The following is a 112,854-nucleotide window of genomic DNA, read 5'->3' on the forward strand; positions in this document are numbered from 1 at the left end:
AAAAAAAAAAACAACACATGTAAAGTGGCAGGTATAGGGCTTGGTACTCTATCTACCTTGTTTCCATTTTCCCTCTTAATCACTGTCTCTCTGTCAGGATTCTCTTGAGGATAATATTTATCTCACAAGATTATTTTGAAGAGTAAATGAGAAAATATAGCTGAAAGTATTATGAATAGTAAGCTATCTCTAGTTGACTCACTTACAGATTCACTCAATCAAATAATATTTCTTACTAAAGATTCCGTGTTAAGTGATATGGGTGATTATAGAGAAGAATCAGACATAGGATTTACCCTAGAGAAACTTTCCTTACTGAGATGTACCCCACGCCCCTAGAAAAACATAGTATGAGTCAAAACTGAAAAGTGCTGGTATGTAGTTGCAAGGTTCAAAGATAACATGGAAGCACCTTCCGGATGGGACCATGAGCCAGGGATCCATGATGGACATGCTATTTGAGAAGACACTTGGCAGAAGAGTAGAAGAGGAGGGATAAGGGTAGTTGAGGTAAGCATCCAGCATGGCCGAAGTCGCAGCGGTGAGAAAGTGTGAGGAAGGTCAGGAGAACCTAGCCTATAATGTCGGGCATAATTTGAGGGTGAGGGTTGATGAAGGTTGCAAAGATGGCTTTGGACCCATGTGCGGAGGAATTTGGACTTCGAATTTTACAGACAATGGCGGAGCCACTGAAGGTTTCTGAGCAGGAGACTTATGTTGTCAGAAGCTGTTTTCTTGATGAGTCCTGTGGTAATGCACAGGCAGATCTGGTCTGAGGAGAAAAACAGAGGCCCACTAGGAGTCTGTCGTGATAGTTTCAAGAAGAGCCCAGGCCCTGAAATGGATCCAAGGGTGAGAATGAAGGAGAGAAGCTTTGGAGGGAAAACATGACAGAGGAAATATGACAGAATTTAAGGGACCATGTTGGGGGGTGGAGGGTGAGAGAGGTGAGCAGTGGTTAAGGAGGAGTCCTGAAGGCCAATAACATCTTGGGTGAGGAGAAAAGGCATCAGGGAAATCTCAAGAAGGAGCTGGTCTGGGAAGGAAGACAGTATTATCTATATGTAAAGAGAAGAAAATCAATTCACCAGAATCCCAGGCATCAGAGGAGGGCAGACCAGGTTTTTTGTGGGGCGGTGTTTCCCAGCTTTGACACTATTGACATTTGGGGCCAGATAATTCTTTGTTGGGGACAGGGAGTGCCGTCCTGTGCTTTATAGGGTGCTTAGCACCCTCTGGATGCCAGGAGCACAGCCTCCAAAGTTGTGACAGCCATAAAGGTCACTGGACATTTCCTCTCAAGGGCAAAATCACTCCTAGTTGAGACCACTGTTATAGGGGGAGAGAGACACAGAAATCAGGGACTGCAGGGGCTTTTTAGGACCCAGAATCAGTCTCCACTTCTGTCGAATGTTTACCTAACAAAATGTCTGAAAAAACAGAGGCAGTAACAACTGGGTGCCTTATTAAAATCTCCACATTCAAATCAGACACAGCTTTCTTAAACATACAAGTTGGTCGTTAAAATTTTCATAACTGTATTTGAGATGAATAATGATACTACTGGCTAACCCTGCTAATGAGAGAATCTAAATATTCCCAAAGAGTTCAAGGCAGCTGTACATCCTTTGGGCAAGTTACTTCACTTCTCTGAACCTCCATTTCTTCAACTGCGAAATGAAAAAAAATCATTTCTATCTCAGTGACTTGTGAGTGTTCAGTAAAATAAGACATATGACATGCTTGCCCCATGTTCAGTTATTCCTGTCTCTCCGTCTCTACTTGTTTAATTAATTTATGAATATGTCTGGAAGAGTAAGAGAATGTATGTAGGTATGATATCATCCGTGCAGACGTGTGGCTGTCATCATAATTCTAGAGAACGCTTCTGGAGATGTCTATGGAAGACGTCTGGTCCCCTCAAGACACAAATATGCTGGGTCTTAACGATATCCAACGTCTAGATGAAAGGCGGAAAGTCCGTTCATTTACCACAGCTCTCAGGCTCCAGATGTGTGGCAATACACTGTGGAACCTTTATGTAACGATTAGCATTTCTTATGTTTGTGCAGCTGTTTTTGACGGAGCTCACCGGTATTAGCCCTGTCTCAGTCTTACGAAGCCAATCGATCTGACTTCAGAAGTTCCAAGAGCCACTCAGAAAGACTGAAAGAATTCTGCAACCGTCTCTTGATTTGGCTTTGCCTCATTCTGAAAATAAGATCTCTTTGCTAGACTGGATTGCCTACAAATCCTCCTTTCCTCAACTATATGGATATTACTTTCCAAAAGGTCTGAAGGACAGTGGCCTTTGGTGCCTGAGATTTGAGGGTGTTTGGCCAATCAATATCCTAGTCACTAATTAACCTCCTCTCCATGAGAATTGAGTGAATTCTGTTGGTTCCAAACATTCAACTGATCTTACAGGTCCCAGCCTGAAGACATCTTTAACTCCAACTCTCTGAATAATTGTATTCGTTCTAAGTACTATACGGCGGATGAGATGTTTGCTGCTGCTTTCTTCATCTTGTCTTTGATGACTTGTCAGCCTGGGGTAACCATTCAGGAGAAGGCGAACCGGTGAGTTGGCCATAAATCTGCAAACTTTGCACATAGGGATCACCTAGTGGGGAGCTAAGTCACTTTCATGTTTGCAACAGGTTATTTTAGGATGGAATGTGACCTCTTTCATGTTATCACCAATCCAGTGAAGGACTGCCCTTGGAGTCAGATGGACCTGCATACAAACACAGATCTAATACTCAAGAGTTGGGTAATCTGGAGTGGACCACTTAATCTCTGAGCTTCAGATTCCCTACGGAAACGAGAATAATAATACCTCATCTATAAGAGCTAATGAATATGAAATAAGGTCCTAGATATAAAGTATACTCGGTTTAATAAAAAATAGTCATCTTGAGTAATGTTAGACAGCTAACCTCTACTTCTCTGTTTGTGAATCTTGCAAATTCCCATCTCATAGTTTGAGGGAGGATACAATTAGGTAATGTTAATAACATCATCTAGGGAAAGGCAAGAGACTGTAGAGATGCTGGGTCATTTCATTCTTAAAATGAGTTTACCTCTTGCTGTAGGGTAATGAATGGAAGTGATATTTTCATATGTACATTGCAATTTTACCCATTTCATTTCCTTGAATTGTCCAACTTGGCTTCAGGTTTTTACATCTTAACATCAAGTATATTGTGGTGCTTAAAGAGCCCCTTATTTTAGCTTTGGGGTAATATGAAAGCAGTCCTTGTCTCCCAAACACTGAAGATTTTAAGCTGAGCTATTTCATTCAAGTTCTTGTTAAGTGATTTAATTTTGAATCATTATTGCTCTTAAATGCTAGAGCAAGAGAGATTTCCTGTACATAACAGTTCAGAAGAGGAAAGGCATTTTTACAAGCAGTTAATTTACAACTTGTATTTAAAGCAAATACACTTTTGAAAAATCAGAAAACTCACCTCTAATAATTAGAAGATAAAGGCAAGAGAATGGTGGTAAAGGAAATCTCTGCTGAGATACTCTTAATTATAAAAGCTTATCATTGTAATCCTTTTTGAAAATGAACAAAGAGTCTTGATGTTTGATGAACTTATCAAATAAGACAGACCAGTGAAGAGGCAAATTTGAAGTCAAGGCCAAAAAGAACCAATTAAATACTTCACAAAGTGCTGAAGTAGGAAATCATGAGGTCTTTGTATCTAATGCCAGTTTATCTGACCCTGGCTTTGAAAATGGAAAACTACACGGTGAAATAATTTTACTGAGTTCAAATTATGGCCCTGGCATTTACCATTAGTGTGACCTCAGGCAAGTTACAGAAGTGGTCGGAGCTGTAAAATGGGAGGAAATTCAGGAAACAAATGGATGAAAATACTTAGGACAATGCTTGGTACTTAGTAAGCGTGCAGTGAAAGCTACTGCCCGCGGGTTTGTGGGATTGTTATTGTCATATTTTGGTCTTTCCCTTCTCTCTGATGGTTGACAAAAATTAGGTAGAACACATGTATAATGTGCCAGTTGGAATGGATCGTCAAGTTTGGTCAGTGATTTCAAACATTTACAAAATTGAACAGTGGCACTCTTTTTGCCCCAAATAGAATCTTACATGAAAACTAACAGTGAGAAAAACAGATGATATACATTTACGTTTTTAATGGTACACTTTAATTTTTAAATTTTTTTAAATTTTAAAAATTTTTAGTACATTTTTATTTTTATAAGCTCTTCTTTACCATTTGATTAGTATAAACTCTTAATAGAAAAACGGGGTTAAGAAAAACATTTAAAAATAATGGTGATGAGGGATGCCTACGTGGCTCAGTCAGTTAAGCATCTGGTTTTGGCTCAGATCATAATCCTGGGGTCCTGGCATTGCGTTCCTTGCTCAGCGGGGAACCTGCTTCTCCCTCTGCCTGCCATTCCCCTTGCTTGTGTGTGCTCTCTCTTTCTTTCTCTCTCTCTGATGAATAAATATATAAATCTTAAAAAAAAAAATAAAATGATGAAAATCAGTTGTAATACCCAGTCTCAAATATCAACAGCTCTCCATTACGTATTTTATATAAATAATACATTTTAAGCCTGTGTGTTGTTTTAAAAAGTTTAAACAATCTTCAATCCTTCTAATTTATCCAGATTGTTTTACGATAAATATGATCTTTCAGCGAATATATTGTGTGCACTCAAAAGTGTCTATTTCTGTGTTGTTGGGTGTAATGTTAAGTCATTAAATCAAGCTGGTTGTCAATGTTGCTCAAGTTTTCATCTCCTTGTTCTATTTATTACCGAGGGAGGGATGTTGTAGTCTCCAGCTGTATTTGTAGATCTGTCTCTCCTTTCAGTTCCTGCAGTTTTTACTTCATGTGTTTTCAAACTATGTTATCTATCTACATACCTATCATCTATCTATATTTAGAATTATGTCTCCTTGATGACTTGCCTCCTTATCATTATGAAAGGCTTTCATTATTCATAGCAACTGCTTTTGTTCTGTCGTCTATTATTAATATAACTATTCTTGCTTTCTTATGATTATTGTTTGCATGGTGAGTTTTTTTTCCAATATTTTATTTTGACTTATCTGACTCTTCATACTTTAAAGTATGCTTCAGATAGATAGCATGGAGATGAATTTTGGTTTAGTAGCTAGTCTAACAATCTCTGTCTTTTAATCACAGTATTTATATCATTTACATAAAATGTAATTACTGATAACTTTGCATTTGTTTATCACCTTTTTATTTGTTTTCTACTTGTCCCATTTGTTCTTTATTTTTGTTTTTATCTTTTATATTTAATATTTTTTCTAATTCCAAATGATTTATTAGCTATTCTGCTTTCTTGTTGCTGTTGTTATTGTTCTCAGATTTACAATATATATCATTAATTTATCACGGCCTACTTTCAAATAATATGATACCATTGCTGGTATCATTTTTATTCTCACTGAGTGACTTCCTCTGACATTTCTTGCAATGCAGAATGACTTTTGGTGATGAATTCTCTATTTTCAGTGGTCTGAGAAAGTCTTTATTTTGTCTTTATTTTGAAGGGTATCTGTTGAGTATAAAGTCCTGAGTTGTTTTTTCTTTTTTCTTGCCACACGACTTTAAGGAGATCATTCCATTATCTTTGCTTACATAGTCTCCGAGGAAAAATTGCTTTCCTCTTTGTGTAATACATCATTTTTAAAAAACTGACTGCTTTTACAGTTGTCTCTTTATTATTGATTTTCAGCAATTTGATTATGATGCACCTTGGTATGGTTCTGTAGGTTTATAGTTCTCACCAAATATGGAAAAAAATTATGCCATTATTAATTTAAATATGTTTTCTGCCTCATAATCTAGTTTCCTTCTGATAGTACAATTGCAGATAGGTTAGCCTGCTCAATATCCCACGGTCCACTGAGGCTCCGCTCTTTCTTTTTGTTGTTGTTGGCAGTCTTTTTTATCTCTTTGTTCCATTTTGGATGGCTTCTGTCACTGTATCTTCAAGTTTGCTCATCTTTTCTACTGCAGTATTTAATCTGTTGTTAACCTGTTCAATGAATTTTTCATTTCTGTTGTAATGATTTTTAGCTTTTAAAGTTTAATTTGGTATTCCTTTATCTTCCACTTATCATCATGTTCATGATTCTTCTTACATACTTGGATATATGTGCAATAACTCTTCTAAAGTTCTTGTCTGCTGCTTCCATCATTTCTATATCACAGGTCTTTGGAATTTGGACTGACACAGACAACATCTGGTTTAATCCATCTACTCATGTGGCAGGTAAAGAACTTGAGCCCCAGAAAGAGAGAGAGAAGGGGCATATTACATAACAACCAGACCTCTCTGCCAGGCGTTTTAAGAATACTGGCCAATTAATCCTCATTATGTCCCTCTAATATTGTTGTAATTATTATCCCCTGATTGACGGCCAGAGAGGAAACAAAGCAGTCTGATAGGTTCTAAATCACTTGGTCACCTAGTGGCACAGTCAGGTCTTCTAATTGCTGTATCAGTGTTATCTCCACCATTCCTGCTACCCTCACCCACCATATATATATATATTTTTTCAAAACTAAGCATACATTTTGATAAGTAATGCAAATGCAACATTTTCAACCAAAAATTTCCACTGATGGAGAATGAACAAAATTCCTTTAGAGGGACTGATGGAAACATGAGTGGAGAACCTCAAACATGGAGGATGACCACAAAGGTTTGTTTCTCTGTTTTATTAATAGGACACAGAGGTAGTGGACCCTGAGAAGTTTAAATCATGATTCTTCTCTATTTTATTTATTTCATAGACATCAGAGTGTGTTTACCAAAGTACCTTGGGCCAGGGCCATGTGACTATTTTCAAAGGTTGTCCAGATAACTGGAAATCAGTATGTATTCAAGCTACTTGAATTTTTAACTAATATGAACAGCCGGGGTAGTGGGTGTGACTCAGAAGTGAGTCTTCTGAATGTGCACACCTTTGTCCAGGGGAACTAATCTAACTAATCGTTAGCCGGACTTCAAGTGGCACTAGGTATGGGCTTTCGAGTGAGATCAACCTGGGTTTAAGTCCTGGCTTCACCACTTAGTGGCTCCAGAATTTGGGCAAGTTAAACTAAGACCCAACTTCCTCAACTATAAAACAGAGATACACATTTCACTGAGTGCTCTCAGGAGTTAGGAGAGTTCCTGTAAAGTACTTAGCACAAAACTTGGCACATGGTAAGCTGTTAGAATATTATTTTTATTACTCTCTTTCCCTTTTGTCAGAAATCCTTCCTAGTATATCTTGGAATGCTAAAACAATGCACACGTTTTAGTGTCAAACAGCCTTCATTTAAACCCTCGCTTTGCCATTTTACTATCTGTGTAACTTTAAGCAAGTTTATCTCCTCTCTCTATGAATCTGTCTTCCTTACCTAAAAAATGGGTGCAATAATTCCCACCCCACAGGGTTCTTAAGACATTTAAATGAAGTAATATAAGAATGAATGAAATAATACATTTATACCCAACATTTGTACTGAGATCGTACTATATGCAAAGTACTACCCTTAGCACGAGGCTGCAGCAGTGAACAATACAGTCGTAACCTCTACCTCGTGGAACGTGCAGTGTAGGGATGGAGATAAAGTATGAGCAGCTCTATGTATACGGCATAATGTTAACATAGGGCAGGCGGCTCTTCTCTGTCTACAAGAAGAGAGGCTTAACGGAACTAGGGAGTTTCAGCCAGATGGATGAGGTGTGATTATTCTATGTGGAGGAAACAGCATTATACACGTACTGCAGGAAAGCCTGGCACATGCCTAGAACCGGAAGTTCTGTGTGGAATTCTGTGTATACCCAGCACACAGTAGATACTTTACATTTGTTCATTTCATCCATTCATTCCTTTGTTCATTCGTTCGTTCGTTCGTTCATTCATTCATTCATTCATTCATTCATTCATTCATTCAGTACATACTCCAGGTACACTAGGTGCTGGGTGGTTAACTAAACAGATAATGTTCCTACCGTCATGGAATTTACAGTGTAGCAATGGAGTTGATAAACATGTAAATAAAACATTATAGTAAAAAACTGTGATAAGTACTAGGAAGGAAACAAATAGGGCCTTTTGAGAGAGGATATTAGAGCAATCTGAAGACAGGCTGGCTGGTGGGGTTTCTCTAGAGGTGGCACTTAAGCTGATAGATATAGGGTGGTAAGGAGAAGCCATGTGAAGAACAGGAGAGGATGGAGAGATCAGCATGTGTGAAGACCCTCCAGTGGGAAATGGCCCATCATGCTCCTGGCCCTAAAGGATGGGAACAGCATGAGAGGAGGGGATTGTGCCCTGAGAGGATGTCAAAAATGTGGGCAGAGACCAGATCACAGAGGACCTTGGCATCATGATAAGGAATTTGGACTTCAATCTATGTGTACTCAAAACCAAACAACCAGCCAGCCAAAAAAACACTGGAGGGTCTTATAAAGGAGAGGAGGGGGAGGGATTATCTGATTTTCAATAAAAAAAAATCATTCTGGTGTCTGTGCAGGGAAGGAATGGGAGGAAGCTGCAGTGGGAGATCCCACAGGAGGCCGAGGCAGCGATCTGGGTGAGAGATAATGGTGCCTTAAGTGAGAGGTGTGGCAGTAGAGGTAGCTGGGAGGGAAGATAGTTGACATATACCTTGAAAGTAAAATGGCAGAAATCTCCAAAGGACTGGATATGGAGGTGAGGGGAAGAAGGAATTAAAGCCCACTGCCGGGTAGCCGCCTTGAGCAACTGTGTGCTACGCTGGTTCCACTTCTGGATGTGGGTAAAACTGAGAGAGAAGCTGGTTAGAAGAAAATGAAGAGTTGAGATTTGGAGTCATTCAGTTTTCCCTGTCTCAGAGGCACCGACCTGGTGGAGATCTAAAATGGGGCAGCTGGATAGAGAAAACAGGATTTCAGAGGAGTGGTCTGGGTTGAAGACCTAAAGTGAGGAGGATTAGCATAGAGTCACGGGAAGCCCAGGAAACGGATCTCACCACCTTCCTAAGAGTGAGAGCAGCAGAAAGTGAAAAGAAAGGCAACACTACACCCTGAGGCATTCTAGTTCGTAGAAAATTCAGAAAGAACTGGCCGTAGAGGTGGGGAGGGAGCCAGGAAGTGTGGTGCTGAAGCTAAGACAGGCTAATTTCAAGAAGGGAACAATGGCCAACAGAAGGAATTAAGACCAAGTCAGAAACTTTCCACTGGATTTAGCAGCATGGAGGTCACCGGAGACTCAGCCAACTTTCAAAGTCAATTTAAAATACCTCAGTTTCATGACGTAACTTCCACGTAATAACTGAATGGATCTGCCTCAAGATGATATAATTAGTGACAATCAGTTGTAAATACAAGCTGAGCCAACTTATTAGGACGATCCCCTGGCAATAATCAGGGTTAGGCCTTCTAACCTTCTAGCCAATTAATTATTTTGTGATCTCAGTTGCTGAGGCAGCCACATGCAGGGGTCAAGCCCTTGACTCACAGGTTGTATGTTCAAGTCCAGGTTTCAGGCCCTTTGCCCTATGTGCCACCCTATTTAAAAAGTCAAGTGGGTTTCATCTCACGAATACCCAGCGCTATACAGCATAGGCATGCAACACCTTTTTGATGAAGATGGAGAGTTTTGATGAGCATGTAGGGGGTTGAGAAGGCTAGAGAGAAGGAACTGACATGTACGTCAGGCTTGTGCTTGGGGCTTTACATACACGATCTTAGCCCATATTCAAAACAGTCTCACAAGTTATTATTATTCTGTTTTTCACTTATAAGGAAAGCAAAGTTCAGTAGGTGGCAGAAACTGGATTGCAATACATGCTGGGTGGACTCCAAACCACTTTGTGTTGTATCAGTGTGTCCTCAACTGTGTTACACAATCTTACAGATGATGCATGAAAAAAGAAATGATGTGTTCAAAAAATTGGGGAAATGCTCGGTTGTGCAAATTAGAATGCAGGACTTCTCAGGGCCTTTAATATAATGCCTTTTAAATTTCCAAAAGTAGCATGTTGTATGCAATTTATCCAAATTTGACCATGTAAGTTTTCTTCTCTTCCTTCCCAATCCCAGTTTGAGCACTCGACAGAGCACACTTTGAGAAATCCTGCCATAGTACTGCATTGACTTGCGGCGATTCTATAGATAGGAAAACCAAAAGCCAGTTAGGTAAAGAAACTTGCTCATAGTAGCATAACAAAGCAGATATAAACTAAAAATTATAATCAAAGACTCCTGAATCTTAGTGCTCTGTATTAAATGTGTTATTGCTGGAGTAGATGCTCAGTAACTAGGAGATGCTTTTGTTATTTTTTATTTTTTGGAGATGCTTTAAAACTGTTTGCCAAGATTTACTAGATCACAGATTTATCCATCGTTTCCCAAGCAAATGAAAAAAAATGATACAATTCTTCTGGAAAGCCATTGGCCACAGGTGTCATAAGCCTTAAAATTACCTGTATCCTTCGACCCAGCCATCCCATTCTACAGGCTGCATCCTCAGGAAAGAACTTAGAATACGGAAACACTGGGTGCTCAATAATCTAATTTTTTTGATGTTAGAGGAGTGGAACCATGTGTAGCCATCATAAATAGTTTACATTATCTGCTATGGTATTAAGTGGAAAATCAGGATGTAAAATGTAATAGTATGACCTCAATTACATTATGAAAATGGAACGAAAGGAAATATAACAAAATATTAATGGTGGGAGGGTTGGAGGCATTTTTTCTTTTATGGTCTCTTATGGTCTCGAAGGAGAATGTATTACTTTTATAATAAGCAAAAAATAAACCACATTGAAAGATTCATTGGAATGATACGAGAAAATGCTGGACATACTGATATTGGCTAAAAGGCTGGAGCCCTGTAACAACTTCATGAACGGTCCTTGTGTACTCTCCGTACTCTTGCTTCAGTGATAGCGTTACTACATGTGCTTCTGTCTAGACATCATGTCACAAAGCTTTTAAAGCTACAGCAACACAGAACTGCTCTGTCTGGGCTTTGGCTTCCATCCATTAATACTGTTTCCTTCCATTTTGACATCATAATGCAGTCTCTGTGGGCTTACATTGACATTATCTTGACAATTCCATAGCGAGATGCAAAACTAATCCTGGAGTCATTTTCTGTTCCTAAACCTTCACCCTGTACCTTCTACCCGCCTTTAGATGATTAGAACCCTGTCTTTCTCCATGTTCCTATACTTCAAACTTTTATTATTAGGACAGTCTATCAGAAAAATGACATATGGACAGAATCTTGAGCCACTGAATATCTAGTTACCAGAATTAATTAGCTTCTAACAAGAAATTAGGTTCAAATAAGTCTCTAAACATTGTCATTCTATTTCCTGTAAACTGGTTTCATTCTTTCCCTTCTTTTCTTTCCTTCCTTCCTCTCCCTCTCTCCCCCATTCCCTCCTCTCTTCCCTTTTTGTCCCTCACCCTCCCTGCTTTCCTCCCTTCATTCTTTTTTTTTTTTCCTTTCCTAAATATTCACTGAACACTTTCCTTGGGTTTGGCACCATGATAGCTCCAGGAAGCAAACATACAGAATCTATCTTCAGAGAGCTTACAATCTGGTAAGGACAGAAATTAGACAAATATTACAAGTGTGATAATGAAGTGTTGGGAAGATGTGCAGAGATTGACCAAATCATATGAAGGGAGGAGAAACATTTCCCTAGAGAAATGATGTTTAGGATGACATTGAAAGATACCCAGGAGTTAACCAGGTAAAGAGGTAGATAGTTGGATTCGTTCAGGATTGGGTTTTATAAGGTAGGCATGATTAAGGGAACAGTGGAATCCAGAAATGTAGGACAGAAGTATGATTTTAAAATGACAGATCATGGAATCAAAACTGGTTATAAAGGGAAATGAAAATAGGAGGGGATCTTATTGATAGAAAGCTTAGGCGTCAAGACAGTAAAAGCCCCAAAGACGTCCTAATAGAAGTGCACTGGAATCCTTGAGCATATAACGCAGAAGGGGAAGAGCCCCCAGGATGACTCACAAATTACTGATTTGGAGGAGGAGCTGTTTCAGAGAGCGAGCAGGACCAGAATGTGACCATAGAAGATAATGGAGTGAGGAAAAATGTCCCTGGACGTGAGGAAAAGGAGTGACTGAGGGGCAAATGTTGGGTAGCTCATTTATGGGGCTGACGGGGTTTCCCAGGGTGGTGGAAGGAATTGGAACAGAGATGAAGTTTGTGAGCTGAGAGCTGAAGTTTTCTTTAGAGGGACAGTAACACTGGTATTCATACTAACATCATTTTATAGACCCGAGTTTCTCAAAGTGTGGTCTGCAGAACCCAGGGGGTCCCCGAGATCTTTTCAGAGGGGCTCTGGGGGTTCAAAACAATGTCACAGTAACACCAAGACATTTGCCCTTTCCACTGTGTTAGTACTTTCACTGATGGGGCAAAAGTTACGGTGGATAAAAAAAATACCGTGGTCTTGGTACAGATGAAGGCAGTGGCATCAAACTCACAGGAAAGAAGCTAAGTTTGACTTAAGAAAGTCCCTCTTGTTTTTTTTTTTTTTAAGATTTTTTTAGGATTTTTAAGATTTTATTTATTTATTTATTTATTCGACAGAGATAGAGACAGCCAGAGAGAGAGGGAACACAAGCAGGGGGAGTGGGAGAGGAAGAAGCAGGCTCCTAGCGGAGGAGCCTGATGTGGGGCTCGATCCCATAATGCTGGGATCCCACAGCTTAACCGCTGGGATCCCACAGCTTAACTGCTGTGCCACCCAGGCGCCCTAAGAAAGTCCCTCTTGTGACAGTAAAATCACTAATTCTATTAAACCTCAATCTTTGGGGGAAAAAAAAGCACCTCAGTCTTTGAATACAAGTTATTTAAATATTCTATATGACAAAATGGGAAGAACGCAATATGAACTTCCACGGCACTGAAGTATGACGGTTGTCTTAAGAAAAAGCCTTTAGTCACTTTTTCCCCTGGAGCATTGTTTTTACTTGACAAGACAGCTGTCAAGCTATGGTTATTAGGGCCTATTTGGCAGACATTGTCTCAAAAATGAACAGGGAACCCATCACTTCGAGGAAACCAAATAATATCACTTGTTACCATGATAAAATTTTTGAGCTTTCAAACAAAAATTAAATTTTGGAAAATATATCCACTGATCAGACTTGATGAGGTCACTCATGATATTAATAAATTTGACTTTTTTATATTGGAGAGTGAAATGTGTTAATATTGTTACGATATGCATAGTGAACCATTGTTTTCCAAATTTCCAATGCCCGGTGTTGCAAAAGTCATGTAGGAGTGCCAGATCCATGCAAAGCACACATAGGCCAGTGGACTTAAACGTAACAGCGTGCAAAAAAATTCTTTGACGTGCTTTCAGATTCCACATTGCAGCTAACATTTAAGAAATTGCCAATTGTCAAGTCGTGGAGTGGTATCAAAGAAGAATACCCATAGTTATCTGAAAAGACTACTAAAATTCCCCTCAACTATGTAACATTTTCAACCACATAAATCTATGAGGCTGATTTTCTTCGAAGACTTCTTCAAAGACCTCAACAAAAGCAACAGATTGAATGAAGAAGCAGAAATGAGAATCTGTGTTCTACTAACCCAGACATTAAAGACAGTTGCAAACATGTGAAACAATGACCCACTTTTCACTAATTATTTTTCTTGGAAATCTGTTTTCAAATAAAATTATGGCATATATTATAACGTGAAATGAGTTTGATATTAAAATTTTAAATAGATAAATATATATTGCTAAAATTTCTGTTTTGATTTTGAATTTTGTGAGTACCAGCAGATGTAGCCCACTTAAACAAAGGCTCTTCGGAGTCCTCAGTAATATGTTAAGTGTAAAAAGAGTCCTGGCACCCAAGTTTGAAAACCAGTGTTAAAGATGAGCATTGCTTTCCCCATGGCTCCTTGTCTTGGGTTTCAGCCTGGATGTCATCATTCATCACGACCAGTAGCTCATGGAATTATTAGCATGAGATTTGAAGCACCCCTTTTCCTACACGAGGGTGAAAATTGTGCCATTGGTCACAGCAGAGGCTGCCTGGCTCTCGGAAGTTATGGTGATACTGGTGGTTACAGACAATCTTCCTACAGTCTTTGCTCAGTGGGCTGACCAGGCTCTAACACTGCAGTAGCAGCAGTGATGCGGTGGGAAGAAGCTCAGGCTTGGAGCCAGGCAAGCTTGTGGCTTGTCCACCTCACTCTGTGTGACCTGGACAAGCTCTTTAACCTCTGAGAAGGCAGCATGGGGTAACGGGAAGAGCATGGCCTTGGAGACAGGCCCGTTTCTACCTTCTACCTGTGCTGCCCTGGGCAAGGCTCTCACTTTCTCAGTTCCGTTGGCTCACTTGTAAAACGAGGAAGCAGCAGCCTGATGAGGAAATGAACATGGGTTCTGCCATCAAACCAGCTAAGTCAAATTCTGCCTTTGTCACCCTTGGGCTCTGACTTCTGGGATTACTTAGCTCTTAGGAATCTCAGCGTTCTCATATATAAATGGGGCAAATGGTATTTACCCCCTAGGATCATTATAGGGTTTAAATGATGAGATAATCCATGGAATATTCTAACATGAAATAACAAAAGCCAACCTTTCACAAGTACTTCATGAGCATTTTAACATATTTTCAATAACTCCATTAGGTAATGTTGTTTTGAACATAGTTAAAAATTTCCCCAATAGATGGGAAAGCTGCAGCTCAGAGGTGTTGAGTAACTTGCTCCCGTTTTCAAGGTCAAGAGGTGGCAAGATTCGAAGTTAGTCCTCTCACCCTGAACCCCATGTTCTTAACCACTGGGCTTTCTGCAACTCTCACTCTTCTAAAAAAATTGTTAGTGCTCCTGATTCTTTAAAAAGATAAACACAACTGACCAACTTTTAGCTGGACTCATCAAGAAAAAAAGAGAGAGAACCAAAATGGATAAAATCAGAAGTGAAAGAAGAGAAGTAACAACTAACACCACAGAAATACGAAGGATTATAAAAGACTACTACACAAAATTACATGCCAACAAATTGAACAAGCTAGCAGATATGGATAAATTCCTAGAAATCAACCATCTTCCAAAACCGAATCAGGAACAAACAGAAAATCTGAACAGACCGATTACTAACAAACTTGAACCAGTTACCAGAAAACTCCAACAAAAGTCCAGGACCAGATAGATTCACAGGTGAATCCCACCAAACAATTAAAGAAGAGTTAATACCTATTCTCCTCAAACTATTTCAAAAAGTAGAAGAGGAAGGAAAGCTTCCAAATACACTCTACAACGCCAGCATTACTCTGATACCAAAACCAGACAAAGACAGCACGAAAGAAGAAAAGTACAAGCCATCCCTGATGAACGCAGATGCAAAAATCCTCAACAAAATATTAGCAAACCACATCCGACAACACATTAAAACGATCATTCACCATGACCTGGTGGGGTTTGTTCCAGGGATGCAAGAACAGTGCAATATTCACAAATCAGTCAACATGCTACGCCACATTAACAAAATGAAAGATAAAAATCATACGATCATTTCAATAGATGCAGAAAAGGCATTTGACAAAACTCAATATCCATTAATGATAAAAACTCTCAACAAAGTGGGTTTAGGGGGAACATACCTCGACCTAATAAAGGCCATATATATCAAGCCCACAGTTAACAGCATACTCACTGGTGAAAACGGAGAGCTTTTTCTCTAAGCTCAGGAACAAGACAAGGATGTCCACTCTCATCACTTTTATTCAACACAGTCCTAGAAGTCCTAGTCAGAGCAATCTGTCAAGAGAAAGAAATAAAACATATCCAAATTGGTAAGAAAGAAGTAAAACTGTCACTATTTGCAGATGACATGATACGAAGACTCTACCAGAATACTATTAAAAGGAATAAATTCAGTAAAGTTATAGGATACAAAATTAATGTACAAAAAATGTTCGCTCTCCTCTGTAATTGTGTCTCTAAAATTAGAATAACTCGATCCACAATAGGATTGATATAGAATTAAAAGAGATAATTTGTATAAACCCATCAGCATCACACTGGCATACAGTATTGTTAAGTTGTTAAATGTGTTGTTAAAATGTCCCTACTACCCAGAGCAACCTACAGATTTAATGCAATCCCTATCAAAATACAAAGATAATTTTTCACAGAGCTAGAACAAATAATCCTAAAATTTGTATGGAACCACAAAAGACCCCAAAGAGCCAAACCGATCTTGAAAAAGAATAACAAAACTGGAGGTATCATAATCCCAGGTGTCAAGATATACTACAAAGCTATAGTGATCAAACAGTATGGTACTAGCACAAAAATGGACACCTACATCAACAGAATGGAATAGAAAGCCCCGAAAGAAACCCACGCTTTTACGGTCAATCAATCCACAAGAAAGGAGGCAAGAATACACAATGGAAAAAAGACAATCTCTTCAACCAATGGTGCTAAGAAGGCTGGACAGCTACATGCAAAAGAATAAAACTGGACTACTTTCTTATATCATACACAAGAATAAACTCAAATGGATTAAAGACCTAAATGTCAGTCCTGAAACCATAAAATTCCTGGGAGAAAAAATAGGCAGCAATCCCTTTGACATCAGCTGTAGAAACATGTTTCTAGATATGTCTCTTTGGCGAGAGAAACAAAAGCAAAATGAAACCACTGGGACCACACCAAAATAAAAAGTGTTTGCACAGTGAAGGAAATTGTCAAGAAAACAAAAAAGACAGTCTACTGAATGGGAGAAGATATTTGCAAATTATATATCAGATAAGGAGTTAATATCCAACACCAACTCAACACCAAAAAACTAAATAATCTAATTAAAAGTGGATAGCGGATATGAATAGATGTTTTTTCAAAGAAGACACACAGGCACATGAACAGATGACAATATCACTCATCCACAAGGAAATGCAGATCAAAACCACAACGAGATAGCACCGCACAGCAGTCAGAATGGCGAAATAAAAACACAAGAAACAACAGGTGTTGGCGAGGATATGGAGGAAGAGGAACCCTTGTGCACTGTTGGTGGGAATGCAAGCTGGTGCAGCTGCTGTGGAAAATAGTATGGAGGTTTTTCAAAATATTAAAAATAGAATTACCGTATGATCCAGCAATTCCACTAGTATCTACCCAAAGAAAACGAAAACACTGATTTGAAAATATATATGCACCCCTATGTTTATTGCAGCATAAGAGCCTAGATATGGAAGCAACCCAAGTGTCCATCAACAGATGAATGGATAAAGATGTTGTGTGTGTGTATATATGTGTGTGTGTGTGTGTGTATACACAAATATATAAAAAACAGATTATTACTCAGCCATAAGAAAGAATGAAATCTTGCCATTTGCAACAACAAGGATGGAGCTGGAGAGGATAATGCTAAGTGAAATAAGCCAGCCAGACAAATACTATTGATTTCACTGATGGGTGAAATTTAAGAAACAAAACAAATGAACAAAGAAAAAAAAAGGAAAAGGGAAAAGAACAGGCTCTTAAATACAAAGAACAAACTGGTGGTTGCCAGAGGGGAGGTGGTGGGAGGAGGAGTGAAACAGATAAAGGGGATTAAAGCACATTTATGTCGATGAGCACTGAGTAATGTACAGAATTATTGAATCATTCTATTGTACACCTAAAACTAATATAACACTGTACGTTAATTATACTTGAATTTAAATTTTTTTAAAAAAATTAAAAAAAAAAGATAAAAAATTCAACATCTGATTGGCCCTAAAGAAGAAGGAACTCCTGCCTTTTGCAACAACATGGGTGAACCTGGAGGACATTATGCTGAGTGAAGTCAGGCAGACAGAGAAAGCCAGTGTTGCATGATCTCTCTTATCTGAAGAAGCATAACTCACAGAACTAGAGTAGGATGGTGGCTACAAAGGGGGACATGGGAGGGGTTGGCCAAGGTGTACCCATTTTCAGTTATAAGATGAATAAGCTCAGGGGATCTAATGTACAATATGGCGACTACAGTTAATAGCATTGTACTGTGTACTTGACATTAGCCAAGAGAGGAGATCTCTAGATCTCACCACACACACACACGCACACACACACACGTAACCGGGTGAGGAGATCTCTAGATCTCACCACACACACACACGCGCGCACACACACACACACACACACACACGTAACCGGGTGAGGAGATCTCTAGATCTCACCACACACACACACACACACACACACACACGTAACCGGGTGAGGAGATCTCTAGATCTCAACACACACACACACACACACACACACACACATAACCGGGTGAGGAGATCTCTAGATCTCACACACACACACACACACACACACACACACACACACACACACACACGTAACCGGGTGAGGGAATAGCTGTATTAAGTGGTAATCATTTCACAATGTATGTGAAACCATAGCATCGTCCATCTACAGCATATATAATTTGTGTCATTTATATGCTCAACAAAGCTGGGGAAAAATCCATCTGCTTTCATATTAATAAGCTACCTTCATATTAAAAGACCTTTTAGAATTTATAACAAACTAAAAATGATCATAATAAGAATTTTAAAAACTGAAGCAGAGGTCTCTCCTCTTTCTAGGAGAGTAAGTCGGGCTGTTCCGAGCTCCAGTGCCTCGGCAGTTAGCTGTCAGCTCAGCAACTGGTCGGAGTGGACGGACTGCTTTCCCTGCCAGGACAAAAAGGTAAGACATGCGTGACCGGTTTGGGAGCCTTAATATTGGAACGGTGTACCAGGCATTTACGTGAAGATACACAGGCCTATAAATTTGAGGTCTGGGGAGACAGCAGGTCTAGAAATAGATATTTGGAAGCCATGGGCACATGGATGGTGGAACTTTTTCTGATTTTGTTTATAAGCCATTATTGGGCGAGGCTGCAAAAGATATGTATGTTAAGGTTTGTCTGCAGAGAGGTGGCCATTCAGACATGGGCACACTGATCCCTGTGGTCTTCCTGGGTCCTGGTCAACCTGTTGCCCTCCAGTGATGGCCATCGAGAGGGGCTAATGACCTGTGGGGAGCTGAGATAAGCCAGAGAATGTTCCGGAGGATTCTACTTTCATGGATTAAAAAGACGGACATACCCAAGGAACAGACATGAGTCTATCTTGCCTGCTGACATGGTTTTGAATAGTCCAAAATGGTCACTAAACCTAGTGGCATCTCAAGGGAAGAAGGACTTTGGGAGCACCCACTCTGTTAGAGAGGAGCATTAAAATTCTGATCTTGTTCAGGACCACTGGCTCATGGTGATGATTCAAGGCAGACTAACTTCTGTTCTATTTTGTTGCTATTTTAAAATCTCTACAGACAACACATGCCTTTACTGGATGCACCCAGGGTGGGATGCGTCCGGGCTCCCACCTCTCCTGGTTGGTAGACCACTGCCTAAACCATGTGTATTGGCACATGACTGTCAAGTCTAAGTGTTTAAGCTCTGATTCTTCAGTTTAGATTCTGGCTTTGCACCTTATTTGTTGTGTTACTTTGGGTGTATAGTTTATCCTCTCTGTGCCTCTGATTCCTTATCTATAAATGCAAGTAGTAATAATACTTATAGCACAGAGTTATTATGAGCATTAAATGAGTAAGGTATGCAGAGTGCTTTTCACGGCACCTGGTATACAACAAGTGTTCAATAAATCTTAGCTGTTTTTATAATTACTATCTGTGTCCCCCTCTCCAACCAACTCCCACTGCCTGAATCAAGACCTGCTTTTCTCTCAGCTGAGCTTCTGCGGAGCAGAGCATGCTGGTGGTTCTCCTGCCTCCAGACCCGCTCCTCAGTTAGCTGCCGGGCTACTCTGTGTAGGTCTGATGTGCCGCTCGGAATCACATGGAATTCAAAATCATTACAGATGGAAACACAATTTGGACTGAGCCTATTCAGCGTCTAAGCCTGAAATTATTTATTCTGCCTCTCCTGTTTCTGAGATATGCCAAGGAATCCTAGACTGCACTGTGCAAAAATATCTAGCTCCCCGGATCTCATCCTGCTTGGATAGCCTATGTTAGTTTTCTAAATCTGTTGTAACAAATTGCCACAAACTGGGCTGCTTAAAACAACAGAAATGTATTCTCTCACAGTTCTAGGGGGCAGAAGTTTGGCAGGACCACGCTCCCTCTGGAGGCTCTAGGGGAGAATCTGTTCTTTGCCTCTTCTGGCTTCTGGTGGCCATCGGCAATCCTTGATTTGTGGCCAATCTCTGTCTGCGGCCGCGTTACCCCCTCCTCTTCCGTGTGTCTCCTTTGTGTGTCTGTGCTAAATCTCCCTCTGCCTTTCCCTTATAAGGACACTGTGATAGTATGTAAGACCTACCTGGAGAATCCAGTATAATCTCCTCATTTCAATTATTTCTTAATAATATCTGCAAAGACCTTTTTTCCAAATAAGGTCACATTTATAACTTGCAAGGGCTGAGACTTGATTTCTTTGCATGGCCATTACTTAACTTACTATACATCCTAAACTATATCTATTTTTCCTCATGTGTTGCAGTTCAGATAGCAGGTAGCACAGGTGAATGGCTTACTATTTAAACCAGAATTGAATTACTCCCTTCATGACTCGGAAAGACACACGTGTCTTCAAAATAATCCTTAAAATCATGAAATTCTGTTAATTACTGAAGTGAAAGAACATCCCTAATTTCTTCTTATTAATATGTCTTTCCCCCCTCTCAAAACCACCCAAACAAAGATGTGCATTTCTGGAAAGAAACATCATCGAGTAGCTAGAAAAGAAAATTATGTCTTAATGATACCAACACAGGCACCAGCACGGAGACGTCCCTGAGGGAGTGTCTGCACGAACCTCTCTGCAGCGCAATGTCTTCATTATTTGATAACAACCGAGAAAATGGGGAGTCGGTGAGCATGAACCTCATGTCTGCACCAGCATTCCAATTCAGAGACCACAAGAAGGATGATGATGGCATTTATAGTTACCATTTATTAAATAGTTTCTATATATCAGGCACTGTGCTAATGCTTTAATAAATTGTCTTAGTTGACTTTCATAGCCAACTGTAAGTGATCGATAGATACCATTGTCCCTTCTGCTAGGTCACCATAAAGAAAGAGGCACAGCCTAGACTTAACACTTGGTCAGTCTGATTCCAAAACATCCATGCGCCTGACCACCTCACTCTACTGCCTCCCCCCGAACTCTGTGGAGAGTCATAAGTGATCTCAGTGGCCATGTAGTCCAATCCCCACTCAGCCATAAATCCTTCTGGAATAGCCCAACAGCTGGCTACAAAAATGATGTTGATGTCGATAACTATTATTACTGAGTACATGCCAGGAACCAGGCCAAGTGCTGACTTCTTCACATGTCTTATCACTAATCTTTGCAAGACTCTCAGATCTCTCCTTCTCCAGATGAGAAAACTGATGGTCAGAGATGCTAAGTTATTTACTCCGTGAGGCACAGACAGTGAGTAGCAGAACCGGAATTCCAACCCAGCTTAAAACGGGATTCAGAATAGTACTTAACCTCCTCAACTTGGGAAAATTAAGTGAGATAAAGAATGTGACGCATCCGGCCAGTAGCAAGCACTCAAATGGTAGCTACCATCAGCACCGTTGTATTGGTGACTGCAGGTCTCAAAACTCTGTGAGCTTAATGAAGAGTGAGAAGATCTGGCTCTACGTTGGTATGCTGAGCACTCCTTTATGTACTGCATATCTTGGCAAGATGTGGGAAGAGAATGAAAATATCCCAATAGTCCCAAACTGATCGTTAATTATAATCTCTTCCCATGGAGTTTACGATCTTATTAACTGGGAGGCAGGAAAAGCAAATGGACAGGTTTGCTCTTCACCTTTTTTGCAGATCTTTCTGCCATTTACAAATGAGCAGTTGAGGAGGGAGAAGCAGGCCAGAGGAGGGGGGGGGGAAGCTGCACTGCTCCACACGCACCCACTGGAATCAGCGGACGAAGGCTCCGTTGATAATGGCGGACACCACTTCTGTTTACTGAGCACCAATGATATTCCAGACACGGGGCTAGGTGCTTTCCTCATACGTCCTCTCACTTAGTTCTCGCAACACCCTGTCAAAGTGAGGGGTCGTCACATCTACTTCATATATTAGAAAACAGGAATGCAGAAAACGTTAAGTGGCTTGCTCATGGTGAGTTAGTAAGTGACTCTGGGATCTGAACCCAGTCGGTCTAAATTCTCATGCTCATGCTCTTTTACCTACAGGACACAGGTGAAAGAATCATTAGCAACTGTAATTAGTGAGGTCATCTCAGTTAACCACCTCATTTTACAGATTTGGAAACCGAGGCACAATGTACCGGCCACTGATACTTTATACAGCAAGCAAGAAATAGATTCAGGAATAAACAAACAAACAAAAAGCAGAACCAGACCTCTAAGTATAGAGAACAAACTGATGGTTGCCAGAAGGGTAGGGGGGGGGGGGAGATGGGCAAAATGGGTAAGGGGAGTGGGAGATACAGGGTTCCAGTTATGGAATAAGTAGGTCACAGGGATGAAAAGTACAGCACAGGGAATGTAGTCGATGGTATTGTAATAGCATTGCATGGTGATCGATGGTAGCTATGCTTGTGAGCATATTATAACGCAGAGAAGTTGAATCACTCCGCCGTACAACTGAAAGTAATGTAATATTGTGCACCAACTATACAAAGAAAGGAAAAGAAAAGAAAAGTAAAAAGAGAGTTAGGCTAAGAACTCATTTTCCTTATTGCTCGAACCATTGCTTTCTCACTTCATTACAAACAATCTTGAAGGACGAGGCTGAGCCAAGGCAAGAGGAAGCCGAAAATAAGGCGCTGCAAATGCCCTTCTTGCACACTGCATGGAGCTCTCCAAACAGCATGTTTCCTATTGTTATCTACTTTATCTCCTCAAGTCGACTCTAAGCTTCTTGAAGGTGGGAATGGAACCTCCTCTTTCTCCAAATACCCTAGTGTTCCGCCTCCTCCTTCTACACCAGTGTCTGAAGCTGTACAGCATATAGAAAGCAGTATCACGAAACCGCAGAGCTCCAAGATTGGTATGCATTTTTACTCTTCCTGTCCTTCCTTGAACAAATATTTGTTCATGCGCTGTCAAAGCTGGATCCAGGGACTCAGATGACGTCTCTCTCTCTTGGATGGCCTCTTTCTACATAGTAGGCTAGATGACCACTTGATGCCCACAGTTCCCAGAAACTTCAGCAGAAAGAAACTATCTTTTCTAATAGGTTCTGAAAGAAAATCTTCAGAAAGAACAATGATTGCCCTAACGTTGAGTCATGAACCAATCCCTAAACCAATCATTGCAACTTGGTGGATATGGTGCCCTGGTTGGCCTGGCCATGGTACATACCCACGGATTCCCATGACTTGGGGGGGAGGGGGTTGAGATCATCCCCACCTGAACCGTATGAAATGTGTCCCAAGGAAAGAGAGGATGCCATGAGCAGAAGTGGTACAGAGGGAAAGCAATAAACTGTTACAAAAGTGCCTCCTGCAGAGACCATAGATCAAATGTCCAATGTATGAAGCCAAATAAGACATGGTCCTCCTTCCCCGCTCTTCCCCCTATAGGCAAACTGTTCTAAAACTAGTGAGAAAGGTAGGTAAATAAGTAGACCAGGGATCACAACCTTATATGACAAGTGGGAGGCGAGAAGGAGGCGCAGGGAGTTCTAGAACATGTAGAGGAGATGGACTATGAATCATCAAAGATGAACAGGGACTCACTGGTTGAAGGGGGTGGGGAAAGTCCTTCCCAGCGAGGAAAAAGAAATATTTTGTTCAAGTCTTTCATTTGATCTTTGGAGGCCCTATTCAATATTCCGGCTGGTAATTATGCCACCTCTGGCTGAACACCATTTAGGAACACTCATCCCCTCACAAGACAGCTTTTTAGGCAGCTCTCAATCATTAGACAGTTAGTCCTTCTGTTGAGCTGAGACCTGCTGGCACAAATCTTGTTTGATTGATAGACATGAATGTGTCTGGTTCAAATCCGATTTAGTACCGATACCGGAGCCTCCTGCAGCCAAGCAAGTTTGGGGGAACCATCTGCAGTGGCGATGTCTGGGATCAAGCCAGCTGTCACAGTCCCACAGCTTGTCTAAGGCAAGCACAGTGTGGACAGGATTTCCAGTGTAAGGAGACAGGTGAGTAGCATTCCAGCGGGATAACAGCTGCGCCCTGTCAAACGGAATGTGCAAAACAGTCACCCAGGAGCTTGTGAGAATGCCGACTCCTCAGCTCTTCCCCTAGAAATGGTCTTTCTGTAAGTTTGGGATGGGGCTCAGGAAATTGCATTTTAAGCCAACCCAGTAGCCCAAGTAAATTTAGTGTTTGTAGAAATATCTGTTGATTCGTTTAGAAAAGGTACAATGTACTCATTCATCCGTTCATTGAGTGAATATCGACGGAGCACGTACGTGCCAGGCAGCGTACTAGCTGCTGGTGACATGAAGGTGAAAAGATAACGTGCCTGACCTCGAGGTACTCCTCATCTCTTTGGGAGAGAGACCTACAAGGAGTCGGTGACAATAATGTGGGAGAGCCAGTGTAATGGCCCTTTCTGGGAGGGGATGCCCACATCAGTGTTGGGGAGTCAGGTCAGGCTTTAAAATGGCACTTGAGCGGAGACTTAGAAAGTAGCAATAAAATTGCTTGGAGAAAGAATGTGCAAACACACACAGGGATTTAGGGACTGGCGATACGTGTAGAACGATTGCAGGACAGGGCTTTGGGAAGAAAGGCAGGGGGTGGGTCCAGTAGGGTACTGGGGACCAGACCATGGCATTTGGAAGAACGGGAATGGGAGCCACAGAAGGGCAGGGGCATGACATGGCCACACTGACATTTTAGAAAGATCACAGGAGCAGCCACATGGAGGATGAATTTTAGAGGGGAGCCTGCTGCAGGGCCTGAGCTGGAGGGTTGGGGGGTTCAGGTGGGAGACAGAGGGGCTGGAAGGAGGGCAGGGGCAGGGAGGATAGAGAGATGATCATGGAGAGAGGTGAGGGGTTGTTTCGGAAGTGGGATGGATTTGGTGATTCTGGATGTAGGTCACGGGGAGAGGAAGGAGCCTGGGAGGCTCTGGAAGCATCTACAGTCTCTTCTCTGTCAGGTCGCTGCCTGAAACGCCACCTGGTGTGTAATGGAGACAAAGATTGTCTCGATGGCTCTGACGAGGATGACTGTGAAGATGTCAGGGTCCCTGAAGATGACTGCAGCCTGTATGAGCCCATTCCAGGGTCGGAGAATGCAGCCTTGGGGTGAGTCCTGCTCTCGCGCTGTTTGGGCGCCGGGAATGGTTGCTCTTCAATTGTGAGTATTATTTTGAGGACAGAAGAGGGTCTGTCTGCAGTGCGTCCAGTGAGGCCACTCTCACTGTCCCCTGAGGTGGCACACTGGTCCCCTCAGGCTACTATGACAAAATGCTACACACTGAGTGGCTTGTAAGCAACAGAAACTTATTTCTCATAGTTCTAGAGGCTGGAAGTCTGAGGTCAAGGGATGGCGGGGTTGGCTGCTTCTGAGCCACTCTCCTTGGTTTCTCAGTAGCCTTCCTTCTGTGTGTGTCTGGGTCCTAATCTCTTTTTGTTTTTTAAAGATTTTATTTATTTGAGAGGGAGAGGGTGAGAGAGAACAGAAGGAGGGGCAGAGGGAGAGAGAGAATCTCAAGCAGATTTCTTTCTGAGCACAGAGCCCCACAGGACCCCGAGATCATGACCTGAGCCAAAATCCAGAGTCAGATGCTTAACTTACGGAGCCACCCAAGTGCCCCCTAATCTCTTCTTATAAGGACAGCAGTCACATTAGGGCCCCCCCTAATGGCCCCATTTTAACTTGATTACCTACACAAAGACCCTCTCACCAAAATACAAATTCTGAGGTTTTGGGGTCCAGGACTTCAACATCTAAATGTTAAGGGGACACAATTCAGCCCCTAATACTAATTAGAGGGGATTTTGTTGATTTTGAAAGTGCCTGTGGGATAAACAGAGCAGAAGCATGAAATAGTGAGGTGTTAACTTGAGAAAAAGAATTCCCTCCTTATTGGCCGAAAGGTCGCAGACCATGACCTTGCTCTGATGTGATTCAAAGGAACATTTAAATACACTTGCCCACACTGAACACTGACACCAGCAGGATGGCCCCTCCTCCACTCCCAATAGCTGACACTTTGACTGTTTTTCATTCGGCTCAAGATCTCAGAAGCCTTTCCTGATGTCTTTTTTTTTTTTTAATTTAAGCATGTTCCAGTTTTTAAATTTTTATTTATTGCTACAGAAGTAATACATGTTGGGGCACCTGGGTGGCTCAGCTGGTTAAGCAGCTGCCTTTGGCTCGGGTCATGCATGATGCCAGCTTCCTGGGATCGAGCCCCACGTCGGGCTCCCAGGTCAGCGGGGAACCTGCTTCTCGCTCTCCCTCTGCCTGCCACTTCCCCTGCTTGTGCTCTCTCTCTCTCTCTGTCAAATAAATGAATAAAATCTTAAAAAAATATTAAATAATCAAAATAATTAAAAAAATAATAATACATGTTTGAGGTAAAACCGAAAGTCTTCCTTTGCCCTGCCCAACTTGCACCCCACCCAGTCACCCCCTCTCACTTCCCTTCCTGGGACGGACCCCTGTCAACAGTTTGGTGTAGGACTTTCAGACCATGTAAACAGTGCACTAACAATATATATTGTATGGAAGATATGCCTATATGTACTGTGACAATAGACGTGAGTGTATTTTACATACATGGGATCATACTACACATTTTGTGTGTTGACTTGCTTTTCTTTCTTAATAATATACTTTGAAGATTTCCTCCCATATTTTCTATTCTTTTTCTAAGCAATATAGTGTTCTATACCAGGGGTCAGCACACTATGGCCTGAAGGCCAAATTCAGCCTGTTGCCTGTTTTTGTAATTAAAGTTTTATTGGGATACAGCTTTCACCCTGGAATGATGGGAGTTGAGTATTTGCAACAAAGACCTATGGCCTGTAAAGACTAACATATTTAATATCTGGCCCTTTATTAAAAAAAAAAAGTTGCTGACTCTTCTCCCAAGGTATAACTACATGAAAATTTGACTACTTCCTATTGAAAGATAATTAGATTGTTCCCGTTATATCCTCTTATAAACAATGCTGCAACGAACATCCTTGTACATTATTTTTGTACATGTATTTCTGCACAGATTTCCAAAAAGTGGAATTTCTCTATGTCTTTTCATTTTCACTGGGGCTTCCGCAATCAGCTTTTCTAAAGATACATACATAGGCTTAGTAACCTTTTATGCTTAGAGGTTATAGTATTATCTAAGGACTAATTATTCCTTTGAGTTTTTGTTTGGCCCACCAGAGAGCCTATATTTATAAGCCAAAGGCAGAAACGTGTTCAATGGGCAAGAAGACAGAAAAGTAAGGGGCAAAGTAAAGGGAAGGAGCCCAGATTTTAGCGTCAAAAAAATTTAGCTGTGACTATAGGCAAATTACCTAATTTTTTCTGAGCTTCAATTTCTACATTTGCAAGATTGTCATGAGGTTGAAAGTTAATGTATGCTAAATGTCTGGTAGAGTATGTATTCAATTCACCATAGCTATTACTACATCACTTCCATTAATACGAAGAAAGAGATGGAGAGAGAGGTGAAGATTCAAGGTAACATACCTTGAATTTCTACTATATGCCAGGTGCTCTATAATTATCCATTTATTCCTTCAAGGCAGATTTTATTCATAGTTAACCCCCTGCTCATCTTCTGCCTTTGTGCCTTTTCACGGAGGAAATGAGCAAATATGACAAACGCTATGCCAAAGGTAATCACTGAATGCCATGGGAATACAGAGGAAGGAACAACTGTCTGTCCGGGATAATCAAAGAAAGTCAGATAGAGGGGGCAATGTTTGAGTTGGGTTTTAAAGGCTGAATAGGAGTTGAAGAGGCAGAGACAAGCACTCATTTTATTATCTATACCATAAGAGGCTTTGATTGTTAGGCCTTGGATCTCTTAACCAAATCGAAATGCTTCTGTTGAGTTAACCTCTTTTTTAGAAAATGAAAGCTGTATTTCATCTGTGTACCACTGTTTGTGCCTAAATATGGTTCAACCATCTATAGCCTAAAATGCAGTGCCTGGGCAGATGGATGCAAAATGCCCCAGAGGGTTTGGAAAGCAGGGGAAAGTATTTCTGGAAGGGTACTGGGCTAGGGGAGAGGAAGTACCATTTGTGGAGTGCCTAATATGTACTGCAACTTAGCACGGACAGTCGACACGTCAAATCTATTTTTTACCCACAGAGCCTTTTTCTGAAACAGTACAAACAAAAACATCCACAGTAACGTTTATTCAGTACTTAATATACGCTAAGTACTTTCTGGTTCCTTTCCATGTTGTAACTTGCATTTAACTCTCTGAGGGCAGTAGTATTAACTGCTTTTTACAAATAACTAAACTGAGGCACAGAGAGGTTAAACGGCTTGCCCAAGGTCGCACAGGTAGGTGTGGCAGAGCTGGGAAATGAGCTCAGACTGTTGGGCTCTGTGCTTGGAGTTTTGATAATTGTACACATTCCTCTGTAACTCACACAACATATTTTTGGGAGTGCCTTCTCGCGGGTGCACTGTTCTAAGTGCGAATGGAGCTGTCAGCTGCTCTGGTCAAAGGGAACCTGGGGGCCTGGCTGAGCCCACTCAGGTTTCGTGTTACCCAAAGTGGAGTCTAAGGTACTTTGAGGAACCCTAGGGGTCCACGGAACACAGTTTGAGAAGCCACCGCTCGGCCCAGCAATAACATCTTCCAGAGGAGGCTGTCTTTGCCTTTCCAGTGCTCTCTCTGCCTTTTTGATTTAGGTACAACATTCTGACCCAGGAAGAAACTCAGAGTGTGTACGACGCCAGGTATTATGGGGGCCAGTGTGAGATGGTATACAACGGGGAATGGAGGGAGCTTCGATATGACCCTGCCTGTGAGCGTCTCTACTACGGAGAGGATGAGAAGTACTTCCGGAAACCCTACAACTTCCTCAAGTACCACTTTGAGGTAATCTGCACAGGCCACTCACAGGTCACTGTGGGTGGGGGTGGGGAGGGAGAGAGGCCTGTTGCTGGAGATGGACTCTTAGCTTTGGAAGATTCTGTTTCCTGTAGAGCTTGCTGGTGGCTGAAGGTCCCTTTATATCTGCCCCTACATGTGCTCGGTGCTGAAGGGCACTGCCAGGCAAGGGCCCGGCCAAAAAGAGGCAGAACAGGAGTGTGACCATCCGCCTGCCACATCTTGGCTCCATTCCGTAATCAGTGAAACAGATTCGAGGTCCAGTCCTCTGGGCTGCTAGTCAGAAGACCTATTTCCAATTGTGCTCTGTTAGAATATGAGTATTTGAGACCTTGAGCAGCTCACTGCCCCTCCCTGGGCCCAGTTTCCCACCATGTAAACTGGCGGTCAGGACAGGAGGTAGCTGGACAGGGTTCTAAGCCCCAAGCCCCCATTTCACCAAGAACAGCTGTCCACTGATCATCTCCTTTCTTTCTGTTTTTTTTTTTTTTTAAAGATTTTATTTATTTATTCGACAGAGATAGAGACAGCCAGAGAGAGAGGGAACACAGGCAGGGGGAGTGGGAGAGGAAGAAGCAGGCTCATAGCGGAGGAGCCTGATGTGGGGCTCGATCCCGTAACGCTGGGATCACGCCCTGAGCCGAAGGCAGACGCTTAACCGCTGTGCCACCCAGGCACCCCTTTCTGTTTTTTTAAAAACCCAGTAGAGTTAACCTACAGTGTTGTATTAGTTTCGGCGTACAATATAGTGATTCAGCACCTCCACGCAACACCCTGTGCTCCTTGTGATAAGTGTACTCTTAATTCTCTTCACCTGCTTCACCCATCCCCCCCACCTCCTCTCTGGCAACCACCTGTTTGTTCTCCACATTTAAGAATCTTTTTTTGTCTCTTTTTCCCTGTGCTCATTTGTTTTGTTTCTTAAATACCACATATGAGCGAAATCACATGGTATTTGTCTTTCTCTGATAACTTTCCTATCTTGGTTTTCCATATGCGATTTTGTTTACAGAAAGGTTTCTGCTGTTGAGAAGGGCTTGCAAAACGCTGATGATCCCTAAATTCTCTCCATCTCTAAAATTCTGTGCTTTGCTGGGCACTGGAGCACCGCATGGCTCATGACCAGCTCTAGAGACGACTCCCCACCATTCCTTTCCGTACCCCTCCCCCTCTGGGGGAGATGTCCACGCAGACAGCTTCACTGGATACTCACCGGGTGCCAGATCGTATATTGCCATGCAAATCCTCTCCTTTAATCCTCGCAACAACACAATGAGGTAGATATTATCATTGCCCCAGTTTAGATGGGAAAAAGGCCGAGAGACTTAGAGGGATAAAGTGTCAGGCCCAAGGGTCTACTGCAGTAGGTAGCAGAGACAAGATTCAAACCCAGACCTAGCTCAACGGAGCCCGGCCCTATGTCGATTAGAAGGGAAGACAGATTATACACATTATACGCATATAGTCATACGCATTCCATCTCTACAGAGAGATGGTAGGATCCAAAGATTCTGAACAATTAGTCCCATCGCCCCTCCCCCAACTTTCTCAACAGAAGACTAGGGATGAAAGGACAAGGCCAGGCTTATGGCACCTCCCCCCCTCCGCCCCCACCCGGCTTCCACCGCTGCTGGCAAGCCTGCGGTAAGCCGAGCTGGAAGACAGACAAGGCCATTTCCCTAACCTCGAGGATGGTCCGGGGCTTACGTGTCCAGCAAGACAGACTGGGCTATGCTGCGGCAACAAAGGATTCCGAAATCTCTGCGCTTTAAAGCCACAGTGCCCTGTGCTATGCGTCCATCCCAAGGCGGAAGGGGGACTCGTCATCACAGACACTCGGGACCCAGACTCACGGAGGCTCCATCACACAAGCTGTTGTGATTGCCGAGTGAAGCACCCACGTGCTCTTGAGCCTCGCTTCCTCAGCTCAGGCCAGGCCCGGGACCGCGCCTCGGTTCAAGCTGGCAGAGACATGCGGCCCCACCGTGTGCCTGCAGTGAAGTCACCCCGCGTTTGCGGGCAGCACGCGAGCAGACCTCTGCCTGGAGCTCCCACCCTCTGCTTGGCTTCCTTGCCCCTTTCCTCCCAGACCCGCACCCAGACGTGGCTCTCTGGATGTCTCCGTTGCAGAGACAGGCGACCGTCTCTACAGGAAGGATAAGTCAGCTGGAAGAAACCCGTACTCAGAACAATACAGCATTTTATCAGAATCATGAGGGTGTGTGCGTATTTAAATAACTATTTTAGCACGGCCATGAAGCAATTCCTAAACTAACTGCTGTTATTTTTGGCATTTCAGTGAGTGAGCATCACTCCAATGCCTGGAGTGGCCTTTTACAATAGTTACAAGAACCTGCTTAGTGATATTTCACGGAGCAAAGATTTAAATATTAAGCACAAATTGGAATACAACTCTATGTGCACAAAGCTGACATCTGTTTGCTCCTTTTCAGGCCCTGGCAGACACTAGACTCTCCTCAGAGCTGTACGATGATGCACGTGGCCTTCTTTCTAAAGTAAAAAACGACAAGTCTGTGTCAGCCGGAGTGACTGTTGGTGTGGGCCCCGCAGGCAGCCCTGTGACAGTGGCCGTGGGTGTATCCGGGTCTCGAGACTCTTCGCTCTTGAATGAGTTAAACAAGTATAATGAGAAGGTATTAAAGCGTAATGCCCGTGTCAAACAGTATTCCATAATCTGTACTGAACAATGCATGTTACTAATGGCATTAAAAAGTACAGTAGGAATGGAACCTGCGTTTGCTTGTGTAATTGGAAATGTCTGATCAGTGGTAATCATGTTTGTTTTCCTTGTTATGTTTTTGCACACAGAATCATCACAAAGGGAATAAAATTGAGTGATAAGAGTAGAACTCTTATCGCCTCACCCCATTCTTTTTCATGGTTACCTGGAGCAAACAGCGAACTACTTAGAATAGTAATGTCTTAAAGAGAAACAGCCAGGCCGTGTAAATTAGGTTGGGAAGAACTGGAAAGCAAGCCTGGCTTTTCGGAATAGATTGGAGGACTGGTATGCTCCATCAATCATTCATTGATTCATCAAACGTTCATCACTAACTTCCTGTTAACCTGAGCAATCAGGCAATGCTTCCTTGAGGAAGGGACATCCACCTAAACCGGGGTTTAAAGACTAGGACAGGTTGTCCCGATGAAGGCGGTGGAAGTCAGTGAAGGGTTTTCTGGGCCTGGGCATGGGCAGTGTGCAAAGGGCTGGAGATGACAGGTTGCCGCACACTAATTTGGGATTGCAAGGACTTCAACCAGCTGATGCACAGGGTGGGAAGGGAGCGTAGGGAGCGTTGAGGGTGGAGAAATCGTCAGGGGCCAGAGAGATATTTACTGAATTGATTCAAAGTTTACCAAAAAGCCTCAACAATATTGATGTCAGCACTATGGATTTAGGTGGGGCTCAAACATTATTCTGCATGATGAAAATACAGTTATGAAAATTAACTGATCAACAAATATAAATTACATTCTGGAGCTTTGCCACAAGTTAGCAATCGCCCTGAAGGGAAAGTACTGTTTTGAGATCTGGCCATCACATGGTTATGTGGACTTTTCTCAAAGCGGATGGCCTTTCCAAAATTTCACTATCACTTTGGATCATGGTTTACTTGGAAGTAATGCCCATATACAATCCCCTTCCTCTTATTATTTTTAAGAGAGAGGGAGAGAGAGTGCAAGAAAGCCTGAGCAGGGAAGGGGCAGAGGGAAAGAGAGAGAATCTTAAGCAGGCTCCACGTCCAGCACGGAGCCCAACCTGGGGCTCTATCTCATGACCCTGAGACCATGACCTGAGCCAAAACCAAGAATCAGACACTTAACTGACTGAGCCACCCAGGCGCTCCAATCTCCTTCCTCTTAAACCAAGCCAATATAACCCCGGTTCTGTCTCTTTTTATTATCTCAGGAGCCTGCTTTACTTTATTACTTAACAGTACGAATTACCACTAGAACATAAGCTCCATGATGGCAGGGGCCTATCTCATTCAAGATTATGTCCTCTGCTCCTAGCATAATACAAGTGACTACAGGCTCTTACAGATATTTGTTCAGTAAGTTACATCAACAGATAAGGTTGGCATTTCATGTCATCAAAAATATTCCTAAGCATCATTGTGAATGAATACCGAATACTAGTATAGAAGGTTGCATCCCACAGTGCTGTAATTAGAGCAGGGAGACGAGTGGAGGTCTCAATGGGCTGGGGGCAGAACAGAGTGAGCAGCACCATGAAGCACCCTGCAGGAACCAACCCAGTGGAGAGTTGGGGAGAAGGGGACCTGAACAGGGGTGGCGTGATCAGAGAGGCAGGCATGGGAGAGCAGCCAGGCTATATGCCTGTGAAATAGAATAATACGAATGCATTTATGCTCGTGTGTTTATATGTAGATACATGTATTTCCCACAGCTACTAAATACTACCTCTCGTGTTATATCATGTAGTAAAACGTATACTCTCTTCTTTTCCCTTATTTCATGGTGGTGGTTGCTGGCAGAAATATAACTTCATGAGAATTTTCACAAAGGTGCAGACTGCTCATTTTAAGATGAGGAGGGACAAGATTGTGCTGGATGAAGGCATGCTGCAGTCATTAATGGAGCTCCCGGAGCAGTACAACTACGGCATGTATGCCAAGTTCATCAATGACTACGGCACTCACTACATAACGTCTGGATCAATGGGTGGCGTTTATGAATATATCCTGGTGCTCGACAGAGAAAAAATGGAATCACTTGGTAAGTAGAACAGAAGCTTTCCACACACAGCAGTCAATGCACACGCCAGGATGTGGTTTGCCGTTTTCTGAGCACTGACTATGAGCCATGTGTGATCTCACTGGGCACAACCGTGTAAGGTAACATACCTAACGCTTGTGTAGGAGGTGACCTAGTGCAGTGCTGTAATTAGAGCAGGGAGACGTGTGGAGCTGACAATGGACTGGGGGCAGAACAGGGGGAGGAGCCCCAAGAAGCATGTTGTAGTAACCACCCCAGCTGAGGATACTATTATTTACAGGGAACTGAGGTCCAGAAGGGTGAAAGGACTTGCTAGGAAGCATCACAAACAGGATTTGAACTCAGAATGGTCTGGTTCCCCAAAACTATGTGTTTTCTATGACACTACAGTTACCTCTTAGATAACAAACAATATTTGGGATTTTGTTATTTAAAATGTTATAACTTCTCAATATAGAATCTTAGTGAACAGAACTGCCATATAATCAGTCCATGGTGCTAGAAACCTGGAGTCACCCCACATGCCTCCTCATCCTTTATCCCTGTAGATCTCCAAGAACCTTCCGTTCTGGCTCTGGAACAGCCCTCACCCCGCCCCTCTCCTCCACCTTCACTCCTGCAGTGGTAGGATGGGTTCCCACCTGTCAGTTATCACTGCAGCTGCTCCTGAATCTAGGGGAAGGCTCGCCTCTGCAATCCATTCTCAACAACTGCTCCCAGAATGATCTTTCTACTTTACGCATACAATGATATCACTTTGCCTAAAATCCTGAATGGTTAAACTCCTTAGCATGGCATCAAGAGCCTTCCCGGTCTCACTCCGAATGGCTAGAACAGTGATTCTCGAAGTGTGGCTTCCAACTGCGGCATCAGCATCACCTGGGAAGCTGTTAGAAATGTAAATTCTCAGGCTCCTATCCAATCCTACTAAATCAGAAACTGGTAGGAGACCCAGCGGTCTGTATTTTGACAAGCCCTCCGGGTGATTCTGATGCTCACTACAGTTTGAGAACGATGGACCTAGTCAATGAGTGAGTAGACGGCTGAAAGATCCATCCACATTTCAAAGCTAAATTCAAATTCCCAGTTTCGAGAAGTTTCCCCGACTGCACCAGCCCAGGCTGTCCATTTCTTTCCTTCAGCACATTTATGTAAATGCCACACTCTTTAATCTTCAAAAGATAATTTTCCAAATTGTAATATTTTTCTCATCTAGATAGCAAGATCTTTGAAAGCAAGGATTATGTCTGACACGTCTTTATCTCCTTAGCACTCAGCTCCGCACTAAGTACGGAGTGAGCGTATAAAACAAGACATGGAATTGGAAAGGGGGCATTAATTTAGATTCCTGGTTAGGGTCGATCATTAGTCCACCCATCTATCCATGTATTCATTCTTTTATAATTCAAATATCTCTAGACTCTCTATGATGTATTCGTGCTAGAGATACAATGGTGAGCAAATCTAAATACGGTCCCCACCCTCCTGCAGCAGAGTGTTTCCTTCCTGATAGCAGGTCTTCAAATCAACGTATGGATCACAAACAATGTTTTAAACAACAACAACAAAGGAGAGAATAGAAAACAGCATAAAGGATTATAGGTAGTGAATATGAAATTGCTTCAAGAAATTTTTTTCCTATTAAATGAAGACATCCATACGCGTATGGAGTCAGGATACAAAATAGCTTATGACAGGTCAATATAAAAAAGGAGTTTGAAAAAGTTAATTCAAGAGGGTCTTTTTAGAATCATTGAAAAATGTAAGGAAGGAAACACGGTTAACTTGGTTGAGGACCTACTAGGTTCCAGGTGCTGTTGCGTACATTCTCATTTCGTTTTCTTAACAATATTTGGAGGTTGGTATTATCCCAGTTTCATCCCATGAATGCTGAGGCTCCTCAGGGACGTTAATTACTTCGCCCAGGGCTGCAGGAAGCTGGCGTAAGAGCCCTGGACCTATGGTCTTTCCACCATGTGGTCCTGGGTAGAGCCTTTCATTTAGGCTCTGTCTTTGGTGTTGGATTACTAATTAATCGTCTGGGGTGTCTCATGGCCCCTCCTCTTTAAAATCTGTGAGGCAGAAATGGGCTTCCAATGTGGTTAATATTCAAAAGGAGCCCACCAACAAATTGTCCCAGGGATAATTACCTCAGCTCTGTTTATAGAAAACCATATGTCGATAATAGCACAATTTGCTATTTGTGAAGAGCTGATTTTCTATAAATCCGGAAAGTTAGTGTTGCTTTTCTATAAATATGGAAATGTGCTAATCATCACCTCATCTGCTGGAGACCGTTAATAAATCAGAATTCCATTTACATATTAACCTACAAAGAACAAAAATATCTACCTTCTCTCCCTTTGACAAATAGAATCATGCACACCCTTCTCCCCACGTTTGATATTTGTCTAGTTTCTTGTCTCTGTCATCCTCCGTCTCTCCCTTTCTCTTTAGGTGCCTTTCTTTCTTTCTATCTGTCTTTCCTCTTTGTTACTGTCTTTTTCTGTGTATCTTTGATCCATATCAAATAATATTTATATTCTATAAAGTGCTCGTTTCTAAGAAACACCCCGTGTGGTGTACGTTCATGTCCTCAAAGAGATGAGCTTGGTATGGAACGATTTAAGTGAACACACTGGCTGGTTTGCTCTGGAGGAATCTTTTGTCCTTGGGTTTGCCTCAGATCCTCTCTGGGTTCACCCTAGAGGATGCACAAGGCTGTTTTCTTCTAATGTATCCTTTAGATAAAACGCTTCTCCCTCAAAGACAGCATGAAACCATGCATCAAAAATAAGAGGATGTCTTATAGTTTTCAGTATACAGGTCTTGTAAAAGTCTCTGATATGGCAGGACACTGATGAAAGAAATTGAAGAAGATACAAATAAATGGACAGCTATTCTGTGCCAACCAACTGGAAGAATATTGTTAAAATGTCCATACCACCTGAAGCAATCTACAGATACAATGCAATCCCTACCAAAATTCCAATGACATTTTTTTTTTCAGAGAACTAGAACGAATGGTTCTAAAACCTGGGCAGAACCACAAAAGACCTCAAACAGTCAAAATATTCTTGAGAAAAAAGACCAAAGCTGGAGACATCACATTCCCTGATTTCAAACTATACTACAAAGCTATAATAAAAACAGTATGGTATTGGCATAAAAACAGACACACCGGTCAATGGAACAGAATAGAGAGCCCAGAAATAAACCCACACATATATGGACAATTAATTTATGACAGAGGAGGCAAGAATATCCAATGGAGAGAGAAAATTCTCTTTAATAAACAGCATTGGGAAAACTGGACCAGTATTTTACACTATATCAAAAAAAATATTATTATAAAAAAAATCAACTCAAATGGTTTAAAGACTTGAATGTAAGACTTGAACCATAACACACCAAGAAGAAAACATAGGCAGCAAGCAATTGGTCTCAGCAAATTTTGGATCTTAAAGGCAGGGAAACAAATGCAAAAATAAACAATTGGGACTAGGCCAAACTAAAAAGCTTCAGTTCAGTGAGGAAACCATCGACAAAATGAAAAGGCAACCTACAAAATGGAAGAAGATATTTGCAAATGATATATGTGAGAAGGGGTTCATACCCAAAGTATATAAAGAACTGATACAACTTAAGAACAAGAAAATAAACAATCCAATTAAAAAGTGGGCAGAAAAATCCAAGGACATTTTTCTAGAGAAGACATACAGATGACCAACAGGCACATGAAAAGGTGCTCGACACCACTAATTGTTAGGGAAATGCAAATAAAAATCACAATGAGATATCACCTTACAGCTGTCAGAATGGCTTCAGTCAAAAAGACATAAGGGGGCCTCTATCTTTTTTAATTAGTATTTTCATTTTCTTTGTATAGATACTGAGTTGTGGAATTGCTGGATCATGTGGTAACTTTATTTTTTGAGGAACCTGCATACTGTTTTTGCATATTCACCTGTTTTTTTTTTTTTGGTGAGAACATTTCAGTTTTATTCTCTTAGCAATTCAATTATGTGATACAGTGTTATCAACTGCAGTCACCACGTGATACATCAGAACTTACTCATCTGATAACTAAGAGTCTGTACCCTTTCAACAACTTCTCCCTATTTCTCCCACCCTCAGCTCTGGTAATCCCTTTTCTGTTCTCGGTTTCTATGAAGTTGATTTTTTTTTGGGTTCCACCCATGCAGTATTGTCTGTCTATGTCTGCCTTATTCCACCTGTCATAATGTCTTCCAGGTTCGTGTATGTTGTCCCAAATGACTGGGTAATATTCCCGTCTGCATCTGTACCACATTTTCCTTCCATTCCCATCCATCTGTCTCTTACATTGTTTCTGAACCTTGGCTAATCTGACTAATGCTGCTATGAACAAGGGAGTATAGATATCTTTTCTAGATAATGATTTCATTTCCTTTGCATGTATTCACAAAAGTCGGATGGCTGGATCATACAGATAGTTGTATTGTTCATTTCTTGCGGCGCCTCCATTCTGTTTTCCATGGTGTCTGTACGACTTTACATTCCCACCAACAGCACACAGCGTTCCCTTTATGCCACGTCCTCAACCGCACTTGTGATCACTTATCTTTTTGATAACAGATATCCTAACAGGTGAGAGGTGATACCTCACTGTGGTTTTGATTTGCATCTCCCTGATGATCAGTGATGTTAAGCATCTTTCCATGTCTGTTGGCTGTTGGCATTTCTTCTTACTTAATCTCCCAAAGATCTGTAAGAGGAAAGGTTTCCTTACCTCTAAGATGAAGGAAACAAGGCTGAAAAGCTTTATGACTAGTAAGTGAGAAATATACAAGTTATTCTGAGTTATAGTCCAGGCTTCTTTCCCTTTTATCCCAGCTGCCTTTGTCCAGACTCACAATCTGGGAATAATTCTGACTTCCTCCCTCTCTCCTCACGTGTCTCATTAGTCATCTCAGTACCTACACTCTAGGCCTTCCTCTCCATTCCCATAACTATTGCTCCCCAGGTTATGCTGTGTTTTCTCTGCCAGTGCTCTCCATCCACGTCGACATGTAAAATGAGAAAAGTATCAGAGGTGAGTGGATATTCCATAGATACCCTTAGGACAAAGATAGGAGAGGTCTGCTCTGGACTCCTGTTTTGTGGCTAATGTAGATAGGTCCTAACACCTCTGTTTCAGCTTCTGTGCCCTTCGTCTCTCAAAACATAACAGGAAATAGTTTCCTATCAGCATCTAAGAATCTAAGTAAATCTGATTGGATACCTTTATCAGGGATGCTGTAACGGAAACCATGCATGGAATAGAAAGTAAATGAATGGTCCTCAAGCCCCTAGAGGTTCATGATTATATGGATTTTGGCCATTTGAAAGGACTCTGCAGAGAGCTTACAGAAATCGACTTCTATTGATGCTTTGCCTGTGAGGGAAACCAGCAGCACTGCCTGGCCCCATGAAAGCCAGCAGGCAGTGTGTTGTAAAAATATATTTTCCAACTAAATTATCATTGCTTTTCATGCAGACACTGCCATCTGAAAGCTAATACTTAATGTCTCTGAGTCTCAGTTTTCATGTCACTAATATATGGACAATAAACTACTTTCAAAGGCTGTTAGAAGAATTACCCAAGAAAATATTTGTTAAAAGCACTGTGATAAGTAAACACTGTCCAAATAGTAGTTACTATCTAGGATTACAGTTGTAGGTGGGGTCAGTAGGTTGTAAAGTCATGTGATCAAGGACTATAGAAGGAAAACATCTGCTAGTGACCTAGTAACAAGGAACCTAGGAGTCAGGCATATCTGGCTGTGCATCTTGGTTCCACCAGTTAGTAGCTGCATGACCTTGATGAGGGTAATTTCTCTAAACCTCAGCTTCTCAAGACCCAAATAGGAATGATAACCAAGGTTTGTTTGAATAATTCTAACCGCATCTTCCGTGTAAGTGTTTAGATATTTTTCCCCCTCGAATGCAGGATAATAGTAGCATAGCACAGTGGTTCAGCACATGGCTCTGTCACTTACTAGCTGTGTGACCGTGGGAAGGTTATTTAATCATTTTAAGTCGCAATTTCTTAACCTGTTAAGCTGCAAGTATTGATGGCATTTCTCTCAGAGTAGTTATGAGGAATGAATGAACGTATCCACAGAAGATATTTAGTACAGTGCTCGGCCTCTAACAAGCTCCCAATAAATATCAATTTCTGGAAGAGGTTCTGAATCAGATTGCCTGGATTCAAATCATTTCCACCATTTATTAGCCAAGTGACCTTCATGGTTATCCTCCTCACGCCTCAGTTTTCTGTTCTTCTAATGAGACAACGATAGTACATACTTCATAGGATTCTTGTGAATATGAAATGAAACTGGGTACGTGAGCACGTGGCCCAGTGCCCGGCATATAGTAAGAGTTAAAAAACATTACCTGTTGCTGCTGTACATGGAGGTTTTATTATTACCACGTGCTTTAGTTTATTCCCAGCTTTTCAGTTATTAACTCTATAATATTAACCGCCCTCTCCTCTGTAAAGTGAGAATAACAAGATAACCGGTCTCATAGGGCACTGCCATTGGGCAGCTCTGAAACACAGTTCAAATAGAAAGGAAATTGTTATCATTGTGTCCAGCGCGCAGTGGCCGATGCTTTTGCTGTAGTCTTGGAGCCTCAGCAATCATGCCTTCTCTTCCACCTGCCCATTTTTTTGATCAAGGTCATTCATTTCTGTCCCTGGAACTCCATCCGGTTTTGGAGGGACTGCTTCTCCCATTCGTCAAGATCGCTTTGAATTCTCATCACTATCTTTCAAAGTGTTAACAACTCTGCCCAAATCAGTGCCTGTGTTCCATCATTCCTCCCCCTGATGGATGCCAGATAACAGTGACCCTGGGAAAGACCCTTCCAGCAAGAGCACAGTACATTCTGCCTGTCAGTGATCATCACCTTCCAGCGAGGGGCCCTGGGCCAGCTGGTCTACCACCTAACTCACAGGGTAGAAAAAGCTACAGAAACACAATTAAAACTCACTACGGTTAATGTCAGTTTTAGTATATGTGATGCCAAAGTGAGCACTAAAGTTGATGTCAATTATAATTTCACATGCTCTTCCTCCCTGCCCCTTCCCTTCCTTTACTGACTCATTCCTTTAGATTTCATTCAACAAACACTTATTAAAGCACACAAACATAGTAAGCACTGTCTAGATACCAACATGGTTCCTCTCATTGAGGGTGCATAGAAGGTAATGGGGTTTCTCTTTGTCATAATCATCTCATTATTGTCAGGAATGATTTATTGTGTGGACAACCAAACTGGTTACCACCTAAAATGCATTAATTTTCAAACTTCACTGTACTTAGAGCTACCTGAAATATTTGGTTTTAATAAAATATATTTACATATAATAACTCCTAATATTGGTAAAGTAGGACATAGTCACATCTAATATTACAGATAATCTTCCTAATACCCTATGAGGAGGTGTGTTAGTATTCTCCTCAATTTTATAGAGAGAAAGCTGAGGTCCAAAACGCCTGAGTAAATCACTCAACAGGATTCAGTCAGGATTGAATCAACATCTTCTGGTGTAGAGTTTGTAGACTGCCCAAGTATTTATCTCCCCAACATTTTCCCACACATTCTATCATTCATTCTGATACCGTATATCAGAGGCTTAGGCTGTAGCAGAGGTGGCCAGACAGTCAACATTTACTGAGCATTTCACTGTAGCAGACACTGAGTCAAACACTTTAAATGTACTATCTCATTTAATCCTCAAGAAAGACCTGGGAAGAAGATACTATAATCCCCAATTTACAAATTAAGAACTGAAGCTCAGTGACGTTAAATAACTTGCCCAAGGTCATGGTGCTATTATCTGGTGGAGCCAGGAGTCAAACCCAAGAACCTGTGATATTAACCGACATGCTATAATGTCTCAGAGATGTTTTTTGTAGGATTTTTCAAACTGCGGGTCATAGTCCATTAGTAGATTGTAAAAGAAAGTTAGTGGGTCATGATCAGCATTTAATAAAATGAAATAGAATAAAATAGGATGGAAAATATCAGAGTGCATCAAAGTATGATGAAGTATTGAAACTTATTTTATCTGGATGTGTGTGGGCTGGATCATGGAGTCAAGTGTATTGCTTAGTTTTCAGGGTAGTAAAAAAAAATCATTAAAAATACCATCTAGTATGTTCCACTGACTATAGATACGTATCTCATTACTTTAAATAAAGGAAAAATAATCAGTAGCCATAAGGAAGGCATTAGGAGGTATGTCAGTTGAGGTTCTAACTAACTGGTTTCAGAGAACCAACAGGATATAGAGCTTTATTCTAAGGAATTGGCTCACACAATTATGGAGTCTGACAAGTCCCTAGATTTGTGATTGGCAAGCTGAAGACCCAGGAGAGCTGATGGTTTAGTTCTAGTCCAAAGGTTGGCAGGCGTGAGACCCAGGAGGAGCTGATGTTTCAGTATGAGTCAAAGGCAGGAAAAAAGCTGAAGTCCCAGCTTGAAGGCAATCAGGCAGCAAGAATCCTTTCTTACTCAGGAGAGGTTCAGCATTTTTGTTCTATTTGGGACGTCTACTGATTGGGTGAGGCCCACCCACATTAGGGAGAACAATCTGCTTTACTCAGTGTACTGATTTAAATGTTGATCTCACCAAAAATACCTTCCCAGAAACAGTCAGAATATTGTCCAACTCAATATGGGGACACAACCACGGGCCAGTCAAATCGACCTATAAAACTGAGCATCCCAGGAAGGCAGACAAGGTAGAAACCTAGAGGGAGATGTAAGTAATTCCTGCCAAGATAGGCCTGGGAAGTCTCATCCAATGAAACAGTTTATCCAAATGGCAATGAAAGATGGGAGTTCTAACTGAGTGCTGTGGCAGGCAGCGCTGAGTGCTTCCATGAATATCATCTCACTCAAGCCTCCCAGCAATGCTTTGAGCTGTCTTATGCCTGCCCCATTTCACAAACAAGGAAAACCAGGCACTGAAAAGTAGAATGCCATGTCCAAGGTGAAACCACTGGCTAGGAGCAAGGTGAGGTTTGATGTGAGGACTTCTAATTCCCAGCTCTATGCTTCTTGGGGTCCATCTGGATATTTGATTTCATTTACTTTTTTATTTTTATTTTTTCACTTCTCTCCTTTTTAAAAAACATTAAACAGATTGTGATAGCTTTGAAAGTGGTTAAATCAGGTTTTAAAAATGACTAAGGGAGATTTATACTCAATACACTTTTTTAAAAGATTTTATTTATTTATTCGACAGAGATAGAGACAGCCAGCGAGAGAGGGAACACAAGCAGGGGGAGTGGGAGAGGAAGAAGCAGGCTCATAGCGGAGGAGCCTGATGTGGGGCTCGATCCCATAACGCCGGGATCACGCCCTGAGCCGAAGGCAGACGCTTAACCGCTGTGCCACCCAGGCGCCCCTCTCAATACACTTTCTTAAATGCAGTTTGGGATCGGTTTGATCTGCTGATCAGGAACTGTTACTGGCAGAATTGCGAAGGGTTACATTGCCCAGCTCGAGGTTGTCTGTTCTGAGCTTAGGTACAGTCACAGGGCTGGGAACAAGCGCGGTGTGCCGGCACTCGAGGCACTCAAAGAGGTGAGCCTCAGAGCCTTGATGACCAGAAAAAGGGTCTAAGCAAATAATAGCAGCTGGCTTCAATAGCAAATGCTAGCAGGATTACGATACAGGACAAACACTCAGGCCGGCTGTGCTGTGATCAATTAGTGATGTCTGTCAGAGGCGCAGAAGGGGGGAAGGAGGGAAAGTGGGCTGTGCATTTTTATTCCTTTAAGAGAATGAGACAAAGGCAGCCTAGATGATTAAGCTGTGTATGGGGAGTCATGGCGATAGGATGAATGTGTAATTTAAGTCCCTCAAATTCTCATTTTTTCCATCACATTTATATATTATTGCTGTTGCTTGCTTATAATTCCCTTTCAGGAAGGTGCTGAGTAGAAAACAATATTTTTCCTTGTTACCCAAAATAAGAGGCAGGAAATCTCTGAGGGGAACCCTTTTCCTAATCTAATCTGCATCCCTCCCTCCTTCTCTCCCTCTGTTCATCCTTCCAACCACTCATCCAGCCAATAAGAACCCACGATCTCCAGAGACAAAGTGATGAAACACACAGCTCCACGCCCTGGAGAAATGTGCAGTGAGTTGGGGACTGAGAATAATACAGTGTGAAAATGCTCCAATAGAAACAAATACAGTAGAAGCACAAGGGAGAGAGCAACCCATCCTTTCCTACCCTCTCCTTTTCTAGACTCCAAAGACATTCAAACCTGAATCCAAAAATTAGGAGTAGGAGCTTGCCTAACGGAGAAGGGAGCTAGGGTTTCTGGGTGGAGGGAGTCTCATGGGCGTGGCTGAAGCAGCAAATGGGCGAGAGTAAGTGGTAGGAGACAAGGGTCCAGGTTCACCCGAAGGCCACACTCTGTTGCGGAGGGCTTGCCCCCGAGGCCAGTGCATTAATGAGAGAAATCCTATGGCTGAGTTATGGCAGGAAGAGTGATAACATCAGTAACCTGGAAATGGAGTCAGTGTTGGCCTCCAGGGAGCCACAGAGAGGATGACAATTTGCAGCATGGCAAGTTGCTGGAGCCAAGCGAAGGTGACCATTGAGAACAGGAGTGTTCCTGGCCTTGGATAAGATGGCCAGCGTTCAAGGGAGCATGCTCTGGCCCTGCTCAGCCCTCTAGCCCCATTACTCAGCATTGGGCTGCGCTGTACTGTGCTTTTGCTGGTCCCTCAACTTAATCCTACCCCTTTTCTCCCTGGGGCTTTGTACGAAGGGACGTGCTGTTTCTTCTACCTGGATTTCTGCTTCCCTCCCTATACGCTGTCTTCTTCACCTGGTTAGTGCTTATTCATCGTTGGTCTCTGCTTAGATAGGACCCTTCCAGGCAGCTTTTCTGTCTCCATGGTTTTGGGTTGGGAGCCTTCTTAGGTGCTTCCGTGCACCTGGGATTTAGCTCGATATAGCCCACTTTGCAGCTTCCTGTCTCCATCATGCACCTTGTTAATGATGTGTTCCCAGAGTCTCACGCATAGGCTGCTGCTGGTCCACAGCAGGGGCTCGGTGTCTTCCTAGCAAGAGAGGCTCAAAATCCAAGCCCATCTCTGCTGGGCCTCCTCGGGAGCTTTCCTACACTCTGTAGAATCGGGGTAGATTCCTAAAGAGTCTGGGCTGGATTGGACAGTGCAGAGGGTAAGCTGGGCAGGAATCTGATTGCGAAAGGTCTTATATTTACTAAGCAGTCTGGCCTGGCCCAGAGGGTCTTTTGCTGTGCCTGCTAACCAACCAGTCACCCTGAACAGACAGGCACTAGATTCTAACAGGCTCCAGGCTTTATCCCCAGTTACCATGACAACCAGGCTTCACAGTGATGGATGGTATTGATTGACTGACAGACTCCTGGTGTCTTGGCTTTGTCCCCATCCCCCCTAAGTCATTTGCATATGGAACTGAGACACTCTCGGGCACTATTCTCCTGATCTTTCCCTGATTTTGAATTGCCACCTCTGTCACTGAAATAGCCCCAGCCTTTAAGGAGAAAAAGGTGTGATGATGTCAAAATTACCCCCAGAGCCACTCTTAGCCTCTTTCCCATAGGTGACATAATGTGGCATGGAGGAGATGGGCTTTCAACACAGACCTTGGTTCAATCCCCGTTCTATTTACTTATTGTATAATTTTGGGCAAGTGACTTAAATTATTTAAGCCTCTGTTTACTCGTCTCAAAAATGGGAATAATTGTACGTGTTGTGAAGAGATGTGTGAATATGAAATGAGATAGCACATGGGAAGGCTTTACCCAGCACATAATATGTACTTACCAAATGTGGGTGTTTTCTCAATCTTCACTCATTTGTGGCCCACTGCAGAAATGTGGATTAAGAAAATCTATTTTGGGGGGTGCCTCGGTGGCTCAGTTGGTTAAGCATCTGCCTTCAGTCAGGTCATGATCTTGGGGTCCGGGGACTGAGCCCTGCCTCGGGCTCCCTGCTCAGTGGGGAATCCTGCTTCTCCCTCTGCCTCTGCCTCTCCCCCTGCTTGTGTGCTTTCTCTCTCTCTGTCACATAAATAAATAAAATCTGTTTTAAAAAAAATCTGTTTTGACAAACTCCTCAGCCTCCGTCATTCCCTGATTTTCCAGGCTCAGCATCAGGGACCAGTAGCTCAGTCCAAGTATGCTGTAACATTCGTGGCAGTAGAAATAACAGTAATACTTGACCATTATTGCTGGTTTTGCTGGTTCTGAGCCAGGCTCCATCCCGAGCATTGTACACACTACAACTTAACTCACTTCACCACCACAGACAACCGTATGAGGTAGACACCATGAAAGCCGCCACCCGACGATGAGAATACTGTAGCACACAGAGGTTTGACGATTTGCCCAGATAGTAAGTGTGCAGAGGCGAATTTTAGCTCAGGCAGTCTCCAGTCCAGAAAGACTGAGGCTCTCTGCTATTCTGACTCTTGTCATGGCCACATCAGCCCCCTCAGCTATACTGCCTCTTGTATATATATATATGTGCGGCCAAAATCATCTATCTAGAAGGGCCAGAGTCCCTGCAGACACCTGTTACCAGTGAGGAGGGAGACCTGAGACTGCTGTCCCAGCATTGCCCATTGGGAGCATGGATTCCTTTCTCTGAGCCGCTTTGTGGAACGAGGTGATCATGGAACCAGGGGGTTGGGAAGGCTGCTGTTCCTTGTGTCACACGAGACGCATTTCCCTGCACTGTTAACACTGACGTGCCGCAAAGAAGCACGCACGGCCTTTGCGTGTAACGCACCAAACATCTTGGGCCTGCGTGTTAGGGCATTTTGGGCAAGAGACTTACTAATAGCTAAGATTTGTTGAACACTTGATTGTGTCAAACATTGTTTTTAGGGACCCATGTGTGAAAACTATCACTCCCATTTTATTTTAAATGGGGAAAATAAGGCACAAAGAGGTTCAGGTAACTTACCCAACACTCCTAGTGAACATAAAACTCTGACTCCAGGGTTCGCATTCTTAACCACCACAATTACTGCTTTTTCTTTTTTTTTTTTTAAAGATTTTATTTATTAATTTGACACAGAGAGACAGCCAGCGAGAGAGGGAAAACAAGCAGGGGGAGTGGGAGAGGAAGAAGCAGGCTCCTAGCGGAGGAGCCTGATGTGGGGCTCGATCCCAGAACGCTGGGATCACGCCCTGAGCCGAAGGCAGATGCTTAACGACTGCGCCACCCACGCGCCCCCAATTACTGCTTTTTCTAACCACTGAGCCTACAAAATGGATAAATCCCCCTGGCTCCCTAAGATTGTTGTGAGCCTCCAATGAGAGGATGCAGACACAAGTGCTTTATAAAATATCATCTCTTAATCAAGTGTGAGATATTACAAAGATGTGATTTGTATCATCAACCAAAAGGAGATCTGGGACTACCAAAACATTTTAGAGGCATTGTCTAGATTGGTTGGAATCAGCTCATCCCTGAGCACTCCTGGGGGCTTGTCACATGCCAGGCTCTGTGCCAAGACCTGTAAACCCAAGAGACAATTTTATAAGTCTGCAGGATAATTGGAAGAACAGACCGAGAAACTGACAATTGTTAGAGTATGCTAAATACTATGCTGGAGAGAAGAAGCACAGGGATACCCTGGGGGACACACAAGGATTCCATGGAGACACAGACTTGGGCCCTTGGGAGAGAAGAAAGACTTTCTAGAATTGAGTGGGAGAGGAAACAGCATATGAAAGGCATAGAGGTACTTATACTATTATTCTTAGGCGGTGGAGAAGAAGCATCAGTTTCAATGGATAAACAACAGCGGGGGGGGGGGGCAGGTAAAGTTAGTCTACACTTCCCAGCTAAACAATCATCTTTTCCAGTGTTATGGCACGAAATACACTATATGAGTCTTTCCTTTCCTTCTGAAGCTGTCTTTGGGGGCAACCAACGTAGCAAAGCAACACAGCAGACAGATCACAGCAACCCGAATGGCATTTGTTTGTTGCAAAGAGATAAATAATGTATTACACCTGCTGTTTTCCACCTGGTGCTTTTCATCTGAGGAGTGACAGACTTGCTGCGTTCTGGCGCCTCGGAAGTCAAACTGCTTGGTTCTGCCTCCAAGTCACATTGATCCGGCCTCTCCAACACCTCGCCAAGACCAGGTGGGAAAGGAGCACCAGACATGGTGGCCAGAGACATGTTCTCTGTGCTCCTGGCCTACCAGGTGGGCAACCCAACAGCTCTTCTCGGGTTTAGGCTAGAGTGGGAAGGAACCCGGAGGCTCCCAGTACTCCTTCCACTGCTTGGCATCTCCCTCTTTTCTACTTTTGAGTTTAGGTCAGGTTGGCCTTTCTGAGCAGAATCTTGCTGCCAGGGACACAAGGCCTCCACATGGTCTCCCTCTGCTCCCAACATCTGCTTTGTCTGGCTAATCCCTACTCATCTTTTCAGACTTGCCTCTCATATCCTTTATCTGACTTCCAAGGAAGACTCCCCTGACTCCGCTGGCCTCTTTCACAGCTCTCCTCGCACAGGGCAGTTTCATTCCCTTCCATTTCTTCACACTTGCCTGTGAACTCACGGAGAGCAAATGGTCTTTAGTCCTTATTTCCCAAATGTTTGGCGCACATTCAGACATTATTAAGCACTTATCACACTTGTTTCAAATGTTCTTCAGGTGTTCTGGTGTGCTCTTAAAGTTTCAGAATCGTGGCTTTAGAAGAAACCTTAAAAGACCACGGGTCAACTCTTCAAACCCTTCTACTGCACTTCTTATAGGCAAATAGTCAGCCTCTGCTTGGTACCCTCCCAGTATGGGGAGCTCACTGCCCTTATGAAACAACTCAGATCTCCTTGGCCTGTGACCATCAGGATGATTTATCTTATGTTGAGCTTAAATCTGTCTTCCTATAGCTTCTGCCCTTTGGGTCCTAGTTCTTGCCCTTGCAACCACACAAGTAAGCCTCATTCCTCTTCCTCAAGACAACCCTCTGGAGAGCTGAGTCTAGTTCCACTGAGCTCTCTTAGAGAGAGATCTTTTCTCTTTTTCTCAGGTGAACATCCCCCATCCCTTCAAACATTCCCAAAGGATATGTTTTGAATTTCTTCACCCCCATGCTACTCTTCTCCAATCATTCCCTACTTGCTTTTCTCACTCTAGTTTTATCGTGGTAAGAACACTTAACGTTAGGGGAGCCTGGGTGGCAAATTTGGTTAAGCATCCAAGTCCTGGTTTCAACTCAGGTTGTGAACTCAGAGTCCTAGGATCAAGCCCTGCTTAGGGCTCTGCACCCTGTGGGGCATCTGCTCGAGATTCTCTCTCCCCCCTCCCCCTGATTGCACGTGCTCTCTCTCTCTCAAATAATCTTTTTTTTTTTTTAAAGAATACTTGACATGAAATCTACTCTTTTCACAAATTTGTAAGTGTACGATACAGTCTTTTTAACTATAGAGACAATGTTGGACAACAGATCTCTAGGACTGACATTTGAGACATTATGCCCATTGATTAGCAACTACTCATTTCCCCCTCCCACCTCCCGCAAATCACCATTCTACGCTCTGATAGTTGGATTATCTTTAATACTTCGTATAACTGGAACCATGCTGGTTTGTCCTTCCGTGATTATTTCATCTAGCGTAATGTCCTGCACATTCACCTATGTTGTTGCATATGAAGGATTTCCTTCTTTTTTTAAGGCTAAACAATGATGAGTGAAAGTCCTTTTTTCTTATTTCCTTTTAAAAATGTGGACCCCAGATTCTGGGTTTCTCTAAGCTACACAGAGAGAGTGAGATTATCTCCTCCTTTACTTTATTGATTATAATTTTCCCCTGGTTTTTCACCTGGCTTCATTGTCTTCCTGAGCTGGAAGTTATCCAAAACTCCACAGCCTTTTCTCTTGCTTTCTAAGCTGTGCCCATTTCCTATTGTGCTCGTGCATGGTATTTTCTCCCCAGGGAAGGAGGTTACAGCTTTCCCAAATGAGCCTCATTTTGCCATGCTTGGTGTGTCTATCCTTCCAAACCTTCTGAGGGCTTTTTGAATCCTGATTCTTTATCTGAATGATCCTTGGCTTTTCCTAGTTACTTCTTTTGGGTGGATATGATGAGCCTGGCTGCTAAGTCCATATCCAAGGCATTGACAAAAGCATTGACTGAGAGAGGGCAGAGGCCAGTGCTCTGTGACAGGCCTCTGGAGTTCTCTGTAGTACCACACTACTCAATATCTGGTCCCAGAGGCACTGACGAGGAATCATCTGGGTTATCTGTTTAAATGCAGATGGCTGGTGACTCAGAAATACAGAATTAGAACTGATAGAGGTGGGACACAGGAACGTGTATTTTTTTTTAAAGATTTTATTTATTTATTTGACAGAGAGAGACAGCCAGCGAGAGAGGGAACACAAGCAGGGGGAGTGGGAGAGGAAGAAGCAGGCTCCTAGCAGAGGAGACTGTGTGGGGCTCGATCCCAGAACGCTGGGATCACACCCTGAGCCGAAGGCAGATGCTTAACGACGGCGCCACCCAGGTGCCCCAGGAACGTGTCTTTTTAATAAGCACTACAGATGATCTCACTGTGTAACCAGGTTTGGGAAACATCAACTTCAGAGTTCACTGAGCTCAAGACCTCCAAACAAATACCAGTGTGATATTCCAAAGCTGACATCTAAGGAGTCCAGCCTTGATGGGATGGGGTGGGGCCATGGCAGATCATTCTTTGGTTCTATAAATACAGGTGACCTATGAACAACATGGATTTGAAATGTGTGGGTCCACTTATATGTGGATTTTTTTCTATAAATACATTTTTCTCTTATGATTTCATAAGTTTCTTTTCTCTAGCTTACTTTATTGTCAGAATATAGTATATAAAACATATAATATATAAAATATGTGTCTATCAACTGTTTATGTTAACCGTAAGGACTCCCATCAACAGTAGTTAAGTTTTGGGGGAGTCAAAAGCTATACTTGGATTTGAACTGTGTGGAGGGTCAGCACCCCGAACCCCCGTGTTGTTCAAAGGTCAGCTACCACCCATACAACACACCCACCTGGGCAAGTGCCACACAGTTGCTCCAGACCTTTCTCTGCTCTCTCTCCCCTCTCCCTCCCCTACTCTTTACTTGATGGAAGCAAGATGTGTCTGGTTCTGTGTCTTGGCTTCCAATACCAGTTTCAAGTGTTGGATTTTGCCACTACGTTTGACCTCCTCTGCACCCCCTTCCCTGCCCCAGCTTACTGGTCTTGGTTTCCCAGGGGTGCTCAGCACACAGCTCTGATTTGGCCTCCCCTACAGCTTCTGATGAGAGACTCCTCTTCTAACCCTCGTATATTGAAACACGCAACTCTCCGGATACACCTTAGTTTTTGTTTAGCATATTGTCCCAAACCTGCTAGCTTCTCAGGACAAGACCTTACTTACTCAGATTTGCATCATATTCCTATTTAATTCACAGTGTGATGGGGATGGTACACACAAAATTACTAAATTTTTCTCTCTGAGAGCAGAATTCTTTAGTCCGATGTGATAACTGGAATTAATGAAAATACCACAGGCTTCTAAGGGAGACAGACTTGAGTTTGAATCTCAGCTTCACCATTTCTTAGCTGTATGACCTGAGGCAAGACAATTCCACCTGTATGAACCGAGGGCATCTCAACTACGAATGAGAAGTGCGGGCTGGGTGTCCAAGGGTGCTTTCAGCTCTCACATCGTAGGACTCTGAAGTCACAGACCTTCCCTTGCTGGCTGGTACCCTACTCTGGTGTCCTTGGAAGGCAAATCTTTGCAGTCCGAGCGGTGCTGCTCAAATCGAACTAGAATTCTCCTCCCCCTGCTGCGCATGACAGGCTGTGGCAGACCCCGCAAGAGCCTAAGGGCTCTGCAGGCGCCCTCCGGCCACCCCGCATCCCTGTAATCAGCCTGCCCTGTCACCGTAAGCCGGCAGCCCTCCACCACCATTCCCCTTGTAATCACTCTGGCTTCTGCCTGTGAATGCCTTCTCCCCACTTTTGTTTATCACCGGTGAAGCATTTTTTAATCAAAACAATTAAATATGCTAAATCTTCCTCAATTAGTAATGCATTAACAATTCAAAGTACTCGAACAGAAGTGGCAGGAGAAGCCCTGGTGCTCACAGCCTCACAGCGTTGCGCCTCCCAGGCGCTCCCAGCTCGGGAGTGATTCAGAAACCCACGCACACAGCCACGAGGGTGGGGAGGTTGAGGCTCTGGGGGGCCTGGAGACAGACAAATCCAGCCCTTCTCTCCGCAATCAGGGAACTGCAGCCCAGTGTGACCACAGGCCTTTTCTCTGCTCATACAGGGTGCCTGTGACCGGGATTTGTTAGTTTCACTTTTTAAAAAACCGTAACATGGGTACACAGTTAAGGCGTAAGCATGATGACTTGATGTATGTATACAAAGGGAAATGATTACTACAGTGAAGCAAATTAACATAGCTTCTCAGATAGTTCCTTTTCCTGCGTGTATGGGATGAGAGCCCCTGGAAGCTACTCTCTTTACGAATGTTCAGTTCTCCACGCGACAGGAGGGACTGTAGTCGTCGGGTGGCACGTTACAGGTCCCTGCTTGTTCAGCCTACAGAACTGCGACTTTGTACCGTTTGCCCAGCATCTGCCCACTTCCCCCACCTCTGCACCCCTGGCAACCACCTTTCTACTCTTTGCTTCCAGAGATTTACTTGGCTTTTTCGGAGGCTACATATAAGTGAGATCATGCCATTTTTTTCTTTTTCTGTCTGGCTTACTTCATGTAGCAGGATGTCCTCCAGGTTCATCCACACTGTTGCAAATGGCAGGATCCCTCTTTTTTAAGGCTGAATAATCATATACGTGTATATATATATAATAGTCACGCACACCTACACACATGCATATACTCACACACACCATAACCTCTTGGTCCATTTATCCAAGTGACTGGAATTTGAATTCAGGATCCCTGACTTCTGAGATTTGTTTCTGTCACAAGCCCGTACCACAGGACTCCTGGTGTATAGTTATTTGCTCACTTGTTTCATTCATCAACCGCTTATTCTGACAATGGTGTCGGAGCGCCTCCTCCACAGCAGCCACTGAGCTGCCACGCTGACAAGAGAGTAGTGAATAAGGCACAAGTTTTTGACCCCACAGAGTCTGTAGTTTGATGGGGACGCAGGCAAGTAAACTTGGTTGCTCGATACTCCCTTGAAAATATTAAATCTAATCCTTAGCTCAATCAAATAACGGACTGAAATTATTTTTCCTTTGTGGTGGCCATAATAATACAAGGACTGGTAATAATTATTGTAAAGTTAAAGTACCTCCCACCGATCAGAATGGCTAAAATGAACAAGAGAGGTAACAACGAATGTTGGCGAGGATGCAGAGAAAGGGAAACCGTCTTACACTGTTGGTGGAAATGCAAGCTGGTGCAGCCACTCTGGATTTAGGTTCCTCTAAAAGTTAAAAATAGAGCTACCCTATGATCCAGCAATTGCACTAATAGGTATTTACCCCAAGGATACAGATGTAGTGAAGAGAAGGGCCATACGCACCCCAGTGTTCACAGCAGCACTGTCCAGAATAGCTAAACTGTAGAAGGAGCCGAGATGCCCTTTGACAGATGAATGGATAAAGATGTGGTCTATATATACAATGGAATATTACTCAGCCATCAGAAATGATGCATACTTACTGTTTACACTGACATGGATGGAACTGGAGGGTATTATGCTGAGTGGAATAAATCAATCAGAGAAAGACAATGATCATATGGTTTCACTCATTTGTGGAACATAAGAAACAGCACAGAAGGGAGGGGAACCTGGATGGGAAGAAATCAGAGAGAGAGAGAGAGAGACAGACAGACAAACCATGAGAGACTCTTAACTATGGGAAACAAACTGAGTTGCTGAAGGGAGGTGAGTGGGGGATGAGGTAACTAGGTGATGGGCATTAAGGAGGGCACGAGATGTGATGAGCACTGGGTATTGTAGGCAACTGATGAATTGTTGAACACTGCCTCTGAAACTAATGAGGTACTATGTGTTGGCTAATTGAATTTAAGTTTTAAAAAAGGTAATGATATTTCAAAAGTACAAACTCTAGTTCACAACCTTCGGAAAACCTGAGCCACGGATAAAGCTGGACTCTGCAGCAATGGTCAGTACCTCGCTCTAGTCGACTTTTCTAGTCTTACCTTGCCAGCCGAATGAAGGGCTGGAAACCAGCTCTGTTCGCTTACAGAGTGAGCGATTGGGACAAAATGACTTTACTGCTTTGGAAATTACGCTCCTCATCTACAAGATTCAGGTTCCTCCATGGGTCCCCAGATGTAGACAAACATAGGACAGCTACTGTGGGACTAAGTTATCATGGGGCCAGAAGGCAGGCAGACTCCCCATGGAGATCTATCCATCTTCCAACAGCACTCTGGCCTCTCCGGGCCACAAAGAGGACCTGGGTGAAAAGAACTGCACAAACACGATCATTCTTGCTGAACCAAGCACACTGGTAGCTCTGAAGGAAGAGCAGGTGTTCTGATCCAAGTCTGCTTCGTGGAGGACATGGCACTTGAACTAGAGCTTGAGGCAGCTTTGGAACAATGGTGAAAGGGGAGAGAGGAAGGGGTAGTGTGTGCAAAATGGCGGAGTGAAAATGGTGCCAATCACGAGCCACGTACTGTGCGAGGCACAGGGGTATGCGGAGATGGGTGAGGCAGAATCCCTCACCGGAATGTGCAAAGGAAAGGGAGCTAGCACTTTGGAGCAACTAGTATGCGCAGTACACCTTCCTTCTCATTTTCAGAGTTATTTGGGTTTGAACCACACAGAAGAGAACACTGAAATCGGGTCAAAGGACTGGGATCTCAACCCAGATCTCTTAGACTTCAAAGCCGAAGCTAGCTACCACTGCTGTGAGTCAGTTGTTCCATAGTCACGGTCTTGAAGCATCTCAGCATTTTGTGTGTGTCTCTCTCCCTGTTGCAGGTATTACCAGCAGAGATATCAAGTCATGCTTTGGAGGTTTTGTAGGCATTGAATATGAATATTCAGAGAGCATGACAATTGGAGGAAAGTTATCAGGGGAACGTTGCAAAAAGTCTGGAGGTGGAGATACTAGTAAGTATTGAGTAATGGGTCTCCCAAAGAGAAGCTAGACTTTTCCTTGGACGCACACTCAGGGCATGAACACGATTTTCCCCCTCAATTGATTCCATTTCAGTCAATGGTCATGCTGCACAGGTGCTAAATACCCCAAACCAATGACCAGTTGTGGTTCTATTTTGAATTCACCATGGGCTGAGATCACTTTAGAAATACATGATTTGGGAACGTGCCCCCTCCCAGATTTCGAGCACTAGACAAAGATGTAAGAAAGAACTGAGATGAAAGCAATGTGTAGACAGAACCTGGGTAGTTGACTGCTGAGATGAAGGCCCCTCAGGTTACAGTCCAGAGGGAGGAGATGAGTCTTCCGAGAGAGAATATAGTTACCAAGGTCAAAGAACAATTATTAGAGAAAGACTGTACAGATATTCTGTGGCATTTCCTGAATAAGTCAGTGTGAGTACTCATGCATGCATTCATTCATCAAATGTATTGGGTATTTGTTTTCAAGTGGGAGACAAAGAGGATGCAGGGATAATGAAACAGCTTACAGTACAGTGGATGAGGTAGTTATGAAATAGGTTCATGTTACCCCCACTATGTTAGGCTACTAATGCCTTAGGGCCTTAAGTCAAATGATTTCTTCTCTGTGATGCCCTTCCCTCCTCTCTCCATTTACCTACAAAAATTCACTCACTTTTCTAGACAACTCACCTCTCACCCTGACCACCCTCCCTCCTCTGCTGTAGATCTTTCTCCATATCCTTCTGAGCCCTGTAGAGACATCTGTCACAGCACCGATGATACTGAATGGAGCCTCGCTGGCAGGTAGCAGGCATTGGGCAGATGGATGAATAAATGCATGCACGAATGAATCCTCATCCACTTTCCCAGCCTCTCCCTCTGCTATGCTGGGCTGGGCTGTCCTCCCAGCGTCTGCTCTAATTCAGAGGATGGGTCTATTTCTAGGCTCTGCTCCTTCTCTTCTGCTTTGTCCTACAAGTTCACTGAGCAAGGTAGAAGAATGGGAGACAGCTCTAAGGGGAGCACATACACTCTGTTCCAGATCTCATTAGTGGGGCTTGCCAACCAGTCCTTTGGCTTTTTGGAAAACGAACTAATGCGGTTATGTTCTTGATGGCAGAAAGCGACATGCTGGCCATGGCTGTGGTGGACATCATTTCTCGGGTGCGAGGTGGCAGTTCTGGCTGGGGCGGTGGCTTGACTCAGAACAGAAGCACCATTACATATCGTTCCTGGGGGAGGTCATTAAAGTATAATCCTGTTGTTATTGATTTTGAGGTAAGTCTTTTCGCACTTGAAAAAACTCCACGTCCATGAGGAATGAAAGTGAAGCAGACCAGATCATTTCATATTTCTTATTATGAGCCCATCAAAGAACAAGATGAAATGTAACGGCACACTGATTTGGTGGCCTTCCCCACGCCTGACTGTAGGGAGTGCGTGACTTTAAACCCGACCACAGGACCACAGGGAGCAGAAGCTTACTATCTGGGCAGAGCCTAGTTTGACACGAGTAGTCCCAGAATTTCTTCAGCATTAGGCCACGTTAAAAAATAGGAACTTGCATTAGTATAGAAAAGACTTTAAAATCACATTTGTTTAAGTAGGGGTTGGAAAACTTTTTCTGTAAAGGAGCTGATAGTAAATATTTTTGGCTTTGTGGGCCACATACAATCTCTGTCATATAAATTCTCCTTTTTTAAAAATTTATTTTTTATTTTATTTTTTTTAAGATTTTATTTATTTGAGAGACAGCCAGAGAGAGAAGGAACACAAGCAGGGGGAGTGGGAGAGGAAGAAGCAGGCTCCCAGCAGAGGAGCCTAATGTGGGGCTCGATCCCAGAACGCTGGGATCACGCCCTGAGCCGAAGGCAGATGCTTAACGACTGCACCACCCAGGCGCCCCTCCTTTTTTTTTTTTAAACCAACTTTTACAAATGTAATACCATTCTCAGCTCAAAGGCCATGCAAGAATGAGCTGTGGTCCCAAGCTGTATTTGCTGCCTTTGCTCTAAGGGATCCCATCCCCTCATCACAGTGAACCTCTGGTCCAGATGTGAGTCTTACCATGGAAGAGATTAGGGACCTGAGGCTCCAGGTCACCAGTGAGCCATCTACAGTCCCAGAGCTCCTATGTGGCTGCCTGGATTTCAGACCCTCAGTCTTCATAACCAGTTCTCACTTCCTTCTACCCTAGCACCTTCCTGAAAGCCATGGTTCTCAACCATGGGGGAAGTGGGAACAGGTACCTTGCTCCTCAGGGGAAATCTGGCAGCTTCTGGAGATGTATTTGGTTGTCACAGCTAGGAAGGTGCTCCTGGCATCTACGGAGTAGAGACCATTGGTGCTGCTAAACATCTCCCGATGCACAGGACAGCCCCCACAACAAAGAAATGTCTGACCTCAAACATCAATAGTGCTGAAGCTGAGAAACCCTGCCCTAAATCTCTAGCCTCACAAAGGCAGTAAGAGTGTATTCAAAGTGCAAAGGAAATGGATTGTTCTACCAGTCGTCAAACTGTTTCTATTCATAGGCAAGGGTAGTCCATTAAGGAAAGAGTTGGATTTTGGGCTTTTAAATAAGCTATTGTTTTCTTGCCCATTTTCTCTTGACTCTTGTCCGTTTTCTACATATTTAAAATCCCAGGTATGGATACATTCCTCTTCTTAAAATATATACCAACAATTGAACCTAAAAGTCTACTACAATACCCTGCTCTCTATGAAGAAAGAGGTCAGATGGATTAACCCTGATCTCATTTCTTCTCCAATAAGTAAGGGACCATTTTCACGCACCTGTAATTCACATAGGGTCTGAAAATTGCTATCATCAAGCTATTAGTCATTTGGGCAAAAGTGTAAAATTGATATCAGGAGCAATATATAAACTTTCATGGGCAAGAGGCACACTTCGTGTTTGCCGTGAGCAAAGCTTCCAAGGGGAAGTCTGGTATTAATGATTTGGAGGAGGCCAAATACTGTCTTTGGGGAAAGAGAGCCTAGGTTTGAGGTGAGAAAGATATAATTTGGATCATGGCTCGCCACCTTTTCGGTGTATAACCTTGGGCAAGTTTATTTTCTGAGCCCTAGTTTCCTGGTCTATAACATGGGGATAATAAAATGTTATTTCACAAGGGTAGGGAGAGAGCAGTGGGTACTTAGTGAATGTCAGCTGAAGAAACAGGTTGATGGAAGCTAAGGAAGCTGGCCAGATACCATAGCTGGTGAATGGCAGAGCCCAGCTTGAGCTGTGGCAAACTCTAATACCTGTGATCTCTTCACAATACAGGCTGCCCCCCGGGAAGTTTGGATCTGGTGCATTAAGGTGCTGCCAGGTGGCAGAGCAAGAAGGCGACACAGCTAGCGCTGTGTTTTTTAAAAAGGATGCTTACAGATATATGAAGGATGATTTGAAGCACTGGGGAGAGAGACAGACAGACAGACAATGGACAAGGAGTCCAGCCAGGGGGTTATTTGGAACCTGACGCTCAGAGCGGAGACCATGTCTTACTCACTTGCATGTCCCCATAGCTGAGCAGTGCTGATTTATGGCGGGTACGGAGACTGAGTGAATATAGGAATCATGTTATATTATGATGCTGTGCTATGTTGTATATTATTATGTGTTAGGTTGTATCATGTTGCTAATATCATACCACTTGCCTTCTATGAACCTGTTTTCTTATCTGTAGAATGGGAACAAAACCATGGCCAATATCCTTTCAAGCTCTAAGATTCTTTTTCTCCACCCCTCCTCCCTCCTTTAAGTCCCTACCTGCCCTTCCCAAGGAATGCTCCCTACCCACTTCCTGTGGGTTCTGGGATTCAGGAATGAGAGGCAAGGGACTGGGTGCTGAGCCCCACTGGAAAGTCACGGGGAAGTTGCCCAATAGTCCCGACCTCCCCTGGAATTAAGAGTCATCTTTCGCCAGGGTCACAGGGCAGCCCATCCTGTACTGACTTCCTAACAATGGGGCCAGATTTTCTGAACTTCCAGTAAGTGGTCGTCTGCCCTTGGCTGGCAGCCCAGCCAGTCCTGAAATGACCAGGCTGGTGACCTCCGCTGCAACCTGTGACCACAGGCCAAGGTCTGTCTGTCACGGGCCTTTCTGTACACATTTCCAGGAAGCCCCTCAAGGCTATTGTGAGCGCCCTCTATTGACTTCTGACTCTGGCGCAGTGAGATTGCCCGAGTGTGGCTCGGTCCTATCTCTGAATTGCCCTGTGACCTTGGCAAATCACTCTCATCTCAGGGCCTCGTGTTACTGTCTTATAAAATGAGAGATCTGTAAAGGAGCTTTCATTGTATGACTGTGCATTAAAATATAGAGCCTTAAAAGCACGCTGAAGACAACCATATACACATGCAATTGGAAGAATTTTGGCTTTTCCCCCGTCATCACATTTAGCTAATAAAAATGGTGCTTTACTTTATATTGTTATTCCTGTCTGCAATGGTATCTCTCATTCATTACTTCTTTAGATCCTCATAAGAATTCTAGGAAGTAGGCTATTATTCCCATTTTATAGAAAACGAGGCTGAGATTTAGAGACAGACAGGAAAGACCACAGAACTAGGACAGGAGCAGCATTTTTTGAACTTCTACTCTGTGATAGGCCTTTCCCATCTATCAGCCTTCATCCTCACAGAAAGGTAAGAGGACTGTTCCCATTTTGGAGATGAAGAAGTCAGGCTCCCTGTGCAACCTGACAGATCACACAGCTGGAACCAGAAGGGCTGAGATCGGAAGCCAGATTTTCTGGTTCCAGATACAGTGCTCTCTACCACATCTACTGTTTCCCAACCACTGATCGATTTCGCCCCCCCCCCCCCCCCCGGGGACATGTGGCAATGTGAGGAGACGGTTTTGGTTTTCACAACCAGAAGTTATTACCAGCACCTCGTGGGTAGAGGCCAGAGATACTTCGATGCATCCGACAATGTGCGGGACTGCCCTCCCCCGCCAACAAACAATTATCCAGCTGGAAATGCAGTCATGCTGGGGTTGGGGAACCCTGGGATATAGTCATTCCTGGAATGGGCAGTGGTCTCAAATGCAAATGACCCCTTTCCCTGCACCTTTCCACACTGATACCAATTGGGGTGTTCAGCACTGCCGGCACAACTACCTATCAAGGACTTTAATAATTCCTGCATTGAAGGTTAGCGATCAAAAAAAAAAAAACCCACATAAATACACATACTTTATCCTCTTCCTGCCTCCTAAAGTGCCCGATGGGGGTGGGGAGCAGATGAGCTGGCATAGATTGCTGCTGAGCTCTCTTCTCTGGGATAGGGGGACCACAGCTTTCAGAGCTAAGCAGGCCCATGTCCAGGGTGGCTCTTGCACTTAATTATGTGACTCTGAGCGAGTCACTCAAACACTTGGAGTCTCTGGGGTTGAGTGGCAGTGAGGATCCGATACATGGGGTAGAGTTGAGTGTCTAGTTCTGTGCCTGGCATGTAGCAGGCCTTCCAGCGGCTTGATGGCCAGTTCTTGGGCTCTGGGAAGCTGGAGGCCCAGGCAGGGGCTCTCTGTTCTTTCTGCACCCGCAGATGCAGCCCATCCATGAGGTGCTGAGGCATACGACCCTGGGGCCCCTGGAGACCAAGCGCCAGAACCTGCACCGGGCCTTGGACCAGTACCTGATGGAATTCAATGCCTGCCGCTGCGGGCCCTGCTTCAATAATGGGGAGCCCATCCTTGAGGGCACCAGCTGCAGATGCCAGTGCCCCCTGGGTCGCAAGGGCTTTGCCTGTGAGCAAATGGAGCAAGAGGGTAAGGCCCATGCATCCTTACTCAGTTGCCAGCCCAGCTCAGAAGGGCCAGCATGGAAAGGACCTTCAGGGTCCCCAGCCTCTTCTTTCTGTGACCTTGTGCCTTATGGCTGACTCTCCCTCCCTGCTTTAATGTTCTTCTGCTTTCTCCCTGCCATCAAGACCCTCTCTCAGATGAGATCTGTTGTTTGCCAAGGTGTGTATGGACAGAATTCATTTCTGGAGGGATATATTATTTTCCTAGTGTTACCGTAACAAATTACAAGTTGGGTGGCTTAAAGCAACAGAAATTTACTGTCTGATGCTTCTGGAAGTTAGAAGTCCGAAATTCAGGTATATTGGCCAGGTTGGTTTCTTCCAGAGGCTCCGAAGGTAGACCTGTTCTATGCCTCTCTCCTTTCTGGTGGTTGTTGGTGATCCCTGGCTTTCCTTGGCTTGTAGGTGTGTCATTCCAATCTCTGCCTGTCTTCACATGGTGTTCATCTCCGTTTTCTCTTAAGAAAGCTAGTCGTTGGATTAGGACCCACCCTAATCCATGACTGCATTTTAATATGATGTAAACTGCAAAGACCCTATTTCCAAGTAAGGTCACATTTACAGGTGATAGGTGTTTGGACTTGAATACATTTTGGGGGGCCCACAATTCAACTCATGACAAGAGTTAAATAGATGGTTGGCATTACATTGCAAGGAGTTATGACCAAAACTCAAAAGGGCTGGAGCAAGTCAGGTTTCAATGTATTGTGGTACAGCATGAACTGACTGCTCCCAAGGAAGAAGGCTCCCAAACAAGGATTAGAAATCTGTATCCCGCAAAGATGAGCAAGTCTGAGGACCTGGATGTGGGCCCCAGTACTTCATTAACTTCCCGTGAGACACTGGCGAACCATTTCTTTTTTCTGGGGCTCATCTCTCTCAATTAAGTTTCCTCTGAGCTTCAAGAATCTCTGGCCCAAGAATTTAGCCCAAATCCCTAAGCTTTCAGTTTTTTGCACATAAAAAGCTGCTTATATTGTACATGGGATGATGGCAAAAACACATGGGCTGCCAAACCAATGTATAAATCGGTCTCAGCTGGCAAGTGCAATGAAGATAACGTAAAGGGGGAAAAAAAAGGAAATCTGGATAGGTCTTTCTAAAGTACTACTCTTAGGTCAATCAAATGAACTGGGGATGCCCATGGTAGATGGAGCCTGGTTTGAAAATGAGCTGATGCTGGGTTATAATTCCCTCACTGGGGGAGTGGTTCTTGACAGGAAGCAAGACGGCAGAGCTCTGGTGGCAGACAGACCTCTGAATACCAATGTTGCCAATGTTTCATCTGAATAACCCCTGAAAAATGGCGATGGTATCAGTACCTTCCTCACAGGTTGTGCTGATGTGACACTGGCCAACACACATGGCAGGCTCCATCATAATACGTAAGAGGAAGAGATTGCTCTACCGGTAAAGGGTCTATCTTGGTTTGCTGCCTTGTCTAAATCCCTCCTTTGCTAGCTGAAGGGAGTGCAAGTTAAATCCCGATAAGCTGCCTTGTATCCTGTAGGAGGAATTCTGAGAGGGGTGAGCCAAGATGGTGAGTGAATCCCAGGGTCCTTATGAAGGAGGATACAGAGAATAAAAAACAAGTAGACTCATTACCAGGGCAAGGATTGGCACAGTGTCCTCAGGTAAACTGAATAAAGGCACTGCCTGTTGGTGGGTAAATGGGGAGAAACAAAGAAACTTCTCAGGGCTGATACAGACCAGCTGCTAGGCCCTGGGATTTCTTGACTTTTCAAGCAGAGTGTGGACTTGGTTTCAGCCCTCATTCACCCCATTGGCCAGGAAGCTTTTCCAGAGGGGCCATAGGTCAGTGAACAGAAAGAATAACTCACCCTTAATCTGTGCCAGGCACTATCTCAACACTCCCTGTGCACGAGCTCATCTCTTCCCCCAAGAATGTTGTAAATACTGTTATTAGCCCCAATCCACAGCTGAGGAATTGGGGGAGGACAAAGGTGACATACCTTGCTCAAAGTCATCCAGCTGGGGAGAGTCGGAGCCAGGATTTGGACCCAGGGGGTTGCACCCATGCTAGGACCCAAGCTCTTAACTTACATTCTACTGACGTACATCCTAAGAGTCAGGGAATTTCAGAAATGAGGGCAGAGGGTCTGAGATGATTGCATTGACTATTATTTGGGAGAGTGGGAAGGGAAGGTATATCCCAGACCATGGTTATCAGTCTAACCTGACTTAAAGAGCCCTTAGTAATTACACTTATGGTATGGGCCCGCAGTACTAGTGACTTGCTTGGCTCCCTCGGATCCCTGGACAAGACCACAGAGCTAGAGAGGAATAGGGAGTGTGGGTTACCTAGTTATGCCTCTTCAATGGTCCAATGCTGGGTTCAGTTGCAGACATGCTGAATCCTATGTACACACAATGGGCCCTGGGGAAGAGGGACATGATGCCAATGATCCGGGGGGGGTGGCAGGGCACAGCCCATTTTTCCTGCAAGATTACATTCAGTCAATTGCAGGGAGCACACAGGTATTCCATTAACCTTGTTACAAGCACCGTGTGGATATCAGGTAGCCTTGGGGACATCAGACTGAAGTTCAGCCTGACAAAGATTAATTTGGTAAGGAAATCTAAGACTGGGAAGTCAGCTACCATGGAGACCCACTGACATCGGTCCCTGAGGATTTTTCCTGCAAACCTTTGCCTATGGGGACCAAGTCACGGAAGTGAGAAAAATAGAGACAGAGAAGCCCGCTGTGGCTGTCCCACCAGGGAGTATAATTACAGAGCTGGAAGGGACCTGAAGATAACCTAATCCAGTGATATTCACACTGGGATCTAAAGAAACTTGCAGTCTTAGGATCTGCCCCAGGGGATCAGGGCAAACCTGATAGACACCCCAGCTTCAAATAACACAGCCTGACTTTCATCTGGCTGCCATATTGGGGCTCATGTAAGATTTCATTTAAGGGGGAAAAAACAGTAATGAAAAAAATGATGGAAAAACCCCACCAGATTAGTCCAGCTGTTTCATTTACAGAGGTGAAAACTCAGGCTGAGAGAGGGTCTGCCCCAAGGCACAGAGCCAGTAGGAGGCAGCAGCCCCAGCCCAGGGGGCTGCAGGAACTGGATTTCCAGAGGCAACCCATCATCAGTGCCTACGTTCTCACGCTCTGTGCAGAGACTCTCTCACCCACTATGGTCCTACTATCAGAGTTGGAGGGGGTCTGATTTGCAAACCCTCACAAAAGCCCAGCAAGCCTGTCCACAGGGCTGTCAGGCTGGCCCTTTTCTGTGACTCCCTGGCCGGGCTGTGCTCTGGGCTCTTCACAGCCTCCGGTGGCTCTGTGTCATTCTTCCGGAGGAGCGTGCCTTCCCGCCATACTCTGCTATCTATCTTCCATGGAACTGCGCATTCCAATTTCATGAGATGGGCTCTCAGTGGCCTCTTCTCACTCCATCCAGAGTTTCAAATTAAGTGTAAGCCGGAGAGCACAGAGGTCTTGGTTGGCTACACCAGGCATCTCCCCAAGGAGAGATCGCGGACCACTCCAGGGCAACGGAACAGGCCTCCCTGCTGATAGTCCGAGCTGCTTCTTATATGCTAACCTCCTCCTCCCCTGGGAAATTATCTGTGCAGGAGCCAAGGCGGATGGTCGCTGGAGCTGCTGGAGCTCCTGGTCTGCTTGCAGAGCAGGCACCCAGGAGAGGAGGAGAGAGTGCAATAACCCCGCACCCCAGAATGGAGGCGCCTCGTGTCCAGGGTGGAAAGCGCAGACGCGGGCTTGCTGAGAGCCTCTGGGCACCGATGCTGCGGACGTCACCCCCTGCACCGACCGCTGGATAAAGACTTCTTTCAGATGAGGGAAAATGCAAATCGACATGGACTTTTTCTCTGTCCTGCCAGCTCCTGGGCCCAGGACGAGCCTGTGCCATCTACAACCAACTAACTGTCCTATTCTCGAGTCATTCAACAGCTGGGTGCTGGGCGTTAACTAGGGGCTCGGTCCTGCTCACAGCACTTCAGATCATCCAAAAAAGCCAAAACCCAAGAGAGAAATCTCAATCCATGCTTTAGAGGGATTTATAGGATGTTAGAGGTATGAGGCAAACAGATGCTATTGAAACAGTCAATGGCCAATAAAACAAAGTGTGATGAGAATTATTTCAGTTGAGTATATTTGTTCATTCATAGAACCATGACTAGTTGGTAAAATAAGCAGACACACTGAAATAATGAGAAAAAAAAATGAAGACTGACTTGGGTTCCTTCAATTTTCCTTCAACTGGATTCAACAATATTTTCCTTTATTTCCTCACTTAATCTCTCTTGGTTCTTACGACAAATAACACATTTCCCCCAGTTATCATCTCACGGCACACTATCCTTTTCCTTCATTGCATTTTTCACAATTAATAATTCTAGATTGACTGCTATACGTCCTGTGACTATTTATGACCTGTCTGCCCTGAGACGGTAATCGTGAGAGATTAGCTTTGCTTGCTTCAGCACCGTATCTGAGGAGGCTGGCGCTGTGCCTTGAATCGGGAGGGACCTAATAAGCATCCTTGGATAAAGTGAGGGACTGAACTCAAGAGTCAGCTCAAAAATGTGGTCCATATTGGTCAGCTCCAGAGATTGGAGCGTGGATCCGAGAGGCCAACCAGTGCTGATCAGTGTACCTTCCCTGACACCTGTGGGAGAGCCAATCACACCAGCCTGCCTCAGTATCCCCCCAGCACTCCAGTCATGCCTCAAATAGAGAATGTGTTGTATTGCACTGACTTTTCTGTTTACCTCTAAGTTTCTCCCATAGGTTGGTAGCTCCTTGGTGGTGGAATCCACATTTCCAGTAGGGACAAAAAAAATCTGTTGAATTGATATATACTGGTGTTCCCTATCTTCCCAGAATCCTCAATCTTTTTACAGTAATCATAAGACATGTATACATGAAACAATTAGAAGGGGTTTTAGGAACACCGGGAATTAATTGCTGAGTTAATGCCAAAGCAAGTGCCAAAGGAGGCCAGGTGGGACAGAAATTTACCTTCCCATGTGTGTATTTTATATATGGAATGGGGCTTGACCCAGACCTTGAAGGATTATAAACTAGGTAAAGAGGGAGGAGGCCTTTAAGACAGAAATTCAGCATGTAACAAAATTTGAAGGTGAGAAAGAACCTTGGGGGGGGGGGCGTGCAGGTGCATGTGTTGGGAATGGAGAGTGGGGAAGAAGGTGAAAGTAAATATGTCATATAAAACAGCACAGTGCCTGCTGCACATGGAATTATTAGCATCACCCTTATTACTATTGTTACTATTATTAATTAAAACATAGTTTGGAAGTTTCATTTCTGAGCTCATTAGATCATCCATCTGAAAGAAGAAGACTCCTTTACTGCTTCCCATCCGGTCCTTCATTTGCGTTTTCCTTTTAAGGGTAATTCACATTAGTAATTAATTTCCATTCGTTGTTTAATAGGGAGCAGTAGTTACATGCCAGTAACTGATGGAGGCTGAGTATGCAATTTACACAGGACATTCAAGCTTGGTCTTCATGAAAGTGGTAGTTCTCAAACTCAGTTACACAGTAGAATCGGGGTGGGGGGGGATTGTTTAAAAACCTTGATGTCCAGAGGCTGCACCCCAGACCCATGAAATCCAAATGTCTGGAGGTACAAGCCAGACATCAGTAGTTTTAAAGCTGTTATCAACTATACTTCAATAAAACAAGAAAGAAGAAAGCAGCCCAGGCTGAGAACCCTTGAGCACGGGGAGTCATCACGTGTTCACGGGAATAGGTGTGTAACAGAACAAAGGTAGCCACAGTAGGGTTTATCTGTGTTATCTCATTCAGCCTCATCAAGGACCTCTTCAGGTTTGCTTTCTGAGTCCCATGTCACGGCTAAGGACACTGAGGCTTGGCATGGTACAGCTTCACGGTCAGGGTTTGAAGGCAGTCCATCAAGCCCAGGCTCCCCACCTTTGCTCTATGCCGTCTACCAGTGCAGGGACCTACAGAATGGTGTGTGGGCTGCAGGGGAGAGGCGAGGAAGCTCCTTTTGGGGTAAATCTAGTCATCCAGGCAGGAGATGAGAACTTTGGGGTTAAACAACTGCCTGGATCACCTGTGAGCCCAAACCACCGGCTGAGCCATGTGGTCGTCTTCCTGTCGCCAGAGCCAGAGAACCAAGGCCAGCGTCTGCCCCACTCCTGCGAGGACACTTCCTCCCCACGGCCTCCCCAGCAGTTTCGGAAATCACAGTACAGTGGCTGGAGCAGTTTTAGAAGCAGTAATCCTTCCCCAGATCAGCGCCTTTCCTCCTTCAAGAACGTCTGGCTCTCGCTAAGCAAAGGGCATAAAGCTCGTCAGATGTATTCTCCCTCAGGTCCTTTCAGGAGACCTATCATCTCAGGCTTTATAAGTAGTGGATGTAAAAACACGGCTTAAAGATATAATCTTCAGCTTGACAAGGTGTCTTTCGGAAAGTAAATTAACGACAGAATGGAAAGCAATAAGGAGAGGCTTTTTGCTTTTTTTCTTGAGATAGCGGAAGATCCAAAGAGTTCACTCAATGAATCTCTTCTGAACTATATATGCCTTCAGGGTAAAGAGAATGGACGGAGAGAAAGGGGAGGCTTCAAAACCACGCTGCAGAAATGAGAGATGGCAGAACGGCGCTGTTGGGGGTCATGACAGGAAGGGGATATGATGTGGATTAGTGGGAGGACACTTCTCTTCTATGAAGGCAACGGGGGCTGCCACCCCTTCACTTGGGAAATGGGCGAGGCCGCCTGGGGAGCTCCTGTGCCAGGTGCCAGACATAGAGATGAATCAGACGTGCTTCTGGCCCTGCGAGAATGCGGGGGCCGGGGATGGCAAAAGGTCCTGTGCCAGCAGGAAGCCCAGAGGGCTCGGGGGGGGGCAGCTAGCCCACCTGGGGGAGCAGGGAGAACAGCCCAGAGGAGGAGAGGATGGAGTGGAGTCTAGGAAGTGAGTGGGAGTTAGACAAGCAAGGAAAGGTAGAGAAGGGACAGGGTAACGCAGAGGAAGCCGCATGGGGGGTGGGGTCGTACGGGTGGCGATTTACTGCTCAGCTCCTTGGTGTGGGTGCTGGTCCTTCTCAGGCTGGGGACTGCTGAGTTCAGACCTTTGGTCTGGTCCCTGAGCCTTTCCTGAGGGCAGCTGGTGCTTGGTCCTGGGGAAATTTCTCTAGATGCCACTTCCCTGCTCACCTCAGACGCTCCTGGTGGTTCAACACCCCACAGCCATTGTTAGAAAGCCCACGTGTTTTAAACTGGATTCACAAGGTTCTCTAGGATCCGATGCCAATGTGCCACTCCATCTTCAGCTCCTTTCTTAGGTTCTATGAGCCACTTGTACTAGAAATCTGTTGCCCTTACAGGATGTACAAAGCCTTGTGTCTAGCCTCTGGCTCTCTGACTTCATTTCCTTCCATTCACTCCTTCCTTCAATCATGTTGCTCTAGCCAGGAGAAGCTATTTGTGCTTGCTTACACATGCCGAGCTCTCTCATGCCTCAGGACCTTTGCATCTGCTGTCCCCGCTGCCTGAAATGCTCATCCCTTAAATGAGCTCGTCCAAGATTCACGCCTTTGTTTCATTCAAGTCTCTGCTCAAATATTACTCCTCCGAGGACCTTCCTCCCATTTAGTTTTCTTGTATGGCACTTAGCACTACTTGAGATGAGAGATTCATTTATTCTTCTATTTTTCTTGGTATGCCTCCTCCCCATTAATATGCAAACTTTTTCATGGCTAGATCCCCAGTGCCTAGAATACTATTGGGTCTTAATAGGGGGTCAACAAACATTTGTTGAAAGAATGATTTCCAATTTAGTTCCTCAAATAGGTCAGGCTTTTTGTCCCCTCCAGGTCTTTGCACATACTACCCAGAAGCGCCCTGCCTGCCAGCTCCCTCTTCTCCTAGCTGTTTGCCAGTCATCTTCAGGCCAGAGGTTGTCAACCCTGACCCCTCCCACTAGCTCACAGTTCCTCACGTGCCACTCTGTATTCCAGCACTTCCCAGCCTATCCCTGCAGCTTACTTGTCTATCTCCCTCACCTAAAGACTTTTGCAGAGCAGCAGAAGCACATCTTCACGCTTGGAGCCCCAGTACCGAGCACAGCACCCGGACAGAGGAGCTTCCTAGTAAAAGTTTGCAGGATGCTGTTTTCTCTCTGGTCCCTCTGTGCTAGAAGCAAAGGCTCTGAAATGGCCTTCGCATGTAGGGTCAGAAATCTGTGAGACAGAACCCCACGGAAGATATTTTCACAGAACTTCCAGATTCTGCATCATTTCTGGAGCACCAGCGGAGAGCCCACACCCTTCCAAGAGGCTGTGTAAACTTAAGAGGGAGAGACCACCTTTTCCACCTTTGTGAAGGAAAGCCCATCAAATCCAGTTAAAAATTCTGCATTAGTGGCCGTGGGGTTTTCCCTCTCCTCCTCTGGGAGAGATAAAGGAAACTGTTTCCCTCCTATATTAGCAGCTTAAAATGTGAGATAAATCCTCCCGCCTAACCGGTTTTTAACAAATGGACTTCGCTGTCCAGTGGCGTGATACATGTCCGATGGATCTATTTATCCATTCTATTTCTTTAGAGATAGCAGCTAAGAAGTTTTATCTATTATTTGCCTCCCTCCCCCATTCCCATTTTCCTAACCAAGCATGTAGAGCAAGCCGTTGATGGATGGATGGTGTTTGGGATAAAAGGGACCAGAATCAGATAGTTTTCAGGATACGAACAAACCGGCTTATTAACAAGGAGGCCCGTCAGGCAGGAGGCGGCAGGGGGAAGGAGGAGTGGATACCGGACGAGGGCCAGTGATGGATGAAGGAACACCTGGGGTTGCAAGGTGGAGACGCGAGATAACTGGTGGGTGCCGCCACGGATAATGGCAGTGCCCGGGCTCTGGGGCGGTCTCCTGCACAGAGGTGAATGTCAGACCAGCCACTTGCCTCTCTTTGACAATCCTCCAAGAATTCCCCACTGCAAATGCAATCCCCATCTCTTTTCCTTTTCCTTTCTGTAAAATGCAATCTACATGCCCCAAAAGAGACAGATGCGAGGCAGGGTGAAAAGAGGCAGATGGTAGACAGGGTTGGTTCGTTTAACACCCAAGAATGGAAAGACAGTCGAGCAGCTACCATGTGCCAGGCACTTGGGGTGACAGCAGTCCCTCTGCATGTGTCTTGTCATTCGATCCTCACACTGTGCCGTGAGGACGATTGGCCCCATATTCTGATGAGGACACCAAGGCACAAAGAGGATCAGTGACTTGATCAAGACCACTCAGCTAGGAAGTGGTGGCCTTGGGCCTTACACCTCTATCCGCCTGCCTGCAAGCCCTTTGGAACAGCTCTGCTTCCCCGCTGCACAGACGCCAGACTGGGGGCCTCTCTCTGCCTCTTCTATGCAAGTGGGCAGGTGGGCAGGCATCTGCTGTGTGACGAAGCTGGATCTGCTTCTGCTGTAGCAGCAAACTGGGGTGCAGCCCTGGGACTGAAGCGGTGCTGCCCTATCCAGCTGTGTGGTCTTGGGCAAATGGCTCAGTCTCTCCGAGGCGCCTTCTCATCACCTGTCAAAGGCAGATAATAAATCCTTCCTCTGTAGCCATTGAGAGGATTAAGCTGGATTAGGTATGTGAAAGTTCTTTGTAGCTGGTAATGCCCTCTGCAAATATTAGTTATTATGCTGTTACATTTTCCCTTAATAACCCAGAGCTTGGGATATAAAAGCCTTCCATGTCCTTTATGAAGACATCTCCTAGGAGCTAAGCTATTTTATAAGTCTTCCTTGTTCTCGTGGTTATAGTGGGTTTAACACTGAAATATTTTTAAACTAGTCTTAAACGACTTTTAAAAAACAAGACAACAAACAAGCCAACTGACAACCGCTTCTGTCGATGTCTTGAGAATCCCCAGGAACAACGTCAGCGACTCAGCGACACAGCGACGGCATCCTCCCCAAACCCCAGGAGGCGGCTACTGTGACCATCCCCATCTCACGGAGGAAGAAATGAAGGCACAGATGGGTGCGGCGCTGGCATAAAGCCACGAAGCTAATAATCCCCAGAGCCAGACAACGTCACAAACGCAGGCGGGGTGGCCCCAGAGCACACACTTCTAAGAACACAGCACTCCGCATCTCTTCATCCGTGTTTCCAGGTCGGCCTCGGAGGTTGTGGCTTTCCCTGGGTGCTCAGTAAACCCCACAACTTCTGAATGCCTCAGTACGGCACTTGTTACCGTTCAAGAAAGATAACTCAAAGAGGAAAGCACTACAGAAGAATCTGATTTTGCGGCGGCAACACTGAATAAACAGGGAGCCTCGAAGGCTTACCCGTGTACTATTCCAGTGTGCTGTTGTTAAGTTCTTAGGTGGGCATTCCAGGCTTCAAATGAAGCCACAGATGGAAAAATGAGGTGGAAGCAGAATGCCGGAAGACAATATTTTGGGGGGAGGGGGCTCCTCTTTGTTCCTTTCCTACCTCTGCCACAGACTGGGCTGGCCTTTAACCCTCTGCAGCCTTGGCTTGGGCGCCCACTTGTAAATGTGCTTCTCAGGGTTCCCCCACCAGTGGTTGCAGAGTTTTCTGCTCTCTTCCTCTATAAAGTGTCCCTGAAGATTTCTGGTGGTCCCTAGTGGGTGTCACCGACACCCTCCCCGAGGACCATCAGCCCCCATCTGACACTGGCTGTTTTTCTCTCTCTTTTGTTTCATTCTGATTTGTAATGCTGCCCACAAAGCTGGCTGAAGGTGCCACCCGCTATGGGGGTTACCCGCTACTCCGGGTTGCTGTACCCCAAATTTCACGATGCTACCATCATGGGCCACTAATTCACTCGAGTTTCTCACCGGCCTGGGAAGGTCCTGCCCTTCCCACTCACGTTCCTTTTCATTAGGTAACGAATTCATGCAACGGTTATCTGTTGGTGCCTGCTGGGCCAGGCCGTGCGCTGGGGCCTCGGGATAGAAAAGTGCAGCAGACGCTCTCCCTCCTTCTGGGACATGATAGGTGAGAAGGAAGAGGAGATGGTCAATGAGTAAATTATAACACAACGCCCTCAAAGCCTAGAGATGCTGGCAAGCAGACATAACGTCATTAAGGACATTTTCAGTCCATACAAGAAAATAGTTCTCCATCAAGACGCTAATCAGAAGGTCCCCAGGGAGACCTGGCTGGTGTCCCAAGGGCTTTCTGCTGCAGGCCCACTCTTTCCCGAGGGCTTTTCAAATAAATGCCTGGGAACAAGCCAAAGTTCTCTTCTTTAAAACAAAGATGGCATTTTCCTCTGGATTCTGTGCCAGCAGATGCTCTTTCTCCCAGCCTCGGCATCCCACCTTGATTTCCACAGTGAGCCCTTTCGCAGTAAGGGATATAAAAGCCTTTCTCTGCACATCACCCGATGAGTGTATGAATATCGCTACCCCATCACATTCAGATAAAGAGGAACTGAGATCATGTCCGTTAAAAGACTCCATAAACTGAGTAGCACTAACTGGCAGCTGTTATTACTATTGTTAAAATCATTATTTATTATTCCCATAGAAGGCACGTGATTAGCCCAAGGTCACGCGGGGAGGAAGCGGAGATGCGGGGACCCCCGCCCCCACATCAGACGCACGGCAGCCAAGCTCCCGGCATTTCAGAGATTCACGCTCTTGGATGCAAAACCCTCCCACGTCCAGGTATCTCGGGGCGTCTTCGAACTTCCAGGACCACTGCCAAACGACACCGCCTGGACTGTGCCCCACGGACACCCCGCTCCTTCCCAGGTACGCCAGTGTGAGCTACCGTCGCCGAGGTGTGCCAAAAACACAGCCTGCATTTATTTTGTTTAATTCTTACACTATGTTTCGGCCTCCTCCTAAATGCATTTGTTTGCAGAAAGAGCCACGAGGGGAAGTCAGCCCACAAATAAGAACATAATTATTACACAGTTCAGAGGTACCTGGCGTCACCCGGGTATTCGCCGGGACTCTGGAATTCAATTGTTTCTCCTTCAAGACCGTATTTAATAGGATAAACAATTTCTGCTAAATGCAATAAACGTGAACCTGGGCTGTCATCTCCATAATCAACTTAAATTTCCCATTAGAAGCGGTGGCTGTGATTGAGATTCGGAATTTAATTTGGCGGCGCTGGCTCCCACGTGCTAGCGCGGGCTTCCTGGGAGCCTCCCATCAACCAAAGACAGAACCACGCTTTCCCGTCTCTGGGGAACCTTAAAAGAAGATAGATTATAACTCAAGAAAATTATACGGCTTCGGTATAATGAAAGAGATAAAGCATTATTGGATTAGCCTGTTGGAATAACAGCAGACGGCAAAGCAATAATATCAAGGCAAACGAGGGCCAGCCGTCGGCTCGGCGGCCTGGCCACGGGCACGAGCGAGGGCAGGCTGAGCCAGCACGGCTGCTCTGACAACCCCCAGCCGCCCGCATCGGCTCCTTCCCCGCGTCGTGCTACCGACCCTGTTCCAGATGGCTGGGCCGGCCGCACGGCTGAGTGGCGGTGACCCACGCTGTGGCATCGTGGGTGTGTGAAGGTCTCAGGCCCCAGCACCTAGCCCAGAGGCAAACCGAAGCAGATGATGCGGCTGACAACAAAATTGGTGGAAAATGAACAGGATTAACCAATTCACCTTCAACCATTTTTCCGCCACCAACTTGATTTCAACAAACTCACGTGAAGTTCCGCAACTAGACGGGGAGCATCCAAGAGCAAAGTCCGAAGGGCTTTTTCAATGTGACAGAATGAATGAGAGCCCTAAAGCCTGAATGATCACTTGACTCAATCTACAAAGCCAAAATATTTTGGTTTTTAGTAACCTTAAGATCAACTATTCTCCCTCCTCAAGCACCTTCCTCACCCAGGTGGGATTTGGATGAAAGCACGAGCGAGCAAAGTGGAACGTACAGAGGCAGGGGAAGGGACACATTGCACTTTGCCCCAGAGCTGTCAACTTGAACTTCTCCTTCATTATGTTTCCTCTTCCAGTCACTACATCTTCCTTTCCCCCTTCCTCCCCCTCCCTCTCTCTCTCCCTCCCCCCTTCTTCCTCTCTCCCTTCCCCCTTTCCTTCTCTCTTTTCCTTCTCTCCTTTCCTTCCCTTCCTCCCTTCCGTCCTTCCCTTCCTTCCTTCTTTCCTTCCGGTCTCTCACTCAGTGATCAGTTTCCCTTGCTCTTTTCTGCAGCTCAGGACCTTCTCTGGGCACCCACTCGTGTCACTATAATTCAGCTCTGCCCCAGAACTCCTGCTTCTGACATGCACAACCTCGCCCTTCCTTTGCTCAGCATCAAAGGGAGCTGAGGAACCGGGATCCACTCTCCTCAGGATGCAGCAGGTAGAGGCTGTCAATACCACACGCGCACACACGCGTGTGCGCACACACACACACACACGCTCTTCTACATTTTATTTCATAAAAAATTCTTTGTAAAATAAATGCCCATCTACCAAGAGGAAGGGAACATGACAGTTAAGAGCCGAAAGCCCTGCAGCCCAGCTCGGCCACCTCCTAATGGCGCAAACCCGCACAAGTCCCGTCACTGTTCTCAGCCGCAGCTCCCGCGGCTGTTGGGAGGGCTGATGTGGCATCCGCCTTGTAAGGCCGTCATGAGGCTGGAATGAATGAACACACTGAGCACCACAGCTGGCATCGTCATCAATACGTATTCACCGCCACTGTCACCGAATGAGACCATGTCGTCCTTAAGGGAGGAACAACGTCGCATCTACTCACTGATTCGTTACCGGGCACCTACTCTGCGCCCATCACTGCTACACGGTAGGACTTCCCTGTGAACGACTTCTAACACGGTTCCTGGCTGGTAGTGTGAGTGAGTGGAATAAAACTAGACAGGTGCGCAAAGTGAGCGTTACCAAGATTCTGAAGCCCTTAAGGAACCCGTAGTTTACGTTGAACTCAGTCTTTGTTCAATCAATGTACATTTTGCAAATAACGTCTTTATTTCAAACAGCCTGAATGGCGCACCCTCTACCCTTGGGCTGGCCCCAGGTGGGAGCTGGTGTGAGTAACTGGGCCTGAGTTCCTAAGGGCTCAGAGATCTTGCAATGAGCAGCCCACGGTAGTCCCTACAAGAAGCGCTTCTTCCTCAACAGCTAAGTGTTTCTGAAGCCAGGCCCGAGCAGGGGCTGCCTCCATTTTGAGGAGGTGGGTTGTTGCACTGCCTTTGTCTTGTTTTATGTCCTCCAGAACACGGAGACCAGTTTGACCAGCAATTCCACCTCCCGTCAATGGGGACATCTAGAAGAAAGAAGGTCAGCGAACATGAATTAGCCCTTGTCATACCTGGTGCCCTATGGAGGGGTGGGGTGTATAAGCCAAAAGGCTTTGGGAGTCTGCTCTTATCTCCTCCCTGTAGTCAGCTGTCTTTCTTGCACACCATTGTACTTGCCATGCTCCCTTCTACCACAGGGCCTTTGCAGATGCTGTTTCCCTGGCCCGGAAAACTCTTTCCTCTTCTATTCATCTGGTCAATCCCATTCACCCTTCAGATCTCCATTTAAGGTTTGTTTCTGCAGGGAAACTTCCCTGACCTCTAACTCCCCACCAATTCTTCATATTTTAAGCTCTTGGCATTTTATAGCAGTTACAACTGAAACTTTAAATGTATTTCTGGGACAATTCAAATGATGTAGGTCTTTCTTGCTAAACAGCAGTCTCCACGATGACAGGATGTATACCTGCTTTGCTCACCACTGACCCTCGCACCTGAGCTGGCACGTTAAGAGGCCGATGTACACATCTGGTGAATGACTGGCTCTCAGCTTAGTCACTTCCCAGCTACACGACGCTGAGTAATTTACTTCCTGTCAATGTATCACCGAGGACCTCATCTGTGAACATTGTGTGTTACATGAAATAGTAACAAACAAAGCACTCTCCCCTCCCTGACATTTGCTTTTCCCTTGAGGATTTTTTGGTTGTTGATGAGATTGACAAGTAATTGATTCCATCCACCATGATATATCAGGTGTCTGGCTGAGTCTCTGATGGGCGGTTTCATTCCACATGCATTTCTCAGTATCTCCGGGCCTGCCCACTCATAAAATGAGAAGGCTCCAGTAGGAGGTGTCCACGGTCTCCTCCAACCAGGAGAAATCCTGTGGTTGTGCGCTACATGCTGGGGGCACAGCACTGTGCGGGGCCTGGCTGCAATGTGGCAGGGGGTGGAGGGGGTAAGAACCACCCTGAGCATTGCACTGGGGAGAATAATAGTGCAGGCGGGAGTCAAGAGCAAAGGCTGCGGCAGACACACTGGACCTGAACCTGTGGTCCCACACTTATTGTGTGACCACTGGGCAAGTTCGTTAGTGATCCGCAGCACCTCAGTTTCTTCATCCATAAGATGGGGATGTTGACATACCTACCTTGTGATGTTGTGGTGAGGACCAAAGGATCTAATGTATGTAAAAGACACAGTAACACTGTTCATTTTGCTCTAAAACAAACTAACATTTATTTTGCTCTTACAATGTGTTAGGCATTGTTCCAAGGGCTTTATATATGTTTCAGGAGAAAATCAAGGCAGCTCTAGGAGGTAGTTAATATCATTGTCTCCATTGTACAGATGCAGAAACTGAGGCACCAAGCACATAAGTTGCTCAATGTCACAGTTACTAAATGCTAGAGATGAAACTCAAACCCACGCTGAGTCCGAGCACTCAGCAAGGTGCCCGATACATAGTAGTACATTGTTTTTACTGGATGTGTCATTTCCTTTTTTTAATGGTACCACTGAAAAGCAAAGCGAAGCAAAGGAAGGGAAGGAGGAATCCGGGGTGGGGGCATATTGAGAACTCAGATAGTAAACTGGCCAAAGAATTTGAGAGCTGGAAATGATCTTGATGAAAGCCTAGTCTTTTGTTTGTTAATTCAGCCCCTCCCGCAGAGCAGCAACTATGCTGGGCCATGGGGACACAGAGATATATGGAACATGATCTCTGCTTACACACGTAGGGGAGACAGACACACACAATTCAAAGCAGAATATGTTCAAAGTGCTATCGGAGCGCATAGGAGGAATTACTTAATTTTACTCAGGAGTGGAGGGTTAAAACTTTCACAAAAGTGCTGAATTTTGAGCGCTGAATAAAAGTTCAGTTTAAAAAAAAAAAAGGTAAGCATTCTCGATTGATTCAAAGAAATGACTTGCAAATGCCACGCATGAAGGTCCTGGGACACAAAGCCCTCTAAGGTGTGAAAACAATGAAATACAAAATCAGGAGCCAGGATGGACCTCAAATTGCATAGCACCCAGCTCCCAACCCGACAACCCCAGTGCTCTTCTTGCCCTTTTGAATTACCCTCCGAAATTCCCTAGATTTCCCCTTTCCGACCAACTCTCAGAACTTCCTTACCTTTCTTGTGGGTGACCTCGCAGGCTGGGCCCTGGAATCCAATAGGACAGATGCAGTCACAGCGTGATTCTGGAAAGACAATGCAGAGAGTGTGACTCATACCATGTGAAACAGAACTCTTGAGTTCAGCCCCCCACATCAAAGTGGTGACACTTCGCCATTAGATTAAATAGGAGAAACATGTAGCCAAACGATTTAAGAGAAGAAGGTTCAGGACCCAGAATACCTACTCCTTCCTTGAGGGCCTTTTGCTCATGAGGATGTTTATTGCCATCACGGGAAATCACACAGCATTCCTGAGGAAAATTACTCGTGAGCTGACATTTGACCCAGCCTCGTAAATTTCCAGTGTTAGAGGCTACATTACTGGTCACTGAGGTCACTGGTGCTCCATTTCACCCCAAGGGGTTTACTTGTTCAGCCTCTGCTTGAATACTCCTAGTGATGGGGAACTCACTGTCCTTAGAAGTCTCATCCTACTTTTGGCCAATTCTGACCCTTTGGGAGTTATTTCTTATGTTAACTTGTAACTTATCACCCTGGAGTTACTCTCCTCTGGATCACACAGAACCCCTTCACAGGACTGTCCTAAGTCAGGCCCAGGCACACCCCAGTCCCTGGCTGCATATTCTCCTCACACCAGTGCACATCCTTAGGTGGGTCCCAGCTTCTAGGTCCAAATTTCACACAAAGGCAAGGGGATTTCAGCAACCCTAGATCAAGACCTTGAGCTGATGGGCTGACCCCACTTCTTGCTGACCACATCCCCACTTAGGTGTCCCCATTCTGAGGGCAGAACTCCCCACCTTAGGCTCTCACTTATCTCTGCTTTGCTCCCACCCACCCTGTCCGAGAAGCTAGACATATACTCTTCAGTCTCAGTTGGGAACCGGTCTTCTCCTGTGTCCCCTCTGGTGAGCTGGCTCTATGCACACAGGTCTCGCCCTAACTCCAGGGGGCTCCCTCCCTGGGTGGGGATCTGCTGTACCCAATTGCTCCCGATATCTTGTTTTGGCTTCACACTGGACTGGACCTTTCCTCAGCCATCGCCGCAGGAGTTTAAGATCTTAGGCCTCAGCCAAACCCAAATTTGCTCTGCCCATTGCAGTGGCCCCGGATATGGCCCTTAAAGTTAGGAATCAAATTCAAATGGCCCATCCTTGCTGCCGCTCCCCCAGCCCCCAATCTTCTTACCATGTATAGGTCAGGACGTGCAGAGCCCAGGGCCTCTTATTTGGTCCAGAGAGTTTCCCCAAGCCCATCCCCACCTCCTATTGCAGACGGCACATTCTCAGCCAGCTCCTTCGGTGTTATGCTGCTGGAACCTAGGTATTCTGGGCCAGAGGAGCATGTCCTAGTTGCCTACTTTCTGACTTCTTGGGAAATAGTCAGACTAACACTTGTTCTAATGCTCGGTACACGTTAGTGTAACTCTTTGGTCCCGTCTAGCTCTCCCACTAGTCTGTAAGCCAGTGAAATCATGGATCCTGCGTGCCAGTGAACTCAGCCGTAGATCAGCTTCTCAGCCCTGACTCCGCAGTGCAATCACCTGGTAGGCTTTCTCAAAGGCCAATCCCAGCGATTCCCTTTAATTGTTCCGGGTTGAGGCTCCGGACTCTCACGTGGGCCCGGGCTGCGAGCTGCCTTAAAGGAACAGCATGCTCTTTGCCCAGAGCTGCACCGGAGTGTAGGGGCCCCTTCGTCCAATCCCACCTCACCTGCTCCAGGGAGGTGGGGAGTTCAGCAGTGGGGAGTCCCACCCCGGCTGTGGATTAGAAGTACCTGGAGAGAGTTTACCCATCCTGATGAGGAACCTTCTCGAGAGTCACATGATCCAGGTGGGGGCTTGAGCAACAGTAGCTCTATCCACATAGGTCTCGCCCTAACTCCAGGGGGCGAGTTTCACTCGGGTACTTCTAATACCTGGTCAGGGTGCGGAAGCTCAGTTTTAGAGGCTCCAAATGCCTCGGGGGCTCTTTGTTCCCTCTGAGAAAATAAAGAGGGCTTTATGATGGTCCTTGGGGCCTCGGGAAGAGGACTAGGGATTGACCTGGAACTCTTCTTGAGATACCCAGAGGGTATGTGGATTTGATGGTGTGCTGGCCCCAGCACCAGCCCCTCCAGAGGATCTCTTCCGCAGGGACGCCAGCTGCCTGGAAACGGTACCTTTCAGGACAGGGACTCCATTCCCTTGGCAGGGAGCACAGTGGCAAGGGCTGACTTCCTTCTGGAACTCCTCCAGAGCCTGCTTCATGTTCTGCCTTATCGCGCTGGAGTAGGCAAAGTCTGTGGCCGTCACCAGTTCATACAGAGGCTCCGCCTGGGGAGTGGAAGGCATGCGTTTCAACAGAAGACATTCACCAAACAGTAGGGAGAAGCAAGGTCCCACGGGAATGAGCGAGGGGCCTGGAATGAGACAAGGGGATTCATCTGACCCTGGCTGGATGTCCCAGTATGTAGATGGATGCCCTATCCTCGGTCTGTCCCATCCTACCCAAAATCCACAAATAAACTCATCCGAGTTCAGGCCAGCTCCTACTGAATGCCTCCTAAATGCCAAGCATTAAGCATAAGTCATGAGTAAGATAAAATCCACAGGAAGCCCGAGAGAGACACACAGTTACATGTACTTACAGCAGGTACAGGCGTGAGTGCAAACTGCGAATGGAGGGAGAGCAGCTGGTTAACCTGTCTTTGGTTGGGGAGAGGAGGTGATTTTCAAGCCGCTCTTTGAAACTTTATAGGAGCTTTGTCCCAACATTGCCCCCGCCAAAGTTGGCAAAATCATTCATGTCACTCAAAAGCCACCACCACGAAGCCTTTCCTGAGCTCCAAAGCTCACAGAGCACCTTCCCACCATGAAGTGCTCAGCATACTGTCTAGCGCTCATCCAAGACTGATTCTATCTCTTTGCTCCTTTGCAGTCATTAATATTTTTTATGAGTTGAAATCTTTTTTTTCCTTCTTGAATTAGAAGGTAAGCTGCTGGAGATCAGGGATATTTACTGTCAGCTCTGTGTCTCTGGGGTCTAGCCCCAAGTGTCGTGAGAACAGCTAATAAAAGTGCATAGGCGAGGCACCTGGGTGGCTCAGTCGGTTGAGTATCTGCCTTCGGCTCAGGTCACGACCCCAGGGTCCTGGGATCAGGTCCCTCCCCCCTGCTCATGTTCACGTGCGCACACACGCGCGCTCTCTCTCAAATAAATAAATAAAATCTTAAAAAAAAAAGTGGATGGGCGAATGAATGGGGGATGGAAGGCCTCATCAGGGCAATAGCAGCTGGCCCGGAGAAGAGGGGGTGGACAGCAGAGACCCAGACCCAGGGACAGCGTCACTGGTCGCCCGTGGACATGGTAGTGTTTTACAAGAGGAAGCCATAGAGTGTGATGGTGCTGACGGGCTAGGAAAAGTCTGAGGCGAAGTGCAAAGAAGTAGTTAAAAATGTTCGGAGCCTCTTGGCCCTAGTTTCAGCTCCAGGGCCAGGTTCCTCTCCAGATTTTGTTTGTGATCCTGCCCTAACCCAGCTCTGGAGAGTTTAGGGTCTGTCTAAATGCAGGCAATCATGCCTAATAGAAGCCTCCAGTGGGAAGAAAATTGCTTCCATTTCTTAATGCATCTGATGCTGACCTTCGCTCCAGTGGGCAAAGCAAGGCCCCTTGGTGGTCCCATTGTCTCACCGTTTTGTGGTCAATGAATTGATCCAGAGGCGGTTTGCAGAACAGTACAGCCTGCTGGCCACATGTGGGGGAGGGATGGGAGGGAAGTGGGGGGTTTGCCGTTCACCAGAATGAGCTCCTCCAACAATCTGCTTTCCCTGCCGGAGCACCTTGAAAGGCTGCCTTTAACCCCCCAGGCATTCTCCTACCAGCGCTGAGCTCGGCTCCAGGAGAGAGAGCAAGTCAGGGGCGGCACTGGAAGAAACCTCCGGTGTGTATCGCGCGCCAGAAGCGGGGCTGGTGGTGGACGCACGTGATTCCACTCCATCCTCACGAGGTAGCAACTGTTAGCCCTGCTTTCAGATGAGGTTAAGTGACTTGAACAACGTCAAAGAACTCGTTAAATAGTATTGCCAGGACTCTGAACCAAAAGCTTTTGTTTTTCTTACTAGTTCATGGTAATTATTGATAGAAATGGCTTGATTATTCCCATTTCCAGTTTCTATGCCGGTATTCTCCAAATTTTGCAGACTGCAGTTTACCTTGGGACTGAGCAGCGACTCCTGGACTCCACAGCTCCTTTTGTTCGACGGTGGCAGGGCATCATTGTCCCTTCTTTCATATGTTGGCCCTTTCCTCTGGTCTTCCTCTCTCTTTTCTCCTCTTCTTCCTCTTGCTTAGTCCCTCCCTTTTTCTTATTTCTCCCCCAAATACACAGTCTTACCTATTCATATTGACCATGGGGTCCTAAGCACACTTGCTCTTGTGAAAATTTTTTTTTATCATATTGCGGCAAAGGGATGGTGCTCACTATTTATTAAACTCCACGAAGTTCCACGTAATGGACCCTAATAATGATAATCACCATTTATCTTCTTCTTCTTCTTTTTTTTTTTTTTTTTAGAGATAGAGAGCCAGGGGGTGAGGGGCAGAGGGAGAGGGAGAGTGACTCCTCAAGCCAACTCCATGCCCAGCATGGAGCCCAATGCAGGTCTGTCCATTTAACGTTTCTGTGCCTCAGCCTTTTCATCTGTAAAATGGGGCTCCAGAAGACCACATGCTTCATAGGATTGCTGTAAAGATCAAGTCAGATCATGTATGTATTTAGTTCAGCACCTAATCACTACTGCCAGTACAATGATTATCCGTTATCATTAAGAATGGTGATCACCTGGGGTGCCTGGGTGGCTCAGTCAGTTAAGCGTCTGACTCTTGATTTTGGCTCAAGTCATGACCTCAGGGCCATGAGATCGAGCCCCACATCTCTTGGTCAGAGTCATTTGCCTTTCGAGAATCTTCGAGTACACTGCTTTAGAAAGGGATGATGGTCACACTGTTAGAAAGGTGTGATTATCACTGGTTACCAACAGATCAGCTGCTTTTCTTTCTGAGTACAGAGCAGGACTGCAATCCCCTGACATCCTTAAGGGCAGGTTTGCAACGTGACTTGTGTTGAGCGGTGGAGAGTGAGCAGAGGGAGGGTCCTTGCCAGGGTGAAGATTTCAGGACAGAGCGAGGTGACATTTCCCCTTCCCTTACCACTGCTCTGGTGATCTTGGAAGCACATGACCACATAAAGCCTCCATCACCTGGGTCCCTGCAGGGCACTGCCAATAGCCCCCTCCTTAATATGCTTTGGACATGCTCTGTAATTGAGAAATAAACTTTTGTTGTCTTAAGTCACTAAGATTTGGGATTTTTTTTTTTTTACTGCAGCATAACCAAGTCCTTCCTGACCTCTCCGTGGGCACTATTCACAACTCTATCTTTTCCTTCTACCCTGGGCCATGCCCAAGCTCTGTATAATAGCTTCTCCATCAGCCTGGATCTCAGACCACAACCTAGCCTCCCTGACTGCTTATAGACATGTACACGGCTGGTAGACTAGGTGACTAGGGTTGCCAAATACAGAATGCCCAGCTGAAGTTGAATTTTAGATAAACAACAAACGATTGTGAGTACAAGGATGTCCCATGAAATATTTGGGACATGCTTATACTAAAAAGTTATCCATTATTTGTCTGAAATTCAAATTTAACTGGACATCCTGCATCTTCACTTGACAAATCTGGCAAATCTTTAGGTGACTCCTTTATCCATTCATAATGTCTTTGGGATTTTTCCTCCATCAGTGACCATTTCGCTGGGCCCTGAGCTTTTCCTTCAAGACACCGTGGTTGTCACTCCACTGTCTTTCAGGCACTTAGTGTTGCAAAGAATTCTAACACCAGGACAACTTTTATTTTTGTAGGATATGTTTCTAAAAATAAAAAAAATATATTAGGATGCGTTTCAGTATTGTCTTGTTTTCAGTACTTTTGCCCACTTTTCAAGGAGTTCTCCATTTTGCGTTATCAGCTCAGGGAAGTCTCTCTTGTTATGTCCACGATTAATGCATCTTCAAATTTAGTCTTGTCTCTTTCTCAGAAGAAGTCCTTGAGTTTTCGATTTCTCCTTCTCTACTCTCTTTTCGTCGTTATTTCTTTTACGTCATTGCTTTAATCTCTTGGTCTTTTGCTTCTACACGAGAAGAATATTTTTATGGCACCTTTCACATCACTGACTCAATTTTCTGCAGTGTCAATTCTGTTCTTTACAGTTTCCAGTGTAGGCTTTCATCGGCTCCTGCGGTTTCCCAGAGTCAGCCACTTCCTTTCTCATCTGATGAGTACTCAAGAGCTCAGCTTCTATTTTTGACTTCCTCCTAAATCTTCTCATCACAAAGCAAACGCATTCTAAAATTTACTTCTGTTTTTCCACTTTTCCGTGGAGGCTTGTCTTCTGCATCTTGAATGTAATTTCAACCTTTTGTGTTCGGGACTCTCTTTACATGTCACTGCTATTTCTTAGCTCTTTGAGGAAAGAGCCATTTCTCTGAGTCTGGATTTTACCAGTAAACAGTGGAAGCAGACTCTTCAGTGTTCTTCCTCCCTGTCCACCTGGCTCTTATGGTATCGTGTTTCAGGTCTCGATGTTCAAGGATGGTTTATGGGTGTAACCCCCGGCTAAACCTCTGTGTCCAGGAATCGCTGATCCAGTGGCCTCCACAGTCCCGGAAAGTAATCGCTGCTCCAACTTCCTGGTGAGCTGACACTGCAGAGAATTATGGTGAGCTGATGTGAAGCCGTCTGCAGTCTTCTCTTGCCGGAGAGAGTGCGTGCAAGAGTGGGATGCCCAGAACGTATGCTTCCAACTCCGGTCCGGGGCTTACAAAGGAAGGGCTTAAGAGCCGTCAGAAATCTCTTGCCTCTCCAGCTCCTGAAAACATCTCTGAGTCTTTCCTCTTTTGCCCCCGTCAGCCCACACAGCCCCTCACAGCACTACCCTGACAGCGTATGTGATGCTTTCCATGACGTCACGCACAGACTGGGAAGCACTTGTCTTCACTGTACCTCTGAGGTTATTTGCAGGCCGGACTGAGATGTTTAGCGTACTAACCTGCCCTACCTCTCTTCCTCCCTCCCTCTCTCTCTCTCTCACACACACACACACATCATACACACCATATCACATCACATGCTTGGCACTTGACATTCCCCATGCGCAGTCTGGCACATCCAACCTATTCAGGTGGGTAACCGAGGAAAACTCCATTAATTCTCAGTTTTAGAAAAAAGATGCGGATAAAATGCAAGTGACAAGTAGAGGCTGGGGATCTATTTTTGCCTTGAGCTCTGTTCACTCCCATGCCCATCTGTGACACCAATGTCACCACACCGTCAGCCAATCCCAGATTTCTCTGGAGCTGCCTACGACCTACGGCTGACTTTAGTCTCCTCAGTGCTTGTCAACAGCTGTACCCTCAGTGTCACTACTGAACACAAAGCCGAGGAGAGCATGTGAATGGCAGCCTTCTTGTTCTGCAGAAACCATGCATTTGACATACCAGTAAAGACACTGTGGAAAGCTGCTGGGGTTGGGGACTGCAGAGCCTCCCGTCAAGAGCTCCAGTCCCTCATCGCCCCTCCTTGGCAGCCAGACTAAATCTCTGGGGGCAGCGGGGGGAGGGGGTGGATGCCAGACAACCAATGACGGTATAGACAATGGCGAGAAGAGGATGGCCGAGGATGGAACGTGGACACCATGCAGAAGTCCCTACAGGCAAGGACCCCCTACTGTTGATGTGTATGACAGTCCTGTTCGAGCAAACTTCTTAGTTTAAGATTGCAAAACTGCTCTTGTGTGGGTGACAGGTGGTTGGGATCATTAGTTTTTATTCACCAAACCCACAGGAAAATCTGGAGGAGAGGGAAGAGGTCAAAGTCTCGGGTGCAGACCTCACGGAGACTCTTGAGCAGCTGAGGATGGATGCAACCTCCGTGACCTTGATTTTCAGCAGCCACAACATGGAGGTCAGCATCTGCGATCTGCAGACTTGGGAGGATTCGATGAAATAACCCTCCTAAAGCCCCTGGCAGGGTGTCAGTAATACGGTAGGTGCTCGAAACGTTCGGGATCACCGTGCGGCCTCACCCTGTCCTGTAAGATGGTCGTGCCTGGGTGTGTCTTACTGCTTGCTCGGCACAGACCATATGCTTGATCCTTACAGTTTCCTGTGTTTTCCGCCAGTGTCCTAATTCCTGTCCCATTGCAGGAACCTAACCATTATTTGTTGGCTGAATGAATGAAAGCTAAAATAAATAATGGAAAGAGTGATTCTCTGATGAAATGGAAACAATATCTATTTAAGAAGGCTGGAATCAGAAGCTGTGGTGAATTTCCTTTAGCAACTTGGGGGCCCTGAGTGGGAGGGACTCAAGGGTCCCTAGCTGGTGCTGAACAGTATATTGTAATCGGTCCACTCCAGATACATTATCCACTAAAATGTGTGTGCCTCGAGATTAGGGCGTGGGTCTTACTGAGCTCTGTATCCCACGCCCCGGCATTCTTTTTTTTTTTTAAGATTTTATTTATTTATTTGTCAGAGAGAGAGAGAAAGAGAGACTGAACAAGCAGGGGAAGAGGGGCAGGGGCAGAGGCAGAGGGAGAAGCAGGATCCCCGCTGAGCAGGGAGCCTGATGTGGGGCTCAATCCCAGGACCCCACGATCATGACCTGAGCTGAAGGCAGACACTTAAACGACTGAGCCACCCAGGCGCCCCCCAGCTGTACCTTAATTTTGATGATGTCTGGGTTGTACTGCACCGCGTCTCCCCACTCCTGCATCAGGTCCGCCGTCGGCAGCTCCTTATATGCCAGGGTGGTGATGTGCTCACTTGCCCCTCCCCGCACAAGGACCACCAAGTCATCCACCATGGTGTTTCTCTTGTTTCGGTCTGGAATGGACACAGAGACCTGGCATGTCAAGGGATCCACTTCAGCACCTTGGAATTTACTGCCACCCAACCAACAACGTAATTACCACAATATTTATTAAAGTCATTCTGGAGGTGCCGAGGCACGAGATGGGTTCCTGCCAGTGAGGAAGTCATGGCACAAGGGGAGAAAGGCAGCTCTCTCAATCTTTTGGACACAAGTTGGGGGCAGGACGAGGAAGGGACATCTATAAATGCCAATCACTGGGTCTATGGAAGACAGAGAGCTGATGGACAGATAAATATATATGTGTGTATGTGTGTGTGCATGTGTGTGTGTGGATAGATAAGTCATAGATAGGTAAATAGGTTGACAGGGAGATGAGTTGTTGATCATTAATGTGTCGGCCAGTAATCTGTTGTACATGTATTAACTCCCTTAATTGCAGATAAGAAATTTTTTTTTTTAAGATTTTATTTATTCATGTGACAGAGAGAGCCAGCGAGAGAGGGAACACAGCAGGGGAGTGGGAGAGGAAGAAGCAGGCTCCCAGCGGAGGAGCCCGATGTGGGACTCAATCCCGGAACGCCAGGATCACGCCCTGAGCTGAAGGCAGACGCCCAACGACTGCGCCACCCAGGCGCCCCGCAGATAAGAAATCTTAGGCGCTAAGGGTGAAAAGGTTTATCTGGGGAGCCCCGCTGACGCTCTAGGCTATAGTGCTTCTTTGTGTGGGATAACAGAGGTGGGAACATTTGTAACAGCTGGGCTTCATATGGGATAGATACTCACTAAGGTGTGTCTACTATGAGATGATTACTATTTTGACTTCCCGTGGAGCTTCCCAGAAAGCCCTCAATCACATCAGCGAGTCCTTCTCGTTCTAATCTCTCCACATACCCAATGCCAAAACAGGTGGTGTCAAGTGACCACTCAGCCCTGAGCCTGCAACACCTGAGGACTGTGGAGAGGGAGTCTTGTACGTGCTGGTGGGGGGGGGTACAGCGGTACAAGCGTTCCAGAAGACAGCTTTGCAAGAACTAGTCCAGAAAAAGGACATAGTCCACAACCCAACAATCCCACTCCTGGTGCATTCCCCGAGAACCCCTTGCACGAGTGTACCAGATGGCTGCGTAAGAATGTTCACAGCCCCAGTGACTTTACTTGCTCAAAACAGGAAGTGACCCAAATTCAACAGCGGCATGGACAAAGTGTTACATTCATACAATAAATACTATGCAGCGACGGAAATTAACTATAGTTATACACAGAAACATGATGTTGAATGGAAAGAAAAACCACCAAAACCCAGAACTGAATAGATTACATTCCATCCATATAAAGTTCAAAAACAAGCAACAGGGGCGCCTGGGTGGCTCAGTCGGTTAAGTGTCTCCTTCGGCTCTGGTCATGATCCCGGGGTCCTGGGATGGAGCCCCACATTGCGCTCCCTGCTCAGCAGGAAGTCTACTTCTCCCTCTCCCTCTGCTGCCTCCCCTTCTTGTGCTCGCGCGCTCTCTCTCTCTATGTCAAATAAATAAATAAAATCTTTAAAACATAAGAAAAAAAGGCAAACGACACTAAGCTGTATTGGTTAGTGATTCATATGGTGGTCAAGCTATTAAGAAAGGAAGGATGTGTTTAACACAGAAGTAAGGATGGTGTTTTCACCCAAAGGGAGGGAGGAGTTGTAGTTGGCAAGGGTTCCAGGGTCTGGGCAATGTTCCATCAAGTGACCTGCATGGGGGGTTAGTTTATAAGTCTTCTTAATTTAAAAAAAAATTTTTAAAGATTTTATTTTTAAGTCGTCTCTCTACCCAACGTGGGACTCGAACTTACAACCCTGAGAAAAAGAGTCACATCTCCACTGACTGAGCCAGCCTGGTGCCCCTAAGAGTCTTCTTCCAAGAGCACTTATGTTCTACGCATGCCTCTCTTGCAGGATGTATCTTCCAACCCAGCGCCAGCAGAATGAACAAAGAAACAGTATCAACCACACAGCAGTGACAAGTGCAAGAGAGTGCTCTAGGCCAGCAGTTACATTTTTTTTTTCTGTTGTGTTTCAGCTGGGGAACTCTTTCTCCACCCATCCCAGGTTCAAGCTCAGTAAGTGAAGCAGGTAGAGGCTTGCTGCATGGGCTGCCACAGAGGTCCCAGACTGGGTCCCTGCTGATCGGCCTCTCTCTCCTACTCCACTTGCTGCAGTGATTCCCAGTTCCCTTGAATGACCTCCAGGTTTCCGGCTCCCAGACACTTGGAGCTACATCCTGGCTTCGATACCCCCCTCCGGTCTGGTCTCCCCTGCCGTGTGGGCTCTGCTACATGACTTATGGCTTCGGCTGCTCTTCTAGTCTCCGAACCACTCATTGTCTCAGATACGGACTAGCCTCCTCCACCTGCCCCCGACCCCGGCCTCCTACCTCCAGCCAGGCCCACTCTCACCCCCCAGAGTCAATTTCCATTGTCATTTTCCTCCTGCCTTAAAAACAACCCTGCTGCTTTACTCCTCGAGCGACAATCGCCACGTTCCCTCCCTGATGCTCCAGACAGGGTTTGGTGCTTATTACTGCCTCGTCATTGCTTCTTTAATTGTCTGCCTGTTTCGTGTGAGCACCATGAGGATAGGAATACAATCTTATTCATTTTTGTTTGCCCAGCATATTGTAGGAGCTAAATAAGTTTTTATTGAATGAATTAGTTTTTTAATTGAAATGTGTTTGGCCCAAAGAGAGACTCAGTTTTGGGAATGCTAGGAAGGGAGAGATGATGAGCACAGAAGTCACATGCCCCTGCCACTCACCTCCTATTTCGTTCAGAATACCCCGGCATATGTCCACCGACACCCCCAGCTTGGCGTAGACCACCTCAATGCCGATGCCAATTCTAAAACCATTCTGGGCGCAGGCTCGGACATCCTTGAGAGAGTAATCTGAAGGAAGCAAGAAAGAGACCCATGACCTGGAGGTAATTCACCCTGTCCCTTTTCCTGTCATCGATTCCAAAGGCCTTGCCCTTCCTGGATGTCATGGGTCCCCCAGGAACTCAGGTTCAGATAAAAGGGTGGCCAGCCTGGTGACTGCAATATGGGCGGCCGCTGACATCAGCGTGGAGACCTCGTGAGAGATTGACAGCAACTTCCCCTGAGGGTCCTCAGAGGCTCTGAGGCTCTTTGCTGCCCCCCAAAGAGAGGAAGTGCTCAGAGTCGCTTTCTAAAAATGTGGCTCCTTATCAAACCTCTAGGGATTGATTCCATCAGTCGAGGTTCCTGCCATGTGTTCCCCTTCCCCTGACCCACTCTTCTTTAATTTTGGTGATAGAAGAGAGAGCTTATTCATTAATTGATTGAGGTGATGCATTTAAAGTGTCGGTCTAGGACCTGGCAAAGAGAAGGGGCCAATTCCTCTTCTTTCTTCATTTTTGGCTCATTTCCCATTTGTTCCTCCCTAATTCTCCTCAAGGCATCCTCCCCTCCGGGGCTTGCTGAAAACTCGGGTGTGACTTGCCGGCACTTTGAGGCCAGGCAAGGAGAGGAGAGCAATTCTGATTCCTGGGCTGTCCCAGTGGTGTTAGCGTACAGCAGTATTCCCCCAAAGCATGTTCCCTGAAATACAAATCTCACGACAGCATCTCTTGTAATTTGTGAACTAGTAAGTATTACAAGAAAAAGTGCTTTCTGTAGTCAAGTAAGTGTGACCAATGCTGTGTCAGAGGACGTGGAGAGGTCATTTTATGGCAGTAGGCTCCTGACTAGGCTAAAAGTGGGATCCATTATATGTTTCCCCAATTTATTTGATGACAGAGTCCCTCTGCAGGAAGTGGTTTGAGGAAATATAAAAAGCGCTTTTGAAACTAGTGAGATGGAGGAAGCTCTCCTCGACCTTAGTGAGACTGAGGCCACACTGGCTTAAAATTCACATCCATCATATACCATGTGTCCTCCTGCAAGTACAATGGACTTATAATCAAGCCCTGGCTCTGCCACTGTGAACGGTGTGACCCAGGGCAGGTCACCTTGCAAGTGCCACACTGGAGGAAAGAACAGGGGATTGGGAAGCAGGAGTCACACCTTAGGCCTGCCATTGGTCGAGAGTCCTGTAATTACAGTGTAGGGAGAAGAGAGTGTGGGGGGGGGAATGGGAGGTGAATATTAGTTGGGAGGCTACTGTAATAATCTGTGACCTCGTACTTAAAATGTGGTTTAGGGATCCGCAGCATGGACATCATGTCAAAGCTTGTCTGAAATGCAGAATCCTGAGTTTCACCTCAAACTTACTGATGGGACTTGCTAATCGACTAGAAGGAAAGAAATAGAGTCCAGGTTGACTCCTAGGTTTTTGGCTTGAGCCAGTGGTTGGATGGTGAAACCATTCTGAGATGTGTGTGGCTATGGAAGACACAAATTTGGGAAAGAAAAGTGAAAGCTGACTTTCGGGGCGTGTAAGGTGGGGCTGGAGGTTGGACATCCCAATGGTGATGTCAAGGAGCCATTTGGACATAAGCTCTTGGGTGTGGGGAAGGTAGCCAGGGTGGAAAAAGACATGGGAATTTCTCCACATGTTGGGGGCATTTAAAGCCATGAGCTTGGGGGCTGTTGTCTAGAGACAGTAGTTGTAGAAAACAGGGATGGGTGGAGGGGGACCCACATTAACAGGTTACAGACAGGGGAGATCTGCAAGTGAGACTGTAGCCAGGGAGGGAGACAGGCACTAGGAGCAGAGCCTATAACTCTTCTCCTACCAACTAAGAGAAGCCTCTCCCCACCACCTCACAGAGCTCACGTGGGCCCCGGCGGGAAAGCCACGGTCCCCTGGGCTGTTTACCTGCTCTCTCCATGGCCTCCTTGTTCATGACGAGCGTGTATTCGTAAACGCCCCCCAGCACAGCCTCTGTGATGTAGTGGGTCCCGAAATCACGGAAGAGATCTCTGTACTCCCCGTAACTGTACTCCAGGGGCAGCTGCTTGACTCTCTGAAGGAACTCGTAATGGAGCATGAGGCTTCTGGGTTTCAGCTTGTAACGTGCTACTTCAAGGTCAGACCGCGCGTGTAGCAGTGTGCTTTTCTAAATGAAATACCCACATGGGAAAACCAGACCTTTAAAGTTAGGAATCTGGAACGAGAAGATGAACTTTACAAATACCACCCGACGTTCTTGGCCTGGGGTCATCACTCTTATGATTCCTTGAGGATACTTGAGGGAAGACGGGCCTCCTTGACAAGCTTTCATTTCTCATAAATATTCCAATGTCCTTTCAGCTTGGGAGAACTTGCTCTTAGCTCACCTCCTCAGAGCGGCAAAGCAGGAAAGAGAAGGGTGGGTAGCCAGAGGCAGACGTGGCAGGGGGCAGCAGGTGCACCCGGGGCCGCTCTGGCGGGGTACGGGGCCTGCCTGCCTGCTAAGGCAGCCTCTTTGTTTATGCTTTTCAAATTCTGAAGGAAGGCCACTCAAGAGTGAGTCAAAGTGGTGCTTTAGGAAGGCGACACATTGTAGTGTACGACAAGTCAGCAAACTACAGCCTGCACCCGAATAAGGTTCCTGGTGTTATAAATGGGGTCTTACTGGAATGCAGCCATGGCCTGTCGTTCAGGCACTCTCCATAGCTGCTGTCGCCCACGACGGCAGAGCACAGTCGCTGTGACAGAGACCCTAGGGCCCTACAAAGCCTACAATATTTACTATCTGACCCTTTACAGATAATGTTTGGGGACCCCTAGTGCGGGGGCCAGACTAAAAGAGGGTGACGCTAGGTGAACTGCAAGCATCCAGGAGACACTAGTATAATCCGAGGCGAGAGGCTCCTATGCTGGCGTGTAGGCGGAGGAAAAGGTAAGAGCGTGGGTAATGTCCACGAGGCACTTTCTGCACCAATCTTAAAACTTACAGCCAGTTTGACCTATCAGTTCTAGAAGGCCATGCCAGCTCCCATGGTGCCAACTGCCCGGGCTTCTCATTGCTCCCTGCCTTACGCTCACCTCGTTCTAGTCCTGTCCAACAGACTCACGACTCTCCCTTCTTCCTCACCCTTCCAAGCAAAGCAGTGCTCTGTTCGTGATTTTTCTAAATATCGTACATTTCCTCTCTTGCTTGGATGCTGATAAAAGCCTTCCCACTGATCTCCCTCCTTTCTCTAGCCTGCCTTCACTGTTCCAGTCAGAGCTGACTTCTTAAAACTCTGAGAGTCTTACACACATGCCTTGTCTCATTGTGCTTCCCTGTGTGTTTTCTATAAATCGAAGGTTTGTGGCAAGCTGTATCAAGAAAGGCTATTGGCACCGTTGCCCAACAGCACTGGCTCACTCCGTATCTCTGTGTCCCACGCTGGTAATTCTTGTAATATTTCAACACTTTCTTCTTATTATTTTTGTTATGGTCATCAGTGACGATGACTTGCTGAAAGCTCAGACAATGGTTAGCATTTTTAGCAGAATTTTTAATTAAGGTATGTCCACTGTTACTTTAGACATAATGCTATTGCACACTTAAGAGACTGCAGTATAGTGTAATCGTAACTTGTGTGTGCACTGGGAAACTGCAAAATTCACTAACTCACTTTATTGTGACATTCACATCATTGCAGTGGTTCGGAACCAAGCCTGCAGTGTCTCCGAGGCACGCCTGTGTTATAATGGCCCTCTGGGCTTCAAACAAAGCCCTGCATTGGCCCTCTACTGTCTCCAGAATAAACTCCGTTCCCTTCCTGTGAACATAAGAACTCACACTCTGTCCCCTGGTGGTGAGGTGGTCCTCCCCATACCTTCCTATTTCCCGCCACCCACACCACACATCAGCATCAATCCAACTTCTCACGGTTCCCCGAATCTGCCTTTCTCTTCATAACACAATTTTGCACATGCTGTTCCTCCTGCCTTAAATGCTCTTCCCTCCCTTTTCTGCCTGAGGCACATCTACTTATATTTTAAACCCCTGCTTAGCTGCTGCTGTCTATGTGACACCATCCCTGAATTTCCCAGACACTCGCTCCATTCTCTGGGACAGCACTGCACTTTGCTTCTATTGCCTTTAGAGCACATACCATGCTGTATTCCAGCTGATACAAAAAACTCAGCATTATCTGCATACACATTGTCCTCTCCTCCTAGACTGTGAGCGTGAAGGCAAGAGGCAGGCTGTATTTGTCTCTAGACCCCAAGTCTACTACAGCGCCCAGAACACCGTAAGCGCGCTATAACCGGCTATTTGAATCAGGGAGGTGGAGGTGGGATGGGGGTGGGGAACAGGAGAAAGGGAAGGAGTAAATGGATGGCACCCTTTGTTTGCTCTCCAACAAAGTACGTTCCTTCTCATGAGTCCCACCCCTCGTCACTATATTTCAGTCTTAAGCACCTACTAAGTGCCATCCTAAGTCTGAAGATGAAAGAAACAGCCTGTGCCCCCAAGTGGCTCAGAGCCTAGAAGATAAGGAAAAACACACAAAGACTGTAACATTCCCGCTAACGTTTACTACTCATTCTCTGCTGGTCGGTATTTCAGCAGCAGAGACCTTTCTGAGCCCCTCACCACTTTTTCCTCATATGAATCATTATAGGTGACTTGATCTCCTCCATGTTCCACTCAGAGCAATTTTCAAACACCTCGCACTCATGCTGAAAATGGCCAGGGACTAGAGAATAAAATGCACCTCCTCGCTCAGGAATTTGAGGTTCCTCAAGGCTGCCTGTCACCTGCTTCTCCAACATCATATCCCATTACTTCCCAGTCCAATTACTCCTCTTCCACCAACTCACGGGCTTTGACCTTCATCTCACGGGCAAGGGGGGGGCAGGTGACATGATTAGATTAGTATCGTAGAAACGTCTTTCCGGCAGCACTTAAGTCTGAAGGGGCAAGTCGGGAGACAGGAGACCCCTCGGGGGGCCAAGCAACAGATGCCAGGGTCCGGGCTACTTAAGATAAAATCAAAGTTAGATTAAGAAATACTGGAGAGTGACCCTGAAGGATTTGGTGGCCAAATAATGTGGAAAGGAAGAGAAGAGAGAGAGCGCAAAATATGATTCTGAAATGTTTCACCTGGAAAAGCAGAAGGAAACAAATGCTATTTAACGCGGAAAACTGGGGAGAAAGAGCTTGCTCTGAAGTGTCCGTGAGGCATTCAGGTAATGATGCCCATAAGAGGGTGCCATGCAGGTCAGAGCATAGCAGAAGGTCGAAGCAGTCACAAAGGTGCGTGGCTTGCCCTGGTGGCGGTGGGGCAGTGGGGACAGAAGAGGTCACCCGGCATGGTTGACGGATAAGAAGAGAAGATGGCCACAAATTAAATAAAGAGCTTTTGGGGGGATTAGAATCCAGAAGGGGAAGCGATGAGGAGCAGCAAACACGCAGGAGGAGCAGGCCTGTGATGGGGTGGTCGACCCCACCCAAGGTCCCACGAAGTCGGAGAAGAAGAGGTCTTGGGTGACATTCTGGAGGGGAACTTCAGCTGAATGTTTAGGATGGGAAGTTAAATGGCTGGGGGCTGAAACGCCTCCAGAGATGATTTGGTCTGGAAAAGCTACGATCTCAAGCATAATGAAAACCAGGGGAGGGGTGCCTGGGTGGCTCGCTCATTTAAGCTCAGGTCACAATCTCACGTGGGGCTCCACGCCCAGTGGGGAGTCTGCTGCCCCTCTCCCTCTGCCCCTCTGTGCTCTCTCTCTCAAATAAGGAAATCTTTTTAAAAAAATCTTAAAAAAAAAAAAAGAAAACTATGGGATAAAGCTCATTAGAAAGTGTGAGATCATAAATACAGAAGAAGAAAACTAACTGTGTACCACTGCCTGGCCTTTCTAAAAAGTAAGTCCATGTAAGACCGTGCTGGTTTTTGTGAGATTTTTCAGGACAACAGAGATATAACTGGTTGCTAGGCCTGGTAGTAATGGGGCGCACAGACACATCTGGGCATGAAAATTCAAATGGATACACAGAAACCAAAGACCAGCAAAGGGTACTTACAGTGTGGGAGAATCGTTTGGTTCTGCTAATAAAGTGTTTGCCATTACCACTTGCCGTGTTGAAACCAAGTTCAAATATTCCAGGTATTTTAAAACCAAAGCCGAAACTAGACATGCTTGCTCTTGTCTCTGTGACGTTATGTTCGAAATCTGAGTACGATTCATACTCTGTCAGTGCAAATTCGTATTTGCCTTGGGTCTAGAGGAGGAAAAAAGAAAATGTTTCGAATTTCATTTGACTCACATCAGTTCCACACAAGTCAACAGATATCCACTGTATTTGTACGGTGCGTAGGGCTCTCGGCTAGAGGCTCTGGATACAGGAACCTCAGGGCCGACTGTGTTCCCCAGCCCCTCAGCTCCCAATCCAGGAGGACAGACAGACTACGGGCAAAACTCAGAGGTGGGGACTTGACTTGGATTCAACTGGGGACTCGGGGACTCGGCTTAGGCAAAGGCGCATAAGCGGAAAAGAACACAATGTATCCTACAACGTGCAGGGATTCCAGTGTGGTCGGCCCAGAAGATGCAACAGTGAGGGGAAGGGACAGGCACTGTGAGGCAGTGTGCTGGCATCCAAATGTTGGGGTGTCGGCGTTACTGGCTCTGAAATTTGGACTCAATCCAAAGATGAGCCAAGATGGACGTAGCCGAGCCTCTAGGAGATCATTTGGGGATAGCACAGGGATTGGACCGGAAGGGATGAATCTGGGGTCAGAGAGACAGGCCAGTGAGGGGGCTCTTAGGCGAGAGCAGCTGACCGCTGACCAGGTCTGGTCAAAGCTGGTGCAGTGGGGATGAAGTGACACAGAGGGGAAGTGCCTTCCAGAGGACTGAGAAAAGCCGTTTGCTCAAAAATCAGTGCTCATTGTTCTGTGCACAGGGGAGCTGCCAAAGATACTGCCTTGATGGCCTTGGAGGGACCCGTCCCCAGTGGTCTCCACCCCCACACGTCGGCTTCTGGTTGCCTGCAGGTCGCACAGCACTCAGCTGCTGAGGAAGGGAGCAGAGGGATTCCCAGTGTGGCCTGAGGTGGAATGTGTTTTCCAGTCGAGCAACCTTGGATGGCCAACTTGACTTCGTATGCCTCAGTTTCTTCCTGTGTCCCACAGAGACGATGGCTGTTCCTCTCACTGGGCTTGTTCTGAGGACTGAGTCCACATAGAGAAAACACGTACAGTGCCCGACACGGCCCTCAGAAAGCACTGGCTCTGCAGAGGGGAGACTTACGACATGTGTCTTGCTGGGTCGGGGCTATTTCAGCCGGGACGATAAATGGCTGCTCTGGGATCCTCCCCTGAAAGGAGAGCCCATAGGGGTGGCCGTGGGCCTGGTGGGGCAGGCTGTGCTTGTCCATGTCTCTTTTCTGGCCCATAAGGATGTGTGGGGAGAAGAGGAGAGGGAGGAGGAGGAAGTAGTAACCCAACCCTCAGGAGGACATAATTTTAAAAGTAGAAACTCTCCTCAACTACTCCCTCGTACGCAGTCCAGCCCGCTCATCTGACAGACGAGGAAGCTGGGGCCCAGCGTGGGGAAGGACCTCAGCCTAAAGTAAGACTGGGACGTGGGCAGAGCCAGGCCCGGACCCCACGTCCTTCCCTTGGATCTCGTGCGTGTGCGCGCGCAGTCAGAGCCTGTCCCACACCCCACGCTCCGTGAGCTTTGCTTGGAAGTTGGCATGTTCGTAGGAACACGGGCTCACACGGTGGAGCATGTGACGACGAAAAAGCTTAGCAGAACGCCTGGCTCTGGTAGGCGGGGACTTGGCAGTTACCACAGGAAAGCGGTTTACGTCCTGAGGACGCCGTCCCCTCCCATGGAGCCACGTGCTTCCTGTCTGTGTTCCGCATTGACACGTGGTCTCACTAATCCTCTCCCACTGAAAGGCTGGGAAACTGAGGCTTAGAGCACCCAGGCTGACTCAGACGCTGTGCTGCAGAGCCCCCCCCCCCCCCCCCCGTCTGTGGGACTCCAAGTCCGTGGCTCTACTTCTGTCTTCCAAGGAGGCTCTGATGCCATCGCTCGTCTAGTTCTGCTAATACAATCCTCGCTGTGACGGCCCGTGGCACGCCAGCCCCGCCACTCTGTCCTGAGGATGGAACTGTCCACTTTACACATAAAGAATGGAAGCTCAAAGAGAAAGAGTGATGCGTCCACGCTCCCCCAGCTCGCAGGCCCCAGGGCCGGGCCTCGGCTCCAGGCTGGCTGGCTCCTTAGTGTGTGCTCCCCCCATTGCCCTGCAGGGGCTTCCTGGCTGGCACATACCTGTGGGTCGTAGCTGTCCACATTGTAGGGCTTCCTAAATCTCGTGTTGAGTATGTAATGGGGGGAGCATCCACCGGCGTAATACTTGTGATCGAGTACCGGGCCCTCAAACCTGTTGGTGAACAGATTTATCCTGCAGGGAAGGCATGGAAAGGGGGGAGAGGTTAGGGCCTCCTGTTTAGGTCATCTTCACTGGCAGACCCTAATGAGGGAAACCCAAACTCCCTGGTACAGCATTCAAGGTCCTCAGTATCTGGTCCAAACCAGCTTTCTGGCTTCATCTGTGGCCCTTCCAGATCATGATCACATACCTTAGTCCCAGCCATTGGGACATGTTTGTTTGTCCTCCAATCTGCTCTGCTCCTTCTCTATTGCAGAAGTGCTGTTCCTTGTGCCCAGAATGCCCTTCCAGCCACTCACTGTTTTATCTCTTCCTTGCCTTTCAAGATTGAGCTCTGTTGTTGCCTCATGGGAAGCCTTGACCAACACTTGTGGGGCTAAACTAGAGGTCTTCCTAAGACCCCATGCTTGCCCCCTCAAGCAGTTATCAGTCTGTCCTTGTACAGTTACCTTATGAGAAAGAGGTAAGGACAGGGACTCTGGGGCCAGACGCCTGGGCTCAAATCCCTGTTTTGCCATTTCCTAGTAATGTGACCTCAGGCAAACCAGCTAACCTCTCTGTACCTTGGTCTCCTCATCTGTAAAATGGGCACAAGGACAATTTCTGCTTCATGCTGTTGTGAGGATTGCATATGCCCATGTTTGTTAAGTGTTCAAACACTGCTCGGTCTGTGATTAATCTTTGATATTATTTGTGTCTTTTGTCCCTTGACACTGAATTTGCCCTTGAGGGTGGAGGTTTCCTCCTGAAATTCTGTACGATTGCCATCACAAGACACCGCACAATCATCCTTTACTGAGGCGCTAACTAGAAACAGACACAGCAGTGGGTGACGCTACGTACGGATCACCCTATAGAGTCCCAGCCTGGGGCAGCAGGTATCATTGCGTCTGTTTCGAGGGGACGGAAATCGAGTCTGTAGCCTTGTTTCCCACTGCCTCCTACAGCAGGCCTCCATTCCCGACCAGCTCTCACTACTACTGAAAGCTCTGTCTTCCCTCAGCTTCTGTGCGCTGGCCACGGTTCCGGTCCTAACAGAATTGTCTTAGGTGCTCTTTCCTGTGACAGAGTTTCATGCCTCGCAATAATGTCTATACGTTTATTTTATTTAACCAGTAGAATGTGGTGCTTACTTTGTGGAGGGAGCCGTCGTAATCAACGGACACATATTGTTTCCTCATAAGGATTAACCCTTAAGAGGTAGTGATTATGATGATGCCCATTTTACAGAGGAGGGAAGTAAGGCACAGAGGGTAAGGGACCTGCCCAAGGCCTCACTGCCAGGCCGCATCCTTCCCTCCACGCAAGCTGCCTCCCACTTGTCTGCTACAATCGCATTAGCTTATTTGATCCTCACAGAACCTGAGAGGAGGGTATTAATGGCTTCCTTCTACAGAAGACAAAACCGAAGCCCCACGAGGTCCTCACCTGAGGTCCCACGGCCAGTGAGCTGTCGTTCTGTCCCCTCCTACATGCTCCGGGCTGGCTCTACTGCCAGTGGAATGTCCACTCCATCACCCTCTGTCATGTGACCCCTAGGAACTCTCCCAACTTTTCCAGGCCGCGATTTCCTTATTGAGGAGGTGGGGATTATAATAACCAGCTTATAAGGTGGTCCTGAGAGCAGGTCTTTCCCGTAGGAGGAGTCTCTCTCTCTCTAATGACAACCTCTAAGCAGCGAGATGGGATTTTTGTTTAGGAAGGAAGTGAATTCCACTCCGGGTGATGTCTTCCCCACACTGATCCTATACGATGGTTTCTAGTGCGTGTGAGCGGAGGCTCTCACTCTTCCTCCTGGGGGCTAAGGAGCTGCAGGATGTGGCAGGTACAGCAAACACCAGGCTGGTTTGCTCCCATCTGACCTTGCCCCTCTGATCTCTCCAGAGGACTGATCAACTCAGAGGTCCGCAGAAGCTTGAAACAGACTGACCACAGACCCATCTCAGAAATCCATTTCTTCACCACCTCCCTAGGAGCCTAACCGCTGGGCCAGACCCTGTGCTGGGCCTCGAGATACGGACACAGAGAAGACCTCCCCTGCAAGTTGTCAGGGCACCTGGATGACACAGTCAGTTGAGTGTCTGACTCTTAGTTTTGGCTCAGGTCATGATCTCAAGGTTGTAAGATCGGACCCCATATTGGGCTCCACACAGAGTCCGCTTAAGATTCTCTCTCCCCTTCTCCACGGCATGTGCTCTCTCTCTCTAAAGTAAATAAATACATCTTAGAAAAAAAAAAAACATACAAAATGCCCCCCCACAAGTCGTCAATAGGATTCAGAGGTAATGCTTAGAAAGCACCTAACACAGTCACATAGCGGGTGTTCAATAAACGTTCACCCCCAGCCCTGGCGTGAAGCCGGTATGGTCTCCGTGCACAGCTCCGTCCCTAATGCTCCTAACCCAGCCCTCCGTGTGGCCTCTACCTGTCCCCGGGACGGGCTCCTGGAGCTCCCTGGAGCCTTCTTCAGAGAGCAGCTACAAGCACCCACTTTCTGTACAATCTCTTTTCAGAAAGGAAGAAAGGAGCAGCAACTCTGTTAATATCAGCTCCCTTCCTCTCCTCCAGACTTAACATTTAATTTCATACCTTCCCATCTACACAATGGGAGAATAGTGACTTACCCACTGGCCAGACGGCCAATTGCCCAGTATTGGTCCATTTCATGCTGACATTTTTTGTAAATCCTCTTACAGTTTGCTTCATCGGACTGGTCTCCACAGTCATTGTCCCCGTTGCAGAGAAGTCTGCGGTTTACGCACCTCCCTGGAAGGAGAAAGGGTGTTACCCAGAGTCACGTGGCTGCCAAGAGGGGAACGAACATAGTGTGAGCACCTACTGTGTGCCAGACATTTTGCTGGGCCTTTAAGGCCATTTTGATTAGTCATCGTGTATCAGGGTGGGTCAGTAATGGCATTAACAGTTTATTCCCCCAAAGAAGCCAGTGTTGCATTTCTGAATGCACTTGGAGGGGAGATTATTAAGGGTGGGGAAAGGGAAAGTGTCTTCATGGCTGGGATCGAAGTGGCCAGACAGGAGAGAAGTCTAGACTTCTTTCCCTGAGGCTGGCGAGGGGAGGTGGGTTTGGTGGGTCCTGCAAGTAGTGCTAGCTGTGTGACCTTCCACAGGTTACCTGACCTCCCTGCCTCAATTTGCTCATCTGTAAAATGGGGAGGTCATCATACCCAGGGTTCTTGGGGGTTTCAATGAATAAATGGAACAGTAGGGGCTCATGGTAAGTGCTAGATAAGTGTTACTGCTCTTATTAGTGTTTTGGTGGGCCAAATGCACAAGGCTGGTAATATCTGCAGCAGGACTGGAAACTGTAACTTTCTAACCACAAATTCTTCCCAATAAACAGCACTGCCCTCAACACCATAGCCATTTAGATTATTTTTAAACTCTAAAAATATTTGGACCCTATGTTCAAAATATTAGAACTCTATGTTCAGCACTTTGTTTCCTTTAAATGCTTCCCCCGCCGCCGACTTGACCCCCTCTCTTACTTGTATATTCATGGGAGATAAAGCCTGTAAGACAGGTGACCCTCTTTCCTTAGATGTGTCTGACCATTTTTAACCAATGTTAAAAGCAGAAGAATATCAATCTGGTCTTCAAATGTTTCTTACAAGGCACTTAAACTGAAGTCTGCCTGAATAACCATTATGGCTTTGGTCAGAATCATGGAACACTGGCCATAATGAGTCCATGGACACACTGTAAAAGTCTTTCGGATTTATTACATAGAATTCTGCATTTGCAATAAGCCCTGGAAATGGCTCTAAAAATCTCTAAGTCTTTCTTGAAAAATCCCAAAGCACAGTCCATGTGGGTGCAGTGAATGTAGAGAGTTGCAAACTCCCATCTAGATAATTTGGGTCAAAATACTTATATTTTTGCTGGAGACTTGGAGAAACAGCGAGGCGTAGGTTTGCTTAAATTCACGAGATGGACAAGTTGGAAAGACAAGTGTTTACTTAGTTCTGCAGCACACGATTATTCATTTGCATATGCTCCTTCCTTCCCTCCTTCCATCCATCTGTCCTTTTTCTCCTTCTTTCCGTTAATCCAAATTTTTTACTGACTATATCACACATTAGGGGCCATGCTGTACTTGGTTATGAAGAAATGCAAAAGTCAAGAACTACCTCTGTAAAAACTGTGCAGAGATAAATGATCTAACCACCCTAGGTAACTGCTGTAGGTTCTCCGCACTGTACTGAGCCCCAGCCTCTGAGAGAGCCAGCAGGGCTCACAGTCTGCAGAGAGCGTTCACACCCATTGTGCCACTTGATGCCGAGAGCATGCTTAGAAGGCATTAACATCGCTTCCAATTTTCTGTTGAGAGGACCAACACGCAGAAAGGTTAAGTGACTTCTCCTAGGTCACAAAGTCAAAAGTAGCCTCGACTCAGGATTACCGATTCCAGCACACGTACTTTTGGTGTCCTTCATGTCAGCGAATGGAATTCGCATTCCCCAGTTTCTAATCAAGCTCTTCTACTTACCTGCTGTCTGATCTTGGGCAAGTAACTACCCCAAGTCCCAAGTTCCTAATTCATTAAATGGAGATAATATGAATACCTATTTTATAGGGCTGTTTTTGTGAAATACATGTAAAGAGAGATCAAGGAGGACAAGGAGGCCTCCCGGCCTGACACGTGACCCTGACCTTGAGCACTAGGTAATGGCCATTTCCCCCATCATCGGGTGTCATCACCTCATCTGCTAGATTTCCCCTCCCTTTATACCTGTCTGTGCACACACAAAGCCTTCACATCGCACTTGACTTCTGCATGGTCTGCTGGTAACACAGTCTTCAACTTCCTTGTCAGAGAAGTTACATGGTTCCCCGTAGAACTGAGAGGGCCGGAGCAAGTAGGCGTGTCTGTACTATGGCAGAGGAGAGCAAGGTGAACCAAGGGCAGAGCCGCAGGGACCTCAGCAACTGAGGGTACACTCAAGGGTCCATGTTGCAATTGGCTGTTTGCTTGACTGTTTCAAATAGACCGTGAGCTGAGGGCAGAGACCTTGCCTTTGCTTCTGCATCTGCAGGGATCCATGCAGATTTGCTGAATGTGAGAAAAGCCTGGGCTTCAGAGTCAAAAGGTAAGTAGACTAATGTAACCAGTTCAATGACAAAAAACCACAATCTCTCAGCTTGATTACTCCAATGGGTGGTTTCAAGTATTCTTATTTATTCGGTATCTTATAAATGAAAAAGCAGGTGCACCTGACTCTGAATCTTTGTAGTTATGTGATATTGGCAAGTTACTCCACCTCTGTGATCTCAATTTGTTCACGTACAAAATAGGGGTCATGAATTACCTAAATGTATAGTGATGGAGTTTCAATTACATATACGATTTCCATATGACATCTCATTACGTTGTCTGGTACCTAGTTTGGCACACAAATTCTTGTACTTATTTTTCTTTATTATTATTAATAATTTTTAGCAGTCAACATTTCTCTAACTTCCTGTTTGTTTATTCTAAAATACTTAATTTCCAGGGGCGCCTGGGTGGCTCAGTCATTAAGCGTCTGCCTTCGGCTCAGGGCGTGATCCTAGAGTCCTGGGATTGAGCCCTGCATTGGGCTCCCTGCTCCGCTGGGAGCCTGCTTCTTCCTCTCCCACTCCCCCTGCCTGTGTTCCCGCTCTCACTGGCTGTCTCTCTCTCTGTCAAATAAATAAATAAAATCTTTAAAAAAAAATGAAAAAAATAAAATAATTTCCAGAACATTAATTGAGCCACCCAATGTTGAAAAAGATAGGTGTTTATGCTTGCCCTTTTTTTAAAACTGAAGTATAGTTGACGATGTTACTCATTGGTGCATAGGTGTATAACATAGTGATTCCACAACGCTGTACATTACGTTCTGCTCAGCACAAGTGTAGCTATCATCAGTCACCGTACAACACTATTACAATACCATTTACTATATTCCCTGTGCTCTACCTTTCATTCCCATGACTCATTCATCCCATAACTGCTTATCTGTTTGTTTTTAATCATAGTCCTGCCCTCTAGCCTGCCCTCAAGGAGGTCATCGCAGATGGTGACTGTAAGTGATAGTGACGGTAAGCACCAGGCAGTGAGAACACGGTGTGATGGCCACCGTGATTGAGGAAGGACGGCGTGCTCTGTAAGGTGACAGGGGCATCCCTGGTACAAACTCAGGAGACGGTGAAGTCACAACTAAGCTGAGACCCAAAAGATGAGTAGAGATGTCAGGCAAACAGGAAGAGGTGGTATGAGGAGGGTAGAGAAGAGGAATCCGGGCAGAGAAAATTGCTATACCAAACCTGAGAGACTAGAGTGTGCCTGGTTCCAGAAAACAAGAAGAAATTCATCATGGCTGGAGAGGAGAGTACAAGAGGGCAGATGGCCAGAGCTGGAGGGAGATATGGCCAGGGGGCAGGAAATGCAGGGCCTTCCAAGCCTCGGTTAGGTTAGATTTAGTATTCTACGATGAGACAATGAGAAACAATTTTGGGGGAAAATGTTCAGAGTTGGTGACTTCCAAATCTTGGTTGTAGGCCGAGGGTTTGGTGCAACAAAGAACACAAGCCAGGAGAGCAGTCCTTTGACGAACGCCCTGTTCGCCAGCCACAGCTGTGAAATCCGCCCTCCACCACCCAGCAAAATACAGACAACCATTCACCCACGCTCCTTTGCATTTCCAGAGGGTCTTTCCTGCTGGAAGGCAGAGGCTGGCAGGACAGAGATGAAATCTGTAAAGAAGACTGCTAGAAGACCAGCCCCAGGCACCAAAGACAAAATGGGTTTGAGGAGTGTGGAAATGATGGAAGAGAGACATCTCGAAACTCTGGTTGAAAGGTTTTGATAAACCTGCAGCCAGTGACCCCGCAAAGGGCGATCACATCCTCTGAGGACAAGTGCACAGCGAACTCCGAGTGAAGAGCTCTGGCTGGCTGGCTCATGCTGAGTCGTCCTGGTTTATGGTGCAGATGAAGCAATTCTACAGATAATTGGATCGATGTTGATAACTTCAGCAGTAAAGCTCACTTGGGAACTGAAGGATCCTGCGTGGCTCTCCACAAAGATCCAGTTAACTGTGTAAATATCCTGGGCCCACTTTTACAGCCTCGTTCGGGTCTTAGCCCATGGCTGCGCTGATGTCCCGAGGAGCTGGGGAAATGGCAGCTGTTCTCTTTTCTCTGACACGTCTGCTCTGCTCAGCGCTGAGATCCTGGACCAGCCCTCTTAGGACAAGGGAACCTGAAGGACAAATACTGCAGAGTCCATGTGTTTTTTGTTTTGTTTTGTTTTGTTTTGTTTTGTTTTGTTTTGTGGGAGCACACTAGACAAGAAGCCAGAAGCCTGAGTGCAGGGCCTGTGACTTGCTACCAGGTGCACCCGATACAGCACCGGCTCGGAGTCTCTGTTTACCCACCTGCCTCATGGAAAGTGTCACGGCAGTCTTCCCTTCCTTACAGAGGTGTCAGAAAATACCATGAGATCAAACAACACAGATTTATGGAGCACCTATTACGTGCTCGAGATTGGACTACACTGAAGATATGGAATTGAATAAACCTTCAACAGCTTACCATTTCATGGAAAGGTAAATAATTAAGGAAAAGTAAATGACCGAAAGAATAGAGAGCTATTATGGCTCACAGAAGGTTGCCCACCTAACTGTGCAGAGGGCTGAGAAGTCAAGGAAGGGCTCAAAAGAGGTGGTTTATAAGCAGTTTCAAATCCTGAGTAGCTGTTGGCCAGTGATGAAAGTGGGAAAGGTCACTCCAGCCTGAGAAAACAGCATGAATAAAGGCAAAGAAAGAATAAGAAATGGTCGGAGAGAGACAGGTGTTCTGTGTGCTGGAGTGGGGCATATTTTATGGAGACATTGGCCAGGTCTGTATCATGGGGGCTCTGAATGTCGTGAGTCTGGATTTGAGTCTAAGGGCCATGTGTGGACTTCGAATGGTTTCAAGCTGGAAAAAGACAGGCCAGACATGCATTTTTGAAGCTCCCCTGGGTGCACCACGAGGATGGACTGAAAGAGCAAAGTTGGAGGCAGGAAGTCTGATTAGGAAGCTGTTAACATGAGCAAGGAGAGATACGCTAGGAAAATAACTGGAAGATTGAAGAAAGGATCTACTACTTGGCAGCACAGAGGAACAGAATTCACTAATTAAATAAACCAACATTTATCGAGGTCCTACTATGTGCCAGGCACTGTCAGCACAACCTCAACCAATCTTACTGAGGGTTAGGGCTTCTGGAAGCTTAGAGCTCTCCCAAGGCCAGCGTACTTACCCTTTTCTTCTGACAGGGATCACAGGTGGTCCAGGAGGACCAGCTGGACAGTTCACAATCAATAGGCATCAGTGTGACACCCACACTCCGCGTCTGTCTGCTCTTGGCAAGGCTCTCATTGACTGCGTTCGACTCAAGAGAGTGTGGCCTTTCACCTCTAAAGGGTCATCATGGGAGAACAGAGTCAAGCGTCAGAAGAGAATTAAGTATACATACAACCACCCACCTACCCATTCAATTAATATATATTTGCTCAATTGTGTGAGGCTATTTATCATTCACGTATAGGTTAATGCATCCACCAAAGTTATTGAACACCCATAAGTGGCTTACATTTTGGCTAGCTATGGTCAAAAGAGCATTGAACTCAGAGCAAATACAGTCCATCAGCAGCTGGGGGATCCTGGTCTGCTTTTTCCACCTGTGTGAATTTCACTTTTCTCATCTATATAATGGGAGAATCACACCTGTATCACAAGGTTATTTCTAGGATTAACTAAGAAAGTACACATAAAAACACTTTATAAACTCTAAACTGCTGTAAATATGCAGGGAATACAACCACAGCTGGATATCGGACTTTAAGCAATTCCCCCCTCACTGTGGGCCTCTGTGTTATGCCCTGGGAATGGAGACTTTGGACTAGATGTTTTGTTTTGTTTTGTTTTGAGAGAGAGAGAGAGAGGAAGGGGAGGGGCAGAGGGAAAGAGAGAGAGAGAGAGAGAGAGAGAGAGAGAGAGAGAGAGAGAGAGAGAGAATCTTAAGCAGGCTCTATGCCCAGCACAGAGCCTGATGGCAGGCTTAATCTCAGAACTCCGAGATCATGACCTGAGCCAAAATCAAGATTTGGGTGCTTAACCGACTGAGCCACCCAGACGCCCCTGGACTTGATGGTCTATAAGGCACCCTCTCAAGTTAAGAGTCCATGAAACATTTGCTGAGAACCAACAACATTCAGGGTACTGTGCTACAGGGGACACAGGGAAATACAGAACATAGGTTCTGCCTTCTGGAAGTTCACCGTTTGTCTTAGGATAGGAAAAGAGAAACATGTCTCATGTCTAGCAATTTGGGACTTTATCCAGTAGGCAAGGTTTTGAAGTACACAGGCTCCATGGCCAGAGCTGTGCTTTGGGGGCCATAGTGTGGAGACTGGGCAGGGGTGGGAAGTGCCTGGATGTAGGACATGCAGGTAGGAGGCTTGTGCAGTAGCACCGCGGAGTGATGTGAACTTGAACTCTGGCAGTGTCTAGGGGAGAGCACATGGAGAGGACAGGTACATGAGGCACTGCTCAGGTAGAATGGATAGAAAGTAAGAGGAAAGGGTTAGAGGGGAAGGGGTTCGGGCTGATGCTTGTTCCCAGTTAGAGTGTGTGCATGAGGGGGGAACACCGGCATAAAAGAGCTTGTTGGGGAAGATGCAGTTGGGACATGCTGAGTTCCAGGTGCTCAAGGAACACCTACGTAGAGTATTCAGTCACGAGTTCCCATGTGGGTTGCATACTGAGAAGAGAGATATTCACCAGGGATACAGATCTGATCATGCAAAGCTATGGCAGATGTATTGTAATACTGTTCTTGAGAGGAGGGGCAGGCCAGAGATAAGTCCTCGGGGGAACATCAGCACCACCAGCAGACCAAGAAAGACCAGTGCCCTGCCAGTCCCGAGCACAGGCAGCACAGAGCAGTGAGTGGGGGTGTCGGTGAGGCCAGGGTGTGGGGGAGGGAGGCAGATAGTGTCACATCTGCAGAGCAGTCAAGCGACATGAGACCTGAAATAGGTCTAGAAAGTAAGGCAACACTTTTTGTTGAGTTCCTGGCACTCAGTGGGACTTTCAGTAAAAGGGTGAATAAATGACCATGTCACTGAATCTGTCTAGGCCTGCCGTTTCCCCATGCATAACATGTTGGGGGTATTATGATTTTACTTTTCTTCCACCGGAAGGGGCATATAACACTGTACGATCCCTTATAATCTGTGTTCCCTTTCAAGGCACAAGAGATGAGATAGAAAACAGATTTGCTGAGCACCCAGGACATGTCAAGCCCTGTGGGAGGTGTTTTACCCATGCCAGAGTCCTCACAGCAATGTGGGAAGACACTGCCACTTGGACAGAGGAGGGAAATGCCCCAGAGTCACAGAGCTGGCATGCGGTGGTCTTGGGGTCTGAGCTGAGGTCTGTTCGACTCTAGAGCCTCTGTATTTCCCCACGCCGCCTGCAAGTGAACCAGGCCAGCACCCACTCCACTGGTGCCTTCCTTCTCTATGCAAAGTTTCTTTCATCCCTGTGTCCAAGATTGAGTCATTAGGGAGCGCATCACATAGTTTCCACTGACTCAAATACATAGTACATCACTCCAGACAAGGTCATTAACAATACATTCTCACTTGGCAAAAGTCCTAAAAAGAGGATAATATTAACTACAGTGAAATCCATCTCCACAACTGCCCCAGAGACCAGCAAAAATCAATTGCCTAGTAAAGTTGGATCTTTAGCGAAAGGTCAAAGACTCTCCTGGAAACCACAGGTGGATACTTTAAAATGGTTACTTGAGGCAGGATGCCGCACACCAGTGGGGGGGCTCAGAATGTGCTCTTATCTACTAATTTGCCCACGTTTGACAAAACAATATTGTCTGCGATTCGGCTTCTGCTAAGTATATATTTGACAGCTCGGCAGGGTATCCTCTTCCTGTTCCAACTCAGAAGCAGTTACATTGTGTTTTCAGCAACTATCAACCTGATTCTGGGCCGCGGTTGAGACTGAGTGGGTAAGTAATGCATGCACAGACACTATTAAGAGTTACGATTATTTTCCTCTCTAAGATTTGAAAGCCTGTTAATAGGCAGGATGATCGTTTACAGAAGGAACTTGGTTAAAAAGTGGTTATAGCCACCAGATCTCTCATTTTTGCACCCCATTTTCATTATGGAGGTGGCAATGTAATGAAGTAATCAGCTGAATAAATAGTATGTTTGTAAATTACATCAGTTAAGATGTGTGTGGTTTATTAGTACTGCAAAATGCAAATCTGAAAGAAAGGCTGGCATTAAGTTGCATCTGTAAATTCCAGCCTCTGTGTTTGGATACAGCACATTTCTTTCACGCCTATGGATTTTTACAGAAACAAACCAGATGAACCTTTTGATCAGCTGAATTGACTCTGTCATTCAAAATGTATGTTTTTAATGTTGAAAACTTAAAACACGACCAGAGAAGTACAGAAAGTAAAAAAAAAAAAACACTCATATACAACCCAGGATTGCCAATTATTAGCATTTTGGTATATTACCTTCAAGTCTTCTTTCTTTCTTTCTTTTTTTGAGAGAAAGAGAGAGCATGAGTGGACGAGAGGCACAGTGAGAGGAGAAAGAGAATCTCAAGCTGGCTCCGTGTTGAGCGCAGAGCCCTGATGCAGGGCTCCGTCTCACGACCCTGAGATCATGACCTGAGCCGAAATCAAGAGTCAGACACTTAACCGACAGAGCAAACCAGGTGCCCCTAGTCTTTTTTTTTTTAATAAAAAAATAACCCTACACATTTCACATCTGCATGTGAGACCAGCCTCAGCTCCACTTCCTTCTCCTTTTCAGAGGGAACTATTGTCAGGAATTTACATGTATCCCTTGATCCATTAAATATTTTTACATATATATACATATGCGCAACACAGAGCACTGCTTTTGTGTGCTTTACTCATCCTATGCATACGCTTGTGCAAGTTGCTTTTGGCAGTCAACACTCTATGTCTGAGCCCAATGCTTGTGGATTCATAAAGAGATCTAGTTCATTTCTTTTACCTAGGTGTTCCATCAAAGGACATACATTGCATTCGATTGATTCTTTTTCTTTTTGAAGGAATTTACATTTGCCGAGTGTTTTGCAATTGCAAATAATGCTACAATAAACACCCTTCTACAAGCCCCTGGAACATATCCCTCTCCATTAGAGGGGGGATGCTCCTTTGCTCTAAGTGTATGGAACGCTACAGCCAACATCAGGACATATTTCACAGGGTCCCTGTCTCCCAGTCTCTTTCTACCAGGAGTCTCTGCTCAAAATAAAGATGGATCCATCGAGTAATGAGGGATTAGGTCGGCAGTAAATTGCAAGCCATCAGCTTATACAGATGGGGTGTATCAATATACTTTGGCTTTCTGTAGAAATGCCCTGACACAACAACTTTCTTGTCACACCCAATTTGTTAGGCAGCCACATCCCCTCTGCAGCTAGCACCCTTCCTCTTTGCTAGCAGGGGCAGCTTCTGGGTGGCAGGTTTTCAATTTCTCCTCTCTCTGTCAGTGGCGGTTGTAGGCATGAAATTTAAAGCAACATCTCAAGGTAACAAATGGGTGGCCCAGAGATAGACAAACAGCACGGGGGCCCAGCAAGCCAGATACACAATGCAGCCGGAGAGGGAACGATGCACCTGAGAGCAGGCTGGTGAGGGTACACAGGAGCTCTGGAACTGGAAAAAACATGGATTTGAATCCATATTCTGTTCCAGATGAAGTGAGTAGCCTTGTGAGTTCCATTGTCTCTCAATCTTAGTTTCCCTCTCTGTAAAACCGTAAACAATAGCACTTACCTCAAATAGCTGTGAGGGATTAGAGCTAATGTATCTAAGTGCCTGGCCCAGAGGGGCAATAAATAAATAACCGGTCTTACTGCAATGTGATGATTCCATCGGACTTGATCATAAGAAGAATAAAGACAAAAACCCTTCTCAGCTAACAGGAGGGGGGGCTCAGCTTCTCCTATTCTAGAACTGAAGACTATTCGACCACTTCAAGCATGGAATTCAAATCCATGCTGTGTTCAGGACTGCCCGGCAGAAATCATGGGGAGAGGCGGGAACGCCCAACCTGAATCCGGGAGTGGCATTGACACTGATGAAACAGGAGTGAATCTTCTTCTCTTTGAGAATCATTTTGCTGTTCTTCATAGCGTGAAGAAGAGGTTAATATCCATCTCCGGACATGGCTGGTGGATTAAACAAGGCACTCTACTTACCCACTCCTACCACCACATCCTCTGTCAGAATGAACTTTCTAATGTATAAATATGCTGGTGTTGCTCCTTGGCTTAGAACCCTCCAATGACTCCCTATTGTCTAGAAGGTACGGTTGAAGCTCCTTGGATGGCACCCTACTGCTCTCCCACTCCACCCTGCTCCGACCCTGCTTACTCCCACTCGACCCTGTCTTTGGTAGTACCCACACTGGCCTGTGCTCAAGGCCTCCTGAAACAGACTTGATGCTTCAGGAACACACCAGGTTTCTCCTACTTCTAGGCCGTTGTCCATGTGCTTCCTCTGCCTGGAACACGCTCCACCCCCTTGGCCATGTGGCAAACACCTATTCGTATATAAATATTCAGACACTATCTCTTCTCGAAGCCTTTCCAGACCCCCTGCATGCCCAGTAGGGCTGGTCACTCCCCCTCTCGGTTCCCACCTGTCCCTGTATCATCTCTTGCAACAGGACATATGGCGTGTGCTCACATGTTGGCTCTTTCTCCATGAGAACACGAACTCTGTGTCCGACTCGCCTCCATCCTCAGAGCCTGACAAGGAGCCTTGTGCAGGGGTCACTGTTGTGGGTAGGGTTGCTACGAGCCCCTTGCACCCTCCATTCCAGACGCATTTCCTTGGGTCTTTATTCCTTCCCTGCGTATACATAGTGCGTGCACATAAGGGAGGCCTTGGCAGCTTGGTCTTTCTTGGGGCCACGCTGAGATTCTTGATAATCATAATAGCTATTATTTGTAAGTGCCCAATGGGCGGTGAACAGTCGCCGTCCTGGTCTTAGGGGCGGTGCCCGATGGCAGCTGAGTGCTCAGCAGAGCTGAGACCAAGGCGCGTGTCCAACGGGTACTGGTGCTCTGCACACGAAGTGGGAGCTGAGCTCGGGCAGCATTTACGGGACGAACAACAGGAATGGCACTAACAGTCCTTCTTCCCAGAGGGCTGCTCACGCGGCGGCCTGGGGTACCTGCGCACTTCTGCATTCATGCTTGGGGGGGTCATGCACGGGGAGGATCCCCCCATTGCCGGGTCCTGGCACTTCTTTTACTGCAGCCCAAGTTTGAGCTTCCACTCAAATATTCCCTTTAGCCTGTTTTATATCCTATTAACAATACAAAACTGATGAAATTAATCATTTAGCGTTCATCTGCTGGGAATATACCGAGTGTGCGTGTGTGTGTGTGTGTGAGAGAGAGAGAGAGAGAGAGAGCTAGCCAGCGAGTGAGCAAGAGCACCTGAGAACCCAAAGAATTTGGGTTGATGAGCAGGTAGAGTGGGTCCCTCTCATAAACGAAAATCACTGACATGAATTGGTTCTTTTTTCCATACATAACAAACCTTTTGCATAAAGAATCACACCAGGCCTTTGTTCAGAACACAGAACAAGTATCCTATTCTTCTCAGTGTGACAAAATACATTTAAACATGTCAGTTTCTTCTGGGAACTTTTGTTGAAGTCAGATGCTTGGTTCCACAATAATTTGAAGAGAGTTGTTGATATTATTTTATCAAATGCATGCAAATTGCTTCAAGAGATGTTCCTTATTCAATAGGCACACGACAAAGAGGCGGTCAGCATTATGTGGCTTTATACTCGCTGTCACATTATTGATTGGGGAATCATTTGTAACCGTCACTTACCTGGAGCCAGGCACGCCGAGAGAACCTAGAGCAGCACAGAGAAGAATCAGCTCTGCCGGGGCCCCCCAAGCCCGCAGCCCAGATGTCTTCATTTTCAGTGTGTGACGGAGCTTCTGCTGGGACTCCTGGGGCCATGAAAGGTCTGCACAGGGAGCACGCCGGCAGCTTCTGTCCCCATAGAGCAAACAGTTCAGCAAAGTAAACAGAAAGCCAGCAGTGACCGGAAACCCCTTAGACTTTGCACGGACGGAAACTTACCTATGACTCTGGACACCAGGGAGAACAATGGAAAACTCTATGGGTAGGGGCAGCCGGGAGGACAGGCTGTAAATGAGGACTAGGGGCTTGAGGTCCAGAAAGGATTCAAATCCTTTCTCTGCCACTTGCTCACTTT

At 45.7% G+C, this 112,854-nt stretch overlaps 2 protein-coding genes across 4 annotated transcripts; one reads left to right on the forward strand and one right to left on the reverse strand.

The window, feature by feature from the left end:
• The first annotated feature begins 2,390 nt into the window (after positions 1-2,390).
• On the forward strand, positions 2,391-65,008 carry C8A (complement C8 alpha chain). Of its 3 annotated transcripts, XM_045802236.2 has the most exons (11): positions 2,392-2,580; positions 18,652-18,754; positions 24,071-24,215; positions 25,184-25,331; positions 28,912-29,101; positions 31,567-31,767; positions 33,634-33,874; positions 54,915-55,046; positions 56,179-56,336; positions 60,616-60,838; positions 64,484-65,008. In XM_045802236.2, the coding sequence occupies exons 1-11, from the start codon at positions 2,504-2,506 to the stop codon at positions 64,633-64,635; spliced, it is 1,770 nt and encodes a 589-aa protein (XP_045658192.1). In that variant the 5' UTR covers positions 2,392-2,503; the 3' UTR covers positions 64,636-65,008. The 3 variants fall into 3 exon arrangements, with proteins under 3 accessions (XP_087722046.1, XP_045658192.1, XP_087722045.1); XM_087865920.1 differs by lacking the exons at positions 60,616-60,838; positions 64,484-65,008 and adding an exon at positions 58,348-59,492 and having other exon boundaries at positions 2,391-2,580; XM_087865919.1 differs by lacking the exon at positions 60,616-60,838.
• A 9,813-nt stretch (positions 65,009-74,821) lies between these two features.
• Positions 74,822-112,628, reverse strand: C8B (complement C8 beta chain). The gene is made up of 12 exons (XM_045802235.2): positions 112,461-112,628; positions 105,792-105,948; positions 102,255-102,396; positions 100,129-100,270; positions 97,384-97,516; positions 95,120-95,317; positions 90,991-91,231; positions 88,971-89,099; positions 86,027-86,190; positions 79,426-79,579; positions 77,260-77,328; positions 74,822-75,142 (listed from the first exon to the last, which is right to left on the reverse strand). The coding sequence occupies exons 1-12, from the start codon at positions 112,550-112,552 to the stop codon at positions 74,991-74,993; spliced, it is 1,773 nt and encodes a 590-aa protein (XP_045658191.1). The 5' UTR covers positions 112,553-112,628; the 3' UTR covers positions 74,822-74,990.
• Between the last annotated feature and the right edge of the window lie 226 nt (positions 112,629-112,854).

This window comes from Ursus americanus, chromosome 12 (assembly GCF_024610735.1).
Source record: "Ursus americanus isolate L20-20 chromosome 12, mUrsAme1.1.p, whole genome shotgun sequence".
NCBI classification, from domain to species: domain Eukaryota; kingdom Metazoa; phylum Chordata; class Mammalia; order Carnivora; family Ursidae; genus Ursus; species Ursus americanus.

Excerpts from the sequence above, each read along its gene's own strand:
- C8A (XM_045802236.2), top strand. The coding sequence starts at position 2,504 with ATGTTTGCTGCTGCTTTCTTCATCTTGTCTTTGATGACTTGTCAGCCT. Across the intron at positions 25,332-28,911 it reads TCGGAGAATGCAGCCTTGGG|GTACAACATTCTGACCCAGG; the intron begins GTGAGTCCTGCT and ends TTTTTGATTTAG. Across the intron at positions 60,839-64,483 it reads TGAGCAAATGGAGCAAGAGG|GAGCCAAGGCGGATGGTCGC; the intron begins GTAAGGCCCATG and ends TTATCTGTGCAG.
- C8B (XM_045802235.2), bottom strand. The coding sequence starts at position 112,552 with ATGAAGACATCTGGGCTGCGGGCTTGGGGGGCCCCGGCAGAGCTGATT. Across the intron at positions 105,949-112,460 it reads CTCGGCGTGCCTGGCTCCAG|AGGTGAAAGGCCACACTCTC; the intron begins GTAAGTGACGGT and ends ATGACCCTTTAG. Across the intron at positions 91,232-95,119 it reads CCAAACGATTCTCCCACACT|AAAAGCACACTGCTACACGC; the intron begins GTAAGTACCCTT and ends TATTTCATTTAG.